This window comes from Agelaius tricolor, unplaced genomic scaffold (assembly GCF_023055355.1).
Source record: "Agelaius tricolor isolate 1412-34295 unplaced genomic scaffold, bAgeTri1.0.p SCAF_56, whole genome shotgun sequence".
In the NCBI taxonomy this organism is placed as follows: domain Eukaryota; kingdom Metazoa; phylum Chordata; class Aves; order Passeriformes; family Icteridae; genus Agelaius; species Agelaius tricolor.
The window spans coordinates 366,004-510,182 of NW_027269316.1; the positions used below are offsets into that span (position 1 = coordinate 366,004).

General features: G+C 42.7%; 1 protein-coding gene across 3 annotated transcripts; it reads left to right on the forward strand.

The window, feature by feature from the left end:
• Positions 1-34,201: 34,201 nt before the first annotated feature.
• Positions 34,202-105,690, forward strand: LOC139604871 (splicing regulatory glutamine/lysine-rich protein 1-like). Of its 3 annotated transcripts, none has more exons than XM_071456186.1 (13): positions 34,202-34,362; positions 44,112-44,245; positions 51,675-51,790; positions 60,948-61,112; positions 62,097-62,275; positions 62,912-63,042; positions 69,714-69,828; positions 80,292-80,411; positions 84,634-85,152; positions 99,841-99,873; positions 100,696-100,782; positions 101,426-101,555; positions 102,920-105,690. In XM_071456186.1, the coding sequence occupies exons 1-13, from the start codon at positions 34,202-34,204 to the stop codon at positions 103,070-103,072; spliced, it is 2,043 nt and encodes a 680-aa protein (XP_071312287.1). In that variant the 3' UTR covers positions 103,073-105,690. The 3 variants fall into 3 exon arrangements, with proteins under 3 accessions (XP_071312287.1, XP_071312288.1, XP_071312289.1); XM_071456188.1 differs by lacking the exons at positions 34,202-34,362; positions 44,112-44,245 and adding exons at positions 49,942-50,253; positions 51,260-51,383; XM_071456187.1 differs by lacking the exon at positions 99,841-99,873.
• The last annotated feature ends 38,489 nt before the right edge of the window (positions 105,691-144,179 follow it).

Here is a 144,179-nt window from a genome sequence, read left to right on the forward strand (position 1 = left end):
TTTAATGCAGGAAATTGCCATGGAATTGGGATTGTCAAACTGTTGGATTTGCGGGGGGCTGAAGTCGGCAGAGAAGTGGCCTTGGAAGGGTGAAGGTTTGGCTCTGGAACAGCTTTTGAAATGGGACAACCAAGGGTCTCAAAATTGGCACAGAGACCTGAGGGATGGGTGTTGGATCAACGAGTGATTGGGACGATCTGCATCAGTTGAGAAGGGAAAGAATATACTGAAATGGTGGGGTACACTCCGTGTATAACTACTCTGACAGTAAATTTTAACAGCAAGAGCAAAGTCTGGCAACCAGAACCTCCTACAGGGTACTGGAGTCAAAAAAACAAAACGAATTGCGATTGGAATGGTCAAATAGGACTTTGCTGGGTCAAGAGTACCGGAGCCAATCCTTACCAATCCTTGGCAGGCCTGAGAGAATATTGGGGAGACCCAGGGAAAACTAATATCAGGTGGAAAGCCCCAGATGGAATTTATTGGATTTGTGGAAAAAAGCATACAGTGAGTTACCTCCAAGGTGGAAAGGATCATGCACTTTGGGCATGATCCGTCCAGTTTTCTTCACTCTCCCCCTAAACAAAAAGTAACCTACTAGGGGCTCCTCTGTATGAGACCCTGAGGAGGGAGCGAAGAAGCTTGAAGAAAATGATACCTGTCATAAGTGGCAGGCAAACTTGGGGAGAGGAGGAGTGGCCAGCAGCAAGAATAATTGATTATTATGGGCCGGCCACATGGGCTCAGGACGGAAGCTATTGTGAAAAATGCATGTATTTTATGATTGGCTTTTCGCAAATATTAAAATGAATATTATATGTGTTGTGTTAGAAATAAATGCTGTATTAATTCTCTTAAGTACTGTGTTAAATATAGTTTTAGGTTATAAAAATTGTTAAAATAGAAATGATGCTATGTAGGATACTTTTTTAAAAAGAAAGGACTCGCAGTGAGATAGCAGCCACAGGACACCTAAATCTTTAAGAGAAAAAGAATTTATTGCCCTCTTGTCAGAAGAAACTAACTTCTTCACGCCTTGAAGGCGCTGTTAGGCTTCGGAGGAAGAAGGAGGAAGAAGTTGAGGATGACCAGACAGAATCCTGTATTTGAATGGAATTTATGCATCATGTATGAGGTGCATGAATATGCAACAGGCTATTGCTTTTAATGGTTAATCCTTTGTTAACGGGTGTCCTGGCTCGTGCTGCCCTGAAAAAGGTACCCGGACGTCCGTAACTCTTTGTATTTGTTGTCTCATATTGTCCTAATTCAAATTGTCCAAATTATTATTGCTCTAATTGTATTACTATTTTATAACCATTTTATTACTATTAAACTTTTAAAATTTTAAAAACTAGTGATTGGCATTTTTCACAATTATGGTAGCAGAGGATGGTTACTAACACCTCTCTGCCGGTGCTTTAGGAGAGTCAGAGTGGAGAAGGCACGCCCTGCCCTATTTGGCAGCCTTGCTCTGTTTCCCCTAGTGTGACCGACAGACGCAGGTTGTGATCGGTGGACAAGAGGAGACAATAAAACAAAGAAAAGGGAGAAAGGCTCCCTACAACCACGGTAATTGGCCCCCTAATACTAGTAGTGTGCACGAAGAACCCAGGAAGGAAAAGGGATTGGTAAGTATTTCTCGGGGGGGCAGGTACGGGGGGATGAATGTGTGTGAATGAGATGCGGGCTGGTTGTCCCTGACCTGCCAAGTGAGTGCTGGAGTCTCCCATGCTGCGTTTCTGGCTTTCTGCGAGGGAAGCGGCCAGTAAAGAGACGAAGCGAGTGATAAGAGTGAAAGAATCCCCCGGGGTAACTGAGACTGGGTCTCAGGGAGGGGTTAGACCCCTCGGAAGTAGGGAGCAATGTTTCCTAGCCCAATCCACTAGGAAACAGGACAGGAGGGGCCCCTAAAAACCTGCTGGGTTGAGGGATTTATATTCCAAGAGCATCCAAGACCAGGGTTGAGCAGAATTCTGTCGGAGTGAGGATATGCCCGAGAACACCCAGGGTGGGACAACGCAGCTAGACTGAGGGATAAAAATTTTGCCCAACAGGATCCGGGGTTGGACAACACAGCCAAGAAAAAAATTTAAATGCCCAAGAGCATCTGTAGTTGTACCACACCGCTGGGTTGAGGGACAGAAAAATTGCCAAAGAGCATCTGGGGTTGGACAACACATCTGGTTTGAGGGATATCCAATAGCACCGGGACTGGCCAGTAACACCTAAACTTGTAATAGGTGATGTGAAAGTAAAAGGTACCTTATTGTTGTCTTGTTATGTGTGTGAGAGTGAGTCACACACAAAAACAATCTCAACTTCCCGGGCAGGTGGGAAGGGGGGGGCAGTGGAAAGAGGACTGTGCGACCTGCACACCAGGTTATTGTTCCCCAGGCAGGGGGACTTTTGGCCAAAGGGCGTGAGTGACCTGCACACCAGGCTAGTGTTCCCCGAGCATGTGAGGGGGCCGTAGCTGAAGAGTGTGAGTGACACACAGACAGCCTCACAAGTGAACTCGCACCGGAGGCAACCAGAGTCAGGGCCCTTCCAGGAGGCCCGGCAACACTGAGACCCGGAGGCCAACCCCAAGGCGAGGGGGGTGCCACAAGGACCCGTGATATTCTGGTAACAGGGATCCACTTTGTGTCTTGAGAGTGTGAAGGAATGTGTGGAAGTGAATAAGAAATAAAAGTGAGTGAATGTAGACGAATGAAAGTATAGGTAATGTAGATTGTGCATTTTAAGCCTTACCATATCTCCTTGGAGGGAGGTGTATTGTATTGAAAAGCAGTGTGAGAAAAAGGGGGTTTTTTAGGTGTAGGTAGTTAAAAGAAAAGTGGTATTTAAGCTGTTAGTGAAAGTGAGAAACAGAGGCAGGAGATTAATAGATAAGATCTTGAAAATGGAACAGAAAACCAGTAAGTTGGATACAAGGAAAAAAGGGGAATAAAAGCATACTAGAAGAGATACCCCTAAGACTATGACTCTCTTAAGGCGACTTGAGAAAGTCTAGTTACAACTGGGCATAGCTGCAGAGATCGCACCTCCTTGTGGTCCCACTGGTAAGCCCTTAACAGGGTGACTAAGTCGATCTCTGCCCCAGTCCGGGAGCCGTTGGGACTCACCAGCCCAACGGTTCCTTCCAAATTTCGGTGAAACAAATTCCTCGGTGTAAGTCGCTAGTCTTACTACCTGAAACCTGGCCCCCCGGTCAGACAGGGGCGACGGGTTCGGAAGTGGGCTGACCACCCAGTCTGTTCCCGATGACGAATTCGGTCATGATTCGGCTATTCCAAATCCAGATCCATTCCTCGGAGGAGGGAACTGTGGGCGGCAGTTACACCTTACTAGGGTATCGGTGGGCACTCAGACCTCCCGAGATGATTTCTTAACATCTAAAACCACCAAATTGACAGAAGATGAATTGGGCTTGCTGGTGAGCCACAAGCCAGTTAGGTAGCTCATAGTGGGTAGGGACAGGAACTTTAATTCACAACGCGTCAAATACCACCTGATTCGGACCAATCTTACCGGACTTGTACCGATTTACTGGATTTGTCCAAGGTGGATGGGCCACCTTTACTTAACCCAGAAAAGGAACATATATTATTTATATGTGTTCAATATATAGCCCTTTGGGAGTTATGTTAGCAAACAGAAATACAACTGCTTGCAAAATACAGGGTATGCAGAAGTTAATGAGAAAAACATGCAAACTTGTGAATTACATACTTTAAAAAGAGCATTAGAATATTTAACACAAAAGAAAGGAGTTCTATATTGATTGAAGGTATGCCTTTAGAGTAGCACATACTTTAAGAAAAATTTAAAAAGGGAGATTACTTAATTCAAGAAGAAAAGGATTAGTACATGAGAAACTTATTTTAGAGGTTTTAGAGGCATTAAAATTTCCTAAGAGAGATAGCTATAGTACATATTAAGGGACACCAAAAGGTAAAGACCCAGAAATAAGAAGAAATAATTTGGGAGATCAGGAAGCTAAAGATGCAGCAGAAAATAGAGCTGAAAGAGTTAATATTAACTCCAAATGAAGAAAAATTAGAAATTCCAAAATTTAAGGAAGCAGAGAAAAAAAGAATTAAAACAAGATAGGTGGTGAACAAGATAAATCGGGGAAATAGAAACATCTTGATGGAAGACAATTAGATAATAAAATGCTTACTAGGGAATCGTAGAAGACATGTATCAAAAAGCCCAGTGGGATACTCAGGCTTTGTGTGATCATTTTTTTAGGAACTATGGGTGCATTGGGATTTTTGGAGTAGAAAAACAAGTAACTGAAAGATGTATAATTTGCCAAAGGATAAATAAAAGGGTGAGGAGATAAACAACATGAGAAGGTCGTGAGTTAGCTCGTCGACCATTTCAAGTATCCAAGCAGAAGTTTAGATTTGTTAAGCTCTAGATTTATTTGTACAAAACCGTTCATTCCAGAAGAAAGAGAATATACCACATGCTGGGGTGGGGGGGAGATTGTAAGAAAATAACATGTTTAAAAAGCAAAAAAAGAAAAACGGTGAAAGAAAAAGGCTGAGAACAAAATATTACCTCATCCATTCCCGTTTGTTCCCCCACTCGTTCGCGGCTGCACCACCCCCTCAGCCCCTGTGCCGGCTCCGGCACAGTCCGTCTGCCTCAGTCCCGACCGCCTGGCCCGCGGCCCCTCCGCTGGCCGTGCCGGCGGGGTGGGGGTCTGTCCTGCCGTGTGAACCGTGGTCACCGCGCCGACCGCACCGAGGGGGGGTCCCGTCTGCCCCGTCTGCCCCATCCCCGGCTGCCCTGACTCTGGTCGGCTACCGCCGCAGCAGTCGGGGTCAGTCGCCTGCTTTGTCTTTGCCAGATCAGTTGCCATTAGCCATGTGGGGGCTATCCACGCTCCAGCTCGGTCTGCACCGGATGATCCTCCTCGGGCGATTCCGCCTGCAGACCCCGCCTTTGGAGGACCGAGACTCGGCACTATGCCGAATCCCACCCGTCCTGCCCCGAGCTCCGTTCCCTTGGTAACCACAGCTCCGGCTGGTCAGGGGAACTCTCTAAAGGAATCACCTTATCGAAACACTAAAAGTTCAGTTAAAAGAAAGCCCTCTCCTGATTCTTCCTAAAAATGCGGGAGAAAGGGTATAGAAGATAAAAGTCCAAAAAGAATAAGATAAAAGGATTGGTCTATTTCCATTAAGAGAGGTTCCCATAGGAGAGGGTGGACGGGAGTTTGTAAATGCTCCTTTGACTTCGTCTGAGGTCTGAAATTTTAAGAAATAAATAAAAGAGATATCTGGAGGATCCCATAGGCATAGCTGAACAATTAGACCAATTTTTAGGTCCAAACATTTATACTTGAGAGGAGATGCGGTCTATAATGAAAATTATATTTTTCTCAGGAAGAAATGCAGTTAATCAGAGGAGCTGAAATAAAAGCTTGGGAAAAAAGATAATCCGCGGGGACCCCCAGAGAAGACAAAATGCCAACTGTACCTCCTGAGTGGGGTCAAAATAATGAGGAGGGGAGGAAACACATGAATAATTATCATAATTACATAATCAAGGGAATAAATGAGAAAGCATATCAAGTCGAAATGCAAAAATAAAAAAGGTTTTTAAGGACAGCTTTTTAGAGGGAAAAGAAGAAAGTCCAACTAAATAGATAAACAAACTTAAGAGAATTAGGGAAATGGTCATCAGCAAGCGGAAGATCTGAAAATCTTTGAAGAGATGGGCACAGAGGAGGAATAGGGAGGTCATAAGCTCTATTTTTTTTGGAGCGCAAATACCATCTGGATCCTGTGATAACTTTAAAAGTGGGTCCCCAAGAAGAAGAATTGGAATTTGTAATAGACACAGGGGCAGAGAGAAACTGCCTGTTAAATATTCCAAAAGGTTATAGTGTGAGCAAACATATAGTGAAAGTAACAGGGGCAAAAGGAGAAAGTTTTACAGTTCCGGTCATTAAAGATGTGGTAATTGAGGGGGAAAACTAAAATTTGGATGAGAGATGTCTTATTGGTCCCAGGGGCAGGTAGCAATTTATTGGAGAGAGTCTTACAAGTGCAATTAGGAATAAGCGTTATACCGGAAAATGACAGCTAGTTTTAAAATTAGGCCAAGAAGATAAAGAAAAAAAAATCAACAAAGTAGTTTGGGCTGGGAAGGAAATAGGGGAGGATTAGATATTGACCCCATAAGAGTTACAGTTGAGAGAGAAGATTGTCCCATACATGTACATTAGTATCCTGTATCTTTAGAAGGACGGGAAGGTTTGAAGCCAGTAATAGAAGGACTAATAAAGGATGGGACATTAGAACCTTGTATGTCTCCTCATAATACCCCTATTCTCCCAGTAAAGAAGTCCAGTGGGAGTTATAGACTAGTACAAGACTTAAGGGAGGTTAATAAAAGAACTCAGACTCGCTACCCAGTGGTACCAAATCCTTATACTCTTCCAAGTCCCACCCCAGCATCAGTAGTCTATTGCAGTAGATCTTAAAGAGGCTTTTTGGGCTTGCCCACTAGCCAAGGAGAGCCAAGATATTTTTGACTTCAAATGAGAGGATCCAAAAAAAAACCCAAAAAAACCCTGGGAGAAAGCAGCAATTAAGATGGACAAAATTACCACAGGGGTTTACAGAATCCCCAAACTTATTTGGGCAAGCTTTAGAAACAATACTACTAGATTTCCCTACTCCTCCTAGAATACAAATTATCCAATATGTAGATGATCTTCTACTATCTGAAGAAGCTGAAGTTGAAGTGAGAGAAGCTACTATATATCTTTTGAATTTTTTCAGGTAAAAGAGGACTAAGGGTATCAAAAAGGAAACTGTAATTTGTAGAACCAGAGGTAAAATATCTTAGACAATAAATAAAATTAGCGGGAAACCAAACCATGAGAAAATTGCAAGAGAAAATTGCAAGAATTTTATCCCTTCTCCCTCCCTCTTCAAAGAGGGAGATAAGAAAATTACCTAGATTATTGAAATTATATAGATTATAGATTGAGGGGTACACACAGGCAGTAAAATTTGTGTATGAAAAATTGACAGAAGGAGATGATATAAAACTGACCAAGGAAGATATTGTTAAATTAAAAGAGTTGAAGTTAAAACTAGCCTAAGTACCAGCTTTAAGCTTACCTTTGTCAGAAAAATCCTTTATCATTTATACATAAATACAGAAAATAGAGTAGCTCATAAAATTTTAATTGAGGAGTGAGGAAGAGCAAAAAATATCTACTAGCTTATATATCAGAGATGTTAGACCCAGGAAGCCACACCTAGCGAGTATGTATTTATGTTATAACAGCTCCTGCAATCCTAGTAAAAGAAAGTTGTAAGCTTACTTTTGGAAGTAAATTAGTTGAGCACACCTCGTACCATCTGAGGTGTGTTGAATCAAAAAAAAAAAAGAAAAAAAAAAAGGTAAGAAGAGAAGAAGGGTGGAGGGGGGCAAAAGGGAACCAAGGCATGCCCCCAGGGTCCCCATGCCCGTGGCTGTTCTCCCCTGCTCCGGCCCTGCAGCGAAGTGGCAGCAGCAGAGAGAAAGGTGAAGAACAGCATTGACAGCAAGGCTGTGAAAAGAGGGGGAGGGGGCTAGCACTAGAAGATAAAATCAAAGCAGAGATTGCTGAATCTACAAACCTCACAAAGTGGTTTGTTTTTCTTAAGTAAGTAGGTTTTTTTTCTTTTTTCTTTTGTGTGTTTTGTTTGCTGTTAAAAATAAGAATTTTTTTTCCTAAAGAATGGGTTTGTAAGGCTAAAACAATTAAATGCTGCCCAAAAAGTAAAAAGCACTAGATGTGATTGATCTCATGTTAAAATTGGTCTGGCCTTTCTTCTTTAACTAACTGTAACTCACAGAAAGAAGAATTTGCTTCGGCAACTATTAGCACAGCTGGATATAAGAAGAAGAGGCTGCTGTGGAGAAAGCTTTTAGCTAAACCCAGAAAGTTTGGAAGAAAAACGAATGGTAAAAGTTAATGCAGTATTGTCTTTCTTTTATTACTATGCTATTAAGAAGTCCTTTCCAGGTACTACTGAAGCAACAATAGGAATCACAGAAAGAGAGTGGATTCATGCCAGCAGAATCAAAGGACTTGTGAAGGAACCTGAGGAATGGACTATCACATTTAAACTGAGTGATACCAAACTGACTTTCCAATGGGGACTGAGTGGTAATAGTTTAGGAAAACCCAAATGATCCAAGAAATGTACAAAGAATAACGCCTAATTAAGAAATAAGACAATGCTTATATCACTGGTTTCAAGCACTGCCTGAATAAAACATCACCTTGGGGGAGGAATACTTCAGATAGAAGGATCAAGACTGTTTTTGTATTCTGACCTTAGCCTGTGAATTGTACAGGAAGAAGGGGAATTACTATGTCCATCAGTACCATACTGTAAACTTTATTTGATTCATCCAGATACTGGACATGCTAGCTGGGTTATGCGTAAATGCTTGAATTGTGGGAAAAATTAGTATTGTAGTTCACAAAATTTATGCTCTTATTGCAAAAAGTGTTAAAGTAATAACTTGGTTTTGTGGATGGGAATTATTAGTGCCTGTTGAATGAGAGATACCTGAGGAACGGTGGGAGACCACAGTTAAAGGGTGTAAAAAAGAATTTGCCTGGAAATTAGTTAAGAGAAAGTGACAAAGAAATAGAGGGCAAGACCAGATTGGCCTCTGTATTTTGCCACCAAGAAGATGAAATACACCTGCTGTGGGTTGCAACCTCACAGGCATGGGACGTGAGAGTATAAGCCATACTGGACCTCTGTTATTCCTGTTTCTGGCACTCATTTGTTGTCTTTTCCCTTTCGAGATACCAGCAAGATGGTGTCACAAATGCAACAGAAAGCATCACATAGAAAGAAACCAAAGTTCCTCTTTTATTACACACACCTATGACAACAGCCACTGTTATAACCCATCCAAATGAAGAATCTGTAGGCAATACGGAGAAAATTATTTGATTACAAGAAACTTCGGAAAAAGTGGTAATAGATTTGGAATTGAATGTCCAAAAGGAGAGAGATGGATTTGTTTTACAGTTAATCTTAAAGATACAGTTCAGGATTTGGTAAAAAAACAAATAGTAAACAAAAAGGTAAAACCAGCACAGCAATTTAACTGTGTATTGACCCGAAATTATCTGTTGAGTCGTATTACAAGAGTCCAAGCAGTTATAGAAATGATAGCAAATAAAGCCGCCCAGGCATTAGAGTTAATATCAAGTCAGCTAAGCCAAACAAAAACTGTAGTGTATCAGAATAGGTTGGCTTTAGACTATTTATTGGCAAAAGAAGGGGGTGTTTGTGGAAAGATTAATATATCAGATTGTTGAAAATTGATGACCACAGAAAAGTCATTCTAGAAAAAGCAAAAGAAATCAAAGAGGAAAAATATATAATAAGCCAGGTACCAGTCCAAAAATTAGAAAACAATGTTAAAACCTAGCTGGTGGAGTAATGTATTAAAAGAAATTAGGATTTTTCATTTTATGTGTTACAACTCTTTTGATATTTCTTCCTTGTGTAATCCCCTCTTTTATTTTGCCAGCATAGTCCAGAAGATGCAAGTAGATAAGAAATATTGCTCAAGCCAAATGATTTACAAAGAATAAGAGTGGGGATTGTGAAAAATGCATGTATTTTATGATTGGCTTTTTGCAAATATTAAAATGAATATTATATCTGTTGTGTTAGAAAATAATGCTGTATTAATTCTCTTAAGTACTGTGTTAAATATAGTTTTAGGTTATAAAAAATGTTAAAATAGAAACGATGCTATGAAGGATACTTTTTTAAAGAAAGGACTCGCAGCGAGATAGCAGCCACACGACACCTAAATCTTTCAGAGAAAAAGAATTTATTGCCCTCTTATCAGAAGAAACTAACTTCTTCCCACCTCGAATGCGCTGTTAGGATTCGGAGGAAGAAGTTGAGGATGACCAGACAGAATCCTGTATTTGAATGGAATTTATGCATCATGTATGAAGTGTATGAATATGCAACAGGCTATTGTTCTTAAGGGTTAATCCTTTGTTAATGGGTGTCCTTTTTCGGGCTCGTGCTGCCCAGAAAAAGGTACCCGGATATCCGTAACTCTTTGTATTTGTTGTCTCATATTGTCCTAATTCAAATTGTCCAAATTGTTAGTACTCTAATTGTATTACTATTTTATAACCATTTTATTACTATTAAACTTTTAAAATTTTAAAAACAAGTGATTGGTGTTTGTCACACTATGGATATAGGACTCCAATCTATCTACTGAACCGGCTGATCAGGTTGCAGGCAATGGTGGAAACTGTGTCGAATCACACCTCAGTAGCCCTGGATTTGTTGAGTCAGCAGCACACTCAGGTACGAGCATTTATGTACCAGAATCTAATAGCTTTAGACTATTTTCTGGCCGAAGAAGGGGGAGTGTGTGGAAAATTCAATGAATCAAAATGTTGTATCGAAATTGATGATTATGGAGAAACCATAAGAGGATTGGCAGCCGAAATTAAGAAAGTGGCCCATGTTCCAGTTCAGAAATGGAAATCGATCTTACCATCATACTGGTGGGACAGATTATTTGATGGGGCCTGGTGGAACAAAATAATGGTTTTTGTGCTGTGTTCAGTAGCAGGAATCTTATTCCTCCTATGTCTAATTCCTTGTTTTATTAGACTGATACACTCCATGGTACAGGGTATGCAGATAGCTGTAGTGCCCGTGGACCTGGAGTTGGCTTCCGGAAACAACATGTCCAAGATCATGAGCCTGGGAGAAGCGAAGTGTGCAAGCAATGCTGCCAAGGTCTTGGCAAAATTTGAGAAACAGGTCAAAACAAATGGGAACAATTATAATGGTTATCAAGGAATCCCGCAAGGAGAACATGGAATGAGAATTTGATAAAGCTCTCTCTTTGTAGGAGACCCTTAAAGGTGGAGGGTAGAAGTAGGAAATAAATAGATATTAGTAATTTCGGATATAGAGGGAGCATGAATTAATGTGTTTATATTGAAGGGGAGGGATTGTAATATATGTTAGAAATAATTCATGCTATAAAGGAATGTATTTTATAAAGATTGTGAAATCCCAACGAGTCTCTGACCACAAGAAGCCTGAGAGGCGGATGTCTATTCAAACTCCAAAATTCCTGGAGTCAGCTAGATAATGATCAGCCTTTAGCCCAAGAATAGACGCACCCAACGCAATGATCACGGTATCCCGAGTCATCGGAAACCACCTAAGAGCGATCATCGGCCTGCTGATAACATTGATCAAGATAGCCGAAGTCGCCAGAAAAATACATGTGAATATGTGACTTCCTGGGATTTGATCAATGCTGGCTATCAACTAGGAGACGGTCATTGTCCAGCTCTGCACAGTGAAAGAACCAACTATGAATGTGAAGAGTTACAAAAGAAACTGGGACTCCTTCGCCTCGGGCACAATAAACTGTATAAAACATCTCCGCTAGAAGTGACTCTCTTGAAGGGGGGGGGGGGGGATTTGATGCGATAGAGGTCAGATCCAGGTTCACCCAGCCCCGATCCCCGGCTCGACACTGTCTCTTTGGCTGTGGTGTTTTTGAGGACCATATTTTGGTTGTGGAAAAAGATAAATAAATCTTTTCGCATTTTTGATAATTTAGCTTTTGATTGATCATTTATAACACTGGTCTGGCAAAACCAGTGTGCCTCTTAGAAGAAACATTGGAAAGGAAGAGGAAGAAGCCACATTTCAGGCTCCCTTAAGACAGGCTATAAGCAGAGTCCTGTTTTAATGAACACCTTAGAAGGGAAACCAAGTCAGGATATTGTGAGTAGATAGTGCCACAGGGGTAAGTGAGATAAGATCTTTCTTCCAGCCTTTGAAATATGAATTGGGAAAACACTGTGGTTCATCAGTTTCTCTATTTGCCAAATTCTCCTTAGAAGAGTCAATTGCAATTTTGCAGAGTGGGGAGAATAGCAGATAACTTAAGAGGGTGTTCTATATTTAATTTTAAAAATACCTTCTCCTGCATCCCCATAAATAAGAAAGGCCAAGGACTCTGCTGTTTAGTGGAAGAATCCTGAAACAGGGAAAAGGAGCCAACTCACTGAGACAGTCCTACCTGAGGGTTTAAAGAACAGCCCAACTATGTTCAGCAATCAGCTGGCAAAGGAACTAGAGAAGGCAGCAGCTGACAATTGCTGCATTCAACCAGCAGCCAAGAATTGCTTCATCTAACAGTTGCATACAACTCACTGTAAGTTTGTCTTGTGAACATTGACGACAGGTATTTCATGCCATGTTACTGGAACAGGGGAATGTTATTTTGAAAACATTTGATGACAATCCTGGTATGTCTCTGTTCCTGACACTAACTGATAATGTATCTGAGTATGACTGTTTACAGACCATCAAAGAAGCCTATTCCAGAAGACCAGACCTGAAGGATGTGCCTCCAGAAGATCCAGATTGGGAGCTGTATGCAGACGACAGCAGCTTCGTGTGAGATGGCAAACAAATGACAGCTTATACAGTGACAACCACGGATAAGGTAATGGAAGGCAAAGGACTTGCCATCAGATATGTCATTGCAGAGAACTGAACAGATTGCATCAATGAAAAATCTAGAACTGAGTGAAGGAAAGAAGGTAAAAATATGGACTAATTCTGAATATGCATTTAATGTTGTGTATGTCCATGAAGTCATCTGGAGGGAAAGAGGACTGCCAACTGTTCAAGGTAATGGGATGAAACATACTGAACACATCCATGCACTGCTACAGAATATTTGGATGTCTAGAGAAGCAGCTTTTATGCATTGCAAAGTTCATCAAAATGGGGAAACAACTCCCAAACTAGAGAATAATTTTGCTGATGAAATAGTAGTGGGGAGGGTGGGAGGGAGGCAAAAAAGGGCATCTTAACAGTGGTGCCATTGAAGGAAATTGATCTTTCAAGGTTTGCCCCAAAGCACTGATGCCCGAAAGATAGGTTGGAAATAAATCCTCATAGACCGATGTCTATACAGCAGGTATTTGTTTATTTCAGCGCTGGAGGTGAGGGGGATATCTCCACTTGATTCACCCACCTTTGTCAAGTGCTGTGGTATATTTATACAGTAAGTATTGCTCAGTGTCACTATGTCACTACAACATCATCAAATACGTGCCGGAACTAATTTACATAGTATGATCTCATGGTTATTAGATAGTTCTTTTGCACTGCGCTTGCACCTCCCCAATTTGGGGGTCATCGGGGGTCTTTGATGAAGGCTTCCAAGGTCTTCTTTGCATCTGAGCTTTTCAACTTTGTCTTCAGAACATGTGCAGTTATGGTGTTCCTGGGTCTGTCTGGTCCTAACTGGTCTAAATTCTTTATTTTGTGGTTAATTGGCTTTACATTTTCCAATTTCTCAGTAGTACTATACTTATCTATCTCTAAAGCTATCCACCTGGTGAGTTTTTTCTTCTTTTTTGTCTATTCAGCATTAAGCAACTAGTTAACTATATACTAGCCATTACATTGTATTGAAAGTTATTTATATCAGGTTATATAGGTGTCAGGTTATATAGATATATAAAAAGTCATAATTTAGGTTATATTGATATCAGATTATATAGATATATCAGGTTATATTAATACCTTATAACTCAAGCTATATAAGCACCTTGTAACTTTGACCTAAGTTATATAGGCATCAGCATGAAAGTGAATGGACTATTACACCAGAGGGACAGATTGTAGTCCCACTGCAGCAACAACATAAAAGCACTCATAGGGGAACAAAGAACCTTTTGAAACATCTGTAGGCAGTAGTAATAGAAAGAGAAATGACAGATACTGTACAGTCTATTACAAGCAAATGTGAAATCTACTATAGAAACAACCCAAACATGAGCAAAAGAATTGTGTTAGCAATAACAGAGGCGGGGGATGTTCCTGGAGGTTATTAGCAAATAGATATGGGTATGTATTGGTGTTGGCTGACATCTTTTGTGGATGATCTGAGGCTTATCCTTGTTGCACTAACACAGCAAAAGAAGTGGTGAGTTTTGTTCAATCATATAATTCCAAGGTTTGGGGTTCCTTTGGGGTTGGTCCCCCGGTGATCGGGGATGCTAGTCAAATGTTGAGAATTGCTTGGGATCTGCAAATTCTCTACATACCCCAGACAAGTGGTAAGGCTGAACATGTGAATGGAACCCTCAAAAAAACCCAAAACTGTGTCCACCCCATGTAGGGGTGGGCATTTTGCATGCATTTTCTATATCTGCCCCTGGAGGCCTCCAATAAAACCAACCTTTACATTACCTCCTACAGGAATGTTATCTCAAAAGTGTGTTGTTTCATTTTTAGGTTCTTTAAGGCATCACCCCAACCTGCGACTGCCTGAGATTTAAGAGCATTCTTGGGTATGGCTGGATGATGCAGATTTTGGGTCTCGAATTATGGATTTTTGGTCAAACCATTCTATGAGCTTTTAAAGGAGGCCCCAGAAGGACCTTTGATTTGGACTCCTGAGAGTGAGCATGCATTCCATAACTTAAAGATAGCCCTGATGTCCCCACCTGCCTTAGGACTCCCAGACTTAACAAAGCCCTTTGAGCTTTTTATGCAAGAACAACAGCACCTAGCCCTCAGAGTTTTAGCTCAGAAGGTAGGAGACTTCAAGAGGCCTGTGGGGTACTTTTCAAAACAACTTGACAAGATCAGCCAAGGATGACTCAGATGGCTGCAAGCCATTGCAGCGACTGTTTTCCTCATACAAGAAGCCAGGAAATTGACTTTGGGACAAAAGATAGTAGTGTACAATTTGCACACCATAACTACTGTATTAGGCCAAAAAGGTGGGCATTGGCTTTCCCTGAGCTGCATGCTGAAATATCAGTCTGTTCTACTGGAGCAAGAAGATGTGGAGTTGAAAGTAACCATATTGGTAAATCCAGCCCAATTTCTGAATACACCAATGCAAGGAGAAGAGTATCTAACCCATGATTGCTTACAGACAATTGAGCAAGTTTATGCAAGCCAACCAGACCTACAAAATGCACCCACTGAAGATCCAGAGTTCTTTACAGACAGAAGTAGCTTTGTGAAAGATGGTGTCATGGTTTGACACTGGCACAATGCCAGTGCCCCCATGAGGATACCTTCTCCCTGGTTTCTGCTGTGAGATGTGACTAGGAATAAGCAAAGCAGGCTTCTACTTGGAAATAAAGAAAACAAAACTTTATTAACTATACTACAACTATAGATAAAAAAGAACACACACAGGGAAAATGAAAACTTTACAAATACATTTCCTCCTCCCCCCACTAAATTTCTAATACAATACATCTATTCTCCAAAATCACCAACTCTTGGTCTAGCACCACCCTTCAGACAATTAATTTTCAGTTCATCAAGAGGAGAGGAGTCTTTCTTGTACCATGGGCTTCCCCTGGAAACACAGTTGAAGCCTTGTGTGTTTTCGTGTCACTCATGGCACCGCCCGGAGTACATCTGCCGTCGTGACCTCTTCCTTTCATGTCCAGTGCTCTCACCACTGAACATGGACTAGAGCTGCTTCTAGGGTTGTCTTTTTAAGGATGCTTTGTCCCGTTCTAAAAAGAGCACAGTCTCTCCTTTGGGACACCTGTCCCCCCCATATTTTTTCACCCCCTGGGGCCGAGGAGTACCAACACTGAACCCTCTTGGTTCTGAGGCATTGCCTCCCCCTAGATGCAGTCTTTGTATCACAAGGAACATAGTTCTGTCCATAGCTGTACAAAAAGAGTCCAGCAAAAGCCACTCCATCATCTCTTCCCACTAAAATTCTTCTCTATTCTTCCACTATCTCTTGCTTGCCCAGACCTCTCTCACACTTGCACATTTTCTTCTTCCATTTCATCTCTATCTCTCTTCTAAGAAAAGGTTAATGTTCTGCAAAGTTTTCATTGTCCAAAAAGGAGTTAAAAGCTCCTACAAGCGGCCGGCTGCACCCCCCCTTCTTCTTCCCAGCCGTGCTGCCGGCACAGGCCCATGTTTATCAAGTTTCAAGGTTACAGTCTCAGGCACAGGCTGTACTCTCTCTCTCTCTCTTGAGAAGGCTGCCCGATGCCTCCTGGTGCTTCTCCCACCCTTCCATCCTCAGGGGCCTCTTCACCTCCCCTCTCGGTCCAAGCCTCAGCCTACCTCACCCAGACGCATGGCTCCCCTCCCCCGCCCAGCAGCAGCAGCTGGACGGGGGAGAGATCCAATCTCATCCCTCACCGGAACCCAAGAGAGCCTCCCAGGGGAGAGCTCTGCTTTTAACCCCGTGTTCTCAGAAGCAGATCCATGTCTTAATGGCCACAGTAAATGCCAATATTAAAATCTGAATATCCATTAGCCCAACTATAGCATCCTAAAAAACACATTTCCTGTCAAACCACCACAGATGGAAAACAAAAAGCTGACTATGCAGTAGTCAAGCCAATGAAGACAATAGAAGCTGCACTGCTGCCCATGTACACCTCAGTTACGAAGAGCCCTGGAATTGGCACCAGGAAAGGGAGTAAACATATTGTGTGGAAAATCACAATATGGAAAACCCCTGGAGGCCTCTAATAAAGACCAGTCTTTATGTTACCTCCTATACTAATATTATCTTGAAATTGTGTTGTTTTATTTCTAGGTTTGATAAGGCATCACTGGATGGGATTGCTCTTCAGATCTGGTCTGCCAGAAAACACTTGTTCAATGGTTACCAGGCAGTCACAGTACAAAGGTCTCTAAGCTTCTTCTGAAGCCTGGAGAAACATGTCGGAGTTTAAAGTAGTCATTACCTTAAGCCCAACATTGTCCTGCTCCAGTAGGATGACCTAGTATGTCAGCATTTTGCTGGTGATATCTAATGTCCTCCTTTTTGTTCCAAACCATTTATTACCACGTGGGGTACATTGTAGTAAACCCCATAAGTTTGGGAAAAGCACCATGGAGAATATGAACAATAGGAATTCTGAAACAGCAAAAGAAAATTCCTGTTTCCCTGTCCTCCACCCTTGACCTATCTCTGTAACCCTATAAGGCAATGTCATGTTAACCCCTTACCATTGGTCAAGCTTGGATCCTTTCCAACCCTATAAAAGAAGCATACTGTACCCCATTAGGGGAGAAAGAAGAAGAGCAGAGACCCTTCATGGACCTCCCCAAATAAAGCCATCTCCGTAGAACAGCCTGTGCCTTCTCCTTCTCCTCTCTCTCCATCTGCTGCAGCCTCAAGCCCGGGGCACCACTACCTAGCAAGCAAAGCTGAAATCCTGAGAGCTTGCTAATCACTATAGAGCTGAAAATCACCATGCTTGCTAGATGGTAGCCCCGCGGTGTTGGCATGAGTGAGCTAGCTTCGGGCACCCGGTCCCTACTCAGGGACTGAGCTCCTGAGCCCTATTGCTCTGCTTTATGATAAGGCCAAAACAGAGGCTTTATTAGTACATATCAGCTTTTGCGCTTCTCTGCAGCTACCACTGCTCTCAGGTATCCAGGTCATCCTTTACTTGCATTGTCCAATTGTTTAGACAGGCTGCTTCCATGACCCCAAATGCTGCACCAGTACCCTCAGTGCCAGGTGCATCCTTTCATGCACAAATAACTCAAATGGTTTGGTTTAAGTGTGGGAGTTCCAATGTAGGGGTTGGCATTAAGGTTCTTTCAGGGCTTTCCAGGCCCTCTGACTCTCAAGAGTCCATACCAAGTATTTTCAGTGGAGGACCATACAAGGGTTTTGCCAGTACCCCATAATTGGCAATCCATAACTGACATCATCTGGCCATACCTAAGAAAGGTTGTAGTTCTTGGCTCCAATGTCTGACAAACAGCTGCTTTTCAGCTGCTTCCCAAGCTTCTTTTTCCCTGCAAGATCTCAAAACTAAAATATATTACCGCTTCTTTGCATATTTGTGCCATTTTTTTTTGACACCCTGTATCCAGATTGTCCCAAGAAATTTAATAGACTTACAGTGGCACTGAGGCACTTAGCTTCAGTTATGATTGCTGGCAGAATACTTTCCAATTATTTTTTTTTAGCACAATTCATGTTAGTTGTGGCCTTCCACCCAGTGTTTGGATTCCCCCACTGAAAGGCAAACAATTTCTAACTACCTGAGTCAAGGTATTACGGAAAAAAGCATCCCTAAGACTGAGCACCATGAACCATTTGTATTCCCCTTTCAGTGTTGTCAAGAGTGTGTGCAGATTAGCTACTACTGAATGAATATCAGGTAGCATTTTATTAATGACCCTTACATCTTGTACTAATCTATAACTGGTAATATGGGTGTGTTATACTCTGATTTACACTCTTTAAATAACCCATATTCTAAAAATTTTTCTATAAGCTTCTCCAACTTTTTCTTTGCCTCCCAATTAATAGGATATTGTTTTTGCTTTACTCGTTTGCCTTCAGGTTTGAGAGTAATCTTCACTGGTTTGGCCACCTTTGATCATCCAGGCATCTCAGTTGCCCATACCAACAGGGTTACAGCATTCTCTGCCTCCTCTGGGATTTCTTCCAACTCGTCTGATTCCTGTAGCATTAAATCTTTGCCTTGACAGCTTTTGATTGTGGTGTTTGAATTTGGTTTTTCCCGTCCTGGAAAGTTATTTGCGCATCCAATTTTCCCAATAAATCTCTCCCCAACAAGGGTGTTGGGCATTCAGGCATATAGAGATTAGTGTTTCCCACACTGTTTTTTAAAATTTAAATAGTAATAGTTGTAAAAAAAGGCCTGTTCTCTTTCCTCCCTGTTGCACCCACAACACTTACAGGTTCTGAGCTAAGTTTTCCTCTGCATGTATTCAGTACTAAGTTGTTCTTGTATCAATTTAAAAAATTTACCTTTTAATTTCCCAGTGATAATGTAACCAGGGGCTCAGCTGAAGATTATTCCCCTGGTCCCCTTCAGGGGAATTCTTAACCTTCACTTAAGGTCTTAAGCTTGATGACTTGAAGATCCAGGTTTAGGTTTTCTGTCTGATTTCCCCCGGCTTGGAGACAGTCCCTTTTCCAATGTCCCCTTTCTTTACAAATTGCCAAATACACTTCAGTCACCAACTATCACAACACATACTGCCAAATATACTTTCATCCACTAATTAATACATATTACCAAAGTATACTTTAGCCACCAATTATTATAATATCCAATCAATTGTTTCCAAGTGAGGGGGGTCCTGAGTTTTAATTGTGGTTTCAAATTCTTTAGCAGCTCTATCCAGATCTTCCCTATAAACTCCTCCCACCTTTCTCCATGACATTGAATCCTCTATTAAAAATGGGGGTTTTACTCTTACTGGACCGTGATTCCTGACCGTGTGCTGGAGGGGAGCCATCACAACTTTCCCTCCCCCCCCATTCTTCGCTGCAGAGCAATCATCAGCTCTGAATCCTTCTCCTCTTGCCTGCACTTTAAACGCCTCTGTCCTATGATGCATGCAGAACAACATCTATTCAACCCTTTGCCTTTCTTTTCCTTTTCAAGTGATAAAACTAATGGATCTTGGTGGTCTTCCCACATTCCTTTTGCCCATATGGATGATTTCTTAGGGTGAAAACCAAGTCAACATAAGGAACTTCATCCCACTTATTTTCCCTTCTACAAAACAACATTAATAGCAATATGGTGTTATACTGTAAGATTCTATCCTTAGGCCACTTCTCTTGATCTTCCATTGCGTAAAGTGGCCACCACTGATTACAATATTTTATAGGTTTTTCTCATGTAAGGGGATAACCCCCAATTTCTTTCCAGTGTTTCAAGATACATTCCAGCAGTGACACCTGTGATACCTCTTTTGAGGTTTTGTTTCCCATTATAACCAATTACCATTTAGGAGCTCCTTAGAAGGGACTCTAACCCTTCCCTTTTCCTACTTTAGGTACCATTAAACCAATCCCTGCATAGCTTTTGCTGCACCTTACAGGGAGGTTAACAGTTAACACCTTTAAAGTAAAGTAAAGACTACCTTTATCTTACCAGGGGTCTTACTCTGATTTCCTTCAGACCAGTGATCAAAGGTTTTCCCTGAGAGTCCCTTGGTGCCAGCTGGAGGTCTTGTGATCCCTCAGATCTGTTGAAATTCAGGAGTATGTTCCACCTGGGTTGCCAAAACTGTTACCAAAAATTTGGTAAAATAAAAACAACTCCTTAGCACCAATGTATCATTAAGAAGCAGGCATTCTTTAATCGGCCAGACGCACAGAGAGATAGCTCCTCCTAAAGCTGTGCATGCTGAGTACAGGAAAGTTTCTGTTTATGTACTGTATTTTACATACATATTCATTGATTGTCCCAGAATAAACATACATGTGATAATAGTTTCCCTGAAATCATTAATATATTTTCCCTCCCCTTTATGCATGCGTTCTTCTGTCCTGGGGATCTCTCTGGTGGTTCCTAGTAATCATGGACCCCAATGTTACAGCTGACATAATTGACTTGGGAGGGCACTGGGGCTGGTGAACTTCCAGTTCTCCTTACACAATGGGCATTGTGCAGTTCCATAGGCCAGTGGTTTCAGAAGAACAAACATTGTATTAGCTCACCAGGTATAGACAATTTATCATCTGGTGTGGGAAATGGAAAGATAGAAACTTCCACAGAGCCAGGAGGGTTTGATCTGCAGCCTTGGAAGGAGCATGGATTGATGAAAAAATAAAGTACACAGACATTAGGTAGAAAAATCATAAACTTATGTTTCTATAGTTGTAAGTAAGAATATACCTTAAGTAAGAAACTGTATTGGGTAAGATGGTGAAGGGTCTATAGTATAGTAATTTATTGGTATAGAGTAAGTTAAGAGTTTAAGAGTTATAATAGAAGCATGTGTGTATAAGTGTGATAATAGCCCATTGAGTAAAAGTATCTGCAGTGCAGTAGAAGTGAGTAAAGGTGATAGGTTAGAAAAGCAAAATAAACCTTGTGGTGACTGTCTATTGAATTAGAAAGTTATATATTGTCCTATAATAAAGAACTTGTGACTACTTTGATCTATGGCTGACTGCTTGCTCCTTTAAAATCTCACGGTCTCTGAGACTGATGTTTATCTGAGCAATAAATCATTCTTAGCCCAACGATGGTCCCATTCCTTCATTACAAAGCAGCAATAAGGATAATCTGGTAGCATTTTCTTTGAATGTTCTAGTAATTCTATTTTTCCTGAAGACTGGGGTAGTGTCTTGGGTACAGAGGCAAGGGAGTGGAGTTTTCAGTGCTGTTTATTCAAATATCATTTATGTCTTAGTCATGGGCATGGTTTTGGCAGGCGAGATTCCATGGCTGGAACCAGAAGGGAGTTAATTTTGTCTGGCTCGCTCCAGTGAAGGTATCAGCAGACCTTGGCACTGCATGCCTGGCGGTTCTCCTCCCATTTCCCATGCCTCTAGGATGCTTCTGCAGGGCAAGGGGGTTGAGAAGAGGCAGCGGAGCTGCTCCTGAGCTATAGTATAACAAGGTGCCCCCAACCAGGGAATGATTTGCATCTGACTCCAAGGCTTTGGAATGCTGAACACTCGCTTTATTAAAACTATACTATATTACATTACAACTATATTAAAAAGAGATACTATACTATACTATACTATACTATACCATACTATACCATACTATACCATACTTACTACTAACTGAAAAAACTTGTGACTGTCTGCAGACCGGCAGTCCACACAGCTTGGACCTGATAGGCTAATTAACATAATCTCCACCAGAATCCAATTACCAAATTCCTTCAGGTAAACAATCTTCCCAACACATTCCACATATGCAAAACAACAGGAGCAGCAAGCAGAGATAAAAATTGTTTTCCCTCTGTGCTTCTCCAGGAAAAAACCTGAGAGAGAGAATCATGTCTCTCTCTGTTCAGAGAATGTGAATGCCACACCGAGCCACAGTGCTGAAGTGACAGCTCCAAACCACAATCTGGACCAATGGGGCCAGGGCACAGTTTTCTAAGATCATCAAGTCCAACTGTTAACCCACACTGCCATGTTCACCACTAAACCATGTCCAAGTGCCACATCTACATACCCCCTGAACACTTTCAGGGATGATGGCTCCACCACTTTCCTGGGCAGCTTGTTCCAATGCCTGACCACCCTTCCAAGTGAAGAAAAATTTCCTAATGTCTAATCTAAACCTCCTCTGGCGCAACTTGAGGTCATTTTGTCTTGTCACTTGTTACCTGGGAGAAAAGACCAACCCCCACCTTGCTACAACCTCCTTTCAGGTATGAGCTGCTTTATTGCAAACAATATTTATCAGTAAAGGACTACAGTTAGCCCAGAGATGGAAGGAGGAGAAAGATGGTTGTACAATAAAAGGCATTTTGCCTGGATTGTAGATGTCCTGGATTCAACTGCTACCTCTACAAGATTTTCAGCATAACATAGAGCATCTCTTTTATGCTGCTCCTATCTCTTTCCATCTACGTAATAAAATAATAATGCTTATTTTTAATTGCTTTTTATGGCATGACCTACAAAATACATTGTTCCTCAGGAAGGCAATAAAAATGTTCACAAATCAGCTTGAGATAGGAGTGTAAGTAAATTCAGTAATGAGAAATGCTCAGATCTTACAGAAATAAAAAATATCAAGAGACTGATGAGGATCTTAGAAGGTTTTTTCCATCTGTAATTGCCCAGATGCCACAGCTACTTTGCTCTTTCCATTACCTTTTTCCTGACACAGGAATTCCATTAATTCAGTCACTTTGAATTTCCTATTCAGCCCACCATTTTATTCTAAAATGTGTAAAATTGCATGACATAAGGGCTACCATCCAGTTTGAAAATAAAAAGAGAAACATCTGAGTCCAAATTTCCCGGAAAGTGAGATTTTAAATAATCTGGACAGCTCTCTAACACTTTCATTTTTTGTAAGGCATGTCCCACCTTTAGGGAGTGAACAGCAGAGGAAAAAGGTCAGCTGTGAAATTGGCCAACAACTCACCAATGTGCAGCTCCAGAAGCTCCGCATTGCCCAGATGTTTGCAGTGCTTGATAGAAAAATTATATTGGGGGTCCTAGAGGGATTCCCTTCCCTTTCCTGCAGCTGCCCACCACTTTGAGACATGAGAACAGCTCAGCTTTCCCTCCTGCACCTTCAGGACTGAGTGATGGCCCTTCTCTGTCCACCTGGCAGTTTTAAAGGGACTCAAAATCTTTGCTCTTCACCCTTTGTATAAGCATTTTATGGCTCACTTGATGATAAATAACTAAAAAGGAGAGGAAGGAAGGTGAGAGGTGACAGATGGACAGCCAGATGGAAGACTCACATAACCTTTATTTCTTTGGCAGCCTAAACCAACCTCCAAGCCAGCAGTGAAAAACAGTTTTGAGGTCCAGCCCAGCTGTGATGCAATGTGACAGCACAAAGAGACAGGTGGCAATTGTGGCATGACGGGGCATCAACAAGCCCATGGTGCCATCCCAAATCTCAGCTGGGATCTACATTGCTGCTCATCAATGCACTAAGAGCTCAAACAAGGTCTTTAAGGAGTGAGATGACAAAATCTGCTGTGGAAGAGCAGCAGCTTAAACAGGTAAGGATGCGTTTAACAGAAAGGCAAGGCCATGCCTACACAAGATAAGAGATTTATATGTGTTAGTTTCCGCTCCCTGTCTCATAGAGATAGCTGGTTTAATAAAGCCTGTGAATCTGCAGCACAGTAAGCAAAATCATCCTGGAGCTGAAAAACTTCAGGTGCCCTGTGTGCAATGCATGCTGCACATCAGGGTGTAATATATGTTATGAAATAATTCATGCTATAGAGAGAATGTATTTTATAAAATTGTGAAATCCAAACGAGTCTCTGACCACAAGCAGCCCAAAGACAGACACCTACTTGAATTCCGAGATTCCTGGAGTCGGCAGGAGAACAATCCGCAGTTAGCTTATGAATAGACGTGCCCAAGCGCGATGATCGCTGCTATCCCGAGTAATTGGAAGACACCTAAGAACGATCATCGCCCTGTTGATACCATCAATCAAGATAGCAAGAGTCGCCAGAAAGATACATGTGAATATGCGACTTCCCTGGACTTGATTAACACCGGCTATTGACCAGGAAACAGCGACTGTCCAGCTATGCACAGTGAAATAAACAGTCTTGAATATGCAGAGTTACAAAAGAAACTGGGACTCCTCTGCCTCAGGCATAATAAACTGTATAAAACAACCCCGCAAAAAGTGGCTCTTGTGAACGGGGAGGGATCTGATGCGATAGAGGTCGGATCTAGGTTCACCCAGCGCCAACCCCGGGCTCGACGCTGTCTCTTTGGCTGTGGTGGTTTTGAGGACCGTATTTTGGTCACGGAAAAAGATAAATAAAATATTTTCGCATTTTTGATAATTTGGCTTTCGATTGATCATTTATAACAAGGGTAACTCAAGGACAGCACTTTTAGGAGAAAGATTTGCAGCTGCTTTGACCTTGCATGCACTTAAAAATAAGCTGTTGCGTTGTGATTTCAGGGTTTACTTTAGAAACCCGGTTCCTCCCCTGAAGATTCCCTCACAGGTGTGTCAATCACCTCTCCTTTCCCCTCCCTGACCCCTGCCGAGCACTGTCTGTCAATCCTGGAATTCCAGAAGGGTGTCGAGTGATTGGCAGATTCAAAGGATGCCCTCTACCCCGGGGGGGGGGGGGGGGTGGCATTGGGCCATACAGGTGTCCTTTGTCCCTTAAGACCTCCTCCTATGTACCTGGTTGGTGGGCTTCCTACCCCTTCCCTCCCCCTCTCCGCGGGGTTAAAAGAGCCAGAAACCATGTGGTTCAGAGAGTTCTGTTGGAGCTGTTGCTGGATTCAGAGGCCTGTGGGCCAGAATAAAGCTCTGGATTGAAACCCTCCATCAGAACCGACTCCTTTCCTTCACCATTGCCTTAGAGCTTCTCTGCCAGAGGTAAACCTGAGGAGCGAACCCTCTTAAGGGAGGGGGCTCCATCCCACCACCACCAGAGCTCCTGCAAGCCTGGACTTGTCTCCAAGCGCCCAGCTGCAACATCCAGCTAGCCAAAAGTGTCTCTTGGGTAAAACACCGCAGTTGCCACTATTTGGTTCAGCAGCAAAGGCCAGACAAGCTCAGGCACATCCCGTCAGGCTATATTGGTAAATATTCCAATAATAAGCCATATGACTGTGCCCAACATATATAAATATTTTGTGGAGATGTAATTTTTTAACAGTAAATTTCTCACAATCAGCAGATGACCTAGCCATTACTTCCAACATAAGCAGGCAGGCTCAGCATCCCACCATGCATAAACCTTTGGTATTGATGCAGGGGTCCCCCCGACATGGGTGTAATTAGCACTGACTCCATGATGCAGAAGGCTGAACCATTGCTTTATTCTTCTATATTCATACTATTTTCTTAAGAAACCCGTAACCTCTTCCACCCTGTTCCATAAAGCTTTTACCTCATTGGTCAACCAACCAAAACACCACCACCCTTTGGTAAACAAATCTCCATAACACATTTCACATTTGCCTAGCAACAGGTGCAGCAAGTGGAGATAAGAACTGTTTTAATTCTTTCTCTGAGCTTTCTCACAGCTTCTCACAGCCTTCCCCAGGGAAAAATGCCTGGGAAGGCCTGTGTCTGCTCTCTGTGGCCAGAGAGCTGCTGCCACACTTTGGGAGCTCATGAAAGGCATATCTATTACTGCTGAGACAGATCTGGGGCTCTGTTCATATATAACTCAGTAAAAGTCCACATAAACTCACTAGACTTGTCCTGTGCACAAGCTAGTTTTAGGAAGACAGGTACACTAGACCTCTGCTGCCAATCTGGCACTCCTATTCCACATCAGGTTGAATGAGCTAAAACCCAAGGGATTGGGGCTACAAGGCACACAGACACACCCAGACACACACAGACACACAGACACACACAGACACACAGAATCACAGACACACACAGAGACAAACAGACACGCACACACACAGACCCACACACACACAGACACACACACACAGAGACCAACAGAAACACAGACACACACACAGACACATACACACACACAGACACACACACAGACAGACAGACAGACACACACACACACACACACACAGACAATCAGACACACACAGTGTGGTGGTTTGACAGGAAATATGTTTTCTGGGATGCTGTGGTCAGGCCAATGGGTGCTCAGATTTTAATATTGGCACCTAATGTGGCCATTGGGACATTGGGTCCGCCTCTGAGAACATGGGGTTAAAAGCAGGGCTCTCCCCCCTGGGAGGCTCTCTTGGGTTCTGGCAGGGAAACAGGTCAGACCTCTCCCCTGCCCAGCTGCTGCGTCTGGGCAGGGGAGGGGAAGCCATGAGGCCGGGTGAGGTAGGCCTGGGCCCTGAGGATGGAAGGGTGGAGGAGCACCAAGAGACATCGGGCAGCCATCCCCCCCCAGGAGAGAGAGAGAGAGCTGGTGCCTGTGCCACCTTGAAATTTGATAGCAGCCGGCTGAGAAGAAGAAGGGGGGGGGGGTGCGGCGAGAAGGTGCCCAGCAGGGCAGCCTGGGAGTTCTGGACAGGCAGGCAGAGACTGAGATTTTTAACCCTTTTCTTGGATGATGGAAACCTTACAAATGCTGATCCTCCTGGAGCTGAACGAGAAGAGAGATAGAGATAAGAGGAAATAGGCCACAAGAGAAGAATCTTAGGTGGGAGGAGGTGATGGAGTGGCCTTTGGCTGGACTTTTCTTGTATAGCCATGGACAGAACCATTTTTTTTTTCCTGTGACACAGAGACTGCATTTAGGGGGGAGGCAATGGCTAGGAGCAAAGGGAGTGCAGTGATGTTATGGGAGTGCATGAACAGAGACAACGGGTGAGGAGGGTGGTGGTGCCCTCGATCTTCAGTGGAGGAGAAGATCTCTGTTCGCGAGACCCCTTGGCCCCAGGGGGTGAATTTGGGGGGGACAAGTGTCCCGAAAGTGAGAGACTGCTGTTTTTTTTGGAACTGGACAAAGCACCCTTAAAAGGAAAACCCTAGAAGCAGCTCTGGTCCATGGGCAGTGGTGAGAGCATTGGGCATGGAAGGAAGATGTCACGATGGCAAATGATCTCCGGGCGGTGCCACATGTGACAGGAAACACAAGAGGTCTCAACTGTGTTTCCTGGGGAAGCCTATGGCACAAGAGGGACTCCTCACTCCTTGATTAACTGAGAATTGATTATCTAAAGGGTGGTGATAGACTGAGAGTTGGTGATCTGAGGGATGGATGTATTGGAAATTTGGTGGGGAGGAGGAGGAGATGTATTTGTGAAGTTTTCATTTTCCTTGTGTGTTTCTTTTTTTCCCTTTCCCTTGTAGTTTAGTTAATACATTTCTTTTTTTTTATTTCTAAGTGGGAGCCTGCTTTGCTTATTCCTGGTCACATCTCACAGCAGAAACCAGGGAGAGGGTATTCTCATGGGGGCACTGGCATTGTGCCAGTGTCAAACCATGAAATTTCCTACAACTTCCTAAGCTACAAGTGGGGCAGAGGTAAGATGGAAAGGATGTTTTTTCTGTGCTGAGGGGAAGAGAGTGTTTTGCCAGTGGGCAGGGTCAGCACAAAAGACACAGACACCAACTTAAGGAATAAGTGTAATTTACTCTCATGTAAAACTTCAAAGAATTACAAAAGGATAAGCTAAGCAATGCACGTAATTATTACTACAAAAGATTGCTTAAAGTGATTAAGAAAGATACATCACCAGTTACCCTAGTACTTAACTATCATCCAGGGCTGCACATCAACTGGGGGAAGCTGTCACAGCGAAAGACTGGAGAACCACTCCCAGTAACTGGGAAATCCAGCAGGTGCATCCACCTACAGGCAAAGAGGCTTCTCTGACTTTGCGGTGGGAGGGTACTGTTTTTATACTCTTGAATAAACAAGCTACTATAACTTCTAGTGCAGGAACATCTGTTTTCATTCTCCTATTGGGTTTCTCCCAAAGCCTGGCCAGGGCTCAAGGAGGAACCAAGGGAATTGTCTTTGATCCTATATCCCCAAACAAGGCAAGATGTGGCCTTGTCCATTTTCTAAACATGGAAAGGTAAATACATGTTTTGCCAATGAGAGGATACATATATCATATTGCTAATAGTACTTTGTTAATGAGTGGATACATATAAAATTTGGTTGGAAGGTTCATCTAGAGGTCAAATTTGGCTCAGGGCCTGTTGTTAAGGCCTTGGTACTTCAGAGTCATAGAAAATAGAAAACAATTCAATTTCCATAGACTATAATATGTAGCAAAACAATGGTCTCCCTAAAACAGTGGGGGAAAATGGTATTGCTCCCTGGTCCTGGCTAACACCTGCTCCCAAAGAATCCTACTTACTATGTCTATAGCACCAGATCCACAATATCCAGCATTTCTCTCCCCTAAGTTCACACCAAGCCTAGGGAGGGGACAGTACAGGACTGTAGAGGTCTCAGCTCTGTTATAAAAAATATAATACAACCACGGAAAGAGTCACTGTCCCAGTGAGGGAATGTGCTGCCCATCCAGCAGGTCCAGAACTCAAAAGACTGATGGACACCAGAGATGCAAAACACCAAAGGGTTTCTTTTGTAATCTGCTCTCCTGGGTCCATTGGTTCTTAGAAGTGAAATTACAGCTGCTTCTAAACTACAGGAGACTGAAGCACTGACCCTACTTGGTCCTTGTCCTAGCGTGACCAAGACAGTCCTACAGAGAAACTGATCACAGAATTAAAGATTTCATTGACTACTGGAATGGCCAGACACAAAAAATGGTAAAAGTCCTTAAACCAAATAATTTTAAGCCCTAAATCAAAATCCCAGTATGAGTTCATCTTTCATGGCAGTTTATGTCATTTTGTATTTTTAACTTTGATTGATCATCCTGTCTGACTGTCTTTTAAACCCTCTATGGCAGCTATTGCATTTTGGTGAATTCTAACCAAATTTGCCAAGAGATTAAGGATCTCAAATAAAGGAAGTCATCACAAGTTTAATGAAAATCAGCTCTTGGGTGCAGTGTCCTCACTGATCAAATGACTTCAACAGGAACTTAATGACTACTCAAAGGGTGGTAAAACACTGGCACAGGTTGCCCAGAGAAGCTGTGGCTGCCCCATCCCTGGAAGTGTTCAAGGCCAGGTTGAATGGAGCTCTGAGCAACCTGGTCTAATGGAAGGTTCCCTGGCCATGGCAAAGGGGTGGGAATGGAATAATCTTTAATGTTCCTCCCAACCCCAAACATTCTATGATTCTATGACTCTTGAGCCTGATGTACGGGCTTAGTACCAAAAACATGCTCCTTTCTCAGCTGCCTCTTGGTAAGTGGTACTCAGGGGCATCAAAAGTGGTGAGGCTGATGGCATTTATACTTGCTGGGGGCTCCTGGGGTGAGAAAAGGGATCAGAAAAGGACCCCAGTGAAGGTGACTGTGGTCTCAAGGCACAGGCTGGTAGGATGCAAGTCTATAAGAAAGCAGACTTCATCGGTTATGCTGCTCCCAGAACAATTGTTCCACGAGACAAGTAACAAAATTAGTAATTAAGAAGATTCACAACCTGAGAGAATTAGTGCCTCTGATCTATAATAAAGCTATTAGAAACCTCAATGGCAGATTGCGCTGCCACAAAAATAAAAGTCAGCAGAGATTTTAGTGCCCTGTCCTTACTAAATCCTCACCTAAGACAGGTTAAAAAATAGCAATCAGATGGGTTGAATACTGATTTCAAGACCATTATCATGGTACCAAGCACTGAAAAAAAATAGCAACATGTTGCATATTTCTTAAGGTAAGTTCTTTCCCAGGATACTGAATTTACAGATAAAAGCAACAAACCAGCAGAATTAATCTATACATTAATAAAACTCACTGTGTGTTATTAGAAAGCAGTTACTCTGAGACAACAAGAATTATATTTATAGTGGTGTGTGGTGATACTGTCCTGAATTGCAAGATAGATAAGTGTATATTCTATTTGCCATCTGTTAGAGGTGTGGCAGTTATCTTCTGTTAACTGGGCAGTTTTCTTTATCTCTTCCACAAACCAATCCTCCCTCTGGTAAATATCTTCTGTTAATGGGCCATTGAGTCTCACTGCATGACTGGTAAAAATTACATCATCCCATTGTGAGATGCTCCGCCATGGGGGTGAGCCAAACATTCATTCCTGCATATAATATGATATTTTGGGACACCAGGGCAGCCCTTTCCCACTGGATTCCCAGAGGAGCGGCCCTTTCCCACTGGATTTCCAGAGGAAGACCAAGCCCATCTACACCACCACTGGACCTTCAGAGGAAGACTACACCCTTCTACAGGATCACTGCTCCAACAGAACCACATCTGTCACTCCAGGAGGACTGCAGCCACCATTTCAATTGGACTGCTACCAACACCCTGACCAACAGGGTGTCAGGTAATATCCTGACTCTGTCAGTGTTGTTTTGTATTACTGCATTGTTTATTTTTTTTTAATTTTCTTCCCTAATAAAGAACTGTTATTCCTACTCCCATATCTTTGCCTGAGAGCCCCTTAATTTCAAAATTATAATAATTCGGAGGGAGGGGGTTTACATTTTCCATTTCAGGGGAAGCGCCTGCCTTCCTTAGCAGACACCTGTCTTTTCAAACCAAGACAGATTTTAATAGTTTTGTTAACATTATCTACTTTTCCAGAGACTTAAAAAGAATTATCCATAATAATGGTAGTTACGGCAGCATCTTAAAAATTTCTGTCTTTCTGCCATTTTAATTCTCTTTTCAATCATCTGCAATTTTCAACCTTTTTCTCACCTATTAGGTTGTGATTTTTCAGTGGAGAACCACAGTCCTAGGGTGATGTTATGATGCTTGTATCCCCATTCATGTGTTCTGTTTATGCTGGATATTATGTTCTGTGCCTTTGAGACTGGCTCTGAAGAGTCAAAGTTTTGTTTGGGTTTTCTTATCAGCCTGGTGAGACACAGAGATGGGGCAGTACATAGTGCTGCTTTTGCTTTTTTTTTGCTTTTGCTTTTCGCTTTGCTCTCTCGCTCTTGCTTCTGCTTTGCTTCTGCTTGCTTTTGCTTCTGCTCATAAGCTAGTTTAGCTAAACAGTCCAAATTTCTTCCTGGACTGTTTCTCCTTTCCTTTTTTTCGACTAACTTGAACCTGCTCCAGACTGGGACCTGGGAACACCGAGAGTTTGCACCTTGTGGCCTGCAGCAGCTGCCCCAGCGCCGGAGGGATTGAGAACAGAGTGACCACCCCCAAGAGAGAGACTTTCTGAATTTGTCATCTTTTTTCAGAGTGGTGTCATCCAGTATTGTAGTAAACCCCATAAGTTTGGGAAAAGCACCATGGAGAATATGAACAATAGGAATTCTGAAACAGCAAAAGAAAATTCCTGTTTCCCTGTCCTCCACCCTTGACCTATCTCTGTAACCCTATAAGGCAATGTCATGTTAACCCCTTACCATTGGTCAAGCTTGGATCCTTTCCAACCCTATAAAAGAAGCATACTGTACCCCATTAGGGGAGAAAGAAGAAGAGCAGAGACCCTTCATGGACCTCCCTGAATAAAGCCATCTCCGTAGAACAGCCTGCGCCTTCTCCTTCTCCTCTCTCTCCATCTGCTGCAGCCTCAAGCCCGGGGCACCACTACCTAGCAAGCAAAGCTGAAATCCTGAGAGCTTGCTAATCACTATAGAGCTGAAAATCACCATGCTTGCTAGATGGTAGCCCTGCGGCGTTGGCATGAGTGAGCTAGCTTCGGGCACCCGGTCCCTACTCAGGGACTGAGCTCCTGAGCCCTATTGCTCTGCTTTATGATAAGGCCAATCAGAGGCTTTATTACGGTATTGTTCATTTTGTGTGCTGGGGGGTGCTGTGCCTGTTAAATAAACAGGTTCTTTCCACTCCTCTCTGAGGAATTCTTCCCGAACTGGTTGGGGGGAGGGGCCGTGTGTGTTTGCTTACTAGGGGGGCCCTCCTTTGGAGATTCTCTACCAAATTTGCCCTAAACCAGGACAACCACACACCAGTATTTTGCAAGAAGGATACAGGGAATCTAATGGGGAAAATATTTTACTCAGTACAGGGAAAAATATTTTTTAAATTATTTTACTTTATATAAGAGCTACTGAGTCAAAATTTGATCTGGAAATAATTCTGCTCCCTCAGGGGACCAGACAGCATGGATGGGCTCTATCAAGGAGAAGAGCAATGGGTGATGCTTAATCATGACAATGTCTTCTGGGGAAGCCTGCCCTGATTTTACTTCTCTCCCCGATTCCTGTTATGGGCTGTTAGGACAGGCTTCACTCTGTTCTGGTGTACTGCAAGTTGTTTACACAATCCATGAAAGAACTTAAAAGGATCAGAGCAAAACAGAAAAACAGAGATGAAATTTGGGAGCACAGTCTCAGGGGATTTTGGAGGGATTTGGAGGTGAGGCTGAACACAAGCAACCTTCAAAATCCATTTTGTCAGTTCAAGTGTAGGGTATGGAAGGTTTTAAAAGCTAAAATATGAATGTCTGTAACCTTAAGTCTTTCAGTGCCAAGATACAAGTTCTTTAACACCTAAGCAAGACTGCAGTTAGATCCTTAATACTGATCACTCATATGCATAGTGCTCAGTCTCATTTTCTCCAGTCAATTTAACTTTTAAAGAGAACTTGCTGTTACTCCAGGTAAAATCAATTTAATTGTTATAAATTCCCAGTCAAGTTACAACAAAATTTGTCCCAAAATGGATCCTTTGATCTGGTGTGCAAGAGGCCAATCCACACACTGAGTCAAAGTATTTGATTTATTTACAGTCCTGTGCAGAAAGGGGAGCTGGGTGGCAAATGCACAAAGCCAGCACAATGACTATCAAAATTTTTAACTATTTATACATTTCAGCAAACAAAGGAATTAGTGTTAATTTGCTACAAGTTACATAGTTCTCTTATTAATTAGTATTCTATCTTATATTGGTTAATGAGTCTCTCCCTTCCCATGCTGATGCTCAGTCTCTCTTCTTTTGGGTCGGTGGTCCATGAGTTGGTGGTTGTGATCTCCCCCTGAAACAATTATCTTTTACCCAGTCTGTGCTGATTTCAGCACAGTTGCTGAGTTGGGTTTCTTAATTTCTTCTTTATCTTGGGAGTTCTGCCAAATGTCCTAACGGCCCATAAATGCTGCATTCTTTGTGTCCACTCTTGGTGGTACATCCTTTTTATCAAGCTTTGTTAACCTCCCCTTAGGTCTGAGATCACTGAAGCATGTCAAGCTCCAAACCTTAACAAGGCAATTCTACTGACAAGTAATTTATTTCTCTAACACCTGGACATCAAAACCATTAACAACTTATTCCATTACAACTCTTCTTGTCTAACACAGAGCAAGTTTTCAAGGGTTTACTCCCTAGGGTAATTAAACTGCTGCTTATTGAACTTGGCTTCCAAAAGGGCATTTAAATGGGGAATCTATTTCTCCTTCCATTTCCTGTGGGCATGTTTTAATTTGCTGGCAGAGCATTCAGTGAATTTCATGCCAAATCAATTAATAGAGCTAAACATGACCTATTAAAGGTGAGGTTTGGTACCTAGACTCTTTGGTATTCCAGTTTTAAAATAATAAGCCTTTTGCTTTGCTAAAGGACAAGGAAACCAATTAACAAGGTACTCAGGCCCTGTTCGTGCAAGAATTAGTCAGGCGCTCGCAGCTGCGCCTTCCCCACGTATGATGGAACTATTTAACCATTCTGCGTGCGGCGTCCGGGCCGTCGTGCTTGCTTCCTCCGCTATGCAACCTCCTCATCGCAAAATCTATGATCCAGTCCCCTGGCAGCCTAGGGCGGGTAGTGCGTGTGAAAGAAGGCCGGGGGAGGAGGGAGACGCGGTCACGTCCTGGTAGTGGCGGCCTGGGTAGCCCCTTGGGAAACCGGAGGGAAGCAAGGCTTTTTGGCTTTTTTCCCCCTCCCTTCTTGCAGGGGAACTCGGAGTCCCGTCGGCGCGGAGCGAGGGCGCCCGCTCCACCGTGAGCCCCAGCTAGCACGGGAAGAACGGCTGTCCGCCCAGAAGCACCTCCAGGGAGCAGTCGAGTCCGCCGCTAGAGCGCCCGCATGCTAGGACGCTCTGGCAGGCGCCACGCGCTTCTCTGTCGTCCGGCCCGCCTCTCCGACTGTGTGGCACTGTCGCGAGCGGAGCAGTCGTGCAGGCTCCGCCATGATGAGCAGTGGAGGGATCGGGGTGCCGCTAGGCTTCCCCTTGGCCCCCACGTCTGTCATCCAGATCACGAACCTCTCCTCGGCTGTGACCAGTGAGCAGATGAGGACTCTCTTCAGCTTCCTGGGAGATATCGAGGAGCTGCGCCTCTATCCCCCGGAGTAAGCAGGGTCTGCGTCGGCTCTCAGAGCAATAGAGATTTAGGATGAGGAAGAGGCTTAGAGGGGGTCTAGAGGATGGAGGGAAAGGAAGAGGCAGAAGGTCCTATGTGCCATCTTGAATGTGGGCATCAGTCTCCCGCACGTGGGTGTGTGTCTGTCATGTGGTCCCATCCCTTTGTATGGGGCAGGAACGTTAGGGGAAAGGGGCTATATGCCTGGACCTAAGATGGTTACCTCGGTCCGGAGGAGGGGAGCAGTCGCGGTATCTCTGGAGCGGCCTGTAGAAACACGGCGAGTTTTGTTTTCGTGGTGGCGCTCGGAGCCGCGGTCACCCGGTTGCAGCTGTCGGCACTGAGTCACAGTCTGACAAGACGCGTGCTTGCAGGCTGCCCCGAAGCGCTTCCTAGGTGCAGGTCTCGTTTCCCCCGTTTCCCTGAAAACCTGTTTTCTGTGCCCCACCTTTCTCTTCGCTCGGATTCATCCCAAGGGGGGGGGAGGAGGAGGAGAGGGGGAGGGCGGGCGGGAGCGCCCCAGGCCTGACCTCCGCCTGGCTACCTGGTCTCGCCGGCACGCATCGCCCGAGTGGCGCGGCCGGCGAGACCAAGCTCTTTTTGTTCGAACGGCTGTTTTCTTCCGCGAGAAAGGGTCACTCGAACAGAAGTCAGCATAGCTGTTAACAGAGGAACGGTACTTGGCCTGTGCTTAGAAATATCTCCGATAGGATGTTTGCAGTAAGTGAAAATTAATAACGGACCTTACACGTTTCTCTAAATTGTAGCTGTCCTCATATCAACTGCATGCAAGGGATCTGCTCAAATGAGAGATAATATTGTTATTTTGCAAACCTCAATGTTTCTTCAAAGCAGATGGAACAGAAGAGGAAAATAAATATTTTTTTTCTTAACACATCCAGACTGGCCCTTTCAAACAATATAATATATATATATATATATATATGAAAATTAAATAGGAATATCAGAAAGGGGCAGGGGGAGTCATTCACATCCAGACTTCAATTTTAATACAAAGAAGACAGGAATAAAATTTAATTATAAAAAAACTAGCAAAAGAAGATGGTATTTGTCCATTTTAATGTGTTACTAGATTATACATAGCTAGGTTTGGATGAAGAATGTTCAGAAAACCTAAATGTGATTTAACATATATAAAGTACGTATAGTAGGTATCCATTCATGTCAAGATAAAACAGCTTTACCTAAGTTTTAAACACTTTAATAGAGTTATAGTGATTTTTGCACAGTTTTCTAGGTTTTTATTTTGGACTTGTTCCACAATACACTTAATACACTTATCAGAGAATAGAATCATAGAATTGCTTGGGTTGGAAAGGACCTTAGAGATCATCTAGTTCCAACCCCCCTGCCACGGGCAGGGACACCTTCTGCTAGACCAGGTTGCTCAGGGTCACATCGAATTTGGCCTTGAACACTTCCAGGGATGGGTCATCCACAACTTCTCTGGGCAACCTGTTTCAGTGCCTCACCATCCTCACAGTAAAGAATGTTTTCCTAATATTTAATCTAAACCTACACTTTTTCAGTTTGAACCTATTCCCCCTTGTCCTCTCACTATATGCTCTTGTAAGACATCCAGCCTTCTTGTAGGCCCCCGTTAGGTACTGAAAGGTTGCTATAAGGTCTCCACAATGTCTTCTTTTCTCCAGGCTGAACAGCCCCAGCTCTCTCAGCCTGTCTTCATAGGAGAGGTGTTCCAGCCCTCTGATCACCTTCATGGTCCTCCTCTGGACTCTCCAACAGGCCTATGTCCTTCCTGTGCTGGGGACCCCAGAGCTGGATGCAGTGCTCCAGGTGGGATCTCAAAAGAGCAGAGTAGAGGGGGAGAATCACCTCCCTCGACCTGCTGGTCATGCTCCTTTTGATGCAGCCCAGGATACAGTTGGCTTTCTGGGCTGCAAGCACACATTGTCAGGTAAACAATATGGTGAAACAAAGTTGTATGTTGCATTGTCTACAATTGTAGCCTGTTTTCTCTCTTATTCTGTATTGCAAATATTTAGCATACACACAAAATATTTTTACTTAGTCAGGCATGAGTTTGCAGAATACAATGAAGTTGCGTTCTCTTCTATACGCATAATTTTGCTTATTAAAAAGAGGACATTCAAGTTTAAAGATTTACTGCAATATTTGTAATCCCATTCCCTTTTCTGGGCATGTTTCTTTCTAATAGATATGAACTTGTAGTTCTGTTGATGCTCAACATTAAACAGAATATGTAGACATTATATGTACATGTGTATATACACTTGATAAATCATATAAACTCTCCTTTTTCTAATTCAGCATTATGATCTTTCCAAATAAAAGTATAAATTTTTGTTCACCTCTTCAAAATCAGTCATGTTTGTCAGCCTTCTACTTTTTCCCTTAATCTGTTGAAGTCTAATACATAAAATCTTATATTAAATACTCAGTAGTGTTGTTATTAATTTTTTTTTGTTTGAAAGGAAATAGATCTCATTCTGGTTTTTGTGAATTAACTTGGTCAAGGACATGGACCATTTTGAAGTTTTGATCCTGGTAATTTAATTTATTTTTGAAATATTTTTCCCCATTCTTGAAAGATGCAGTATTACATGTTTAACTTTGGATTATCTTTTTCTTCCTAATTCTCTGATATTTTGCTCTGTCAGAGCAATCCAAGAGATTTATAGAAGTGGTGAATTTGATCAGGTGATCATCTCAACTTTATAGGAAACTCCTTTGATAACACTGTTCCACTATAGTTAGTTGTGCAGCACCCTACTGCTGACTTGAATGAAAAAAAAAGGATTTATGACTTACTAGGGAGTGAGGATGATGTATCATGTACCTATAGGCTCTTCAATGATTGTAGAACAAAGTATAGGGCTGTGCTATGAACTAGCATAATGAGAGAGAAGTTACTTTTCAGCAATTTTCTACATTTTTCCAGTCTCCTGTTATTTGTCTCTAAAAGTGGGATTCGTCACCTGGTGTGCAGTAAGACAATCTCACACACAGAGACAAGGTATGTGGTTAGTTCATATTTGCACAAAGGTTGGTGCTGAGTGGTAAATCCACAAAGATAGCACACAGAGCAGAGAACTTGATCATTATTTATACAATGTTAATCTAATCTATTCTACCTATCTACTACATATTCAATGTTTACTACTCTACTATTGGTTACTCATAAAAGGGCTGATCGCATAAGGTATTTTGTAATTCATTATTAGCTACTGTGCATTCTCAGGGCTCTTTCATTTGAATTGGGGGTTGTTTGGTGGTCATGATCTCCCCCTGATGGAATTATCTTTTACCCAGTTGGACCTGCTTTCAGCACAGTTGATTAGTTGGCTTTGTTAGTTTCTACTTATCTTGGGCAAATGTCCTTTTGGTCTGTAAATTCTGCATTCTTCTTGTCCATTATCAGTAACCTCCCCGTAGGTCTGTGGCCCCCAAACCATGTCAAGCCCCAAACCCCAACAAAGCGATTCTATTGACAAGCAACCCATCAAAGACATCACTGTCATTAACATATCCCTTGGTTTTATAGGGTGCAACAGAGAATTTCTTTAAAAAACTATCAGAAAGTCTCAACTGTTAAATATAATTACTTTAAAGAGAAAATATTAATGTTGGATTAGTTCACTTAAAGTTCTTGTAAGGATGCACAATGTGGAGAAGAAGAGAGAGAGAAACAACCTCAGTTTTTTAATGCATTAAATAAAAGGCAGGTTCTTTAAGATGACTCTTCAGTATTTTTAGTGAGCTTCCTGAACCCAGTGACTTTTCCTGGCAATTAATATCTTAAGACTGGGGTTTTAAAGTAACAGTTTCTGACAAGGTCCTATATTTTTTTATACTGAAATGATTGGGATGACTTTTATGAATGTTGAGCTAAATCACACTATGCTCTTTGGTAGTTTGTCACTTCATGTTTTATCTTCATTAATCAAAGCCCTTCAGTTTCTTCAGTCATTGTTAAGCAGACATCCCATTAAGAAGGATGGATTTAATATCTGTCATTTTCCTGAAAGCCTAGTTCTCTGTGAGGAAGTGTCTCTCTTGTGTATGAGAGGTTTTTGCACTTTAGGCAGTTGCCAGTAAATGCTATTTTATTATTATTGTTATTTTCTGAAGAGGTCTGTGTGAACTGTGAACGAGCTGCTTTCAGATTCAGCATAGGAAACCCTTGGTACTGAAGAAGTTTCCATATGGTCATCATTATGATTTTAGCTACTTGTCAGTGAGACTTCATTGACACTGAAAACAATATTTCTTTTTATTGAAAAGCTATGAACGTGTATTATATTTCAATAGGTCATAATGCTTGTTACTGGTGGCTGTTTGTATTTACCTGTTTTCTTACAAGAAAATTTAAATTTGACTTGACTTTACAACTATATACTGTTCTGCTCTCTGGAAGGCTTTCCATTGAAATTTTAATCTAAAAATTGAAAGCACCTATTTGATGAATAACATCAGTAAACAAGTTATGTGGAAGTGGGAAGAGGTTCTTTTTTTTTAAATCCACTCATTTTACTCTTAAGTAATTTGTATTTGATTATCAAATCTCAAAGAGACTGATTTTATCTTTTATCTTGTTGCAATTGTCTGCTGTATTGCTTTAAAATTGGTGTCATAAACTTGCCCAAGAAACTTTGACTTCATGAGATTTTTAACCATTTCCTCATAAGACCTCTCTTATAGACTGCTGTAAGTATCTTTCAGTGCTCAAAGACCTCTTTTATTCCATTTCATTACTATTGCCAATCATTTTGGTCACCTCTTCTTCCCTGTCCCATAAACAGAGCTTTAGCCTTGAGAAGAAGTATGTTCAGAGAATTTGAGGGTTTTTTTTTTCTTTTTCTAACTGCTCAGAAATGAAAGTAAGGGATGCTTGTAAAATCCTTTCAGAAAATAGGATTTTTATGTTGTTGGCTTTTTTTATTTACTTGTACATATAATATTTTTCCCTTTTGCTTACATCTTGAGGAAAATAGGAGGACTGAATTGCAGGTTTCTAATTTTACCAAATGAGATCTGTTTTTTTTTGAAGATAAAGACTTAAATATCATAAAGAAAAGTTAAAGATGTATATGAAAATTACTTGGAAAATTGTTGTTAGATAGGGTGAAGCAGTTAACAAGAAGATAAGCAGTTAACAAGAACATAAGATAATATTACAGTCACAGCCTTGGTAAGAATTTAGGTCCTACAAGTTGTTACTACATCAGGGCCTTGGTGTGGATTTGCCACTTGTGTGTAGAAGAGGGTGGCTTTAGTGGGGCTTCTGTCATCTTCAGTGATATTTTGTCATCAAAGTCTGAGGAAAAACTCCTGACATTTTGAATATCTGTGTATGGTCCTGATTTGGGTAGAGATCTAAATTCTCATGCTGAGAATGGAGAATTGCTGTCATTGTTTAACAGGTGCTCCTCAGTTTGCCATTTGCAAAACCATGCTTTTGCGTTAGATTTGTCACCCGGTGGAAATCTGTGTTTCAGAGAAGCCTTTAAAATTACATTTGTAGTGATACACCTTCAAATGTGGCTGTAAGAGGATTTTTGATTAGTTAAGTATTGAAAAGCTTTATGGAAATTGAACTTTAGCAGAATAAATTGTTCAAAAGCAGGGAGGCACAAAATGTCTGCATCAGGTATTGAAAGCCTTGCTATAATACTGTTTGCTTATGGGTGTTCTGGAGTTGTCTTGGAAGCTAATACACACAAGTGTTTCTTAGTTATTGTTATATCCAGCAGTGGCTGCAGTATAGATAAGGCCTTTGAGATAAAATACACAGAGCTTTATTTAAATGTGATCTGCACCATTATTCCAGAACATCTTATTTTGACGGGTTATTAGTTTCTGTTGTCTTCTCCACCATCAGCACCCTGAGAAAATTTGGACTCTTAGAGAGATATTTTATAACATTTTATTTGATTTTTCACTGTAGATTTCTGAATAGGTAATTCTTAAGTTTTTAGTTGGTTTTTGTTCTGTTGGGGGATGGATGCTGCTGTCTCCCTACAAAGGAAAAGAAAAATGGTAGAAACATCTGAATACTATTTATATCTTTATTTCCTTTTTGAGTTTTCTTGCATTTTTAAAGAAACTGGATTATAGTAACCTTAAATCAGAAATGTAGGACTTGCTTTTTTGCAACGATGCTTTGTAACTGTAGGAAGAAGGCTATGAGACTACCTCAATTCAGCCTTGAAAAGGATTGGCAAAAAAAAAAAAAGGGATTAAAACAGAATAGGACTTTTCTGCTTTAAGAAAGACTTCTTACGAAGCCTGCTGGGGAAGTTTAGGAGGCCCCCTTTGCAAAAAAAGAGGACTCAGTGTCCTGGTTTAAGGCAAATTTGGGAGAAAACCTCCAAAAGGGGGCCCCTCCAGAAAGCAAAACCACACAGCCCCTCGCCCCAACCGGTTCAGGAAGGATTCCTTGGAGAGAAGTGGAAAGAACCTGTTTATTTAACAGGCACAGCACCCCCCAGCACACAAAATGAACAATACCAGATGATACCACTCTTCCACCGCTCTGAAAAAAGATGACAAATTCAGAAAGTCTCTCTTGGGGGTGGTTGCTCTGTTATCAGTCCCTCCGGCGCTGGGGCAGCTGCTGCAGCCACAAGGTGCAAACTCTCAGTGTTTCCCAGGTCCCAGTCTGGAGCAGGTTCGAGTAGGTCCAAAGAAAGGGAAAGGAGAATCAGTCCAGGAAAAATTTGGACTGCCTAACTAAACTAACTAATGAGCAGAAGCAAAAAGCAAGAGCAAAGCAAAAGCAAGAGCAAAGTGAAAAGCCAAGCAAAAAGCAAAAGCAGCACTATGTACTGCCCCGTCTGTGTGTCCCACCAGCCGTGGGGGAGCAGGCTGATAACAAAACCAAAACAAAACTTTCACTCTTCAGAGTCAGTCTTGAAGGCATAGAACATAATATCCAGCATAAAGAGAACACACGAATGGGGATACAAGCATCATAACATCACCCTAGGACACTCAGTCACTGTGAAACTTTTTAGAATTTCAAAACTTTTGGATCTTAATCATATCCTGTGATGTAGATGCAGCATTGATGTGTTTTCAGCAGAAGTGGTCTCCTTATCAGAGAATTTTTCCTTTTCATCACTTCTCCAGTGAATCTCATGATTAGCTTAACTTTCAGAAAACACTTTGTAGCAAGGCTTTTTTTTAGAGCCTTTTTGCAGTAGTATTCTTATGTTAATATTTTTAACCTACTTCTCAGCTTTTGTGATTGAAATCCAGGAAATACAGAGAGGGAAATATAGAAATGACACTTGTCATAACTGGCTCTGTAGTTTTTGGGATTTATAAGGTTTATTTATGTAGGCTGTAACTGCCTGGAATAGAATTATGTTTTTGAGTTACCAATGAAATCAATAAAGAAAAAAAGCTAAGTGATGTTAGAAGTTTGAACCAGAGAATCTTCAATGGAGGCTTCAGTCATTTGGGTTGTAACACTGGCATATGAATTAATTAACAAACAAACCCCAAACAACAAGAAAAAACCCAAAAGACCCTCCTCCTCAAACTTACCCACACAGGCCTCTGTCCCCCCCAACCCAAAACAAACAAAGAATCCTGTGGCCATTAAAAAACAAAAAATCTTTGCTATGAGTGAAGTCTGGCTCTTCAGAATATGTAATATTACAAGTTGCATGCAAACATTTCTGCTGAGTACTGAGGTAGTCATAGCTCTTTGTCAGCTCTGATGGAAAGTGTCCTGAATTGAGACTTTATAGATGGCTCAGAAGCCATTTTTATACATTTATTTCCTTCCTGAATATGAAAGCTTGAAACTGGGAAAACATTGTCCACTACAGACAAATGGATAGAAGAAATGTAGTAATCTTGCAATGTTTTTATAAATTGCATAAGGTTGACTTTCATATTTATGTTTCTCCCCCTCTCTGCTTATTTTTCTCCCTCAATGTTTCTGTTTTCACAGAATTTTCCATCATAAATGTTTCTGACTGCCATTCTGAAGTTGACCAGCTCTCTAGATATTTTATCTAGATGTTACCTTTCTGGTAACCAGAAACATACCAATCTGCCTGCCTCAGATTAAGTTCTGGGTTCATTTATGCAATTAATATGATGAAATAATGTGCCTAAAACTTGTGAGCTTTTATTTAAATACTAAAGCTTAATTAATTCCATCCAAAAACTTTGGGAGTACCTGCTTGGAATTTGAGGGACTACAAGATGGATTGGACTAAACTTGAACTCCTTGTACTTCTGAAAGCTGACAAGTGTTATAGTTGAGAGGGTCAAGATTAAACAGTTCAGGTAGTGTATTTTCCATGATTTACTACTTTTGTAGAAGATAGATGCTTTTTTAAAAATGGAATTTGCTGATGTTTCAGCAATATCCTTTTGTGTTCTATCTTTGAAGGTTTTACCTGAACTTACTTCATATGAAGAAATAAACTAATTGTGTAGAGTGTAAATCTTGACCAGGGAATACATCTTTTAAAGCAAACTTTGTTTTTGATCAAGATTACAAAATTTGCATATTGTGCTTTCTGATCAATCTGTTGGTGTACTTTCTAATGGAAAAGCAAGTTACCCAACATACGTATTTTTCATTTCCTTCTTTATTCTAGTCTGAGTGAATTCTTCCTACTTCCTCCAGTGTTATCCTGTACCACACCAGATCAAACTAAGATAAGATGATAAAAAGGATATTTGTTACATTAGTGAACTAAGATGTAACAATTGTAAGAATTCTCAAGAATGTGTTTTTATCTTAATATGATTTAACAAAATTTGTTTTGTGAAGGCCTAAGAAAGAATATCAGTTAATATGGGATAATATCCCAACGATACACTAAAAATGACTGGGCTTATTGTCTTAGAATTATGGAATACCCTGAGTTGAAAGGGACCCACAAAGTTCATCAAAGTCCAACCCCCAGCTCTGCACAGCACCATCCCAAGAATCACACCATGTACCTGGGAGTATTGTTCAAATGCTTCTTGAACTCAGTCAGGCTTGGGGCTGTGACCAATTCCCTGGGGACCCTGTTCCAGTGCTCAACCACCCTCTGGGTGAAGAACCTTTTCTTAATATCTAACCTAAACCTCCCCTGACACAGCTTCATGATGTTCCCTTGGGTCCTGTCACCGGTCACACAGAGGAGAGAGCAATGTATGCTCCTCCTCCTCACAAGGAAGTTGTAGACTGTGATGAGATCCCTCTCAGTCTTCTTCAGGCTGAACAGACCAAGTGATTTCAGCTGCTCCTTATATGGCTTCCCCTCAAGGCCCTTCACCATCCTCTTGGCCCTCTGTTGGACACTGATGTTTTTAAACAAGTTTTATCTGGAGGATAAAAGATAAACTATACATTATTTACTCGACAAAAGTGTCCTGTAAATATGCTATTTACAATAACAGTGTAATTTTGTTTAGCAAGATTTGTAAAGAAAATCAGCCTTGTTAATTTGGGCTTTTGGCTTCTGTAAGTTTCCATTAAAAAGAAGGAGGGGCTATATTATGAGTTTTTAAGTGACAAGGCAAATTAGTAAATTTGTAAATGTTGTAAAAATTAGTCAATTTTAAAGTAGGCAAATTAGTAAATTTCTATACTTGTCTTTTGGGTAACTTTTCCAGGAAATCTAACTTTTTTTTTTTTAATTAAGAAATAATAGCTGAAAATATATGCATACATTTATTTAATATGGCTAATTGTTGTTTTTTTTTCCTTTTATCTTGCAGCAACACACCTCTTACTTTTTCCTCCAAAGTATGTTATATTAAGTTTCGTGAAGCATCAAGTGTTGGTGTGGCCCAGCATCTAACTAACACGGTTTTTATTGACAGAGCTTTGATAGTTGTGCCCTGTGCAGAAGGTTGGTATTTTAGACATTCTTCTGTAATGTTGGTCTTTGTCCTGTCTGCTAATTATTTTAAGCTTTCTATCTAAAGAGGCAGTGCTGTTATTTGATTTTATTTCTGTAAAAAGAAAGCCTTGAAACAAAATTGAAAATCAAATGAAGAAACCAAATTATCTAGATTAAACTGAAATCCAGCATTAGAAAAAATAGTTGATTTAAATTAGGATAGTTCAATTTTCCATAGTTATTAAATATTTTGTGGGAAAATAAGGTAAACTAATACTCTTCATTATAGTTTGTATTGGCAAGCTTATTCCCACACAAAGTTCTCTCTGAAGTCAATGGAGCACTGCAAAGATAAAGCAGTTTCCTGGCACTGTGATAACACTGCAGTTTGGATCTTAATGTGTTGCCCTTGGTGTAGTGTTTTGGTTTTGGGGTTTTTTTTAATAGTAATTATTTTTCAATTTTTTAGGCCAAATTCCAATTTTGTCTTGTAGACATTATATATGCATTTGACTATTTTAGATTAATCTAATCTTATGTATTTTACATTTGTGATGGTAATTGCTGTTTGAATATAAATATTTACTTTCTAATTTAATAAAAAAAAGTTTCAATTTTTCTTTCTTGTTCCTGTGGAAAAATATTACTTTGTGTGCAATAAAAAGGCTTTCTTATGCATACTGGTGCTCTTCTTTTAGATATCTTTAAAAATGCAATCAACTGTACAGAATGCTTCTAGTGTAAAATATTTTTCTATTTCAGTAAAATAAAGTGAATGCTAAATTTACAAGTGTTTCTTTAACTAGCTTTGAGGTCCTGCTTTTACATGTGTTGAATACAAGGTAGTTCTTATTGTTAGTATACTATCCCAGATTTAAATGCAGTTCTATGAAGCATGGCTCTACTTACTGTAGGCAGATCACCAGAGTTAGGCAGAGCCCCATTGACTTCATTGTGATAATTGTGGGAATTGAGCATTTGCCCATTTGGATCTGGATTGCCTCTTTGGAGTGGAGTATTCCAGTTGATGGAGTAAAGATAACTTCACATGATAGCTGTTTTGCCATGAACAAAAATATTTAGAAAGACTGATCCATAAACTGCAGCAAGTTCAGAAATATCTGCTATTAACAGGACTTTTATAACTTCAATAGTCAGGTTTTGGTTCAAAAAATACTGTTGACTTTTTGGAGTTTAACAGTGGTCCCAGAGTGCCATATTTTGGCATGTTTGCCACATCATGATCTAGATAGTATGAGATTAGTGCTGCTGCAGTGGTGGTCTGGGGTTTTCCTAGCAAACTCTGACAAGTCTTAAAAATTTCATAGACTCTTAGATGACCTACAGTACACTGTCTATTCTTGTAGCCTTGTTAACATGGACATATTGACAAGTCTTTGTGAAGCCTAGATTTTTAGTTGCTTTTATGGTTTTTTTGGGGGACTTTTGGGTTTTATTTTTGGAACTTGTTCTTAAACCACAAAGAGGATATTGCTGTATCCACTTGAAGCTTTGTAAAGGCTTTGGGTAGGCAAAATGTATCAGAACAGCATCCTTATTGAAAAATTGCCCTTAAGTAATTGACTGCAAATTCTTCAGAATCTTAACACTGGTTCAGTACTGCCAGAGAGGAAAGATTGCTACCTAATGAATGAACAACACTTCCTGGTATTTTTCTTGAGATCACTGCATGATGTGATATGACAACAGGCAGGTAGAGCTACATTTTCCTGTGTCTCTTTATGGCAGACAATGAGGGGAAGGAGAATAAAATCAAAGTTCTGAGAAATCTTGTTCCAACCCTGTTTGTAGCTGACTTATAAGGTATTTCTCAGAAAATGTGTTACAGAAAAACTGTCACTGTTCCAGACCATTCTGGACCCCACAGAGATTTATATATAATTAGGTGAACATGTGATTGGGTTGTGAGGTCAATTTCTATTTTCAAGTCAGAATGCTGTTTTTATGTAACTTTCTAACAGAATAACTAATTTTAATTTGCAAAGATGTGAATTCATATAGGTTTAACTTTCTGAGACCATAGTGCAACATTTTTTATTCACTATGTATAATTGTTAACGGGATCAGTGGAGTGTACAATGGGCTTTAAAAATAACAATGGCTATATTCTACTAAAAGGTTAAATTATATCAGTAGCCAACAGTGCCAGCAATAAAATGTTTCATGTGCTGAATTAAACATATAGAAGGGGTAATATGAAACTCTGAAAACTTGGTTTTAGAAAACAGAATAAAATCTGAAATTTGTAGTGTATTTAGACAGTGGTAAATTAAGAGTATGAGGAAGGAACCACTACACAATGAAAACAGTGTTCATTTTGTGACATTTAATAAGCAATTTAACAAAAATATAATTGTAAATTAATTAACATTATCAAGTTGTCAAAATATAACTTTCTTTTGTGTGTATCATTAGGTTTTTCTTTAAACATTACAGTTTGAGAACACAAAAGTTGAAAGATAAACAAAGATACCACCCTAATAATTCTAAATTTTATGTCCACATTGTCTAGTAGATGGATTTTGACTATTAATTTGGTTTTGTATGTTTTCTCTGTGTGATATTTGTGCATTATTAGATGACTAGACTGGCCAAGGCAGACCTGTTACACTTGCCTGAGTTAGGCATTGTTTGCCATGCCACTAAACCTGCCGCCAAGTGAAATCTTCATGGGGGAAATGAGATTGAAGTCTGGCCTGCTGAAGATGGACGCCCTGTCTCTGTTTTCATTTTATTTTGCTTTCCTTCCTTTGTTTCTTTTATTTTCACTTTTTAATTTTTTTCCTTTTTGTTTTGTTCTGTTAAATCCTTTACCCTTGTACTTGTGAACTGGTAATTCAGCTCTGAAAAAAATTATGCTTTGTAAAGGGTTCATAGTGTTTCATTTTGAAGTTGACCTGAAGCTACTTGTGGATGGTATACAGAGAATTTAGGATATGTTTAAGTTTTATGCTGTGAGCTATGGATAAGTTTTGTTTGGAATACATTTAAGCATCTAAATTCAACAGATGAACACATTGTGTCAGACTGGAATAGTGAAAACTATATCAGTTTTAAGATGCATTCTTTCATATGTTATGCTTTGTGAGCTTATCTTGAAAGAAAAGTTAAAACTTTCTGGAGAAATTAACTATACAAAGTAAAATCATTCTTTTTCTCTGCTATTTTTCCTTTTCTCAGCAGAGTACTTTTAGGCTGCATGATCTGTTTAAAAGAAGGGTTTCTATTTATATCTAATAAGAAGAGTTAAAAATAATTATTTCTGATATTGAGCTTTCATGAGTATTGAATGTCATGAAATATTTGCTTCTGATGAAACCTTGCTCCAGTGAGGTCAGTGGCAGTAAGATTTCATTTTGTTTTTGTAATTTTTAGAAAAAACTGTTTACCCCTCATAAGTACAAATGCAGCCTGAGATTTTTTTTTTTTTTGAATGTGTTGTGAGGCACGTTGTCTTTCAACACTCTTATTCATGGGAAGATTGAAAAGTTTTGTGTGCGTGTATGTGTGTATTGCACTTTTACATGCTCCAGTGGTCATTATTTCAAGAAGAGGTTAAAACCAAATTATCATCTCACAATCTCAGAAGCCCTGGCAGTTCATGCTGGAGTGATTGAGCAAGTTCTTATCCCTAAATGATGTTTGTTGTTGTGAAACAGAAGCCCTAAAACAGAAGTGCTGGACCAGGTAATGTGTCTAGTCCTCAAGCATTACTCTTCCCAGCCAGCTGCATTGGGACCAATTGGCTTGATTCTCATAATGCACCAAGCTGAGAACTGTAGCTGGGAAGAGCTTAGTGATCTCTGTTGGATTTAGCTGTGCCAGTTGAGGTAATTACAAGTAGTTGTAATCTCTTTAATCTCTGCTGCTAAATCCAATGAGAATAATGAACTGAATCACACAGAAATTATTTTATTTGTAAGTGTGCATTTTCCATTGATTTAAAATAGTAAAAAAAAAAACAATTCCTTTAAAATTCTTTCAAGTAAATGTAAAAAAGAAGTATTTAAAAAAGAAATGTACTTTAGTTATTTTTAAAGCTGTTTTGGGGTGATGGGAGGATTAACCATGTAGTTTCAGTATAAAGAGTAAGAAATTAATTTCTGAGCACATGGACAGTGATAAAAATACTGTGATTAGTACCTGCTTAACACAGGTAATTCTGTTTAGCATTTAACAAAATGGATTTTGGTACAGACTAGATTGACTAGGGCTTTTAAGCACTTAGGAAAACTACATTTCTGAAGAAGCATAAGGTATCTCTAGGTAATACAGAGCTAATTCTACATTTGCTTTCAGATTCCTTTGCAAAGTGATAAATAAATAATCATAGAATCTAATTTACTAAACACTCATGCATTCAAATAAATATTTCTAAGGATGCGGTATAGATGTGGCAAATTTATTTTGCTTGTTTCCCTTATTAGAAAATAAAGATATTTGCCTCATTTCCATTCAGCTTTTAAATACCATGAGTTTAAAAACCAAAACAGTTATTCTTAAATGAAAGTGTCCTAATTTGTTATGTCATTACTGACATATTTTGTTGTAGTTTTGTGGGCTTGTATCCCTTTTTAAAATAAATTAATGGAGGCTGTAACTTCTGAGGTTATTTGGCCTTACATATTAATTTGTTTTTCAAAACTGTCTAAAAACCAGGGAAATAAATTTCCAAGATATTTCAGGGTTTTGGGGTTTTTTTTTGCCCTCAACAGTTTATTTTCTATAGAATTGTTTAAAAGTTTAACCTGATCTTAAAAACTTAAAACCTAGAAAGGGGTATCTTTTCAAAAAGACAGTATCTGAAAATACAAACAAATTTTCAGGGTTCTGTCTGTAGAGGTAGACCTTTCTTCATTCTTGGATAAAATAAATAAACATATCTTTGTGGCATGGACCTCATCAACTAGATTTTGTATTTAACATTAAACATTATGTTGTTGAGGGACCAAAGTATTCTGGAAAAAATGCTGCTAACTTTACAGTTTATATAATGTATGTAATTCATTTTTTAAAACTATAATAGTTTATTTAACTGAAATTGTTAAATTGATTCCTTAAGCAATGTTTGAGCAAATTAATAATGAATAATTGCAATTATTTCAATAAAGTGAACCATATGCTTAAAGTTTAGAATTGTATTTAAGTACATTTCTGAACTTGACTTCCTGTCAGTTTAGTTATATGCATATGCATAACTCATTTCCTATCTAAAAGGGCTAAATGTCTTAAGCATCTCTTAAGTTTATCTGGTTAAGTGTGTATTGAATTGGCTGTATGTAAGTGCATACTTAAATTAGGCATATGCTTATGTATATTATTGACCAAGGATCTAAATTACAATGCAGATGTACCACTTTAGGAGCCATTAAATTTACTTGAGCCATGTCTGTTGATCCTGTAGAAACCTCTATGAGTATCCAGTTAATTGCACGATGCTGGCTCAGCAATCATTTGAAAATGCTTAAGTATTTTGTTTTTCAGAAGAACTGGTATATAATTGTATGCCTAATTTGCACACACAGTTGTTGGAACTGTATATTTGGAAGCCTGTGTAGTTAGCTACATAGTAGGCAGGATGTGAGGCAAGGTACCTGATTCTCATGAGCAGTCTGGCAAATCAAGTACACCTCTCATTGCATGCCTGAGTTCAAAATGAGACCTGTTAAGAGTGCTCAGCATTGTGATGATGACTCAGATTTATGCATGTTTTTATAAAAGCCCTGAAGACATAATAGCACAGTTAATTATTTGTTAATAATTTTCCTATTTTTCTCCTTTAGATAGCAAAATAAAGTGGTTTGTTACATGTTAAGGAGCAAGATGCCTCAAAATTTAAATAGCTCTAAATAGAAGGTGTGAGAAAAAAGAAGAGGACTGTTATTTTATCTTTTCTAATCCACTCATGCTATATATAAATTAATTTTCATTTATATTTGTTTTGTCCTTTGTATCTCCAACTCTAACCAAGTCCTTGCTGCAGATCTGTAGAACAGGTTTGCAACTTTTGTCTTTTTATTTTTTTTAAGTAGTATGATTCCTGTGGGGTTTATTTTCACAAATATAGCTAAAATTGCACAGTGTTTTGAAAATAATATAATAATTTGGGTTTTGAGAACAATATTTATAATAATTTTAAGATTATTAAGTTAAGGGTTTTATAGTTAAAACACATAAAGTGTGAACCAAAGCAGTAAAAGTCACTGGCACAGTATTTGTATATACCTTGACTTTTAAAACAATTTTTAAATAAAAGCATTTACATTATTAAAGTGCATGGGGTAATATCAAAGGGCCCAGATGGGTAGCATATATACAGTTACTCCAGTAATTTTGAATAAATCATAGATAACTAATGTAATTAGCACTTCTTTATTTTTTCAGTTAAGTGTTTAATATTTGTACCAGTTTAAATGCCTTTGCATTTCAAATTTAAAACATACGTTTAATTGCATTTGTAATTAACTATTGCATCTTTTGATTTTTGAAGATTTTTATTATTTATTTAGCAGTCTAATTGTAACTAACTTTCAATGAAACCTGTGTTTAGTTCAGATTAGATATTGCTTAAACTTTTTGCGTGACAGGGAAAATATAATATGGTTGAAATAGTAGGAAATATAGGGAAATATAGCTTGCTTAGCTGATAAGTTATGATTCTCTTTAATTTCAGTAAATTTATAGCTAATTTATCAAAAATTTAGATAAACTGAGGTGACCTAGAATGTAAGACAGTGCAAATATGAATTTTTCAGCCCTCCCTCCACTTCCAACTTCATTTGTAGTATGTCTTGTGTGGAGTCACAGTAGGGCTTTTTTTATTTTTATTTATTTTTACATCAAAAGTAGGTAACTCCAGAGGGTGAAAAAGCTCATGAATTTCAGTTAACACATACTTTGTTTCTTTCTTTTTTTAACTGATTTGGTTATTTGCCATTTCTGGGGATTAAACTTAAAAAAAATGTTCTTCTTTTCTGTATCTGATGTTCTGTGTGCTATTAGTGATGCAGCCAACACGAACGGTTGTCATGTGTAAAACAGCTTTCGATCACCGTGAAAACACCGCCCCGGGAAAGCGTCCATGCTTGATATCGTTTGGTTCATGAACATTAAGTTTCCAGTACAGGTGACCCATAGCTCCAAGTGTTAAATAATTGTGTACATTATTCAGTTTTTAAAATAATAATCCATTAATGACATTGCTAGTCTTTGAAGTTCTGCTCACTTTTGTTTTTCCTAGTAGACGCAGGGTAAAAGGAAATACTTAAGTCCATATCTCTTTCTTTGTAAGGATCTGGTAAATAGATTCATTCTTATTTATTACTTTTTTAAATACAAGGGTAATTGTAAAATCATAGAAAGAGTAACATCTGTGTAGTGTTCCAACTCTGTGTAACGCCTTTCTTTGCTTCTTCAGGTAAAATCCCAGATGAAGCCAAAGCCCTTTCTCTATTGGCACCTGCTCCTACTATGACAAGTCTGATGCCCGGTGCAGGGTTGCTTCCTATACCTACACCAACCCCTTTAACTACAGTAAGTAAAATTCAGTCTCTGATTTCTGGTTTTCCTTTATACTCAGTAGCCTCTCTGTGTTCAGAGAACAAGAACTATCTGATCTGTGGATGTTGTCTTCTCATATGCTAAATCGGTGAGGATTTAGCTGTGGTGCCGAGAGGGTAGATCACAAGATGTCCATGCACTACCTTTCCTGGGTGTTTCTTTCAGGTTCTCGGATTACAAAATAGTGGCTAAATACTGGATTTGGTTGTGTTCATTTTAGTTGTTGTTCCTTCACTATACCCATTAATTTGATGCAGTAGCAATGCTATCTACCTCCTAATAAATTACTAAAAGATCATAGTTTAATTGAAAGAGTTCTTCATAATATTAAAATGCTGCAATAGGATGTTTTTGCAATAGGATACTTTGACCCTGGTGGAAGCTGAGGTGAGCCTGACTGAAAATGAGTGGAAGAAACATTCCATTGTGACTGGCCCAGAGGCCCCGTGCATTTTGGGCATAGACTTCCTCCAAAGTGGGTATTTCAAAGACCCAGAGGGACTCAGGTGGGCATTTGGGATAGCTGCTGTGGAGACAGAGGGCGTTAAGCCATTGAACACCTTGCCTGGACTATCAGAGAACCCATCTGCAGTAGGTCTTCTGAAGGGGGAAGAGCGACGAGTACCAATTGCCACCTCGACAGTGCACCGCCAGCAGTACCGGACAACTCAAGATGCTGTGATTCCCATCCACAAGATGATCTGTGAGCTGGAGAGCCAAGGGGTAGTCAGCAAGGCCTACTCACCCTTCAACAGTCCCATTTGTCCTGTACACAAATTTGGAGAATGGAGATTTACTGTGGACTATCGTGCCTTGAATGAAGTGACTCCACCATTGAGCGCTGCTGTGCCGGACATGTTGGAGCTCCAGTACAAGCTGGAGTCCAAGGCAGTGAAGTGGTATGCCACTATTGACATTGCCAGTGTGTTTTTCTCCATTCCTCTGGCAGCAGAGTGCAGGCCTCAGTTTGCTTTCACCTGGAGGGGCATGCAGTACACCTGGAACCGACTGCCCCCAGGGTGGAAGCACAGCCCCACCATCTGCCATGGACTGATCCCAGACTGCACTAGAAAAGGGTGAGGCTCCAGAACATCTGCAGTACATTGATGACATCATTGTGTGGGGGAACATGGCAGCAGAGGTGTTTGAGAAAGGAGAGAAGATCATCCGGATTCTCCTGAAAGCCAGTTTCGCCATCAAGAAGAGCAAAGTCAAGGGACCTGCCCGAGAGATCCAGTTCCTGGGAGTAAAGTGGCAAGATGGATGGTATCAGATTCCCACCAATGTCATCAATTAGATCACAGCAATGTCTCCACTGCCCAACATGAAGGAAATACAAGCTTTTTAGGTGCCATAGGCTTTTGGAAAATGTATATTCCTGAGTACAGCCAGACTGTGAGCCCTCTCTACCTGCAAAAAGAACAATATCCACTGGGGCCCTGAATGGCAACAAGCCTTCGCCCAGATCAAGTAAGAAATTGCTTGTGCGGTAGCCCTTGGCCCGGTCAGAGCAGGACCAGAAGTGAAGAACGTGCTCTACTCCACAGCCAGGAGCTATGGTTTGTCCTGGAGCCTTTGGCAGAAGGTGCCTAGTGAGACTTGGAGTTGACCACTGGGATTCTGGAGCCGAAGTTACAGAGGGGCCAAAGCCAACTACGTTCCAAAAGAGAAGGAAATTTTGGCCACCTATGAAAGAGTCCAAGCTGCCTCAGAGGTGATTGGCACAGAAACACAACTCCTCCTGGCACCCCGACTACTGGTGCTGGGGTGGATGTTCAAAGCAAAGGTTCCCTCTACCCACCACTCCACCAATGCCACATGGAGCAAGTGGATTGCTCTCATCACACAGTGCACCCATATTGGAAAACTGAAGCGCCCTGGAATCTTGAAAATAATTACAAATTGGCCGGAAGGTGAAAACTTTGGTCTCTCTGACAAAGAGGAGAAAAAACAAGTGACACATGTTGAGGAAGCTCCGCCATACAACCAACTGCCAGCAGAAGAAACATGCTGTGCTCTTTTCACTGACAGTTCCTGTCATGTTGTAGGGATGAAACAAAGGTGGAAAGCAGCCGTATGGAGCCCCACACGACAGGTTGCAGAAGTTACTGAAGGAGAAGGTGGATTAAGCCAACTTGCTGGACTCAAAGCCGTTCAGCTGTCCTTCAGGTGAGCTTTTGGGATTGCTGTAGAGACAGAAGACATTAGACAATTGAACACCTTGTCTGGTCTCTCAGAGGACCCTTCTGTGGTAAGACCCCTGAGCATTGGGGCAATGTAGCAGAGGAATTTTTTGAGAAAGGGGAGAAAATAATTCAAATCTTCCTGAAGTCCAGTTTTGCCATAAAGCACAGTAAGGTCAAGGGACCTGCCCAGGAAATTAGGTTCCTGGGGGTAAAATGGGAAGACAGGCGCAGACAGATTCCAACAGAGGTGATCAATAAGATAGCTGTGATGTCTCCACTGACCAGCAAGAAGCAAACACAGGCTTTCCCTAGGCATCATGGGTTTTTGGAGGATGCATGTCCCAGAGTTCAACAAGATTTTAAGCTCTCTCTACCTTGTGACATGAAAGAAAAATTATTTCAAGTGGGACCCTGAACAACAGTAAATCTTTGAACAAATTGAATAGGAGATTCCTCATGCAGTGGTCTTTGGGCCAATCAGGACAGGACAGGATGTGAAAAATGAGCTCTACACCGCAGTCAGGGAGAATGGTCCTTCCTGAAGACTCTGGCAGAATGTACCTGGAGAGACTTGAGGATGATCTGTCAGGTTCTGGAGTCGGGGATTCAAAGGATCTGAGCCCAGCTACACCCCAATTGAAAAAGAGCTTCTTGTAGCCTATGAAGGAGTTCAAGCTGCCTCAGAAGTGACTGGCACCAAAGCACAGCTTCTTCTGACACCCCAGCTACCAGTGCTAGGATGTTTAAAGGGAAAATCCCTGCAAAACATCATGCCACTTATATGACGTGGAGTAAGTGGATTGCTCTCATCCCACAGCAAGCTCGTATAGGAAATCTGAATCGCTTTGGGATCTTGGAAGTCATCATGAACTGTCCTACATGTGAGAATTTTGGATTATCATCTGAAGAGGAAGAAAAGCAGGTGACATGTGCAGAGGAGGCTCCACCATATAACCAGCTACTGGAGAGTGAGAGGTGATACTCTCTTTTCACTGATGGATCTTGCCATATCTTGCCATAGGGACCAGTAGGAAATGGAAAGCAGCTGTATGGAGCCCTACACGGTGAGTTGCGGAAGCTACCGAGGTGGATGGAGTCATATTGCAGAGCTGAAAGCTGTCCAGTTGGCTTTGGACATTGCTGAATGAGAGAAGCGTCCAACACTCTACCTCTGCATTGATTCGTGGATGGTAGCAAATACTTTATGGGGGTGGCTGGAAAGATGGAAAAAGGCCAACTGACAGCACAGAGGGAAACCCCTTTGTCTGCCAAAGTGTGGCAAGACGTTGCTACCCAGGTGACCATGAAAGTCTGTCATGTGGATGCACATGTACCTAAGAGTCAGGCTCATGAGGAGCACTGCAACAATGAACAGGTGGATCAGGCTGCCAAAATCAAGGTGTCACGGGTAGATCTGGACCGGCAACATAAGGGTGAGTTATTTCTAGCTCAGTGGATCCATGATGCCTAATGTCATCAGAGAAGAGATGCAACGTACAGGTGGGCTTGTGACTGAGGGGTAGACTTAAACACAGATACTATATCCCAGGTTATCCATGACTGTGAAACATGTGCTGTGATCAAGCAGGCCAAGCTGGTAAAGCTCCTGTGGTATTTGGGGCGGTGGTCTAAATATAAGTATGGGTAGGCCTGGCAGATCAATTACATCACACTGCTGCAAACCCGCCAATGTCAGAACCCAAGAAATTCCTCTGGCTGCCCTGGAGGGCTTGAGCCCCTGCCCAGCGGGCTCAGAGACCTTGGCACAGAGCCCAAGACCCCCGTGCCTTTGATTTAGCCCTTGGAAAAAACAATTACCAACCTTTATATGAAGAATTACAGGTCAAGAGAGTTTAAGTCGAATAATAGTTGGTCACAGGGTGAAAAATAGATTTTTGGGTTTTTTAGAATGGAGGTTCAGGAGGCAAGATGGAGGAATCTGGGTGTGTCCAGTCTTTCTCCTTCTTCTTCTTCTTGTCCTCCATGTTCTGGGTGATGCTGGCACTTTTAGATTGGCTTAGAGTAGAAGCTCACTGTCTAACATAGATGATAGGTATTGGGAAGTTATTGTAAATAATGTACACGTTGTTTTTAGTATAAAAAGACAATACCGCCTCTGAGGCGGACAGTGTGCTTCAACCCGACCTGCCAGACAGACCTGAGGCGGGTCGGAGAAAGAATGTTATAGATAAGAAATAATAAACAACCTTGAGAATGAGAACAGAAAAATCCTGACTCCTTCTTCGACGGCCAGGCTGAGAAAAAGAAGCTTGTACATATCTCAGAGTCACTCTGACCAGCAGAGATTCTGAGACGCCAAGGCAAGAGTTACATGCTTACAGTGGTAGAAGCAACCACTGGATGGCTGGAGACAACCCCATGTCTCATGCCACTGCCCAGAACATTTTTTTGGGCTTTGAAAAGCAAGTCCTGTGGTGACATGGCACCCCTGAAAGAATTGAGGAAGACAATGTGACTCATTTCACAAATAGCCTTATAAACATTTGGGCTAGACAACACAATATTGAGTGGGTGTATTATATACCCTGTCATGCACCAGCCACTGGGAATGTCAACTGGTATAATGGACTGATAAAAACAACATTGAAGGCACTGTGTTGTTGGACCCTCAAGCAGTGGGATCTGCACTTAGCAAAGGCTACATGGCTAGTCAACACCAGATGTTCCACTTACTGAGACGGCTCTGCACAATCAGGATCCCTGCATACAGCAGATGGAGATAAAGTCCTTGTGGTGCATATGAGAGGTATGCAAGGAAAGACAGTTTGGATTAATCCTGCCTTGAGGAAAAGCAAACCCATCCATGGGATTATTTTTGCTCAATGACCTGGTTACACTTGGTGGGCAATGCAGAGGGATGGGGAAACACATTGTATACTTCAGGGGGTTTTGACTTTGGGTGAGAACAGCCTGTAATGTTGAATTGCATATGTAACACTGGTTGCTGAATGTCACTGTCACTGCATGTTGTAACTACCATGGACAATGAGAATGGACTGCTCCGGTTATATCAGTCATGGACCAAATGAATTCAATCCATATCCTGGAGGATAGTCAGTGGCTACTGAAATAATAATTGTATTTGTAAATATTTATATGTATATATATGTACAGGTGAAAGGTATTCTTTTGGGCAGGAGTAGATGATATGGAATAAGGGTTGGATAATGTCCTGGGTAACCCAAAATGTTATTGTATTACACAGCTATCTGTGTCCAAAATTGTTACTGTCTCTTTAAGACCTGGCAGCTGAAAAATTGATTGGTAGGGCAGGAGCTAGGGGGTGCCCCAGGATTTTTAGAAGTCAGAGCACTCAGGCAGAGCTCTCACTTGTCTCTTGCCTCTCTTGCCTCTTGGCTTTTGCCATAGAGCTGAGGCAGCATGGGTGGAGGCTCCCCTTTGGGTTTCTTTTGGTCTTTTTCCTTTGAAGGGGGTGCTTCGGGTGGTTTTTTTTGAAAGGCTGTGTTTTGCAGTCTTGGACTGCCTCAAGGTAAATTCTGCGAGTGCCTGACTACAGCTGCAGCATCACACTGAAAAGAACATAATAGTCCTGCTCCATATGGTCACCCCAGCCCACCAGCAGCGCCCAGTCAAAATGGGAAGGCACGGAGTCTGAGTTACCCCAGTCGACTGCTTACCATCTTCTGCCAAGAAGGCAGCAAAGTCCCTCCACAAGTTCTAGACATTGACCGAACTCCAGCCACTGGAGTGTGCCATCTGCTTTTTGCCAATGGAGCTGCCACTACTGGTGGAGACATAGAGGGGATGAGCTACTGCCATCTTTGTCTCTCCACATGCGGTCATTTGCAGAGGGCATCATCTTGGGAGGGGGGTGGGGGTGGTGTTATTCCTCCATTTTGAGTTTCTCTTTGTTCTTTTGGCAGTCTGTGAGATTTCAGTAAGTTTGTAACTAGTGACTATTACTGTTATTTTCTGCCTGTTGCTATTTTGGGTTTTTTTAGTAAATGTTATTTTTTCACTTGTATCTACACATATTCTTTTCTTATTGGTGGAAAGGGATTGGCTAAAATACTTAAGAGGAGGTAACTCATTTTGAAGTGTCCACCTTTTGGATTGTCCTAAATCAAGACATTGTACTTAAATGATTCCTCATCTATCTCCATGACCAGAAACATTATTCCCACTCTCATATTCTTAGCTGATACTGATCAGCATCCTAAAAGAAATTCCTTCCTTCCTTCCCTCCCTCCCTCCCTCCAACAGAGGTCACTATCCATTTTAAAGGTTGTGGTCCAAGAGCTGTTTTCAAGCGTGCAACTTACATAATGAAACAGTGTATCCAATGTCACCAGTTAGAGGTTTAGGCTACTTCTGTTTATGGTTCATAACTGTCATTGTATGAGAGACATTGAAAAGAATTTTTAGTTCACAGGAATGCTGGTGCTTTTTTGTCTTAAAATATGTGAAGTAATAGTTTAGGTATTTCATTAAAAACTGTGCTTACTCAAGTTTCCACTGCATAATTGTTGGCAATGATCCCTAAATAATCATGGAATAATTTAGGTTAGAAAAGACCTCTAAGATCATCAAGTTCAACTATAATCTTAACACTGCCAAGTCCACCACTAAACCATCTTCCCAAGTGCCATGTTTACACATCTTTTAAATAGCTCCACAGATGGTGGCTCAACTGCTTCCCTGGGCAGCCTGTTCCATTGCTTGACAAGCATTTGGTGAAGAAATGTTTTGTAATATCCAATCTAAACATCCCCTGGTAGAACTTGAGGCTATTTCCTCTCATCCTATCACTTGTTACTTGAGAGAAGTGACTGACACCCACTTCACTACAACCTCCCTTCAAGTAGTTGTAGAGAGTGATAAGGGCTCCCCTGAGTCTCCTTTCTCCAGGCTAAATAAACCCAGTTCCCTCAGCGGCTCCTCATAAAGACTTGTGCTCCAGCCCCTTCACCAGGTCTGTTGCTCTTCTTTGGATGTACTCCAGCATCTTGTCATGAGGGTCCCGAACCTGAACGTAGTATTAGAGGTGTGGCCTCACCAGTGCCGAGTACAGGGGAAGAATCACTTCCTAGTCCTGCTGGTCACACTATTGCTGATACAAGCCAGGATGCCAGTGGCTTTCTTGGCCACCTGGGCATGGGCTGGCTCATGTTCAGCCAGCTGCTGACCAACATCCCCAGATCCTTTTTTGCCAGGCAGCTTTCCAGCCACCCTTCCTCAAGGTAGTAGTGTTTCATGGGGTTGTTGTGACCCAAGTGCAGTACTCAGCACTTCGCCTTGATGAATCTCATACAGTTGGCCTTGGGCCATCAATCCGGCCTATCCATATCCCTCTGTAGTACATTCCTACCCTCCAGCAGATCAACACTCCCACCCAGCTTGGTGTCGTCAAATTTGCTAAGGATGCACTTGATCCCCTCATCCAGAGCATTGATGAAGATTGATATGTTAAACAGGACTGGTGTAATAATGGTGTTTAGAGACATTTGTTTCTAAACTAACCATCTGTAGTGGTTTTGCAAAACCATGACACCATCTAAGGTAAATTCACTTTGTTTTTAATATACATATTTAAAAATTATCTGTGAATTTTAGAATATCAAAGAGGAAGTCAAGCTGTATAACTTTAATGGGTTGACCTTGGCCGGGCACCAGGTGCCCACTGATTTGCTCTACCACTCCCCTTCCCACCTGGACAGGGGAGAAAAAATAAGAACTCGTAGGTTGAGCTAAGGCAGTTTACTAAAGCAGAAGTGAAAGTTTGCATGTGCATAAACAAAGAGAAAAAAAAAAGTTTATTCTGTGTCGCAGACATCTTTCATGAAAAATCCTTTCTTAGGATTTTTCCTTGTGAGAAGCTGCAGTTTCAGCAACCAAAGTAAACAATGGTTATCTGCTGCTGTGGAATGCAACAGGTAGACCCATGATTGGTCTCCTGTGGGTGTTTGGATTTCTTGACCACTCATGGCAGAGCTGGCTCTTGCTCTGTCTGAGACACAGATCTTTGTTATTTTTTCTTTTCTATTCTTAGCTTAGCTAGCTTCTGAAGAAACCTTTTCCTTTCTATTGCTTTTTAGTATAGTCTTAATGTAACATATATCATAAAATAATAAATCAAGCCTTCTGATCATGGACTCAACATTCTCATCTCTTCTTCATCCTGAAAACCCTTGTGACCGCAGTCACAATTCTGTACTTCCCATCAGTGAGCGATGTTCAGCTGCTTCCCAGAAAGCAGGGCTCCAGCATGTGTAGTGGTTGCTCTGGAAGGCAAACACTGTAAATAATGAATGCATCCCCTTCCTCCTCCTTTTCTTAGCTTTATATCTGACCTGACATCATATGGTATGGAATATCCCTTTGGTTAATTTGGGTCAGCTAGCCTGGTTGTGTCCTCTCACAAGATCTTGCCCACTCCCAGCCCCTTAATGGGGGGAATGTTGAGAGACAGTTTTGATGCTGTGCCAGTGCTGCTCAGCAGTAGCCAAAACACTGGTATGTTATCAACACCTTTCTAGCTACCAATGCAAAGCACAACACTCTGAGGACTGCTATAGGAACATGAACTCCAGCTCAGCCACACCCAGTACAATAACCCTCTTTTTAATAATAATAGGATTATTTCAAATAAAGAGAGTCGTTTTGTTACATAAAAAACTACTGGTGGTTAGAAACTTTGCTGGAAAGGAAGTTGATTTTTGGATGGAGAAAAAAATTCAAACCAGGAACTCAGCAGACCAATTTAGTAATCATTTTAAAGTGACTTTTTTTATAACATTCCCCAAGAGAAATTTCAATTCTCAATTCTGGCACCTTACAGTTTAAAGTCTTACCTATATTAGGTTTATTTTTACAGAAATGCACAAGGAAGGCAAGTAATAAAAGGTGAAGTGTCTCCTTCCTGTGCTTGGTTGCAAAGCATATCCTATTTTTATATTTTCCAGCTTGGTGTTTCACTTGGCACTTTGGGGGCTATACCAGCAGCAGCATTGGACCCTAACATTACAACACTGGGAGAAATACCACAGCCACCAATTATAGGGAATGTGGACCCATCAAAGATTGATGAAATTAGAAGAACAGTCTATGTTGGAAACTTGAATTCACAGGTAGCTTTTTTTGGTTTTGTTGGTAATAATAATGGAAGATACAGAATTGTTAATTTGTGAATTACAATCTTACATTTTAAGAGTTTTCATTAGTTGATGCCAATAGAAGTTTACTAGAGATATTTCAAATTCTTGAATGCTCTTTTGCCAATCAGATTAGACCAGACTGTTGGAATTCATTCTAGCAGGAAAACAAAGAAATCACACTCTAACTGAATTCAAGAAACATTTATGATTGTGGGTGTTGATCAAATGTCCAGCTTGATTATATTAGCGGAACAATGCCTCAGAATAAGTGAGAGAATGGTAGCTGTCCCCCACAACACTCTGCAGTTGCTTAAGTACAGTAAGAAGAAATTATTTGTCCCAGTAGAAGTTGAAAAATTAGCATAAATATATTTGAGTTACTCTGAAAGGAAAGTTGGGTCTGTCAGAAATTTGTTTTTCAGCAACTGATTGAAAAACAATTTGATTTTGACTGATGGAAATATAAGTATTTGATTTTTTGTTTTTTGACTGCCAAAGTAGCTACTAAAGTATGAAACTACTATTGATCGCAATAAAATAAAACAAGCTTGGAACTAGTAGAAAAACAGATAAAAGTGAAGTCTTGTAATACTGCTTGGATTTTTTTTTTTAGTTGATCAAAATTCACCATCAGTATCTTGGACATAGGTGTATCATCAGTTATTTCAAATAAGTTGTCTGAAAACTACAAAATCCTGTACAAGTGCTTTTTTTAACCTAGATGTAGGACTTCAGGGCTCATGGTTGCACTATTTTAAATTGTAATATATTTTTTAGATTAATGGAAGAAAAAAAATACCTTTCTCTCTTAAAGTGTATCATGACCAAATTCATGTCACCTGTGTAATGATGATGAGATGTCTTTCCAAAATCTGTAGCTGTTAGATTATCTGATATGTTGAATAAGTGGTTTTCATTATATATTTTACTTCAGCTGAGCTCTTTGACTCTTTCTAGACTACAACAGCAGATCAGTTGCTTGAATTTTTTAAGCAAGTTGGAGAAGTCAAATTTGTGCGAATGGCAGGTGATGAGACACAACCAACACGATTTGCTTTTGTGGAATTTGCAGACCAAAATTCTGTACCTCGAGCTCTTGCCTTTAATGGAGTTATGTTTGGAGACAGGCCACTGAAGTAAGAAACTAATTATCTATATGAATATTGAATGAGAGATGTCTTAGTATCCTTATACATTTATGACTCATGTGCAGGAAACTGCTGTGATTAATATTTGATATTATTATTATATTGTTTATAATATTAATATATTATCAATGTAAAGACCTATTGTTAGTAAACTGGAATTCTTTATGAACTCAAATTTCAAGGTTGGACATAACTTTTTTTCCAAGAAGAATATGGTTGGCATTGAATAAGATATTTCTACATCCAATCTTGAATTGGTGAAAGCCATATCAGTGAGAGAATCTGCAAAGTCCTTTCTACTAATTAAGCTTTATATATGATGTGTATGTAATTAGTAGGTATTAATGTAGAAATTTGATCTGAAATAGATTTATAGACTTGTACTAGAAAAAAATTTAACACAGAAATATTGTGCCAAAATTATTTAAAAGTAATAAGTTTTGAAAGCAATAAAAACCAGGCATTTCATATACTTAGAAAAGATGAGTGTTAGAGGAAAACATTGTAGTTTTGCTGAACTTTGTGGTTTTTAGTCATACATGGAAGTTGAGGTGCTTTCATTTTTTTTCGTTTTTCCTTTTCAAAAGTTTGGAAGTTAAAGGTTTTATTTTTGTCTTAATTTAGAATAAATCACTCTAATAATGCAATAGTGAAGCCTCCTGAAATGACACCTCAAGCTGCTGCCAAGGAACTGGAAGAAGTGATGAAGAGAGTAAGGGAAGCCCAATCGTTCATATCTGCTGCTATTGAGCCAGGTAGGTATATTATGTTCATTACCTAACAGACGTGTTCTGTGTGTACCTTGACACATGTTTTTAAGAGCACTTTCAAACACAGGAAAAGGGTACTTAAAGGTGAGCAAGATGTATGTGGGAAAACAAAAGAAAACTATCAAAATTGTTTTCATGCAACAAAGCAGTGGAATGAAGATGACTTTATTTCATCATGTCTTATTTTCAGATACATGCTCACTGAATGTTTTCAAAAATGCAAAGTCAATACTAAATTAATATTTAATGTTGCTAAATTATTATTTAATGTTGATGCTTTTAAAGTTCAAAGTACTTACAAACTTTAAAAATGCTTTATATTTTGTTTTCTCTTTTAGCACCCATTAATACCATAGTTTCATGATCAGAGCGAGCTAGTGTGCTGCTGAAAGCAGTAATATTATGCTTTTCTTTGGTGGGTTAATTTTATCACTGTGCTATGCTCTTTTTCATACTGTCTCAAGACTATATGGACCCTCAAAGCAAATGGGATCAGAGAATGAATCTGGGATAAAACTTAACATATTGTAACAGACTTTTTTTTCATTCAGATTGGTTTTCTGATCCCTGTTAACAGTGAAATGCCAAGTCAAGGAGGAAGGTGTCAGAGGCTCAAGTGGTTAAGCAGACACTTGAGTGCTGATTTATGCTGACTTAAAGCGATTACAACACCTCAATGTAAAAAATTCTCAACTTGTTAAACTTGCAGTTGAAATCCTCTTTTTTTTTTGTCCTAGACTGCCAAGCGATGTGTATTCTATTTGCCATCTTTTAGAGGTGTGGCAGTTATCTTATGTTAATTAGGCAGTTTTCCTTATCTCTTCCACAACCCATTCTCCCTCCAAGGGAGATATCATCTGTTAATGGACCATTGACTGTCACTGCATGACTGATAGAATTACAGCATCCCATTGTGAGATGCTCTGCCCAGAGGGAGGAGCCAAGCATTCCTAACTGGCTATAATGTGAGATACTGGGACAGCAGAACAGCCTTTCCACTGGATTCCCAGAGGAAGACTACACTCCTCTACAGGATCACTGCTCTAACAGAACCCCACCTGCTACTCCAGGAGGACTGCGGCCACAATTCCAATTGGACTGCTACCAACACCCTGACCCAGAGGGTGTCAGGTTATATTCTGACTCTGTCAGTGTTGTTTTGATTTACTGCACTGTTTATCTTATTTTTATATTATTCCCTAATAAAGAACTGTTATTCCTGCTCCCATATCTTTGCCTGGGAGTCCCCCTTAATTTCAAATTTATAGCAATTTGGAGGGAGGAGGTTTACATTTTCCATTTCAGGGGAGGTTCTTGCCTTCCTTAGCAGACACCTGTCTTTCCAAACCGAGACAGATTTTGGTGCACAATGTGGGGCTCGAGGGCATAGAAACAAAAAGGGAATAACAGTTCTTGAGTAATCTAATTCTTTTTCTGCTGCTATAGAAGCCTTGTTAAGCAACACCATGTGGTCCAGCTTACCCAGGTTTGGGTGACACATGATCGTGGCTGTATTTCTCCCATTTGCCGGCCCTTATCTAAACATGGGTCCTATATCCAAAGCTACTGTAGCTGTTATGTGGTTTGCTTTACGGGTGAATAAAGTGAGGAATTCATGGATCTTTAATTTCCTCTGGAAAGCAGGCACATGTATTCAGAGCTATCACACACTAACTGTATGTTTTTGAGGTTACTTTAATAATGGCACCTACTGTAAGGAAATTACACTGGGGGAAATTTTCTCCCAACCCTTTAACCATCTCTTTGGGTCTGTCCCACCAGTTTTTGAAGGGATCAGATCCACTCTAAATGCTAATGATATCATACAGTGGCTGGTGTTGCTGATAGGCCTGTTCTTTTTAGCACTTAGAGATAAGGGAAGATTAACCTGGATAACCACCCTGACACCTACCCTAGAGACTAGGGATGCTGCTGCCCAAGAGCCTGACTCTGCCCCATAGCCCACCTCAGATATAAACTACCCAGATTGGATGGGGGTTCTGGTGAAGAAGATACACGAGATGGGCCAGATGCTGAAGGAGTATATTTCCCCCGCTGGTGAGAAGCCGTCCCCCTGCCTCAAAGAGGGAGAGTCTAATAGTGCAGCAGTGGAACCCACAGATGTTACAACTGTCCCAGTTCCAGCTGAACTGCAAAGGCAGTCACAGCCAGCAGCAGTTGCCCCTGTAGAAACAAGGAGATTTAGAATTAAATCAGAGCACCCAGATAAGGGAGGGTCCTCACAACCCACAGGGGAGCCAGAGGTTGCAATCATCACCGAGTCCCTGACATACAAAAGTCTCTGTAATCTGCACAAAGACATTGTACGACAGGGACATGAGGCTTATACAACCTGGCTACTTCAGGTCTGGGACCTTATGGGTATAGGTGTCCAGCTGGATGGTGGTGAGGCAAGGAATTTGGGACCCTTGACCCAGGACTCAGGTATGAATCAGATTTTTGTAAGGGAGCCAGGGTCCCTTTCCCTCTGGGAGCGGCTTTTAATGAGTATCAGAGAGAGGTTTGTCCACAGGGAAAGTATGCAGGAGGAGCACCATAGAATGCGCAGAAAGACCTTTGAGGAAGGGATCCAACAGCTGAGAGAAGTGGCAGTATTGGAGGTACAGTTTGGGAGAAATGGACAGCATAATGACCCCGACAAGGTCAGGTGCACAGGGCAAATGTTGTGGAGTCTGGCAAATCTAGAGCCATCTCAATACACCACCTTCATTGCAATGATCAATGACGATACCAACCGAGAGACAGTGGGTTCTGTTGCCAACAAACTTAGAAATTATGAAAGTATGATCAATGGTCCAATGAAGGCCTCAGTTTGCTTTCACCTGGAGGGGCATGCAGTGCACCTGGAACCGACTGCCCCCGGGGTGGAAGCACAGCCCCACCATCTGCCATGGACTGATCCCAGACTGCACTAGAAAAGGGTGAGGCTCCAGAACATCTGCAGTACATTGATGACATCATTGTGTGGGGGAACATGGCAGCAGAGGTGTTTGAGAAAGGAGAGAAGATTATCCAGATTCTCCTGAAAGCCAGTTTCGCCATCAAGAAGAGCAAAGTCAAGGGACCTGCCCGAGAGATCCAGTTCCTGGGAGTAAAGTGGCAAGATGGACAGTGTCAGATTCCCACCAATGTCATCAACAAGATCACTGTGATGTCTCCACCAACCAGCAAGAAGGAAACACAAGCTTTCCTAGGTGCCATAGGTTTTTGGAGAATGTACATTCCCGAGTACAGCCAGATTGTGAGCCCTCTCTACCTGGTCACCCACAAAAAGAACGATTTCCACTGGAGCCATGAACAGCAGCAAGCTTTTGCCCAGATTAAGCAGGAGATCACTCATGCGGTTGCCCTTGGCCCAGTCAGGACAGGACCAGAGGTGAAGAATGTGCTCTGCTCTGCAGCTGGGAACAATTGCTTGTCCTGGAGCCTTTTGCAGAAGGTGCCTGCGGAGACTAGAGGCCAACCACTAGGATTTTGGAGTCGAAGCTACAGAGGGTCTGAAGCCAACTACACTCCCACAGAGAAGGAAATTTTGGCCGCCTATGAAGGAGTTCAAGCTGCCTCGGAGGTGATTGGCACAGAAGTGCAACTCCTCCTGGCACCCTGACTACCAGTGCTGGGGTGGATGTTTAAAGAAAAGGTTCCCACTACCCACCATGCCACTGACGCCACCTGGAGCAAATGGATTGCTCTCATCATGCAGCGCGCCCATATTGGAAACCTGAAATATGCTGGGATTTTGGAGGTAATTACAAATTGGCCGGAAGGTGAAAACTTTGGTCTCATAGATGAAGAGGAACAAGAGCAAGTGACACGTGCTGAAGAAGCTCCACTATATAACCAACTACCAGCAGAGGAAACATGCTACACTCTCTTAACTGATGGTTCCTGTCGCATCATAGGGATGAACTGGAAGTGGAAAGCAGCCGTATGGAGCCCCACAGGACAGGTTGCACAAGCTACCGAAAGAGAAGGTGGATCAAGTCAACTTGCTGGACTCAAAGCTGTTCAGCTGGCCCTGGACATTGCTGAGAGAGAGAAGTGGCCAAAGCTCTACCTTTGTACTGATTCATGGATGGTAGCCAATGCTCTGTGGGGCTGGCTGGAAAGGTGGAAAAAGGCCAACTGGCAGTGTAGAGGAAAGCTGTTCATGAATGGAAACACATTGTCTCTCAGGTAGAAAATCTATCTGTCAAAGTCTGTCATGTAGATGCCCATGTCCCCAAGAGTATAGCCAGTGAGGAACACCGAAACAATGAACAGGTAGATCAGGCAGCAAAGATAGAGGTCTCAAAGATAGACTTGGATTGGCAACATAAGGGGGAGTTGTTCCTAGTTCGATGGGCCCATGGTGCCTAAGGCTATCAGGGCAGAGATGCCACCTATAAGTGGGCAAGAGACCAAGGGGTGGATTTAACCATGGGCAGTATTTCGCAGGTTCTCCATGACTGTGAGACATGTGCTGCCATCAAACAGGCCAAGCGAGTAAAGCCCCTATGATATGGTGGGCGGTGGTCCAAGTACAAGTTTGGGGAGACCTGGCAGATTGACTACATCACACTGCCCCAGACACGGCAAGGTAAGCGCTATGTGCTGACCATGGTGGCAGCCACCACTGGATGGTTGGAGACCTACCCTGTGCCTCACGTTACTGCCCGTAACACCATCCTGGGCCTTGAAAAGCAAGTCCTGTGGAGACATGGAACCCTTGAGAGAATTGAATCGGACAACGGGACCCATTTCAAGAATGGCCTTATCAACACCTGGGCTAGGGAACATGGCATTGAATGGATCTATCATATTCCCTATCATGCACCAGCTGCCAGGAAAGTTGAACGGTGCAACGGACTACTTAAGACTACCCTGAAGGTACTTGGCAGGGGAACTCTTAGAAATTGGAAAATGAACTTAGCAAAAGCCACCTGGATGGTCAAGACCAGAGGGTCCATCAATCGAGCTGGTCCTTCCCAGTCTGAACCCTTGCACACAGTGGATGGAGATGAAGTCCCTGTGGTACATATGAAAGATATTTTAGGAAAGACTGGATTAATCCCACCACAGGCAAAGACAAACCCATGCATGGGATTGTTCTTGCTCAAGGACCTGGTTACACTTGGTGGGTAATGCAGAAAGATGGAGAAAGCCTTTTTGTACCACAGGGAAACCTAGTCTTAAGTGAGAACTGTATGTAAGGTTTCATTGTGAAGCAGATGGAAATAGAAAAAGGGGTGCATAATGTCCTAGATTGCCAAGCAATGTATATTCTATTTGCCATCTGTTAGAGGTGTGGCAATTATCTTCTGTTAATTAGGCAGTTTCCCTGGAGATATCATCTGTTAATGGACCATTGACTGTCACTGCATGACTGATAGAATTACAGCATCCCATTGTGAGATGCTCTGCCCAGAGGGAGGAGCCAAGCATTCCTAACTGGCTATAATGTGAGATACTGGGACAGCAGAACAGCCTTTCCACTGGATTCCCAGAGGAACAGCTGCCTCTTCCACTGGATCTTCTACAGGAAGACTACACCCTTCTACAGGATCACTGCTCTAACAGAACCCCACCTGCTACTCCAGGAGGACTGCGGCCACAATTCCAATTGGACTGCTACCAACACCCTGACCCAGAGGGTGTCAGGTTATATTCTGACTCTGTCAGTGTTGTTTTGATTTACTGCACTGTTTATTTTATTTTTATATTCTTCCCTAATAAAGAACTGTTATTCCTGCTCCCATATCTTTGCCTGGGAGTCCCCCTTAATTTCAAATTTATAGCAATTTGGAGGGAGGAGGTTTACATTTTCCATTTCAGGGGAGGTTCTTGCCTTCCTTAGCAGACACCTGTCTTTCCAAACTGAGACATTTTTTCATCAGCAAGATTTTGTCTTTGTTCTTACAAAAAGATACAGACATTCAGACATTAGCTTATGTAGGTTAGATGGTGGAGTGTCTTGAGGGGTTTTTTTTGGGGGGGGGGAGGGATGGAGTACTTTCTGTCTTTTTGAGAGTTGTGAGAAAAATAGTTCTAACATTTTCTCAGTGTTAAGCAGCAGAATGATAATCTTTTAGAGTCTGAACCAAAGTCTGCAGAGGTCACTGGTAATTTTTCTGTTGACTTCCTGGCCTTTGGATCAAACTTTTTACTCCCTTCTCTCCATCCCTTCCTCCCCCAAAACAGCATTTGAGGAATAGAACTTCAGTATTTTTACAGTGGTTGGAATATTTAAAGGTATAAAAAGCACTAATTATTATTTGCATTTTATGCTTGCTTTCGAAACTCTGCCCTCTAAATTTATTCTTCTGAGGTTATTTTAAAAATTAATATAATTAAATAATATACCAGAGGAGAACCTGTTGTAATCTTGTGCATTGTGGCAGCAACATAAATCTCATTTCTAACAGAGCTAGGTTTTTATAATTACCTGGTTTATGTGTACCGTTGCAGGGTGGCTGCACTCAACGAGTATATGCAATGACTTTATTGGATTTTTCTCAAGGATATTAACAAAGAAGGAAGATGTGCAAAGCATGGGCCCCTTGCACTATATGTGTGATACATTAAACTTGTGCCAGATTGTTAACTGGGTTCTTTCAATATTCTGAGCTTACATTGCAGTGTTTTCTTCCTCTCAGAGTCTGGAAAGAGCAGTGAAAGAAAAGGTGGTCGATCTCGTTCCCATTCTCGTTCAGAATCCAGGTCTAGCTCAAAATCCCAATCTAGAAGGAAAAGATCTCACTCAAAACACAGGTAAGTATATTTATTATTTTGGACTAAGAATTCATACTGGGGTTTTTTTGAGTGCTGATGGTTACTGAAATTTCTTACTGAGTTGTGAGACAAGTTTCCCTGTAGAGAAAATTAGTAACTTTAACTGACCTAGATAGAGTAACTAGGAAATTTGTCTCTGACCAAATACTCTTTCCCTCTAAATGCTGCCTGTTTTCTGTATTACTTTCAGGTAAAACACACTAGAAGGTATTTTTCGTGCCATGTAGCATAACTATTTTTATGGTTTCATGGTACATTTTGTGCCATGTAGCATAATTTCATTTTGTAACCTTTGTCTTTTAAAAAGAAATAGTTATCTCTGTTTTGGGGATGGAACATTTAGTTTACTGTTAATGCCTTAAACTTACAGGCTGGCTGGTTTTGCTAGTAGAAAGTTGCTGCTGTCCTGAACTTCTAAACATCTAGTTAACAAATGCTGTATTTTTATTAATTGTACTGTAAATGTAAAGCTGTATTTTTTAAAAGTCAGAAGAAAAAAGGCTTTAAGGGTAGTTTTTAATTCTTCAGATTTTTTTTGCTTTGCTAATTTCTTAAGTTGTAAAACTGGCTTTGAAATATAGGACAAATAAAATTACTAGATCATCCATAAAGTTTACCCATTATTTTTTTTCCAATAATGAGACAGTCTTTCTATGTAAGACTTATAAACACTTCCTGAAATGGTACAATGTCAGAAATGTCTTTTGATCATTTACATAATCAATCTAAAGATATTTGACTCCATTAAGTATAAAAAAAACCCAACAAAACCTCAGTGTATTTGATAGCTTGCACTTTAAAATGGTGAATGTTTTCAGTGTTGCAGCAACAGCACTATCCCATTCTTTCATCCATTGTTTTTTCAACAGGGCAGCTAGAGTTCTTTCATATACAGAAAAGATGGCCAGAGGGAATATATCACATCAGTTATACTACCAAACAAGATTTTAGTGTGAAGGCTTCAGATTTCATAAAATCATAGAATAGTTTGGGTTGGAAGAGACCTTAGAGATCATCTAGTTCCAACCCTCCTGCCATGGGCAGACACCTTACATTAGATCAGGTTCCTCAAAGCCCCATCCAACCTGGCCTTGAACACTTCCAAGGATGGGGCATCCACAACTTCTCTGGGCAGCCTGTTTCAGTGCCTCACCACCCACACAGTAAAGAATTTCTTCCTAATATCTAATCTAAACCTACCTTCTTTCATTTTAAAGCCATTCCCCCTTGTTCTATCACCACATGTACTTGTAAAAAATTCCTCCCCAACTTTCTTGTAGGCCCCCTTTAGGTACCAGAAGGCTGCCATAAGGTCACCCTGGAGACTTCTCTTTTCCAGGCTGAACATCCCAGCCTCAACTCTCTCAGCCTGTCTTCATAGGGTAGGTGTTCCAGCTCTCTGATCACCTTCATGGTCCTCCTCTGGACTCTCTCCAACAGGCCTATGTCCTTCCTGTGCTGGGGACCCCAGAGCTGGATGCAGTGCTGCAGGTGAGGTCTCACAAGAGCAGAGTAGAGGGGAAGAATTACCTCCCTCGACCTGCTGGCCATGCTCCTTTTGATGCAACCTTTGAAGCAGATTATTTTTATATGGTTGGCTGTCTGTGCTGCAAGCACGCATTGCTGAGACATTGTCGTGGTTTGATACTGGCCCAATGCCAGGCATCCATGAGAGTCGCTCTATCACCCTCCCCTGCCACAGCTGGGTAGAGGGGAAAAAAATTATCTAACACTTCATGAAGGAAATAGGGACCGGGAGAAATATTTCAAGGGCAAAACAGGCTCAACTTAAGGTTGCAAAGTGAATTTTATTACTAACAGAATCAGAGGAGGATAATGAGAAGTAAAATAAGCCCTTAAAACACCTTTTTGCTCCCCAGCTCCTCCCTCCTTCCCACTGACAGAGCAGGGAGACGGGGCATGGGGGTTTTGGTTAGTTCATCACTGAGATTTTCTTCTGCTGCTCTAGGAGAGGAGTCCTTCCCCTGTGAGACTATGGGGTCCCTCCCACAGGAGACAGCTCTCTGTGAACTTCTCTCCGGCATGGGTCCACTCTCACGAGCAGCAGCCATACCCCACCTGCTGCAACATTAACTCCCCCCACGGGAACACAGTCCTCCCAAAACTGCTGTGACGTGGCTCTCTTTCCAAGGGGTGCAGTCCTCCAAGGACAGGCTGCTCCAGCCTGAAAGCAGGGGCCCCCTCTCTCCACCGGGTCTCCCACTGGATCACAGCCTCCTCCAGGCATCCACCCACTCTGGCATGGGCACCTCCCCCACGGGCTGCAGGTGGATCTCTGCATCCCCTGCGGACCCCTGGGCTGCAGGGGGACAGCCTGCTTCACCATGGTCTTCACCACAGCCTGCAGAGGAATCTTGGCTCCAGCGCCTGGAGCACCTCCACCCCTTCCTTCTCTGCTGACCTTGGTGTCACCATGTTATTTTCCCTCACATATTCTCACCTCCTCCTCTAACTACAAGCAAAAACTTGTGACTTTTGATTTTCTTCCTAAATATGTAATCACAGAGGCGTTACCAACTTCTCTCGTTGGCTGAGTTTTGGCCAGCAGCATGTCCATCTTCAGAGCCATCAGCCGTTGGCTCTGTTGGACATGGTGGGAAGCTTCCAGCAGCTTCTCACAGGAGCCATCTTTGTGGCCCCCCTGCTGCCAAAAACCAGGCCGTGCAAAACCAATACATACATATCAAGCTTCTTGTCCACCAACACCCCCAAGTCCTTCTTCCCAGAGCTGCTCTCAATCCATTCTTCACTCAGCCTTTACTTGTGCTTGGAATTGCCCCAACCCAGGTGCAGGACCTTGCACTTGGCCTTGTTGAACTTCATGAGGTTTTTACAGGCCCACCTCTCAAGCCTGTCAGGGCCCCTCTGGTTGGCATCCCTTCCATCCAATGTGTTGACTGCACCACACAGTTTGCTGTCATCAGCAAACTTGCTAAGGGTGCACTCGATCTCACTGTCCATGTCACCAACAAAGATGTTAAACAGTGCCAGTCCCAATACTGACTCCTGAGGATCACCACCGGTCACTGCTCTCCACTTGGACATTGAGCTGTTGACTGCAACTCTTTGAGTGTGATCATCCAGCCAATTCCTTATCCATCGAGTGGTCCATTGTCACATCACAGAATCAGAGAATCAAAGAATCACAGAATATGCTGAGTTGGAAATGACCCACAAAGATCACTGAGTCCAACTCCAGGCCCTGCACAGCACCATCCCCAAGAACCACACCATGTGCCTGAGAGTATTGTCCAAACTCTGTCAGGCTTGGGGCTGTGAGCACAGGCTGTGAGGAGCCTGTTCCAGTGTCCAACCACCCTTTGGGTGAAGAACCTTTTCTCTAATATCCAACCTAAACCTCCCCTGACAAAACTTCAGGCTATTTCCTAGGGTCTTGTCACTGGTCACCACAGAGAAGAGATCAGTGTCTGCCCCTCCTCTTCCCCTCACAAGGAAGTTGTAGACTGTGATGAGATCTCCCCTCAGTTTCCTCCAGGCTGAACAGACCAAGTGATCTCAGCCACTCCTCACAGAGCTTCCCCTCAAGGCCCTTCACCATTTTTTTTGCCCTCCTTTGGATGCTCTCTAATAGCTTAATATCTTTTTTGTATTGTGGTGCCCAAAGCTGCATACAATATTCAAGATGAGGTCACACCAGTACTAAGCAGAGCGGGACAATCACCTCCTTTGACTGGCTGGTGATGCTTTGCCTGATGCACCCCAGGACATGGTTGGCCCTCCTGGCTGCCAGGGCACACTGCTGACTCGTATTCAACTTTCTGTTGACCAGGACCCCCAGGTCCCTATCCTTTGCACTGCTTTCCAGCATCTCATTCTCCAGTCTGTACATAAATCCAGGCTTGCCCCATCCCAGGTGCAGAATCTGTCACTTTCCCTTGTTAAACTTCATGCATTTGATGATTGCCCAGTCCTCTAATTTGTCAAGGTCTCTCTGCAAACCCTCCCCACCTTTGAGGGAGTCAACGGCTCCTCCCAGTTTTGTATTATCTGCAAACTTGCTTAGTATCCCTTTGAGTCCTGCTTTCAAGTAATTTATGGAGGTGTTGAAGAGCACAGGGAGGGCTAAGATGGAGCCCTGAGGAATCCCACTAGTGACAGGTTGCCAGTCTGATGTCACTCTATTCATTATAACTCTCTGTGCCTGACCTGTGAGCCAGTTGCTCACCCATCACATGACATGTTTATCCAGATGTGTGCTTGACATTTTGTCCAGAAGGATTCTGTGAGAGACAGTATCAAAAGCTCTACTGAAATCAAAAAACAAATGACATCAACTGACTTCCCTTGATCAATGAGGTGTGTTACTTTGTCAAAAAAGGAAATCAAGTTTGATAAGCAAGACTTTCCTGTCATGAAGCCATGCTGGCTGTGACCGATGACTGCATTGTCTTTTGGATGTTTTTCAATACCTCCCAGAATAATCTTAATCACTTTACCAGGCACTGAAGTGAGACTAACAGGCCTGTAGTTTCTGTGGTCCTTCTTCCTGCCCTTGATAATTGGGCCAATGTTCGGCAGCTTTCAGTCAGCTGGGACCTCTCCAGATTCCCAAGACCACTCAAAAATCATCGAGAGAGGTTTTGTGATGACATCAGCCAGTTCCTTGAGGATTCTTGGATGAATCCCATCGGGCCCCATAGATTTGTAGGGATCCAGCTGGAGCAGCAGATCCCACACAATTTCAGGGCTGACTAGAAGTAGATCATTCTCACTGTCATGGTCCTCCAGCTCAGGACACGGAGACCCCCTTGATCCATCATCCGTGTTGATGACATAGGCAGAGAATGCGTTAAACACCTCTGCCTTGTCCATGTCCCTGTTTGTGAGGTAACCATCCTCATCCTGTAATAGGCCGATGTTCTTTTTACACTGCCTATTGCTATTATTATATTTGAAAAAACTCCTTTTATCATCCCCCACAGTTCTGGCAGCTTCAACTCCAGTTGAGCTTTACCATACAGATTTTCTCCCTACAGTGCCAAGCAACATCTCTGTATTCTTCCCATGTCACCTGACCTTGCTTCCACCTGGCATGCACCTTCCAGTTTTGCCTTATTTTCAAGAGAAGATTCCTGTTCAGCCAAGTCGGCCTTCTGCCTGGCCTGCTTGACTTCTTACATTTAGGAATTGCCTGCTCCTGGTGACCTTAGGAGGTGATGTTTAAAAAGTGACCAGCACTGATGGACCCCAACACCTACAAAAACATTTTCCCAAGGGACCTTTGTACAAGTCCAGGTAGATGACATCAGTCACTCTTCCTTCATTCACCACTGCTGTATCCCCATTGTAGAAGGCCACTAAATTTGTCAAGCACAATGTGCTCTGGCTGTCAGCAATCATCTCCTTATTTTCCAGTGTCTGTGTTTTGTAATAATGTTACACAGTAAGTGTTATATAATGACATCAAAACATTGGGTACCTTTTTAATGCAAGAACAATAATTTGTTCAGTTTTTTATTGCTTATCTTCTCTAACTCAGGAGATAACTGAAAAACAGTCTTTGTTTTGTGCAACTGCAGTAATCAGTGCTATTTTGTACTGATGCAAATCTAACTGATTTTTAGGAGATAAATTTGGATTTATTTTTCTTGCAGAAAATCTGTGCTTTAAACAATTGCTGATATATATTTATATATATATATTTTTTTTTTTTTTTTTTTAAGTGATTTTACCACTGCTATTGTCAGTTTTGAGAACATGCTGTGTTGTGGTTTAACCCCAGGCAGGAATGAAGTACCATGCAACCACTTGTTCACTTCCACCCCTCCTTCCCTGGTGGGATGGGGAGGAGAATCGGTAAAAGGTAAAACCCATGGCTGAGATAAAAACAGTTGATTAAGAGAAAAAAAAGTAAAACGTAAAAATAATACTAACAAAACCAACAATAATTTTAAAATGTAATTATAATAAGAGGGAGACAGAGGAATAAAACCCAAGTGAAACAAGTGATGCACAATACAATTGTTCACCATCTGCTGACCTATGCCCAACCTGTCCCCAAGCACTGATTGGTGGCTAATGGCCAACTCCCCCCAGTTTGTATACTGAACATGATGTTCCATGGTATGGAAAATCCCTTTGGCCAGTTCAGGTCAGCTGTCCTGGCTATGCTCCCTCATGGTTTATTGTGCACCTCCTCACTGGCAGAGCATGAGACACTGAAGAAGCCCTTGTCTTAGGGTAAGCACTACTTAGCAACAACCAAAACATCAGTGTGTTATCAACATTATTCTCATACTGAATCCAAACCACAGCACTGTACCAGCTACTGAGAAGAAAATGAAATCTGTCTCACCTGAAACCAGAACTGTATCCACCCCTTATTCCACACTATTTGTGTCATGCCAGGTCTCTGTTACAAATGGAGATGAGAGTTTGGACAAGTCCTGCCTTTGACTCAGATTTCTGGTAGTAGCTCTTTTTGAGGTGGCCTGCACCCCAAATGGTTCTCACTCCCAAGTTCTTAAGAATGGCCAATTAAGTATATTTTAAAATGAATTATTTATTGAATAGACACAATATTAACAGACATAAGACTTTAAACAGACTACTTACTACACAGGATAAAACAAAAAGAACTACTAGTAGATAAAATACAGTGCATGATAAAAGGTATCTATATTACAGCTAGTGAAGAAATAGTACAGGTTAGGAGTCAATGTAGCTTACCACCAAATTGATGATGGAGTACACATAGAATCCTTTCACTCAGTTCCTGGGAAAGTAACCACAAAGTTTGCATCCAAACTTCGGAGAGAAGTCCTACATGTTTCCAGGGTGTGTGTAGGAGACTTCTGACTTTGTGAAAGTTTGTGTAGCTTTTATAGTTTGTAAAGTGAAATGTCTGTCAGTCAGAAATTCCAGCTTAACTCCCTACATCCTGCTCTCAAGGCAAGATGTTTATTGTATCCCATCTGGTGTCAGAGGTAACTCCTTACTGGACAAGCCTGCGTTATCTCCCCAATTCATATGAGGGGGAGAACGCCTGGAGCTATTGCACCAGCTGATGGATAGAACAGATTAGCTCTTCTGTGGTAGGGAGGAAGACTTATGTACATTCAGGTTCCTCAGGTGGTCATGAACCTGATCTTCTCTTACAGTGGGAAGGACTTTGCTCCCCCAGTCCCCATTCTGCTGTCCATCCACTCAAGAGGTGTGGGAAGAGAGGTTGCCATTGAAGACTGAGGCAAAGAAGTTGTCAAGTACCTCAGCCTTTTCATCCATTGTTACCAGTTTACCAGTGTTGTTTATTGGGGAGTTACACATTCTTTGACCTTCCCTTTCTGGTTGACATAACTGTAGAAGCCCTTTCTGTTGTTCTTTGTGTCCTTTGCCAGGTTCAGTTCCAGCTTCACCTTGGTCTTTCTCACCCTATCCCTACACAACTGTACTTTGTCCCAGGTCACCTGTCCTAGCTTCAACTGTCTATGCATTTGCTTCTTTCCCTTTAGTTTGACCAGCAGTTCCCCACTCAGCCATGCTGGTCTCTTGCCTTCCTTGCCTGATTTCTTTTTCCTGGGGATCACTAGCTCTTGCACTCTATGGATGGCTTCTTTAAATGTCTGCCAGGTCTGTTCTACTCCCTTGTGCCTGAGGACAGTCTCCCAGGAGATCCCACTGACTCTCTCCCTGAAGAGCTGTAAGTTTGCCTTCCTAAAGTTCAGGGGCTTAACTGCTCCTTACCTGACCCATATCCCTCAGGACTATGAACTTCACCAGTGCATGATCACTGCAGCCCTGGCTACCTCTAATGTTGATGTCCCCAATAAGCTCAGTTAGACTGATGACCAACGGATCCAGTATTGCATCCCCTCTGGTAGGGCTATTACCTGGCTCAAGAAGTTATACTCCATGCATTACAGGAGTCTCTTGGATTACCTACAGCTTGCTGTGCTACTTTCCCAGCAGATGTTAGTGTCACAGGTAGAGTGGGAGCTTCAGACAAAGTTTATTAGAGAAGCCTTTCCATTGAGTCACAAGGTGCAGAAAGGACCACCTTGCTTTCTAAACTCCTTCTCAGAGAGGAGCCTGAGTGTGGCTGGATCCAATCTTAGCCCCAGACTTTGTCAACGGTTTAAGTCTAAAGAATTATAAAGGTGTAATTGAACCTATGTACAACTTTGTCCTGTGGGATTAAGGATGGCAAACCAGATATATAGATATAGATATATATAAATTAATTATTTATTATGATAAATTATTAGACAAAAAGATCTTAATCAGAATTATTTACTACAGAGTATAGAAGCTAAAACTACTAGTATAGTATAGTGTACTATATTGAAGCAATTATATTAAAACTACCAAACCCACACAATTTTTAAGTAGAGATTGATGTTACTCACCCATACTAACAGCCCTCACCCAAGGGAGGAATCTTCATACACACTCCAAGAAAAGGTGTGTTAGAAGAACCTGCCATTTGAAAGTGGGACTGAACTTTTATAGTATAAAGTGATTGACTGTCAGTTAAATGTCTCCAGGTCAACTGTGCCAGCTTAGTATTTTTAGCTAAGGATACTTTACCATATCTGCTACATCTTCACCTCCATATTAGGATGCTTAACTTTGGGATTGATGAGTCAAACTGACTGTAGCATAATTCAACACCAAAAGCATCATGATATTCCCCCTCTTAGTTCACCACTGATAGCTTTGAAAAATAGGGCATTGTTCAAGATGTTTTACCTGCTCATGGCTGTTCTTCAGAGACAACTCTTCACACTCAATCTGCTTCTTGATGTAGAAGGCAACTCATCTGCCTCTCCTTCTTCCCCCATCTCTTCTGAACAGCCTTTAGCCATAGATAGCCACACTCCAGTCATGGGATTCATCCTACCAAGTTTCAGTAATGGCAACAAGGTCATAACTTTGTAGCAGCACGGTGGCTTCTAATGCCTCCTGTTTGTTGCCCATGCTGTGTACATTGCTGTAGAGGCACCTCAGCTGGGCTTTTAGGTGTGTTGCCTTCGTAGAAGAAGGCCTCTTAATTCGAGATAATTTTCTGGTATTTCCCTGTTGGCTTTTATTAGCTTAGGAGTCCATGGCTCATCCCTGTGAGACTGCAAGTGTGTTCCAGTGTGGCCAGCATACTTCAGAGCCAGCGAGGTCTAGATGCACTACAGCTGGGCTATTGATTTCACCCCCAATACTGTCATGCTGCCCCTTAATTCATCTCTGCTGAGCCCGCTCTTTTCCCCTCTCTCCTGCAAACCTAGTTTAAAGCCCTCTCAATCAGCCCTGCCAACTCACAGACTAGAATCCTTTTGCCTTTGCTAGACAGGTGAACTCCATCTGTTTCCAGCAGGCCTGGTGTTGTATAAACCACCTCTTGATCGAAAAAGACGAAATTCCACCAATGGCACTGATCTTTGAGACACATGTTGACCAGGTGGGTTCTCCTGTTCTTTTTGGCATTCTTCCCTGCTACTGAAGGAATTGAGGAAAACACCACCTGTGCTCCTGTCCCTTCAAGCAGTTGCCCCAATGCTTTGAAGTCCTTTTTGATTGCCCTGGGACTTTTCTCAGCAACCTCATCGCTGCCAACCTGGGCAGCCAGCAGTGGGGAATAATCAGAGGGCTGAATCAGTCCAAGGAGTCTTCTGGTAATATCCTTTATCCAGGCCCCAGGGAGGCAGCAGACTTCCCTGTGGGATGGGTCCAGTTGGCATACCAGGTCCTCGGTTCCCTTCAGAAGGGAGTCACCTACTACAATTACCCTTCTTTCTTTCTTAACAGCCATAGTTGGGATCCGTCTGGTTGACTGGCTTGTTCTGGTCAGCCCCTTAGATAGATCTTCACTATCATCTGCCTGATCCTCGAGTTCAAGAGCTTCATACCTATTCTGTAAGGGCACCTGGGAATGCGAGGGAGGCTGGAAGGGGATTCTTCCACCTCCTGAGCAGAGACCTGTTTCCATTCCCCTCCATTTTTTAGGTCTCCTTCTGCCTGATGGTGAGACGGTCAGGGCTTCTCCAACTCTTGCTGAGCTTCCATCCACTGCATTTTTTTCAGGGATGGAAGGGTGTGACTCCACCAATCTATTTCTCTCTCACACTCCCTGATACTCTTCAGCCCCTCCACTTCCTCTTTAAGCTCTGCCACCAGGCAGAGCAGATCATCCACCTGGTCACACAGCACGTAGGTGTTGTCTCTGCTGTCATCCAATGTTACCAGGAGTACATGAGTATTACTTAAATGGTGCATTGTTTCAAAGGAGAGCATATGCACCTGGTGAAGCTTGAAGTAAAAAACAAAAATGTTGATTGGCAGTACATTACTGAGGTGTAACTATAATTTTATGTAGTGAGGCAAGATTTATGTGGGGTTTTTTCCCTTCTTGGTTGACCTAATTTTTATGAAGTTTCAATATTATTTTTCTTCTGGCATTATTCATATAGAAGTAGATCTGGCAACAGATCACTCTCAAGACAAAAGGACAGACGAAGATCCAGAAGTCCCCTGAAAAAACGGTCTAGATCTAGGGAAAGGTGGGGATCAAGAAGTCGCTCTCATTCTCGGTGAGTTCCATTCCTCAGAAATTATACTGTTCATCTTAGCACATAGTACAAAGTTTTTGAAAAAAATCTAACAAACCTTTTAGGTGATGGCAAAGGGAGGAATCTAAATGCTTTAGCCTGTCCCAAGGCTTTGTTTGTGGAACAAAAGAATAGAAAGTAAGGTTTTTTTGTGCTCAGTGTACAGGTTTTGTCTGTGATATAGTTAATTTTTTTCATAGTAGTTCATATGGTGCCTTCAGGGGTTAAACCACAACCCTGAGGTATCTAAACTTTGATACCAGTCTAGTCTGCATTTATACCAACATCAAGCTGATTGAAAGTAGGTAACTTAATTGTCAGACTTTAACCAATGAATTAGGTATGTTCTGTGTAGCCTGTGCTACAAAAATGGGGATGATGCTTCTTCAACCTTGTCAGCAGTTATACTTTGGATTCAAGCTGAACTTGATCCTGCATTCTGAGAACATGTATAAAGCTTTTGTGCACAAGATTGTCATGCCGGCACGTGTGACCCCGGGACCAGGTCAGCCGGGAGTGTGGTAATAAATAAAAGGATGAGTGCAATGGATTTGCCTGGAAAATAAGAACCTTTAATAATGCACGTAAATAACAAATGTGGAGAAGCCGTGCACAGTACAAGGGGCAAGATCCAAAGACCTAACAATGGGGCAAACAGAACTTTAACTGAGGGGCAGGGCTGAGGGGACAGGATCTAACCAGGGTAGAGAACAAAACTTGACTAAATAAGGAAACTGTAGCAAACCAATCAGAGGGTAGGGTTCAGGACATGGCCTTATATGGAATGGCTTACTTTGCATAAGTATTCCCATCATTCCATGCTCAGTCCATGCTGCTCGCCCTAACTTAACAAGATGTTTCCCCATGGCCTAAGGTTAATGCTTTCTGAGTAAGCCGGTGGGGCCATTCTGCTGTCCATCCCAACCAGACCCACTCCAACGTGAGATTATTTTTTTTGCCTTTGGCTATTTCATATTGGCCATACACTACTGTAAGCATAAATGTATATGTCTATTATGTAACATATTTACATTTCAGCATCCAATACACCTGTATTTTGCCTAGCCCATTAATTTTTAAGTCTGATTATCTAATTATTGAACTGTGAAAATCCAACAAAATAATTCCTTTATCTCCTTGGATGATAATGTAACGTTCTGAAGGGTAAAATAGTGAATATTCACAAAACAAAAGTGACTGTAAAAGTAGCTTAATGAATAGAAGCCTTGGTACTTTTCTTTCTGTTTCATCTCTTTAATTCCTCTGACTCATTTAAAGGGAGCTTCATACTTAAATTGTCCAATTGTTTTCTGAGGAGAAAAGTTTTGTGGGAAATAAAACTGCAGACCTGTGGACCTCAGTGGGAACAGTTAGGAGGTAGGCTACATAGCTGGGCTTCATTGATGGATCCTTTTGACTCTGTTGCGGTTTGGAGCTTCTTGAGATATCTGCTCACTGAAAGGGCCTAATCCAATGAAATCTCTGTGATAAATTACTAGAAGGTGCTTCTTGGGTCATTGTGAAACCCTTTGCTATTGCTGGGACTGTGTGCTGTTTCATCTTAATGATCTTACATTTCGTATGTGAGACATCCAAAGAGGTATTTGCCAAAACCTAATGGGAACCAAAGTCTTCAGGTCACAGACCATGAAACAAACCTACTATTTCTTAGTAGGCAAACACTTGTTCCAATGAAAAAAGGTGGGGGCTGTGCGTATAAATATCCTAGAGGCAGGTCTAGGAGTCATGTGTCTCCTTTGATAGAAAGATGGTTTGGGGTCTCGTGCTTCCAAATAATCCTTTACCAAAATGTAGTCTTTCAGTGTCTTGGTTTGAAAGACAGGTGTCTGCCAAGGAAGGTGGGAACCTTCCATGAAATGGAAAAGTTGACCCCCTTCCCTCCAAATTATTGTAACTTTGAAATTAAGGGGCTTTCAGGCAAAGATATGGGAAAAGGAATAACAGCTCTTTACTAGTATTAATATGTATAACAAGGCAAACGAACAACAATAACTATGGCAGCAACAACAAACAAAACCAGAAACCCAGTAACAGCCTTCTCTCAGCTGTCAAGCACTTTCCCCTTTAGTGTAGTTATGGTCACAGCCAGCAGGGATGCTGCTGGCTCCCAGATGGGCAGGGCAGGTGTGAGGATTCCCTCGCAGCTGCAGGGGGCGCTGTGGCACAAGTTCAGACGCATCTCTCATGTGGTGATGGCAGGCATGCAGATGGTGAAATGGACTGTAGCAGGAACCTTGGAGCAGTGGCTGGGATGGCAGGGCCTGCCTCACTTGGGGGTAGCAAGCAAAATGTAGCAGAGACTCCAGGGCTGTGCCCAAAACTGTGGGGTGTTCAGGTGTCAGGTTACAGTGTAGCAAGAAGTCCTGAAGCAGTGGCAGAGAGCAGCAGTGCTGGGCAGGGGATCACTCCCCATCATAGCTCACTGGCCATGGCTGGTCCCTGGGTCCCCTGGTTCAGGCTGTGCAGGGGGGGGGGGGGGGGGGGCAGCCCCCGGAGGGGAACAGGGTGGTCCTGGGTCCCAGTGTGGCACACACTGGCTCTGGGGTCCCAAACAGCAAAGAAGCAGAGAAGCAAGCCAGTAAGCTCAAGTCACAGTGCCAAAGGGGAAAAAAAAAAAAACGGGCAAAAGCCAAACAGCAACTGTATCTCTCAGAGAGATCCCACCACGTGGCAGTGGAGACCAAATCGCCCCACCAGAAGAGGAAGCAACCACCCCTCACCCCCCAACTTTCACAGGAAATCCTGGGCTGGCTCTCACCCATCTCGATACTCCCAGAGCTGGGGGGGGGGGGGGGGGGGGGCAGCAGTGACCACCCCGGCATGCAAAACAAAAAACAAAACCAAAAGAACCATCCCCGAGACATCCAGCCAAAGCTGTGATCTAACTGTGTGCACTTTTGGGCTCCATAATGTAAAAAAGATATAAACCTATTGGAGAACATCCAAAGGAGGGCTATGAAGATGATGAAGGGTCTAGAGGGGAAGCCATACAAGGAGCAGCTGAGGTCACTTGGCTTGTTTAGCCGAGAGAAGAGGAGACTGAGGGAAGACTTCATCATGATCTACAGTTTGATCACAAAGCGGAGGGGCAGGCACTGATCTTTTTTCTCTGGTGGCCAGTGACAGGACCCAAGGGAACATCATGAAGCTGTCAGGGGAGGTTTAGGTTAGATATTAGGAAAAGGTTCTTCACCCAGAGGGTGGTTGGGCACTGGAACAGTCCCCAGGGAAGTGGTCACAGCACTAAGCCTGTCAGAGTTAGAGAAGCATTTGGACAATGCTCTCAAGCACATGGTTTGGTTCTTGGGGATGGTTCTGTGCAGGGCCAGGAGCTGGATTTTGATAATCCTTGAGGATCTCTTCCAACTCAGCATAATCTATAATTTTATGATTAATTAATTTTTATTTGGCTTGTGTACTAGAACATCCAGTGGATTTTTTTCTCACTGTTTTTATGAACATGTGTCATTCTCCTTATCACAAAGAAGCTGACTTGTTCTGTTACCTTGCTTCTGTTTTTATGGTCTTACTGATTTTTCAATAATTTTCTAATTCATAATGGCATTACAGATAGTTGAATCGTCTTGGTTGAGTTTTTACCTTACATTTACCTTTTGAGGGAATGTGGTGAAATTTTATCACAGTTTTTTGTTTCTGTGTATTGACTGATGTTGGATTTCCAAGCAGTTAAAAGATATTTATGTGAGAGAACACCGTAGAATAAAGACTTCAGTCCAGTCAGTTGTCATTATTCACATGGGTGTGGTTAATCTGCAGTCCATTTTACATGTACACCTATTTAGTAAAGAATGGGTTTACAATTTGTAGACTTTGTCTCACTCCTGATAAAATGTAGAAAATTTATGTATGTATGGTAACATAGCTGTGAGGTGAGAAGACATTCTTTCAAAGTGTGATAATGTTGTGATAATGTCACTTTGACGATCACAGTTTGATTTGATTTTTGCCCCCTCTTCCCCAATTTGGTTTCCAAATTTTTCCTATCTATATAGCCTCTCCCACATGGTGAACAGGGATGACAAATGAAAATTTTGAATAGTTACTATTTTTTAACAGAAACATATATTTTGTCTTGAACAATTAAGGTATGCTAAAGAGTTAGTTGTAATTTTATTGGAAAGTTCAAATATTAATTAATGGATTTGTGTTTGGCTTTTCACAGGGACAAAAAAAGAGACAAAGAAAAGGTCAAGGAAAAAGAAAAGGCCAAAGAAAAGGAGAGAGACCAAGACAAAGAGAAGGAGAGAAACTGGGACAAAGAAAAGGAAAGAGAGCGAGATAAAGAGAGACACAGGGATAAGGACAAGGAGAAGGACCAGGAGAAAGAACGGCATAAAGATCGAGAGAGAGTTAGAGACAAGGATAGGGATAGAGACAGGGACAAGGACAGGGAAAAGAACAAGGAGAAGGAGAAGGAAAAAGACAGAGAAGAGGTAGACCAGAACAAGGAAAAATATGCTGTTATGAAAGAGGGGGAAAAGGATAGAGAGAAGATTAAGGACAAGGAGGGCGAGAAGGACAGAAGGGAAAAAGGGGACAAAGAAAAGGAGAAAGATGAGAAGAAAGAGAAGAAGGAGCAAGAAAGAGAAAAAGAGAGAGATGATAAACAAAAGAAAGAGAAGAGATCCAGAACACCCCTAAGAAGCTATAGCTCTTCAAGAAGATCTCGTAGCTCCAGCAGGTTTGTTTAGAATTTTTTAATGCTTTTTTGGACTTGTCAGTATAGTGATGCACGATGTAAAATGCACATCCTAATTTTTATTTATCAGTATCACCATGCCACTTACCAATTCAATTTGTATTCTTTCTGTTTCTTAGATTTCCCTATAAAATAAAATCCATTCCAAAGAGCTCTATATGATGCTTGTTGGAAAATAGTTTATTTTTGGGCAACTGATACTTGCCTTTCACATTACTGTATAGTATAGTCCTTGAGGACAGTAAGTAGATGGTTCTTATGCCATTTCACTGTGCTGGAGCCATCCAAAACTTATGATAGAGGGACATGAAACACCATCTTTGTCCTAATGAAAGTTTTAGTCACTGGTACATAGTTTCTTAATTACTTACATACTGTACAGTGTTGGTCTGTAACGGAATTTGTTGGGCTTATGAACAGTTGGATGGTAGTATTTGCCACTTGGCCACCTAAAGGATGGCATGCAATGAATTCTCTTGGCTGGATGGCTGAAGAGCAGGAAGCAAGCATGTTATTTGGCTGACTAACCATTCAGAAAGTGAATGTATGTATCTCAGTTGAAAAATAAGGAAACCTTGTTTAGTTGATTAAATGTCCAGATACAAGTACAAATTAACACTTCTTAACCATGCTGATAGTAAACAGGAAAGCAGTCAAGGTTAATCTACCTGTTGTTTTTGCCTGTGAGGGAGGGTAAACTGGGTGGAAGTCTGGGTAAATTCAATCTAGCAAAAGGAGACTGTGAGATTGATTTTAAGCTCTGTAACTGGACTAACTCAAGCATATTCAAAAGCATAGCAGCTAGCTTAAGTTCAGAAGCTTTCCAAATACTTCAGCAATTATGGAGTTCAATAACATCATGTGACAAACTTAGAAAATTTTATGTTACCTTGAGAGAATGAAATGCTGGATGAATTGGGAAAAGTTCTACATATAATAATCACTTCCCTGGACAAAAGCAAAATTTTCATAGCCCTCAAAATTCAGGAGTTTATGGTTCATATAATGCAGAAAAAGCTGTAATGGTTTCTGAACATTCTGTTTGGGTTATATGAAATGTCCATGCTGTTCTGGAGGTTTATGGGCAAAATATTGTGGCTTCTTTAAACATATACAGCTTCCTATTTTAATGCATTAACATTATTTCATGGGTTGACTACTTGCACAGAGTAGAGGTAGTGCTGTTAGTTTTGAAAACGATTTCTGCATGTATGTATCAGGAGTCTTGAATTAGATAATTAATTGTGCTGGACTGACCTAGGTTGAATGCCAGGTGCTCACTAAGCAACTCTATTGCTCCTTCTCCTCAACTGGATGGGGGAGAAAAATACCATGAGTTGATATAAGAAAGGGGAGAGATCACTCACCGATTACCATTATGGGTGTGGTAGGTTGACCTTGGCTGGATGCCATGTGCCCACCAAGGTGCTGTCACTCCTCTTTCTCAGCTGGACAGGGAGAGAGAATAAGATGGAGAACAACTGATAGGTTGAGACAAGGCAGTTTACTAAAGCAAAAGTGAAAGTTGGTGTGTGCACAAGCAAAGAGAAAAAAAAAATTAATTCTCTACTTCCCATTCAGCCACTTCCTGGGAAGCAAGGCATGTGCAGCAGTTGCTCTGGAAGGCTGTCACGGTAAAAAGGGAGATTTCCTCAACCCTTGGTGTGGGGATGCTTAGTATTTAATTTGTCTGTAAGCGCCCCAGGAAAGCTGAGACCCCAGTGCCCAACCAGTCTGTCAGCATCCTGTTAGTTGGACCCTTCACTGAACAGTCCAACTGGATTGAAGGGTGACTCAACTGACTTAGGAAAATACACCAACAGCATAAGGGAGACCCCTCAGCAAGTCTTCCCCTTTATTTATGTTACCCACTGTCAGTGCCTGTGAAGGACTAACACTAACAGTTTATGGAATAACACTATTAATATAAAATTGTGACAGGTTAAGGTTCAAGGATTGTCAGTGATGGTATCTGACTGCAAAAATGTATTCAAAGCAATACACAGACAAGCTCTCATCCCCATTAAAAGTATTCAGCATGCAGAGTATGGTTCTTACCCAATAGGCATCCCTATCTGGAAAAAGACAGGTTCAACCTGTTGACTGATCCCAACAGTTACAATGGAGTCTTCCCTAACTTTTCTCCCATTCTCCACTTACTTTTATATTATTTCTTTATGTTTAGGTGGAGCTTGAGTGACTCTAGTCATACATACATTGTTACTGCTTGGTATAAAATTCTGTTGGTTTGCTTTTAAAGATACAGTAAAAAAAATATAGAGCACATGCCCAGTGAGGTGTGGTGGCACCTTGGAGGTGGGTAACTGTGGGATGGTGGTATGCATTAATATTACAATTAGGCTATAATGAAGCAAGTTCATCTGAGGAGAGCAATTTCAACACAGTTGATGGCTCAGCAGCAGGACATCTTTTCCTATCTCCCCTGGTTGACAGGTGCTACTTGGTTTATCAGCTGCAAAGTACCATTGAGTTCCCCTCCCTTTAAGGATTTCAACAGAGCCTGGCTGCAGTGTGTCCACTCGGTTCCACGTTCCATTCCATCCCCTTTAGCAGGTGCTATGGTTGCGGATTGTGGGTGTGGGGAATTATCATAGAATAGGTCTTGAGCATGCCAACCGCATTCCATCCAGGGAGTGGCAACTGTATTTTAGCCTATAATTTCCATACTGTTTATAACTTCTTTCAGGATGTGAATATAACTTCTCAGTTTCCTCTAATTTTATCCCCAGCCATCTTTCCACAAAGGCAAACATTGTAAATAAGGAATGTTCCCCCTTCTTCCCCATTTTCTTAGCTTTTATATCTGAGCTGATATCATATGATATGGAATATCCCTTTGGTCAATTCAGGTCAGCTGTCCTAGTTGTGTCCCCTCTGTCATGGTTTAGGAATGGTATTTCCCAATTTAGTGTTTCCACTGAAACACTCCAAACCACATGCCACTTCCTCACTCCCCCCTCCCTCCTGCAGCAAGCTGAGAGAAGAACTGAAGGCACAAAAGGCAAAGATCATGTGTCGCAGACATCTTTCATGAAAAATCCTTTCTTAGGATTTTTCCTTGTGAGAAGCTGCGGTTTCAGTAACCAAAGTAAACACTGGTTATCTGCTGCTGTGGAATGCAACAGGTAGACCCATGATTGGTCTCCTGTGGGTGTTTGGATTTCTTGACCACTCATGGCAGAGCTGGCTCTTGCTCTGTCTGAGACACAGATCTTTGTTATTCATTCTTTTCTATTCTTAGCTTAGCTAGCTTCTGAAGAAACCTTTTCCTTTCTATTGCTTTTTAGTATAGTCTAATGTAACATATATCATAAAATAATAAATCAAGCCTTCTGATCATGGAGTCAACATTCTCATCTCTTCTTCATCCTGAAAACCCTTGTGACCACAGTCACAATCATGCATCAAGATAAGAGCAGTTTACTGTAAAGATCAGTGAGATAAGAAAACTAACAGTAGCAGCAACATTAGTAATAGCAATGTACAAGGAGAACACGATTCACTGAATCACTCCCATTACTCACCATGGAACCCAGTAATAGGGGAACCTCCACCCCCAAAAGAGACCTCCTTCCCCCACCCCTGGCAATAAGGTGGTATAAACTAACCGGCCCTCCTGACTACTGCAGAATTTAACCCTATCCTGGCTGGAATCAGGATATTATCCACCCCTTAATCTATACCATATACTCATGCCCAAATCCTACACCTTCTAACTATATACATACATATATATAAAATATATATTATATATATATATATATAATATACACAAGCACAAATATAATTTCCATAGTCAATGGCCGTCCCTCCAAGATGTCTGTTAAGTTAATTTAGTCCATGACTGTGGGTTCTGTCCATCCTAGATGTCTTCTAGGGCAGGAGGGCTGGTGTGCTGTTGGCTGATTGCAGGTTGTATCAGGAACTCACGACTGGTGTATCTGGAGCAGTCCATCCTCATTGTCCATGGTAGTTATAGCATACAGTAGAAGTGTCATTCAGCAACCAGTATTATACAATTCAATATTACCGACTGTTCTCATCCAAAAATCGAATCCCCTTGAGGTACACATCGTGTTTCTCCATCCATCTGCATTACCCACAAGGTACACCCAGATCCTTGAGCAAAAACAATCCCATGGATAGGTTTGTCTTTGCTTGAGGCAAGACTAATCCAAACTGTCTTCTCTAACACATTCCTCATATGCACCACAGGAACTTTAACCCCTTCTACAGTATGTGGAGGTTTTGATTGGGCAGGGCCAGCTTGATTGGTAGAGCCTTGGGTGTTAACTAACCCGGTGGCCTTCACTAGATGTAGATCCCAATGTTTGAAGGTCCCACCACCCATTGCTTTCAATGTGGTTTTTAACAGTCCATTGTACCATTCAATTTTCCCAGGAGTTGGTGCACCATAGGGAATATGATACACCCACTCAATACCATACTCTCTGGCCAAGGTGTCTATGAGGCTATTTTTCAAATGAGTCCCATCATCTGAGTCAATTCTATCTGAGGTGCTATGTCACCACAGGACTTGCTTGTCAAGGTCCAAGATAGTGTTCCGGGCAGTGGCATAAGGCACAGAGTACATCTCCAGCCATCCAATGGCTGTTTCCACCATAGTAAGCACGTAGTGCTTGCCATGATGGGTCTGTGGGAGTGTGATGTAATCAATCTGCCAGGCCTCCCCATATTTATATTTTGACCATTGTCCACCAGGGGCTTTACCTGCTTGGCCTGCTTGATCATAGCTCATGTTTCACAGTTATGGATAACCTGGGAGATAGTGTCCATGGTTAAGTCCACCCCTCGGTCACAAGCTCATCTGTATGTTGCATCTCTTCCCTGATGACCTGAGGTGTCATGGACCCATCAAGCCAGAAATAATTCACCCTTATGCTGCCAGTCCAGATTCACCTGAGATGCTTTAATCTTGGCAGCCTGATCCACCTGTCCATTGTTGCAATGTTCTTCTGTAGCCTTACTCTTGGGTACGTGTGCATCTATATGATGTACATTTACTGCTCTATCCAGGCAGCAGCGTCTTACCACAATTCTGCAGCCCAGATGGGTTTACCTCTCTGCTGACAATTGGTCTTTTTCCATTGATCCAGCCACCCCCACAGAACATTTCCTACCATCCACAAGTCAGTGCAGAGGTAGAATGCTGGCCATTTCTCTTATTCAGTGATATCTAAAGCCAGCTGGACATCTTTCACATCTGCAACCTGACTTGATCCACCTTGTCCCTTAATAGCTTCCACGACTCGATGCATAGGACTCCATATGGCAGCTTTCCATTTTCAATGTATCCCTGCAATATGGCAGGAACCATCATTAAAGAGAGTGTATTGTTTTTCATTTTCTGGCAGCTGATTATATGGTGGTGCCACCTCTGCACATTTTACCTTCTCCTCCTTTTCTGATGATAGTCTGAAATTTTCACTTTTGGGCCAGTTCATGATGACTTCCAAGGTCCCTGGGTGATTGGGGTTTCCTATTTGAGCTCACTGTGTGATCAAAGCAATCCACTTACTCCAGGTAGTATCAGTGGCATGATATGTTGCAGGGACTTTCCCTTTGAGCATCCAGCCTAGCACTGGCAGTCAGGGTGCCAGGAGGAGCTGTGCTTCAGTGTCAATAACTTCTGAAGCAGCTCCAATCCCTTTATAAGCTGCCAGTATCACTTTTTCAGTTGAGGTGTAACAGGCCCTGGATCCTTTGTGTCCTTGATTCCAGAACCCTAGGAGTCATCCTTAAATCTTCTTGGGTACTTTTTGCTAGAGGCTCCAGGAAAGACCAATCTCCACAGATGCAGTGTAGAGCACATTTTTCACATCTTGTCCTGTCCTGACTGGCCCAAGGGCTACTGCATGAAGAATCTTCTGTTTAATTTGTTCAAAAGCTTCTTGTTGTTCAGCACCCAACTTATCAGAAGGTAGAGAGGACTTACAGTCTGACCGTATTCTGAAATATGCATCCTCCAAAAACCCACAGTGACTAGGAAAGCTTGTGTTTCCTTCTTGCTAGTTGGTGGGAACATAGCTGCTATTTTGTTGACCACATCCATTGTAGTCTGATTATGTCCATCTTACCAATTTATTCCTTAAAACTGAATTTCCTGAGCAGGTCCCTTGGCCTTACTCTGCTTTATGGCAAAACTGGACTTCAGCAGAATCTGGAATATCTTCTCCCCTTTCTCAAAAACTTCTTCTGTTGTGTTGCCCCACATGATGATATCATCAATGTGTTACAAGTGTTCTGGAGCCTCACCCTTTTCCAGTGCAGTCTGGATCAGTCCATGGCAAATGGAAGGGCTGTGTTTCCACCCCTGGGGCAATTGATTTCAGGTGTACTGGACACCCTTCCAGGTAAATGCAAACTGTGGCCTGCACTCTGCTGCCAGAATAATGGAGAGAAGCACATTAGTAATGTTGATGGTGGCACCACTTTGCTGCCTTGGACTCCAGTTTAGATTGAAGTTCCAGTATGCCCGGCACAGCATCACTCAGCGGTGGTGTGACTTCGTTCAGGCCACAATAGTGTGTCAGTCTTCACTCTCCACTGGACTTATGCACTGGCCGTAGAGGACTATTAAAGGGTGAGTGAGTCTTGCTGACAACTCCCTGGGTCTCCAGTTCACAAATCATCTCACAGACAGGGGCCATGGAGTCCCAGTTAGTGCGGTATTGCTGACAGTGCACTGTTGTGGTAGGGATCAGTACCTGTTGTTCTTCAACCCTAATCAGTTCCACAGCAGAAGAGTTCTATGAGAGACTAGGCAAGGTATTCAGCTGTTTAATTTCCACTGTCTCCACAGCATCTATCCCAAAATTAAAGTGATGCCCTTTTGGGTCCTTGAAATACTCTCTCCTCAGGTAATCTGTGTGAGGGATGCATGGGGCCTCTGGACCAGTCACAATGGGGTATTTTTGCCATTTGCTCTGTGTCAAGCTCACTTCAGCTTCCAGTACAGTCAGCTGTTGGAATCCCCCTGTCACCCTAGAAATAGAGATAGATTCTGCCCCTAAATATTTTGATGGCATCAGGGTACACTGTGCACCAATGTCAACTGATGCCTTATACTCCTGTGGGTCTGATGTGCCAGGCCATCGGATGCTCACAGTCTAATAGATCCGATTGTCCCTTTCCTCCACCTGGCTGGAGGCAAGGCCCCTCTAGTTCTGGTCATAGTACTCATTGCTCACTTATGGTAAAGATGACTTGGAGGTCCCTTCAAGAGTATCAGAAGTAACATCATCCCTTCTATTCTGTCTGAGGACTTGCTCACTGGAAACTAGAGCGACATTTATCCTTAAAGAATTTCCTGCAGTGGTTGTCCTTTCTCTCAACTCACGTGCATGTGTTGCTAGGACAGAGGTGGGTTTTCCATCCCATTTCCTCATGTCCTCTCCATGGGCACACAGATAAAACCACAGGTTACCTTGTGGTGTGTACCCTCTCTCTCAAGCAGGGGGGTGCTTGCTCCCAATAGCAGACTCTGGTCCATACTGGTGGGGCATGGGACATTTCCTCTCTAACTCTCTCGAGTCTTTCAAATCTGTCTGCTGTCTTGGACAGTCTTTCCACAGCTGAGGTACCACAACCACATGAACAGACCAAGCAACATAGTGACCAGTGGCTCCATATCTAATATAACAAATGCTTGTGGATGCCCCGCTGGACTCCCTACACAAAATCACAGACTTGTTAGGGTTAGAAGGGATCTCTGGAGATTATCTAGTCCAACCCTTCTGCCAAAGCAGGTTGTATTGGATCTGACTGAGATAGAGTTAATTTTTCCTTAGCAGCCTTCACAGTGATGTGCTTAGCATTGGTAGCTGGAAGTGTATTGATAACACACCAGTGTTTTGGCTACTGCTGAGAAGCACTGTCCCTCTAACATTCCTTCTCCCCATCAAGGGGCTGGGAGCGGGCAAGATCCTGGGAGGGGACACAACCAGGCCAGCTGACCCAAATTAACCAAAAGGATATTACATACCATATGATATCAGCTCAGATATAAAAGCTAAGGAAGAGAGGAGGAACAGGGGGGATTCGTTATTCTACATTTGCCTTCCAGAGCAACCACTACACATGCTGAAGCCCTGCTTCCCGGGAAGTGTCTGAACATCACTCGCTGATGAGAAGTAGAGATTAACTTTCCCCTTTGCCTATGCATGCACAAACTTTTGCTTGTTTTTTTCCTTTGCTTTAGTAAACTGCCTTATCTTAACTTACTAGTTGTTTTCCATCTTATTCTCTCCCCTGTTCCACTGGGGAGTGATAGAGCAGCTTACTGGACACCTGACACCCGGCTAAGGTCAAACCACTACAGTCCTTTCAGCGCCCAAATGTGGGATAAGATAAAGGCAGTTATACATATATATATTGCATGCTATAGTAAATGGTAAATAGTAGTTTTCAAGTAGTAAGCTCCTATGAGGGACACGGTGTTTGTCAGCTGCGCTACTTATCACTCTGTTTTGCTGAGTTTGGGAACATGTTAAGACAAACAATGATGAGTGAATACAGCTCCTTCTCCCTGCCCAGGGTGGATGTGAATGATTTTGTACTTCAGACTTTCATGGTCTTTGCTCATCCTAATGTAAGCTGTTTAATGCTATTAATAATATTAGCTAATACTGTTGGTTCACTATGGAATTCATACAATCTGTTATCATCCTGGTATAAGAGAAAACAACCTTTATGTGAAGAGCTATTGAAAATCTGCCCTGTGGAAAAATTTGGTCAGGTTCCTAGGGTAGTTATCACCTCCCATTGCCTGAGACTTTACACCCAAACAGGTAAACAACCGTAATAAACTAACCTGTCAACTGATAGAAGGGTGCCTTGTTTACCCCCATGAAAACCAGCAGCTTCTTGCCCTGTACTAGAGCCTGGCCTGTGCCTACTCAGCCACTGTTCAATACTCTCATAGGACTATAGTTGACACAGGAATCCAAACTGCATTTGAGGACACTAGGGCTGAGACAGGGACTCAAACTACAGCAACTACAGTAATTACCCCTGTAGTGAAAACAAAAAAATGGACAAGGCAAGTTGCAGGCCCATATTACCAATTAGTAAGGGAGGAAGAAGAAGAGGAAGTAACAGTAGGAAAGGAGGGATTAGATCAAGAGGCAGGCCCTTCAACAAATAAATTGAAAGGAGTGAGGCAAATCAAACGGGAAACTGAAGTTACTTGGTGTTGCAGCCTGAATTGCTGCTAGTTAAGTCCAGGGTAAAGAAGTAAAAAGGCCTTTGCATAATATTCACAGATGTTTAATTCAGCCGCCCAGTGAGATGTTCAGAGTTCCCAAAGCCCACACATATATATGGTCTAGGTTACTCAATCCCCAGGGGGTAGGGGGTGAACCTGGTCTCGGGGCAGTACAAAGATGAGGGCCAATCAGGAAATAGGGAGGGAGTGGCTCAGGGACATAGGAACAGGGAAAGGAGCCAGTGGGGCTGAACAGCTTTGAGGGAAGCTTCTTGTGTCCCTCCAACCCAGGGGATGCCCCCCAGGGTCTCCACAACTTGGTTCCTGGCCTCATCAGAACTTTGAGACTTGCAAAACGATTACAGTCGCCAGCAAGGTGAGCGGATTTCTGCCTGGCTGCTTTTGTGCTGAGATAATGGGGCCAACAGTCAGTAGTTAGAAGGTCATGAAGCCCAACAGCTGAGATGCCTTCCTAAGGATCAGAAAACTGAAAGAGGAACTGGAAAGGAAGGAGCAATTTGCAGACTCGGGAAATGGCTTGTCTCAAGCATGAGGGCAAGATATCCATTTAAGGAAGATCTTGTGAGCTCCCCAGCCAAGTGGACCACTACAGACAAAGGTATCCAGTACTTAAGAGAAGTAGCAGTGCTGGAAATCATCTATAGTGATCTAAAAAGTGACAGAGTCCCTAAAGATCCAGAGGATGTCCCTTGCACAATGTCCATGTGGAGGAAGGTGGTTCAAAGCATCCCTGCATCATATTCCAGCAGCTTGGTATCATTGTATTATCCACAAATGGATACACCAGCTGTAGAGATGGCATCTTCCTGGCTCTGAAATGTAGAAGAAACACTGGATACTTCCTCATCCCTACAAGCCAGCACCCCAGCTTTTAGGGGCAGCCCAAGAGATTGGTCCTCTCCTGCTCTGGTCAGAGGGAAGTCCCAAGCTCAGGCAATGAGGCCAACTCTGGTTCTTTCTGTGTGACCAGAGAGAGGGCGTGAGGAAGTGGGATGGTGAACCCACCTTTAAGCTGGAAGGCCATGTCTGTGAACTGAGAGGGAAGAGAGCTGTTAAGAAAGGGTCATCCAAATTGACTCTGTGTCATTACTGCAGAGACACAAGAAAGCAATCAGCGATCTCCCAGACATAAAAGAACTGAAATCACTTCCATTAACCCTGGTGAGGACACTTCTGATCTGGCATCCCAAAGGTCAGACAGTGAATACTCTGACCAGGAACAGAGGGTCCTTGCCTTCAGCCAGGAGGAGGAAAGGGATGACTGGGTATACTGGACTGTGTGTATTTAATGGCCTGGCACATCAGATCCCCAGAAGTATAAAGCTTTAGTAGATACCGGTGCACAGTGCACACTGACGCCATCAAGGCAGAACAGTGTGGAATCCATCTGCATCTCTGGAGTGACAGGGGGAGGCCAGGAGTTGTCTGTATTAGAGGCTGAGGTGAGTTTAACAGGACAAATGGGAAAAGCATACCATTGTGACTGGCCCAGAGGCACCTTGTATCTTTGGCATTGACTACCTCAGGAGAAGGTACTTCAAGGATCCAAAAGGGTATCAATGGGCTTTTGGTATAGCTGTGAATACAGAAAAATCAAACAGTTATCCACCCTGCCTGACCTCTCCGAAGATCCCTTCATCATGGGATTGCTGCAGGTTGAAGATGAGCAAATACCAATTGCTACCAGGACAGTGCATCGGCGGCAATATTGCACCAACTGAGACTCTTAAACTCCCACCCAGAGCCAAGGAGTGATCAGCAGGACCCACTCACCCATTAACAGCCCCATATGGCCAGTGTGAAAGTTTAATGTGGAATGGAGGCTGATAGTGGAGTATTGTGGCCTCAATGAAGTCACACCACCTCTGAGTGCTGTCGTTCCAGACATGTTTGAACTTCAGTATGAGCTGGAATCAAAAGCAGCCAAATGGTGCCACAACTGATATCGCTAATGCATTTTTCCCAATCCCTTTGGCGGAAGAGTGCAGGCCACAGTTTGCTTTCACTTGGAGGGGAATCCAATACACCTGGAACCAACTGCCCCAGGGGTGGAAACACAGCCCCACAATCTGCTGTGAATTGATATAGACTGCACTGGAAGAGTGTCACCTAGAGCAGGTTACACAGAAATGTGTCCAGGTGAGTTTTGAATGTCTCCTGAGAGGGAGAATCCACAACCTCCCTGGGCAACCTGTTCCAGTGCTCTGCCACCCACAACATAAAGAAGTTCTTCCTCATGTTGAGATGGAACTATTTGTGTTTTAGTTTATGGCCATTGCTCCTGGTTCTGTCACTGGGCACCACTGAAAAGACTCTGGCACCATTCTCTTGGCACCCACCTTTGAGATATTTATATGTAGTGATCATATCCTCTCTGAGCCTTCTCTAGACTAAAGAGGCCCATCTCCCACAGTGTTTCCACATAAGAGAGATGCTCCAGACCCCCCCATCATCTTAGTGTCCCTCCACTGAACCCTTTCCAGTAACTCCTTGTCTTTCTTGTACTGAGGAGCCCAGAACTGGACACACAACTCCAGATGTGGCCTCAGTAGGGCCAAATAGAGGGGGAGGATCACCTCCCTCAACCTGCTGACCACACTCTTCCCAATGCACCCCAGCATATCATTGGCCCTCCTGGCCACAAGGGCACACTGCTGGCTCATGGTCAACTTGTCATGCACCAAGACTTCCAGGTCCTTCTCCACAGAGCTGCTCTCTAGTAGGTCAGCCCCAGCCTATACTGGTCCTTGGGGTTATTCCTCCCCAGGTGCAGGACCCTACACTTAGTCTTGTTGAACCTCATTAGGTTTCTGTCTGCCCAACTCTCCAGCCTATCAAGGTCCTGATGAATGGCAACACAGCCTTAAGGTGTATCAGCCACTCCCCCCAGTTTAGTATTATCAGCAAACTTACTGAGGGTACATTCTATCCCTTTGTCCAGGTTGTTGATAAGCAAGTTTTTTGTGTTTTTTACACACCCCACTCTCATATGATTTTGTTCCTGGCTCAACCCCAGTTTTCCCATAGCAGTCTCAGACATCTGATTCCTTAATTTATTCATGGTGCAGTAACACAGAAACAGCTCAAGCTGGTGCCTTCTAGGAGGGACCCTGAATAACTGAATCCCTGGGCTTTTATATCCTTCCAGTCTATCTGTACAATAGTCTGGGGTCTTCCTCCTGAGTCCTCAGTTCCTGCTGTGTCTCTGAGTGTCCGATCACCTGGCTGGTGCTACAGGTCCCTGTGCCCTTTGTTGTGCAAAAGGTCAGTGCCAGTTCACACCCTCTTCCTGGGGCTCACACTATTTCCCACCACCCAGAGTTTAATCTGCAGCTCGCACTGCATCTTCACACTGAGCTACCTGCACAGAATGTATTACTCAACACTCACGAGAGTGGAGTAGAGGGGGTCTTATTCCACACTACCATCATTCTTCCAAGTACTACTAGTTGGAGACAGGTGTTGTGAAATGTCTTGGTGTCAGAGCTTCTGTCTCAGAATTCAAAAAATTCTAAAACCGCTAGACCTAATGTTGGTCTAAGGCAAATCTTGGAGTGATTTCTAGTGAACTTTATTTAAATCAACAGGAAGTTGGTTCCTGTCATTACCCTGAGGAATTTTTCCTTTGAGACAAGAATGTTAGTTCTGTGTATGATTTAGAGTCACAAAATCAGTATCAAATTTTTCAAACTATTTTTCCTTAAATTTTGCTGTATTAGTGTTCCTTAAGAGTGTGAATAAAAACAGGCACACAAAAATCTTTTTATAGACAAATGTAGCATAGAGGTAGGAATGGTGTCAGACACAGCTGTAGTTCTTCAACTTGAAATATGAAAAACAGAAACTGAAAATTAGATTCAATGAATAAACAGTTTCTAGTTGAAACATAATTACTAGGGTGCTTACTTGGTTGCTCACAGATATGTATGCAGGAAAACAAAATAAAGGGTATGTACTCAATGTAGACCAAGTGGGAACACTGTCAGAACAATATATTAATTTCCAATGTCCCCATTTGAAAAAAGGTGGTGATAAATGTAAGGCTGTTCAAAATGAGGTGCATGTTAACCAGTGAACAGCTGATCAATGATTGTGGACGTTCTTTCCATGATTTTGAGGCCACTTTATATCTTTGTTTACCAAAAATTTAATCAAACTTAAGAACTTGCTGAAAAAAATAGTTATGAACTTTTGTCCTGTGCAACATCAGGTAGATCAAGCTAGATGATACTGTCAGAGTATGAATCCAAATAGTGATACTAAGTATATCTTAATTTATGCTTTTGTAATTTATCTAATAACTGTTGTTTTCTTGGCCTTCCTAAATATTAAAGAAAATCAGTGGTGTCACGATCCGTCTGTACAAATGGGGTTCGTGATGGTTCGTGGATTGATCTCAGGGTGCAAAAAGAACCGACACGGAACAAGGGGGTTTGCAGTGATAATCAAAAGAAATCCACCTTTATTGAATGACCACAGCAAAATGCGATAGAGAGATTAAGGGAGAGAAAAAGATAGAGAAAGAGAGAGAAAAGAGAGAGAGAAAGAGGGGGATAGAGCTACCAAACGTAGAGACGAAGTCCTTTGGTCCAGTCCAGTCGAGGATCCGCCTGTTACGTCAGGGAGATCTCAAAATCTCTAGCTAATTCAGAGGTTTTTAATATGATAATTCTATTGAAAATTGTGAGGGGTGGGGAAACAGATACAATAAGGAATAGATGTAACAGGTAGTCTATGTTCTCAGCAGTAAACAAGAGCCATTGTTTTCATGGTCCAGTGGTCACAACCTGCAGGCAAACATCTCACTTTGGTCAGCTTGCCTCCCCCCACACACCTCCCCCGGGTTAGGGGTTTCAGTTCCAGTCCTTGGAAGGAGGAGAGGGGCCTTTTCACATAGGGGTTTCATGTCTCAGTCCTTGATGGAGAAGCTTCTTATATCTCAGTTTGTCTGTCACGGTGGTTGCAAACAAGTGAGAGGGGTCTTCTGCAGGGGACCACCCAGAACTCAAGAGAAGTCCAGCCAGGCTGAGAGGTGGGACAGCTTCCAAGGCTATTGTTGCAAAAAGGGCACGGTGCCCCCTTCTTTGGGCTCAGTGTAGCATACAGCAAACAACACCTGTGAACAATAGCTTAGCACTGTGCTCTCAGGTCTCGAGCCTGTGGCGTGTGTAACTTTCTCCTACAGAGAAGACGGGGGGGGTCTTCTCTTCAGTGGTCCCCAAATGATGATCGTGAGGCAGATGAGGGAAAATTTGGACAGACTCTCACAAGTGGGAATTGCAAAAGCTGGTATGCATAAGTGTAACTTTTGTCTTGTGTCTTAAAATGCCCTGACAATTAGTTTTTAACTTCCCTGTTGTCTTTGTTGGTTCTTCCTGTTCTGCTTTTCCTGCCCTATGAAGAGGTGATAGGAAAGAGTCATCTTTGACAGATAGGTAGTATGTTTATGTTAAATGAAGCTTTTACTTGATCAATTTTTACTTTATTTTAACATGTGCCTCAGTATGTTTGCAACCAGTTATTTAATGTTCTGCTCTATTTGAGATCAGACTCCATAACAGCAACTTCATCAAATTTCATACATCTGTATAAAACAGCTGTTTTGTAAAATACTAAGAGCTCTTCAGTGTGTTATAGAATAATGCATAGGTTTGCTGAGCATGGACTGCTAGGAAAACAATTGATATTAACATTTTCATTTTGATTTTGACAACAGCTTGAGATTCATTTTGCACTGCTTGCTACTAAAACAATATGAATGCTAGCTTATGTATTCAAGAATTAAATGTCAGTCATACTGAACTGGAATTCTAGTGATCTTAATCCTGCAATGTTAATTTTTGAAGTCTGTATTGCTCAAGTTTATGCCTTTTGTCTTCATTTGTCTTTTCATTCAATTGTATTATTTTCCTGACTGAAGAAACTTAGTACAGGATTAGTGAATACCGTGTGTTTCCATTGTTATCACATATAAGTACAAGCATGTAAGGATAAGCATAAAACTAAAATCTAAAAGGAAGGACACAACTTTTTTTCCTACTTCTCACTTCCTTTCTCTCCTTTCCCATCAAACTGAAACATATGATTTTTTTTTCTGTTGTTGTTTATATGTTTCATATACTATGGTCATAGATAATGTTATATTCAGGAATATTTATTTCGTTCTGTCAGATCATTTTAAGAGCTTTCTGGTTTTATTCAGTTGCTGAGTTTATTATTTTTCTTCTTTGGTGATCTTGAATTTCTTGGTCCTCCAGAGAAAGACGTAAAAGGAAGAGTAGAAGTCTCTCCAAGTCTCCTAAAACGACCAAAAAGAAGTCTTCACAAACTCCTTCTCCGAGAAGGTCAGTTTGCTATAAACATAAAAGTTAATGAGCAGTAAAGGAGGAAAAAGTTGTAGTATTTTTTTAAAACTGAAATGTGATATAGAGATCACTGTTATGAAATAAGCTAACTCAATTTGTGTTTCTTCTGGCTTTTGGTTTTTTAGTTTGGAAAAAGCTCTTTAGTAATTTTCATTTCTAAGGAAAAGGTCTATTTTTCAATAAGCAGAACACTCAAAAGTTGATGCAGATAAATATATTGAAAACAATTTGGGAAGTATTTTGATTGATTTACTGCCTTTTCATTAGTTATCTCAGATAATTTCAATTGGTCAGTATGATTCAGTTCTAAGTTAAAACAGACCAAAAAGCCCTTTATGGATTTGATCTTTGGTATGCTTTCAACTGGAGAATTTTTAATCTGTTAGCTCTTTGCAAATACCATGTATACTGAACACGTGCATTCTCTAGCTCTCTTCCCTTGTCTTTGTGAAGGGATTTTTGTTATGTTTGAAAGTGACTGAACCTTTCTGAAAGAAAGCAAACCAGGATACCAACATTCATAGTTATTGTACAATTTACTGTACAGTACAGAGTATGCATTGGTAGTACATTTGTTGCTGTGGGATCAAATTCTGATTTGAGTAAAAATTTTCTTAAACAGAAACAAGAAAGAGAAAAAAAGAGAAAGAGATACAAATAATGAAAGAAAAGAAAGGGAACATTTCAAGAAAAAAATTAGTAAAGTAAAAGAGGGAAAGGAGAAATCTGACAAAAGCACCACTACTTTGAAGGTAAGCTGCTACAAGTGGAACAATTATTGGAATTTCCTCCGTTCTTCATCTTTCTTTCTCTCACCCTTCTTTTCCCCACCCTTCTTTTACCCCATTTTCTTTATCAAAGTATTGCCACTTGATGGAGCTTGTGTGAATAGGTTACTGAAACACTTTGTTTTGGTTTCTTTCTCTTTTCTGTGCTGTGCCGTATGTTAGGAGTTGACTGGCTGCCTATCTGTATGGGCAGGCATAAAGGAGATTGTATAACTAAGCAGCAGGGTTCAGGGTTAGTTTGCCTGTTGTGGTTTAACCCTGACCAACAACTAAGCACCACACAGTTGCTATCATCCACTCCTCCTTGATGGGATGAGGGAGAAAATCAGAAGACTAAAAGGGAGACAACTTGTGGGTTGAGAATAAGGCAGTTTAATAGGGAAAGCAAATGCTGCACACACAAGCAAAGCAAAACTAGGAATTCATTCACTCCTTCCCATGGGCAGGCAGGTATTCAGCCATCTCCAGGAGAGCAGGGCCCCATCACGTGTAGCAGTTACTTGGGGAGACAAACACCATTGCTCAGAATGCCCCTCCCCTCCTCCTTCCCCCATCTTTTAATTCCTATGGAGAAAATTAGCTCTATCCCAGCCAAAACCAGCACAGGCTTTTGATCTGAAAAGATTTTTAATAAACTTGCATTCTGCAGTTCAGCCTCTCCCTGGTTGCTTTGGTCCTGGACTGCATATTTGACTCTGCAGGAATAAAACTGAAGATTTAAGGAAAGAGTAGTATGGGATTTTTCCCTTGCAAAATTGAAGGTGATGTGATTAAGAAAAGAAATATCTTCAAATGTTTAATTTATAATTTAAAACCCAGCATGCTTCTAAAGAGTAATTTGTGGTACTCAGAATTATTCAACTGTTATAAAACAGCTGATTTAGGTGACTCTGTCCACATGCTTAAGTAATTGTCTTACCCAAGAATTCTCTTAAAATTAACCTGACAAAAAATAGAAAAAATGCAATTCTGTTTTACTTTTAACATATGTTAAAGTCTTGATTTCTGGAGCTTTTTCTCATAGGTGCCATGATATTGCTTGTTCTGTATTACCTGAATATTGATCATAATGGCAGATCACTTTATGGCAAAGATTTATTGGGTGACAGGTTATTATGAATGCCTAACTTCATCCAATTACAAAAAAAAAAGACTTTAGAAGAATGTTTTAATTTAAAAAATTTTAAAACCCCTGATACCTCTATTCTGAAAATTGCTGAAACAAGGCGTGTAAAAATTGAGGCATTCAAAATATCAGTAATTGGTTGGAAGTCATATCTTGTAATGCTAGGACAATTTGGTTTTTTTAATAATTTTATCTTTGGTAGGACAAAGATCACACTGAAGAGGATCAGAATTCAGAAACTGACAAGGAAGTAGGCAATAGAGATACAGAAAGGATTGGTGAAGTCCAACTACAACAGAATGGGAACTATCAACCAAATGACGAAAACCATTCAATTAAAATGGAAGAGGTTTAAAGCAAAAAATAGACCACTGACTCAACTAAGGGATGAAATCTGAAACTTTTTATTTCCCAGAACAAGGAAGAAAATATCAACATAATCAACCTGAACATGGTGATAGTACTAGTAGCTCTTCCAATTCTAGTGACAGTTTTGTCTATTTCTTGCTGTAAAGCAAGAGAGCTCAGATCAGTAGTTATACCCTGAAAAGGCAGATGATATCAGAACTATTCATGTCTGAAAATCCATGGGTCTCCATGATGGCTGTACTTACTTGTAAAATGATGTATGTTAAGTTTTGCCATTTTCTGTTACAAATAAGCAGAAACTAAAAGATGTAAACCTGTACTATCAAAAAAAAGCTGAATATATGCATCGAAGATTGTTTAAAGTTCTGATTGTTCATGAATTTTGTATTGACTTGCTTTTCAGGTTAAAAATCTACAAAACCTTCAATGTGTACTGTTTGATGTGCTTCAAAATGGTGCATAAATGTACACATTTTCTTCTGTTAAAAATGAAAATTATTTTTAAACATAAACACAGTTTTATGGTTCTTATGTTAAATGCCCACTGACTAGTTTGTTTTTCATTTGCTTACTTCTTGAGATTCTTGGATTTTATTTAAAACAATTTCTTACTGTTATGCTTAAAATAATTATTTCTTTTAAAGTACTTGAACAATGCATGATACTTTTCTGTTCCAAAAAGGAACATGGCTATGTTATAGATAATAAGTTAGCTTACTGGGTTATTTTGGGGTTGTTTTGGTTTTTTGTTTATTTTTGTCCTTCCAGATGTAAGCACATTTATATGATATTATGATAACTTACAGCTTTGTTTTGAGTTGTACGGCAGTGTGTTCAGCTGCAAATAGTACTGGTGCCATTATGAAATATTTTTTTTCTTACTTGTTTAAAAAACTATGGGACCACAAGCAGAAGCTTTAGTGCCTTCTTAAAATAATGTGGTATTTTCAAGAAATGTTTGTGCTATTACTTATTTTCATCTAAATCTTACATTATTTCTATTGTTATTTGCCACCACAATACTGTAGACAAGAAAGCAAGTAATTTCTCAGAAGGATTTTTTGATTCACTTGTTAAAATACTAAAACTCCATCTTAATTTTTTTTTTAATTACTAGAAGAGATTTATAGGTGAAAGCAAAGATGCATTTTGGGTACCACCACTGTACAAAAGCAGTAGCTGAATACAAAGCCTTTTCTGATCACCTGCATCAAAGACAGTCCTTTAGACATTTAATCTACATTTGGATGGCCTTAATTGTTACCTCTCCATCATCATCTCTGATACCTGTTGGGTGATCAACAAGGAATCATATGCAAAGCTGAGGGGATAAATAATTTTGGAAAATGTTCTAATTTACAAAGGAGTTATACAGTAGAGATTCTTTTTTTAATTCTTAAAAGAAAAAGCATGTAAGAAGAGAATGACAAACCAAATATTTTTGTCAAGCTAAAACACTGAATACTTGAGTACTTTGAGTATTGTGCCCAGTTCTGGGCCCCTCAGTTTAGGAAGGATGCTGAGACTCTTAAACACGTCCAGAGGAGGGCAATGAGGCTGGTGAAGGGCTTGGAACACGAGCCCTATGAAGAACGGCTAAGGGAGCTGGGGTTGTTTAGCCTGTCAAAAAAGGAGGCTCAGGACAGACCTTATCACACTCTACAACTACCTGAAAGGTGGCTGTAGTCAGGTGGAGGTCAGTCTCTTCTCCCAGGCAACCACTGACAGAACAAGAGGACACAGTCTTAAGCTGTGCCAAGGGAAGTTTAAGTTAGACATTAGAAAAAAAATTCTTCACTGAAAGAGTGATTGCACACTGGAGTCATCTGCCCAGGGAGGTGATGGAGTCACTATCCCTGGACATGTTTAAAAAAAGACAGGACATGGCACTCACTGCCATGGTTTTGTTGATTAGGAGCTGTTGGGTTAGGTCATAGGTTGGACTTGATGATCTCAAAGGTCTTTTCCAACCTAGTGCATTCTATGATTCTGTAACATGGCTTGTACCCTCTGAATTAATTTAATCAGTTTCATCATTGTGAGATTTCTTAAGAGTCATACCTTTAAAATTTATACCTAAAATCAAGTAGATTATTTTTACAACAACTTGATACAATCAAATTACTTGCCTTACTTCATGGGAAGTTATTTCCTTCAATTAAAACAAAATAATACCATATTGACTATTTGCTTTCAATTTGTTTTCATTTTCCTTTGCATAAGTAATTCTTATCACAAAAATGAAAAAGAAAAGCATATTACAGGGAATGTAAAATAATCCAGTTTGATTGTAAGATGCTAATCACTTTTTAAATAGGACTTTATGTTCTTGAGACTGTGTACATTTAAGACTATAGAAAATGCTTTACCATGTAAAGTATAGATACTCATTTTTGTGTTGTTTAAGCCACATGCTGTTGATTGGTAAGCAGCTTATTTTGATCAAAGAATGACAAATTTGTATGCTTATAGAAAGACTGTGAAGGACTGTGTCTTACAACAACTGTCTTATTTATGATGTGTAAGTAGCATAGAGCAAAGAAATTCTTTGCATACTTGTCCTTGCTACCATTTCACTAATAAAATTAAATATTTTAGAGGGAAGTTTGCTTTTACATGCTTTCAGTTGATCTGATGCTGGCTGGATGCTTCCCCTCCACAGCTGGACAGGGGAGAGAAAATATAATGAAGGGTTCATGGGTTGACATAAGGACTAGGAGAGATCATTCATCAAATACCACCATGGGCAAAACAGGCTCAAATTAGAGATATTGAATTTATTGCTTACAAAATCAGAGAAGGATAATGAGAAGTAAAAGAAAACCTTAAAAACACCTTCCCCCCACCTCTCTCTCCTTCCAGCTCTACCTCCTACCATAGTTGGTGCAGAGAGATAGGGAATGGGGTTTATGGTCAGTCCATCACACATTGTTTCTCCCACTGCTCAGGGAGAAGAGTCCTTCCCCTGCTCCAGTGTGGGGTCCTTCCAATGGGAGACAGTTCATTAATTTCTCCAATGTTAGTCCATCTCACAAGCAACAGATCTCTGTGAACCGCTGCAATGTGAGTCCATTCCATGGGCAGCGGTCCTCCCCATACTGCTGCAATGTCGGTCACTTTTCCACGAGGTGCAGTCCTTCAAGAACAGGCTGGTCAGGCATGGGGTCCTCTCTCCACAGGCCTCCCGCAAGGTCACAGCCTCTTCCCAGGCATCCACCTGCTCCAGTGTGGGTGTCCTCCACAGGCTGCAGGTAGATCTAGGCATCCCCATGGATGTCCATGGGCTGCAGGGGAACAGCCTGCTTCACCATGGTCTTCACCACAGGCTGCAGAGTCTCAGCTCTGGTGCCTGGAGCACCTCCTCCCTGTCCTTGTTCACTGACCTTGGTGTCTGCAGAGTTGTTCCTTTCACATATTCTCACCCTACTCTTCTCTAGCCACAATTACAACTGCACCACAATGTTTTGGGTTTTTTTCTTCTTTTTAAATATGTTATCATGGAAGCGTTACCGCCATTTCTAATTGGCCCAGCCTCAGCCAGCGTCACATCTGTCTTCGGAGCTACCAAGGATTGCCTCTGTTGGACATGGAGGAAGCTTCTGGCAGCCTCTCACAGAAACCACCCATCGTCCTCACACTTGGCCACTACATTCAGGCAGCTTCTTTGATTTGAAATGGGGATACAAATGAAAATAATACCTTTGAAAAGCTAAGTTTCTCCTTTGGGAGAAATTAAAATTCTTGCAGTGTATCACATTTCAGCTGAGATTAGTTGGATTTCCTGAGTTTTGTTATCCTGAAATGGCATAGCTCTATTATATAGCAGTTACAGAATATGCAAAGGATTATGTACAGTTAGCAAAGAAACATGCCTTTGAAAATTATTAGTTAAGGATGGAAGCCTTACTAGCTAATGCATCACATGTGTAAGTCAATATGTAGCACATTGTTATATCATATGTGAATTAATGGTTCACTTACAAAAAGTTTTGGGGTTTTTTTATAAAACAGGCAAACTAACAAAAACAAATCCATCAAGCATATAAATTCCCACCCCACCCCAGGTCATATTTTCTTACAAATTCTATATTTTTTGATTTTGTTTTGTAAATACTATGCACGTCTGTGATGTAGTTAAGTTATATCTATTCCTATTAGGTGATTTTTGGTTCCCCTCTTCCTAAAAAGCCACCACTAGAGGGCTATTCTGTAAAATGCCTGCCTCTGCAGAAGGTAGCTAATTTTTAAACCAGTAGCATAGCACAGTAATGAAGTTCCTGCTTGCTCCACCAGGATTGTGTGCTGTCACAGTGCAGCTAGTCTGAAGCTGCCCCCCTAAACTCGACCAAACTACAAACAAAACCAGGTCCCCAGATAAGGTGGAGATAGGCTGGATTCAAACAGAGACCTCAGCCAACCCTGTTCAAGCCTAGATGCAGATACACCACTGGCCAGAGATCTGGGCGGTGAGAAATCTCAACCAATCGGCTATCTGAACCCAGGAAATTCAAACATCCTATAAGAAAGGCATCCATAATAAACTCTGGGCTGTTTGTTGAGGACCCTCAGTGAGTCCGTCTCGTCTCTGTCTCCGACCAACAACCCCCAGTGTAATATCTGGTGATTCCTGACATGAAGACAGCAGCCATCCTGTGAGTAGAACGGGGGGAGAAAGACAAACTGTTCATAAAGAGCGGCAAACCAGCAAAACGCTGAAAAAAATCAAAGCAAGTGTGGAGAGCTGCCAAACCAGCAGCAAAAAGCTGCAACAGTGCAGCATGGAGAGCTGTTTGCAGTGGAAAGCCGCCCAAATCTGGGTTCCTTTGTAAATACCCCTTGTAAATAGGAGAAAAACCCCACTGGAAACATGGCATGGATTTCAGCCAAGAAAAACCCAGTAGTTCAGGTATGAACCTTTTTACTTCAGCGGGAGATAAAGTATAAGCAACAGACTCTAGAAGCCGCTATGGACATTATAAAACCCCAGAGGCTTGTAAAATAGGCTTTAGATGCCGCCATGGATGTTATGAACATTATAGAGCCCTGGAATCTAGTCTCAAACTGGCGTGGTTGAAAGCCGAGCAGGATGCAGGGACGACAGCAAAGATGCCATGAGCACCCAGCAAGCACAGAAAGTGGGGAAGAGCCACCGGGGGAGCAGATGCCATTTCAGGTGCGCAGGCAAAGAAGACAGGTGAGAAACCAAGGGGGAGGGCAGCCATTATGTGAAAAATGACAATATAATATTGGCTTTTGCATTCATGTACTAGCTTTTACATGTTTATTAATCACAAGTATTTTTGATATAGTTCAATTTATACTTACATTTTAACTGCTTTTGTGTATAGTATAATCTGTTAGTTTATGTATGCACCATATAGTTTATATAAATAGTAGTGTGATAATACTATATTCTAGACTTTAGCAAAATGTTAAAATAGAGACTATGTAATGTTAAAAATGGTTTTATATAACAAACTCAAAGAATGGTGTAAAACAATTATGTTGTTTCTCACATCTGCAGACCGGCCTCTGCAAGAGATAAGATAATGGTGAGCGAAACCAGAGACCTAGAGAGGATTTATTATCTACTTGTTATCAGGGAGTGTTAAACAACAGGGTGGAACTTCAGGAAGAAATAGAATATATGGACCTAATTTACAAAATGTTATGCAGGCAAATCAGAGGTTGAAAACAAGCAAAAGAGTTCCTAGAACATCAAAAACTCAAAGGAATGTTTGAATAGTGTATAAGCTAATGAATATGCATGTAACCCCAGCAATGGAACTGTATATAGAGAATATGATTTTAAGCTACCAGTGTGCTCTTTGGCCATTTGCCAAAAGCACCCCAGCGCTGGATTAATTATTTGCCCTTTTATCCTTTATTAAACTTTTAAAAATCCTAAAGAGTTAACTCTCTTTTTCACAAATTTGGATGTCCCACCGAGATCAGGACCTCTAGTCTCAGTGGCTAGGGGGGTACCAGGCGGGAGGCGCCCTGCCTAATGACAGTGGTTCTCCTGGGCTTTCCCTGCTGCTATGAGAGACCGCAGGTTTAACCCTGGGTCGGTAGGATAAAAAGGGGAAAAAAGAGAAAGGGAAGGAAAACTCCCTTATAAACAGCGGCAACTCATAAATCTGTGCACGAAAAACTTAGACAAGTGAGTATATCGCGAAAAATGCGGAAGTGTGTGTGTGAGACGCGGATGGGAAAGTCCCTGATCTGCGAGGTGATTGTGGGGTCCTGATAAGCCGAGTTTTCATCTCCCCGCAAGGGGAACGGCCAGTGAAGGGACGAAGTGAATGCTGGAAACTGAGTAAGAGCCCAGAATGGGGGAGGATTAGTTATTTTAAGGTTAAAACACGGAATTAAGTAAACAAAGAGGAGAGGAATTGCCTGTAATTTCGACTACAGAAATCCAGATTCCGCGGTAATACTGCTTTTGACCCATGTCTGACTGCCTGTAGGAATCTTGACTAAATTGAGGGTTGGGACAGTTAAAAGTTGGTGCAGAGTCTGCAAAAGGTAAGATGAGGAGAATCTGAAACCCCAATATACCCTTGAGGCATGAATGGAGAGGCTGATAGGAGTGTTAAGCTGCTGAGCTGAAAACACTGCCTGAGAGATCTGAGGAAACTGATTAGGTCTGCTTGATAACAGGGCAAAAAGTAAAAACCTTGTAGTAGGGCCTTTGAAGTTTGTTTACGTGTTGTTATATGGCTGGGGTTTTAGAAGTATTTGAGTGATGAGAGAAAGATTTTAAGTTTGGGAAATCTTAGAGGGGTTTAGTGTCATAGTTTAGACAGAGACAATAAAAGCAACACACTCTATTTTCAGAAGGCTTTAAACCCTGTTTTTTATTATAGCATGCATGCTTTTTAAACATTCTTACAAAACTCATAAGTTTGCACTTATTGGTCACGAGAGACAAGCTTATTGGAATAGGCAGTTGCAGGTTTCTCTTATTTATCCTTCTTTCTTTCTTGGTTTCTATGTCAATGACCTTGGTAGAAAATTCTTTCAGAGGTAAACATGGATCATCTTATCAAACTTCTCTCTGGCTCACAGAAATTGCTGCAAAACCTCTTCCACAGTTTAGGACTATTTTGGGGAGGTAGGTTAATAAAGCCTCTGATTTGGCCTTATCATAAAGCAGAGCAATAGGGCTCAGGAGCTCAGTCCCTGAGTAGGGACCGGGTGCCTGAAGCTAGCTCATTCATGCCAACGCTGCGGGGCTACCATCTAGCAAGCATGGTGATTATCAGCTCTATAGTGATTAGCAAGCTCTCAGGATTTCAGCTCTGCTTGCTAGGTAGTGGTGCCCTGGGCTTGAGGCTGCAGCAGACGGAGAGAGAGGAGAAGGAGAAGGCGCAGGCTGTTCCACGGAGACGGCTTTATTTGGGGAGGTCCGTGAAGGGTCTCTGCTCTTCTTCTTTCTCCCCTAATGGGGTACAGTATGCTTCTTTTATAGGGTTGGAAAGGATCCAAGCTTGACCAGTGGTAAGGGGTTAACATGACATTGCCTTATAGGGTTACAGAGATAGGTTAGGGGTGGAGGACAGGAAAACAGGAATTTTCTTTTGCTGTTTCAGCATTCCTATTGTTCATATTCTCCATGGTGCTTCTCCTGAATCTATGGGGTTTACTACAACTCCACTTTCTGTTTTTAGAAAAAAGGCGTTCCCTATAGTTCTTTTGAAACAGTGAACAAGGCACGAGAACATAGCTAACACAATAACAACTACAAGGAGAATCAACAACATTCCCTTAACCAAGGATGCAGCCCATCCTGTTAGTCCCCATTGCCCGAAAAGTTCATTAACCCAGTCTGGGATTCTTTCTACTTTCAAGTCCTTCATGAGATCTTTCAGTTTCTGGATGTTCGCATGGATGGATTCCGAGCGTGAAGACAGGTTGAAGCAGCACAACCCTTAGAAGTCTTCACAGCCGTGTCCATGGGCAAGCAGCAAGAAGTCAATTGCTGCTCGATTTTGGAGCGAAGCCTGTCTTGTGGTTTCTTCTTCCTTTAAGAGATCACCCAAGGCTGCAGATGTAGCATTAGCTTGTTTACTGAGCCAGCACCCAAGGTGATTTATTTCACCGAGGGCTTTAGCTGCAGCTACCCAGGGTAAGAACAGGGAGACAGCAATCTTTTTTGGTTTGTTCCAATCGTATAATTTAGGATCACAATTTTCATCAAATTCAGTGTAGGACCTTTTTTGTTGTTTTGATTCGCTTTCTTTTTTCCAATTATGTAACAGGGTGATGTTTGGAGTAAGGGTAGAAAGTTTTCCAAAGGTACAGGGACCTCCCTGGAGTTGGGAAGGGATCCCAGACCATACTCTGTCACCACAGATGAGAAACATTCCCTTGAGTAATACTTTGGGATGGAGAGAGGACACAGAAATCACGCGAGTCATGTAATTGCACCAATTGTGAGAGTTATAGGCTTTGTTAATTGGTGATATCTCTTTTCGATATGTGTTTTTGTTCTGGTCAATTTCTGGCCAATTGTTTTTTGGACGTCTAAAGTAAAATTTGACACAGTATGTGGCCTTGGAGGACCCCAACAGATCTAATTCTTGGGGTTCCTCCTGAGCATCTGGCAGAATTTTTGTCCACTCATCCCAAGTATCAGCCACATTGGGTCTCTTACCTGTGGTGCGGAGGATCTCTGATTATAGACAGGCCAGTCATCTGCTACAAAGGGAATTCCTACTAGACATGTAGAAAGTGGATTATCAATGCTTCCCATGGACAAGCACATGTTGTCCTGTTTTAATGTTTTTGCTAAGGTTACCCAAACATTATGGCTAGGCTGTGGGCTAATCCAGCCGAAGGCACGCGGTACGGTGAAGAACATCCAGGCAGCAGTGAGGACAGCAGCAATGGAGATATTTTTCATCTTTGGGCAGGAATAGGGCTTCTGATAGGGAATATAAGCAGAATTAGTTATCTTTATGATGAGAGGGTTTTCTGCCTTGTTCTTTTCTGTGTTCTCCTCCTCCCCCCCTTTTTCTTTGAATTTCTAAGCTAGACTAAGGGAGGAGGAGTGGGTAGAAGGTTAAGAGGTTTTAAAAGGTTAGGGAGAGGGAATAACAGGGTTGGTTTTTTTTGTTTTGTTTTGTTTTTTCTTTCTTTAAATACAAAAAAAAACCACTGTAACAACATATAGTTCAGAGAACACTTTTGTGTTAAGGCTATCTATGGCCTGATGCAGCAGACTGTTGTTTAGCTTTCAGTTTTGTCTGCTGTCTTGTAATGGGGTGGTCTGTTCTTGGGTTTGTGGGTATTCGGCGACGTCTTCGTCTCCAGGCAGAGCTGGTTTGGTTTTGAGGTGGTCTTGTGTTTGCCTCAGGAGAGTTCTTGTCCCTGTTTGCAGGAGTAGTGTTCTCAGTGCCTAAGTATGGCTTTATGTTTTTTCCTGGGTACCACCTCGGACCAGATGGTAGTAGCACGCACACATATCCTCTACCCCAGTAATCAACTGGTGAGGCCCAGAAATTTGGTGTGTTTCAGGGTCCTTCACGAGCACAGGTGGTTTCTCAGTGAGCTTTGCTTGGGTGGTATTTGCAAAGTGGCGAAGTATTGGGGGGTCAGGCTCTGATGCTGTACAGTTCAGGAAGTTGATGACGTAGAGAGCCTTGCAAAGTCTTTCCACTGGAGATGTGATTCTCATTTCTCTGTTCTGTTGATCGAGGACTCTTTTGAGGGTTTGATGTGTCCTTTCCATGATGGATTGTCCTGTGGGGTTTACAGGTATGCCGGTCTTGTGTGCTATTTCCCATTCATTGAAGAACTGCTTTAACTTGCAGGAAGTGTAGGCTGGTCCATTATCTGTTTTAATCTCTTTTGGTACACCCAGGGCGGCAAAAGCGAGGAGAAAGTGTTTTATTGTGTGCATGGTATTTTCTCCTGCATGTGATGATGCAAATACTGCTCCTGAAAACGTGTCGACCGATACATGCACATATTTTGACCTTCCAAAAAGTGCGAAGTGAGTTACATCTGTCTGCCACAGCTGGCAGCTATTCAGACCTCGGGGATTGACTCCTGTCCCCATAGATGGTATCTGATAATTCTGACAGTTCGGACACGTAGCTACGATAGCCTTTGCCTGATCCTTTGAGAGCTTAAACATTCTCATAAGGGCAGGTGTATTTTGATGAAAAAACGCGTGTGACAACTTTGCCTGGCAAAGATGTTAGGAACATTAGCAGTTTCTGCTGCCATTCCTAATGCATCCACTTTTCTGTTGCCTTCTGCAACAAAACCTGGGAGGTCTGTGTGTGACCTCACATGCATTATATGGTAAGGTTGCTTTCTGTGGGGGATTAGGTATATTAATTTAGAGAGCAGTTGGTACAACTTTGGATTGGAAACCTCTTTGAGAAGAGCATGTTCTGCTCTCATCGCTATCCCAGCAACATAAGCTGAATCTGTAACCAGATTGAAAGACTCGTTTTTAAACTTTTCAAAGGCTCTGACAACAGCTGCTAATTCTGCGATCTGTGGAGATCCCTCCACTATTTGCATGTCAGAGTGCCAATCTTGTGTTTGGGGGTCTCTCCATGTAATCACCGACTTGTGGGAAGACCCTGAGCCATCTGTAAAGAGGGTTAGAGCCTTGAGAGGTTTTCTACTTTGGATTCGTTTTGGAATCAAATGGAAGGTTACATCAGGGTTAAAAAGTTTATGTTTTGGGATCTTAACTGAAGTTTGGCCCATGTAGCTATCCAGGGCAAACTGGAGGCTTTCATTGGTCTGGATCAAATCCTCAAAGTCTGTAAGAGTTATTGGTAAGTATATGCATTCGAACTCACAACCTGAAAGAGATCAAAGGCGAGTCCTAGCCTTTTTTATTAAATGTGCTATGACCTCCTGGTAGGTGGTAAGTGTCTTTGTGGGCTGGCTACTTGTAAAGACCCATTCCAGTATCAACAAAGGGTCTTGAAGCTGGGACTCCCATTGGAAAATCAGTCCATGGAATCGAGGTGCTTTTCCCAGGATGATGAACTGGAAAGGCAGGCTGGGCTCAAAGCGATGGGCTTTGCGTGAAGACAGGGCTTCCTGGACTTTGGTGATGGCACCTCTGGCTTCTTCTGTGAGAGTGCAGGGAGAGTCCAGGTCCTTAGGTCCACGAAGAAGGTTGAACAGGGGAGCAAGGTCCTCTGTTGTAATTCCTAGCAGTGGACGTACCCAGTTGATGGATCCGCACAGGCTGTGTAAGTCCCTGAGGGTTTTTGGGTCGTCATTTATGGTGATCTGCTGAGGTACGATGGTCCTTTCCCGGATCTGGACTCCAAGGAAAGTCCATGGCTTAGTGTACTGGATTTTGTCCTCACAAATCTCCATTCCTGCCTTTTCTATGGTTTCAATAGTCTTTTTAACTGTATTGTCCAAGTAAGCTTTATCTGAAGCACACACCAGGATGTCATCCATATAATGGTGATAATAGCATTGGGGAAAGATTTCCGAACGGGAGACAGGGTGTGAGCCACGTACCACTGGCAAATAGTGGGCGAGTTTTTCAGGCCTTGAGGAAGATAACGCCAATGATATCTTCTGAGCCGGGCCTCCTTGTTAAGAGAGGGAACGGAAAAAGCAAACCGTGGAGCATCCTCAGGGTGTAGAGGAATGCTGAAGAAACAGTCCTTAATGTCTATGATAGCAAGTGTCCAGTCTCTAGGCAGCATCGATGGGGAGGGCAGGCCAGGTTGGAGGGCCCCATGTCCTCGATGACCTCGTTGATTCTGCGAAGGTCGTGGAGGAGCCTCCACCTGTTTGTCCCAGGCTTTGGTAGAACAAAGACTGGAGAGTTCCAAGGGCTGTTGGACTCCACTATGTGGCCTTTTGCGAGCTGTTCTTCCACGAGGGTGCTTAGGGCGCGCAGTTTCGCTTTATTGAGGGGCCACTGTTCAATCCAGAGTGGCTTGTGACTTTTCCAGGTGAGACGAGGTGTTTCTGGCAGCGCGCTTAGCTCAGTGGCCCCGATTAGAAATCCTGAGTGGGAATACGTAGGGAAGCTCCCCACTGGGATAGAACGTCTCTGCCCCAAAGGGTGATGGGGGCCCTTACCACGAATGGACGAATGGTTGCCAGCTTGCCTTCAGGCCCTTCCACGAGGATGTTGTTCTTGCTTCTCATGGACACTGTAGCTCCGCCAATCCCTGAAATCATGCCTGCAACAGGTTGTAGATCCCAGTGTGCTGGCCATTCTGAGCGGGCGATGATGGTCACATCAGCACCGGTGTCCAGCATCCCTGGTAGGTGGGTCTTCTCGCCTTTGCAGGTGAGGCCACACTCGATGGTAGGCTTGGATGGTCCCATGACTTGTGCCCACATAGCTGTAGGTTTGAGAGGAATCTGTTCCCTGTGATCCTTTGGGAGTAAAAAGGCTTGTGCTATTGGAGTTCCCTTTGAAAGAAAAATTGGTGAGTCCATGCAGTATACCTGGACGAGAATCTCTTTTCCTGGCTGCACTGTCAGCACTTCTGGAACAACGAAGATCTCCTTTGGGCTATTAAGAGAGTCACCTATAATTAAAATGTACGAAGGACCACCTTTTGGCCCATATTTGCCTGTGGGAACACGGTGAACATTCTCATTATTAAAGTCAATGGATAAAGCAGTTACCAATTGCCGGCGGGTTCCCATCTGGGTTGCCCTGTGGGTTGGATCCTCTTCTTGTGGTCTGGAACGTCCTGGGTTGGTGCGGGGTTGGGTCTGGGTGGCCTTTGATTTGTTGTCAGCACCCGGGGCTCAACCGGGCGGCACAAGGAGTTTAATGGACGCTGCTGGTAGCGCTGCTGATTCTGGGGTCTTTGGTAATTGTTACGGTGGTATCGGGGGGGTGATCTCTCTGGGCAATCCTTTATGTAATGTCCAAGATCCCCACAGTGATAGCATTTAGCTCGGTCTTTAGAAGCTATTACTGCATGTGCCCCAGAAACTCCTTCAGCAATACCTTTAGCAACTACTTGGGCCACTGTATTTTCAGTGGACATGTGACGTGTACAGCATTCTAGCATTTGCTCTGTGGTGGGGTCTGTATCCATGGGTAGAGACCTAAGAATGGCTTTGCATATTTCATTTGAGTTACTCAAGGCAAGTTTACGTAAGAGTTCCTTCCTTGCCTCTGTGCTATCTGTTTCTCCAGAGCATCTCTAAGTCTGTCCACAAATTTGATAAAACTTTCATCTGTCCCTTGTTTAATAGTAGAAAAATGCATTGTTGGCATTGACTCATCATGCACGAGAAGTAAAGAGGTTTTTGCTGCGAGAGCGACGTCCTGCAGTGCCTCTTTATTCAAGGTTTCCAATTGGTCTGCTGGTTTCTGTAAGTCACCTTCACCAGCTAGTTGGACTACCGTAAAATTCCTCTTATTAGCATCTGCAGAATATGAATCTGATAATGTTTGTAAATGTCTTTTCCAATGCCTGTCCCATAACATATATTCTGCTGGGGACAGGAGGCAGTGTGAAATATTTTTTATATCATGGGGAAGTAAGACGTGCTGAGAACATGGCTTCTAAGAAATTTCTAAAAATATGTGAGCTTCGCCCATGTTCTTTGGCTATATTTCTTAATTGCACTAGTTCCTTATTCGAGTTAGCCTTCCATGTCTTTATAGTGGACTCGCCACCATTCCGTCCTTGCTTATATTCTACCGGGAAAGCATTAATTTTCTGTGCCAGCTCCCAATCTCCAGTCTTGGTCGCTTCTATCTTAATAAGAGCCCATGGATCTGTGTGGATCGTATCAGAATCAGATTCACTGCAAGAGCTCTGGTCCTCTGAGGACGACTGAGGGGGGGTTGCTATCCGTGACTTACACTTTTTTCATTTAGAAGTGTTTTTCAAAGGTTTCAATGGCTGAGGGGGGAGACATGGCATGACCTGGCTAGGGGGAGGTGCCACTGGAGCTGGGATGGCAGCACAGCATGCACAGGACTGGGTGGGGGGGGGTAGCACCTTGGGGGGTGTCTGGGATTCTGTTCGGGTGGCACTGAGGGTGGGCAGGGGGTTGAGGGGACACGTGGTGGGGGCAGGGGGGCTGGGTAGGGTGGGGGTGCGGGCATGGGGAGAGTGGGGGTGAGCAGGCAGTGGTACCGGTCCGGGGTGCCGCGGTTATGGGGTGGTGTGGTGGGACTACGCTTGAGTGAGGTCCCCCTGCTGTGGCAGGCAGGGAGCAGGGGGAGGGGGTGGGAATGGACACAGGCGTGGGAGCGGCAGGGGTGTGGCTCGGGGAGCCATCGGGAGGGGACGGGCCGGTCGGAGCCGCGGCAAGGGGAGCGGGGGCGGCGGGCGCGGCGACGGGAGGGATGGTGGGGGACACCAGCGCGGGGGTGGGGGGGTACGCAGAGGAGGGGGGCAGAGCTGACGCAGGGGTGGAGGGGGCGGCAGAGGCAGGAAAAGGGACCCCCGGGACCGGAAGCAAGGAGGAAGCCGAGCCGGGGGTAGGGGGGATGTGTGGAGTTACAGATAAGACAGGATCCACGGAGTTAGGCAGCACAGGTCCCGCAGGGGTGGAGGATGTGGGAGGGGGAACCGTGGTGGGCAGGGTAACCTCTGCTTTAGGAGTAATGGAGGCGAGAGGGACTTTAGGACCTAAGGGATGATGTGAGGTATGCAAGTGACTTTCCTCTGAGTCCTTATTAATCTCGTTAGTATTTGAAGAGGAAGTGTCTGTTACCTGCAAGATTTTTTCTCTGTTAAATCTTTCAACGGTTTTAGTTATTAAATGGAATAAAGGCAAATAATTAGTTACAGAGAAATCCTGGTTTGTTTGGGAGACATATATTGTGTTCCCGATCATATCCCAAAACGAATTTTCAATGACTGCTTTCTTATCAGTATCAGGGTATTGCGAAATAATCCAAGTTACAAATTTTTTAAGGTTAGTTTTTGAGAGCTTGCCTTTAGAAAAGGAGAAGTTGTTAGCAGATAAGATTTCTAAAATAGTTAAATATATCTCTCTCTCGGTTTTACTTAGTTTTAATGTACTAAAAATTGTACCCATGTTAATGGTTAGCCCTTCCAGCAGAAAAAACGCGAAAAAAAAGGAAAAAAAACGAAAAAAAAGTTTTAGAGCCCCAAAGTTATGCGCGCAATATTAGCTAATACTTATAGTTCCTGGGGTCCAAGATCTGTGGAAGGGGTCTGCTGACGTCAGTTCTTCTCGGAACTTTCTCTCGTTCAGATGTAAGTTTTGAGTGTCCAACTGACCCTCCTGGGAATAGGATTTTCTAAAATGAAAAGTCCCTTCACAGAAGGAGCGGCTTCCCGAACAGGAAATCACAGAAAACCCCAGGGGGGCTTCGTTGCTCAACCGACGGATATCGCCTCTGGGGGGGGTCCGTAGTTGTTGGGCGCCACTTTAATAACCTCTCTGATTTGGCCTTATCATAAAGCAGAGCAATAGGGCTCAGGAGCTCAGTCCCTGAGTAGGGACCGGGTACCCGAAGCTAGCTCGCTCATGCCAAGGCCGCAGGGCTGCCATCTAGCAAGCATGGTGATTATCAGCTCTATAGTGATTGCAAGCTCTCAGGATTTCAGCTCTGCTTGCTAGGTAGTGGTGCCCCGGGCTTGAGGCTGCAGCAGACGGAGAGAGAGGAGAAGGAGAAGGCACAGGCTGTTCCACGGAGATGGCTTTATTTGGGGAGGTCTGTGAAGGGTCTCTGCTCTTCTTCTTTCTCCCCTAATGGGGTACAGTATGCTTCTTTTATAGGGTTGGAAAGGATCCAAGCTTGACCAATGGGTAAGGGGTTAACATGACATTGCCTTATAGGGTTACAGAGATAGGTCAAGGGTGGAGGACAGGAAAACAGGAATTTTCTTTTGCTGTTTCAGCATTCCTATTGTTCATATTCTCCATGGTGCTTTTCCTAAATCTATGGGGTTTACTACAGTAGGTCACTGTGTAACTAATAAGCACCTGTAAAGGAATATTAATACCTAACTCAACAAAAAGGGTACCTCATTATTGTGTAAATGTGTGTGCGATGTATGTGTGCGTCTCTCCTCTCTCGTGTGACTGACAAGCGTAACTGCTGAGTGAATGAGATGTACTATTAGTAAGAGGTGAGTGGGGGGTTTGGATCTGCAGCTCCATGTTCTGGTGACTGGAACGGCCAGAGAAAGGCAACGCGCTTGTCATTTTACAATAAAGATTTTATGTTGTTTGTATCAATGTAATTTTCTGTTTGAGTTGTGGACCCAGGTGTGAGCCTTGGGTCTTGTGTGAGTGCAAAAACTGTCATAAGAGGTGGTATTGCACTACTACTCACAGGAGTGCCTAATGCTGGGAGTGTTGATGAGCAGAAGTAAGAACCAGATATTGGGCACTGAATTTCTTAATTTCTGTAGGACATGAGGCAGTAGACAGCCCAAGGATAGGAAAAGCCTGGAGGCAAGCAGAAGCTGAGTCACAACAGGCAGAAATAATTTGTGCGTGGAAGATGGTATATGGTTTCCAGAATTTGGACTGTATCTGAGGAGAATTGGGAAAATACCTGTGAAGAGTGCAGAGTTAGATTCAAATGGAAGCTAAGAAAAAGAGACAAAAGGGGTTGTGTGGGAGGTGTTGGGATAAACTGGTAAAAGTGGGACACAAAGTAAGCAAGGAGAAAGGGGAAAGGGAAGCAAGAAAGCATCAATGACTATACCTCCCAACAGCCCCCTGGGAATAAAATTGGCACAGTAGGAACATAACCCTGGCATGGAGAATAAAAATAAGATCAAAATGATACATTATTGTATGATAGAATGGACCAAAGAGGAGATTAGATCAGGTCATTTATTCTGGCCTATACATGGTTCCTTTGAGAAGGGGATGTGCCAAGCTTTGAATATTTATGTGAGTGCCAAGGAAGCAGCCAGCAAAGAAGAGAAAGATTATGCTGCTTGCTGGGGCAGGGGAGTGTCTCTGGGGGAAGTGAATGTGTTTAAATTAGAAGAAAAAAACTGGGACCCCTTAGATTATCTGCCCCCTCCATATCTGCCAGCACCTCCACACCCTGATGGACCTAGCCAGAACACCAGGGGAAGAACGGTCCAACTAGAGGAATTGAAAAATGAGGACCAAGCAGTATCATTATATCCCCTCCAGGAAGTGCCATTGGGAGGGGCAAACGGGGGAATCGGGTTTGTGAGTGCTCCACTTCATTCCTCCAAAGTAAGAGCATTTAAAAAGGACTTAAAAGGTCTCCTAGAAGATCCAATTGGACTAAGTGAACAAGTGAATCAATTTTTGGGACCTAATGTTTACACTTGGACGAAATGCAGTCCATACTAAACCTTTTGTTTACACTTGAAGAAAGACAGATGATCCGAGCAGCAGGGATACAAATACAGGAAAAGGAACATGCAAACGTGTGGTGTTACATTTTAGTTAAATGGTACGCTCTGTCTCACCCCTCGAAAATGCACGGTTTATTCCAAGCCGGTGATCCTCCCCTGAAGTATCATGTATCTGTAACCCCATTGGCCCAAGTCTTATTCCACGCCCACCTTGAATCTCCCTGCTAAGCAGTGCGAAGGAGACCAGGCTTGCTCATGGAATACCGCTTCAGCACCGCCTTCGGCACCGCAGGGTGGCCCCGCCGAGCCGCAGATGCGGCCCTGCCACCACCGCGCAGAGGCCCCTCCAGACAGCGCGCCGCCATCCCACCACCACCAGCCCACGCACCTCGGCCCCGGCCTGCCACGCACACACACCCCAGCACCCAGAGAAGCTGCGCGGAGTGCACCCGGCCCGCCACTCACAGCGCCGTCCCCGTGGCAGCGGGGCCGAGCCCACCGCCCCCTGCCAGGCAGCAGTGAGGGGGCCCCCCGCAGAGCAGGCGGGCCGTGCGGATCGCCGAGCCTGAGTAGCCGATGCCCTGGACCACAGCAGTGGCGAAAGAAGGAACCAAAGCCCACCAGTTTCCGCGGGAGAGCCACCAGACGAGCAAGAAGCAATTTTCAGCTTTGCCCAAGCCCCGCACCCCCCAAAACTGCTTTCGTCAGTTCTGTGACCTCCTTCTTCAGTCTTACTCTCTCCCCCCCTCTCTGCTCCTTCTCCCTAACTCCATCCCTAACCCGCCTTCCCCTAAACAAACCCCCGAGAGTCCACTCCGTCCTGCTAAGCCCGGCACAGCAGCCACACGGTTAAGGCTCAACATGGCTACCGCCATGTGTGCTGTGCCCGCATGGCCTAGAGATCCAACATAGCCGCGACCACATGTCAGCCAAGATTGCTCCAGCCACATGGCACAGCACCATCTTCTACTTCTCCTCCCCAAAATATTTTTCTTCCCGGCTTTTTCTCCCCCGTGCTCCACCCCTTCTCTGTCTCTCATAAACCAGCCCCCCCTCCAACGCCTAGTTCCCACCTTCCGCCTTCCAAATCCCACAAGGTGGGAGCTGGAATTGGAGAAGAAGCTAAGAAACTAAAACCCAAAGCTAAAGTAATTTTGTAATACCAGTTTTAACAGCCGTGTATATTTAGTTGAATTGAAAATTCTACTTTATGATCTCCTTCCCCTGTTATTCCAAGAGCAGGATAATATCCTTCTCTGCAATCCATACCCCTTTTTTCCTTATTTTGGGTAGTTCACTGTAATATATGTTAAGAAATAATTCATGCTTAAAGAGTGAATGTATTTTATAAGATTGTAAAATCCAAACGAGTCTCTGACCACAAGCAGCCCAGAGGCAGATGTCTACTTCAGAATGTCGAAATTCCTGAAGGCAGCAGGAGAACAATACCCCCGTTTACCCATGAATAGATGTGGCCAGCGAGATGATGTCATCCTCTGGAGTAATCAGGAGACATCCAAGAGTGATCATACTATTGATCAAGATAACAGAAATTGAAATTGCCAGAAAGATACATCTGAATACGTGCAGCGATTGTCCAGCCCTGCACAGTGAAAGAAACTTTTTTGCATATGCAGGGTTACAAAAGAAATCGGGGCACCTCTGCCTCAGGCATAAAAAACTGTATAAAATAGCATCGCTGGAAATGGCATTTGTGAACAGAGGGGGATCAGATGTGTTAGAGGTCAGATCTAGGTTCACCCAGCGTTGATCCCGGGCTCGATGCTGTCTCTTTGGCTGTGGGTTTTTGAGGATCGTATTTTGGTCGCAAAAAATAAAATCTTTCGCATTTTGATAATTTGGCTTTTCAATTGATCATTTATAACATTCACCGAGAGCAAACATCTCGAAGGGGCAGAGTACCCTGAAAAGGTTTTTCTTTTGCAGAGTCCCTGGCTCCCCGTAACCTCCCCAATTCCCAATCCCTATCCACTTGTTCTAGCTGAAAAGAGCTCGTCAGCTAGAACTTTTATCCTAAAACCCTCTAACCTTTTTATCATTCTTATCCAATACCTGTCTTCTCTCCATTTCCCACCCGTCCCCATGAAGTAGTTTTTACAATTATGCTTTTCTAGTTTAAATGTGTGTTCATACCACAGCTTGTCCTGTTTTCAGTTTTAGAAAGCAGGGGCCTGTCAGGTCACAAGGGTAGATCCAACAAGAAGCAGTTTCCGATTGTTTCTTTCATAGTGAGTGTTCAGATAGTATTAGACTGCTGAATCAAAATCGCTGTTGGGTTTATGCTGTCCTCAGTAGGTTCTGAGGGTGACTGATAACCTAAAATGGTGTCTGGGAAAGTATTTTGATGGGTTTTGTGGTGAATGCTCCCTGAGTATAGGTAGTAGCTGAAACCAAATTTCTTTTATTTTCTTTTTGTTTTTCTTTTAACAACCTAAAACCAGGGTTCTTCTGGGTTAAACTGGTTGGAAGGTGAAAGCAGAGGTAAAGCTCAGATCATAGAGTGAGAATCTGAGGCTGCAAACCTGCCTGGAGTCCGGAGGACTCCAGGTTATTCCCTGTCCCTGAGAGGGGGAGCAGGAGTCGGTGCCATAGCCTAAAACTGGGGACTGTGGTGGTCCAAAAAGCCAGTTGGAAAAAGATAGACACCATTGGGCCAGTCACGCTGAAAAGGCCAATCCCAAAACTCTCATATGAGCTTAGTGCCAAAGGCTGAAGCCCTTTAAGCACACACACATGCTTTAAATTAGTTTAAAATCTGCAATATGGACCCACATATATTCATATATCTCATACATGATGCAAATATTCTTTTCAAACAAAGGGTGTTTTCTGGTTGTTGTCAACTTCCCCCCCTCATCTTGTAAATCAATGGTTTGGCTCCTCAAAATCTGGTTCTTCCCAATAAGGAGGCAATAATTCTCTTGGGATTTTGGTGTCTTGTCGATGTTATCTCTGTGCAAAGAATTTCTTGATTATCTTCCTTGAGCTAGTTACAAAAAGTATCTTACACTGCATGGTTTCTATTTTAATCTTGTTATAGCCTAAAACTATATTTACCACAACTACATTAAAAGGATCAATACAGTACTACAAATTAATACAACATAACTTTCCAACATAACACATATAGTATTCCTTATAATATTTGCGAAGAGCCAATCATATAATATGCATTTTTCACAGAGAGGATAAGAGAAAATATGAGAAAATACTCTGGTATTGATCCTGAAACAGTACCAGGACAAGTTTTATTAAAAACAACCTTCGTCACTCATGCTTGGCCAGATATAAGAAAAAAGCTAGAAAGACTGGAAGATTGGCAAGACAGAGGGTTGAATGACCTGTTAAAAGAAGACCAAAAAGTATATGTATTTAGAGATGAGAAGAAAGCAAAGGCAGAAGCTAAAGTTCTGGCAGCTGCTATTGCCAAAGGAAACCACCGTGCAAAGACCCACTCCTACAAGGAGGTGAGGCCCCAGTCAGGCCAAAACAAGGGGTCAGCAGGAGGGGGTTAAGGGGAATAGAACTCCCTGGGAAAGAGGCTCTAAAGAAGAAAAAGGGGAATTTAACAACTGGGGCCCAATCTGTCACTATTGCAAGGAAATTGGACACTTAAGGCAAAGCTGCCCACAGAGACCAAAAGATCTGAACGTTTTTAGGGAGGTTTGAGAAACAGACAAATAGTGGTGTCAGGGGCTCTATCTCCTTGGGGGCAAAATATCAGCAGGAGCCCTTGATAACTTTAAAAGTAGATCCCCAGGAGGAGGAATCTGAAATTTTAGTAGATACAGGGGCGGAGAAGACGTGTTTGTAAAATTCCAACAGGATGTGAGAAAAGCCAGAATACAATTCAAGTAGTAGGGGCAAAAGGGGAAGGATCTAGAGCACCACTCATAAAACATGTAGTATTTGAAAGAACAAACAAAATAGGAATGGAGGATGTTTTATTTGTACCAGGAGCAGGATGTCATTTTCTGGGGAGTGATTTACAAGTACAGTTAGGCATCAGGGTGCTTCCAGAAGGGGATAAAATGGTAGTCAAACTCCTCCAGTTAAAAGAGGAAGATGAAAAGCAAATTGAAGAAGTAGTCTGGGCCAAGCCTGGAAATAGGGGTAAATTAAACATAATAATCAATAATAATCAAGTAATCAAAATAACTAATGCAGATTGCCTGATTTGAGTATGGCAATACCCACTCTCATTAGAAGGGAGAAGAGGGTTACAAACAGTAATTCAAGAACTTATTAAAGATGGAACTTTAGAACCGAGCATGTCTCCCCACAATATCCTCATATTACCAGTGGGGAAATCAAATGGGACATACAGGTTTGCCCAAGATCTGAGAAAAGTAAATAAACAAACTATAGATCGATATCCAGTGGTACCTGATCCCTACACACTATTAAGTAAAATCCCCCATCGCATCGGTGGTTTAGTGTGATAGACCTCAAAGATGCCTTTTGGGCCTGTCCCCTAACAGAAGAAAACAGATATATTTACTTTTGAATGAGAAGATCCTGATACAGGGAGAAAGCAACAATTGAGATGGACCAAATTATCAGCGATGGAGAGATGGGGATGACTGAGCTGGATCAGAAGCCAATTTTTATTGAGAATACAAAGGGTTTATATAGGGTATACTTGTATGACACTTCAATATAGGATTCTCTTTTTGATAACAATTTCCCATTGGTTATACATTCTTCATGACATCAGTTACTTGGTAATCATTGCAAAGTTTCACAACATGTTTCTTGGTCACTTCTACACCAGGGAGCTGTTATCTGTGTGTCTCTCCCATGATTTCTGCTTGATCAGGCCTAAGATATCAGGCTGCTTTATCAGTTACATTGTCCTCTCTGTCTTATCTCCCATACTAAATTACCCCAAGGATTTACCGAATCCCCTAACTTATTTGGACAAGCCTTAGAAGAGATACTGCAACATTTTCCCATAGTACTGTTGCATTTTATCTTTTTCTTCCTGGGTCAGGGTCGGGATTGAAAGCGCTTGAGATGGTATTTCATGTTTGGACTCAGATGTTTATTAATTTTTATCTATATTACAGTCTTACAAGTCGTGAGTCCTACAACATTTCACTAACAATCTACAAAAGTGGCCCTGTATCTATCTCTAAAAGGTCTTTTAGGGAAAGACTATCCAGTTAAGAAATGGCACCAGAATTATTTTTACTTTTAACCCAATAACTAATCACCCGTGTTCCGTAATGCGGACTTTTCTGTCCAATTACAAAATGCCACCCAAACCCATGAAGAAGAAGATGAAGAAGAAGGACTAGCCACCGCCCTAAAACCTCCATCTTAGCTTTATATATATTACCACATTCCAAAACCTTTAACTCCAAGCTCTCCACCATGTGAAATCACACACTTCTATTCAAACTGCATATCCACAATCCCAGTGCTACCATTCAACCTTGGAAACCCTCTCCACGGCCCCAGGTCAAATGCAGTGTTCTCCTGAGGGTCCATGCCCCTCCACACAGAAAGTCCAAAATTCTCAGCATCCAGGGCTCCAACATAGTACCAGAGGTAAAGCTTATTCAATATGTTGATGACTTACTTCCCTCAGGGGAGGATGAGGAAAAAGTCTGAGAATCCACCAAATCATTACTAAAGGTTTTGGGAAACCAGAGTCTTTGGGTATCGAAAGAAAAGCTTCAATTTGTAGAGAATGAAATAAAATACTCAGAGCATCTAATAAGCCAAGGGAGCCAGCAATTAAATCCTGTAAAGATTGCAGGAACAACCTCCCTGTCCCAGCCAAAATCTAAAAAGGAAATCAGACAACTTTTGGGTTTGTTGGAATATTGTAGAATATGGATAGAAGGGTACACCCAATCTGTTTAATTCCTGTGTGAAAAATTAGTAAAAGAAGAGATTACATGGGAAAAAGAATGAGCAGAGATTTGAAAGTTTAAAACAAAAATTTAGTGCCCCTGCTCTAAGTCTTCCTGCTTTAGATAAACCTTTTTACCTATTTGTAATTGTGGAAAATGGGGTAGCCCATAGAATCCTAGCCCAAGAATGGGAAGGATCCAAGAAACCAGTGACTTATCTGTCAAAATTGCTAAACTGTGTTAGTAGGGGGTGGCCAATCTGTATCCAGGCGGTAGCCTCCACTGCCTTATTAGTAGAAGAAAGCAGAAAACTAACTTTTGGGGGGAAATTTAAAGTGCACACCCCACATGCGGTTAAAAGTATTTTGAACGAGAAAGCTGAGAAGGGGCTCCTGTACAGGAGAAAATCAGGATTTACCAGTATTCAGTAAAACAGAGGAAAAGAACCTCCTTCAAATAGGAGCAAAAAAAGACAATGAAGGGAAGTGGGTGATGTGAGACAGTTACTAAATAAACCACTGGCCAGGAAAATATTAAAAAGCATGCATGGTAAACCTCACTGGGGTACCCAAGCACTGAGTGATCAGTTTCTGAGAAATTAGGGTTGTATAGGAATTTCTGAAAGAGCTAAGCAAATAATTGAAAAGTGTGCAATATGCCAAAAAGTAAACAAAAATGTCATGAGGGGAGCCCACTGAGGAGGGCAAGAATTAGCCTTATGACCCTTTCAGAGTATCCAAGTAGATTTCACTGGTGGACACCATGCATTTTGGACACAGGTCACCCAAGATGGCGGTCGCCACATGGTGCAGGAGCTACCCGCTCAAGATGGCGGAGTGCAGATGGCAGTCAGTGGGGGAAGAGATGCTGCACCAAATACATGTAGGCAGGGGCCAAAATTGCCCTAGCATTGGCACCTGATACTTCCTTTAGTGAGCCCACCAGATCCAGGAAGCTCCAGTGCAGAACTGTGCACGCCAAAACCCAGAAGTGCGGAATGCCGTATCATAACAAAGCCAGGGCTCAAGAAGCCTAAAAGACTATAATATAATATAATATAATATAATATAATATAATATAATATAATATAATCTCAAGGCTGTTTGTCACAAGGACCATTGAGTGTGTTGTTGTCTCTGTCTCAGACCCAACCCCCTCCACATTACATGTGGTGATCCCGATGTGATTCAACACAGCCATTTTCTGCGCACAAAGCAGGGAAGACTGAATGACATGATAGCCAGAAAAAGCCAGTAAAGGCTAGAAACCCAGACAGTGTGATAGCTGGTGGGACGGCAGAACAGCGGCAGAATACAGCTGTGAGCAGTGGAATATTTGCTGTGGACAGCCCATGTGACTACAGAGGGCGGTGGAATTTTGCTGCGAGCAGTGAAAAATTTGCTGCGGGCCTCCATTTAAGCTGTGGAGGACAGCAGATATTGCCGCGGGCAGCAGAATTGCCGCAGGATCCCCGCGGAGCAATGGAGAGTGCTGCGGAAGACAGCAGAGTATGCCAGGTAGTTTCAAACCCTCCTTTTGTGGATTGGAAACGCCGCTGGGAACATGGGAGTGTGGGCTTCCCTCCAAGTATGGACTTTTTTATGTTATAAAACTGCGGAAGCTTATAGATCAAGCTTTAAAAGCCTCTATGAACATTAAAAAATCAGGGATACTCCCTTCGGACTGGCTGGAGTAGTTAGAAGCCAAGAAAAATGCAAAAGCAGCTACTAAAACGCCAGTGCCAGTCGCTCAAAATGGCGATGAGCACATGGCGCAGAAAACATTCACCCAAGATTGCGGACAAGTTGGCAGGTCCAGCACCTGAGACTGTGGACTGCTGCATGTCACTGCATCTGCAGTCAGGACTCAAGAAACCTGGGAGGCACCGAGGCAGCCATCGCGGCGATCCATGCCTGAGAAACTGAGAAATCCAGCTGGCACAGGCAGTGCACAGAACTGTGGGACATCACATCATGGCAGCTGCCATCAGCCTCAGACTCCAGCGGGGTAAGGCAGGACCACCTGTGGCCACCAACAGCTGCACTTCCTAGTGGCAGCAGCAAGCACCAAATACCTCCGCACGGTGGCTGCCGAGCTGACGCCCTCAATGTCAGCTTCCCCTGCATCGCGCGCGGCCCATGCCATAAGCCCCTGAGCCACCACCAGAGCCTGCAGCTGTGGAACACCGTGACTCATTGCATTTGCAGTTGAATCAGAGCTGCCACGCGGCACCCTCAGACCAGACAAAGAAAGATGTTTGTGGCACCACAACAGCCCCTCCAAGCCTTTCTTCGCCTCTAGCCAACAAGTGTAAGTCAGCTGGGAGTGAGGGAGAAAAACCAAAAAATAACCCCTGGTGCCCCAATCCGTTTGGCCCTAGAGGGGACTCAGTATCACAAAATAATTTGTGCCACCCTGCACTATGCAGCCTAAGCTGGAGCCAAGCCACGGCAAGTGGCTGGGGCCGGTGGAGCCCTTCCTGGTGGTGTGCCCCCTCTTGGTCTGTCCTCTAATAAAGTGGGGCAGCAGTGACAGAAATAGCTGGGGGGAAGGGGGGGCAGGATCTGCGGATCAGCGGAGACACAGTGCTGCAGTGGCAAAACCCTTGTATTGAGGAGAGACACCTGCAATCACTTGGGGCATTGAGCCAGCCCCAGCCGTCCAAAAAGCCACCACCCTGGGGGGGGGGGGGGGGGGGGGGGGGGGGGCATGGGGGGGCGCCGGGCTCCCACTCCTATGCCAAGACGAAAAATCAAAACATGGGAAAAACCCTACATGGAAATGGCAGAGAGAGGCAGGTGGGGGCATGGTACTGTGGGGGCAGTAACAATCAAGCTGTCCCAAAAAGATGGCACCGGCCGCATAGCACAGCTGTCTCACAGCAGCAAAGGGCAGGCCACCCTCTCAGTGAGTCCAGTGGGATGCCAGCAGCCCCGGTGCTGGCACCCCCAACAGTGACCCAAAAGCTCCAGATCCCGATACAGTCTTCTGAACAAACCCCAACTGTGCTGAAAATCGCCACCATGAGGGGGGCGGGGGGGGGGGGGGGGGGGGCTCCTGGGCACCCTTCCTCTATGCCAAAACCAAAGATCAGAGCATGGGAAAAGCCCCTGCGAGGGGCCTACCAAGCAAGAAGCACTGGGAACAGGCATGCAGCATGCCGGAGCAGCCCACACCTCTCATCACTATGGAAATGCCAGGAATGCCCCCTCCTGAGACTGAGTGGGCCAGCTCCGAAGCTATGCCTCCATGGAGCATGGCCGCACCTCCAGAGGGCATGGTTCTGCTCTGGATCCAGCCTCTGATGGCCACGCCTGCTTGCTGTTGCCGCATGGGGGCAGGCCCCAATGAGACGTCACTACAGGTGCCCAGATGCCAAGCCTACATCACACCTGGAAATAGACCACAATCAGGAAATCCTAGCACAACAGTGCCGAGCCCCGGTCTCAGTCCTGGACCCTGTCACAGCTTCTCCAAGCCTTTCTACATCTCTGACCATAAAAATGTGTACAAAAATGTGTAGTTTTAATTGAAATGGGTTTGAGTTGAATTGTTTATTGTTTGTAATGTTAAGTTGTAATTTTATAACTTCTAAACATTAAGCCTGTGACATGCTAACCTAAAAAGATTGTAATGTTGGTGGTTATGACTGACACTTTCTGGATGTGAGCGTCATGGCTCCAATGATACAGGAAGAGCTGGAAGCCATGGTGCAACAGCAGAGCTATGATGTAGTCGCCATCACAGAAACATGGTGGGACAACTCACATAGCTGGAGCACTGCATTAGATGGCTACAAGCTCTTCAGAAGAGATAGGAAAGGGAGAAGAGGTGGTGGTGTGGCCCTTTATATTAGGGAGGGTTTTGATGCTATGGGTGTTGAAACTAATGATGATGAAATTGAATGTCTATGGGTAAGACTTAAGGGGAAGGCCAACAAGGCTGATATCCTCCTGGGAGTCTGTTATTGTCTACCCAACCAGGAAGAAGAGGTGGTCAACTTATTATATAAGCTGTTAGAGAATGTTTCAAGATCATCAGCTCGTGTTCTTGTAGGTGACTTCAACCTGATGGACATCTGCTGGGAACTTAATACAGCAGAAAAAAGGCAGTCCAGGAAATTTTTAGAGTGTGTGGAGGACAATTTTTTGTCGCAGCTGTTGAGTAAGCCCACCAGGGGAGGGACTATGTTAGATCTGTTGTTTGTAAATAGAGATGGACTGGTGGGAGATGTGGTGGTTGGAGGTCGCTTGAGGCAGAGTATTCATGAGATTATAGAATTCTCGATATTTGGTGAAGTCAGGAGGAACATTAATAAGACTTTTACACTGGACTTTTGGAGGGCAGACTTTGGCCTATTTAGGAGGCTTATTCAAAGTTTTTTGGGAAGCAGTCCTTAAAAGCAAAGGAGTTCAGGAAAAGTGGATGTGATTCAAAACAGAGATCTTGAGGGTACAGGAACAGACTGTCCCTTCATGCTGAAAGACGAGGCAATGAGGCAAACGCCCAGCCTGGATGGGCAAGGAGGTTTTGGAGAAACTTAAGAATAAAAAGAGGATGTACCATCTTTGGAAGGAGGGTCAGGTCTCTCGAGAAATATTTAAGGGGACTACTAGACCATGTAGAAGGAAAATTAGGGAAGCCAAAGCTCAGTTTGAACTTAGAATGGCAACTTCAGTAAAGGATAATAAAAAATGTTTTTACAAATATATGAACAATAAAAGGAAGGGTAAGATCAGTCTTTGCTCTTTATTAGATACAGGAGGGAACTTGGTACCTGCAGATGAGGAGAAGGTAGAGGTGCTTAATGCCTACTTTGCCTCAGTTTTTAGTGGGAAGATGACTTGCCTTCAGGTAAACTGCCCTCTTGGGTTGGTCGATGGTATCAGGGAGCAGAATGGTCCCCCTGTTATTCAGGAGAAGGCAGTCAGAGAACTGCTGAGCCACTTGAATGTTCATAAATCTATGGGACCAGATGGGATCCATCCCAGGGTGATGAGGGAGCTGGCAGATGAGCTTGTGAAACTGGTCTCCATCATTTACCAACAGTCCTGGCTCATTGGTGAGGTTCCAGATGACTGGAAGCTGGCCAGTGTGACACCCATTCACAAAAAGGGTAGAAAGGAGGATCCTTGTAATTATAGACCAGTCAGCCTGACTTCAGTACCAGGTAAGATAATGGAGCAATTTCTATTAAGTGCCATCATGCAGCACTTACAGGATGGCCAGGGTATCAGACACAGCCAGCATGGATTTAGGAGGGGTAGGTCATGTTTGACCAACCTGGTCTCCTTTTATGACCAAGTGACCTGCCTGGTGGATGCAGGAAAGGCTGTTGATGTTGTCTATTTGGACTTCAGCAAGGCCTTTGACACTGTCTCCCACAGCATGCTCCTGGAAAAACTGTCAGCCCATGGCTTGGACAGGAGCACTCTTTGCTGGGTTAAGAACTGTGACTGCGGTCACAAGGGTTTTCAGGGTGAAGAAGAGACGAGAATGTTGACTCCATGATCAGAAGGCTTGATTTATTATTTTATGATATATGTTACATTAGACTATACTAAAAAGCAATAGAAAGGAAAGGTTTCTTCAGCAGCTAGCTAAGCTAAGAATAGAAAAGAATGAATAACAAAGATCTGTGTCCCAGACAGAGCAAGAGCCAGCTCTGCCATGAGTGGTCAAGAAATCCAAACACCCACAGGAGACCAATCACCTGTTGCATTCCACAGCAGCAGACAACCATTGTTTACTTTGGTTGCTGAAAACTGCAGCTTCTCACAAGGAAAAATCCTAAGAAAGGATTTTTCATGAAAGATGTCTGCGACAAAGAACTGCCTGGATGGCAGGGCGCAGAGAGTGGTGGTGAACGGTGCTGCATCCAGCTGGCAACCAGTCACCAGTGGTGTCCCTCAGGGGTCTGTGCTGGAGCCAGTTTTATTTAATATTTTTACTGACAACGTGGATGAGAGTATTGAGTCCTTCATTAGTAAGTTTGCAGATGACACCAAGTTGGGGGCATGTGTTGATCTGTTGGAAGGGAGAAGGGCTCTGCAGAGAGACCTAGAACAGTTGGATGGATGGGCAGAGCCCAATGGGATGGAGTTTAATAAGTCCAAGTGCCAAGTCCTGCACTTTGGCCACAATAACCTCCTGCAACGTTGTAGGCTGGGGATGGTGTGGCTGGACAGTGCCCAAGCGGAAAAGGACCTGAGGGTACTGGTTGACAGTCGGCTGAACATGAGCCAGCAGTGTGCCCTGGTGGCCAAGGAGGCCAATGGCATCCTGGCTAGTATCAGGAATAGTGTGGCCAGCAGGAGCAGGGAGGTCATTCTTCCCCTGTACTCGGCACTGGTGAGGCCACACCTTGAGTATTGCGTCCAGTTCTGGGCCCCTCAGTTTAGGAGGGACGTTGAGATGCTTGAGCGCATCCAGAGAGGAGCGAGCGACAAGGCTGGTGAGGGGCTTGGAACACAAGTCCCATGAAGAACGACTGAGGGAGCTGGGGTTGTTTAGCCTGGAGAAAAGGAGACTCAGAGGTGACCTTATCACTCTCTACAACTTCCTGAAAAGTGGTCGTAGTCAGGTGGGGGTCGGTCTCTTTCTCCAGGCAACAACTGTCAGAATGAGAGGACGCAGTCTCCAGCTGTGTCAGAGGAAATATGGATTGGATATTAGGAAGAAGTTTTTCACAGAAAGAGTAATAAAATATTGGAATGGCCTGCCTGAGGAGGTGGTGGAGTCAACTATCCCTGGATGTATTCAAAAAAAGACTGGATATGTCACTTGGTGCCAAGGTTCAGTTAAGGTGTTTAGGGCATGGGTTGGACTTGATGATCTTGAAGGTCTCTTCCAACCTAGTCATTCTGTGATTCTGTGATTCTGTGAAGTACATCACTAGCTGTGAGAGACTAGACATGTTGAGTTGGGTGAAAAAGCCTTATTCAACTCATCTCATCAATTGTGTCATCATGCTGCCTTTGTTGTCTTATCTGCAAGGTGCCTGCAGAAGATAACAAAGAACACTTTTGCATTTTTTAATATAACCAAAAGGGTGAATTGTCACATTGCAGCTGATCTGAAGCTGGCCCCTAAATTCAACCAACCTAGAAGAAAACAAGTCCCCAGATAAGGTGAGTATAGGTTGGATTCAAACCCAAGCAAAGACCTCAGCCAACCCTGTTCAAGATTAGATGCAGGTACACCACTGTGCAGAGATCTGGGCAGAGAGAGAACCCATCCAATCAGCTGTCTGGGCAATGGAAATACAAACCCCCTATAAAAAAAAGGGTCTGAACAATAAAATAGGCTGTTTGTCTCATGATCAAGAGGACTCGAGTTGTGATTTCTGTTTCCCTCCTACGACCGCATATAACACTCTTCTACGTGATATAAAAAATTTAATTGGGCAGGGCCAGCCTGATTAACAGATTCCCTGGTGTTAACTAACCAAGTGGGTTTTGCTAAATGTGTATCCCAATGTTTTAAGGTCCTACCACCCATTGCTCTCAGTGTAGACCTTAACAAGCCATTGAATCATTCAATTTTTCTGGAGGCTGGTACATGATAAGGAATGTGATATACCTACTCAATGCCATACTCTTTTGCCTAAGAGTCTATGAGGTTGTTTCAGAAATGAGTCCTATTGTCTGATTCAATTATTTCTGTGGGGCAAGGCTCCATAAGACTTTCTTTTCAAGGTCCAGGATAGTATTCTGAGCAGTGGCTTGGAGCATGGAATATGTTTCTAGCATTAAGTGGTTGCTTCAACCAATGTTGACGCTTGCCTTGGCAGATTTGTGGGAGTGATATAGTCAATCTTCCAAGCCTCCTGATGCCTTGTGAAGGCTGACCTAGAACAGAGACTAGATGGAGCTAAAGAGTACAGTAGGTATTTATTAAGAGGTCTCAAATAGATCCACCTTGGGCAGCACAACCCAAAATGGCCAAAAAAATGGACAACAGGTCATGAGGTCTCACATTTTTATAAGTTTTGGTTCATTAGCATATTGGAGCTAATTGTCCAATTACAGCTTTAGCCCATGAAGTCCCATCCTTCTTGTTTTCTCTCTTTGGTCCACCATTGTTTATGCTCTTAGGCCTGTGATCTGGATCGGCTGTCCTTGGGTCCCCAGCTAGAGAAGGAATTGCTTGGTCTAACTATTCTGTGGAGAGAGCTTACTATCCCCTAATACAAAGCCTAGACTCACACACTAAAGCAGAATAGAATCTGAAAAATATAAAAGCTAAAACCTGAGACATCACTCCCCATATTTATATTTCAGCCATCATCATCCATACCACAGAGGCTTTAACCCCTTGGCTTGCTTAATTGCAGCACATGTTTCACATCCATGGATAATCTGGGTTTTAGTGTGTATGGTTAAGCCCACCCCTCTACCACAAGCCTACCTATATGTTGCATCTCTTCCTTGATGGCCTGAGGTGGCATGGGCCCAACAAACTAGAAATAATTCACCCTTATGTTGCCAGTCTAAATCCTCCTGAGCTACTTCAGTTCTAGCATCCTGATTCACCTGTTCTGATGTTCTTCAGTGGCCCAATTATTGGGTACATGAACATCTGTGTGACTGTGTTGGTTTTCCATGGCCTGGTTTTTGGTAGTGGGGGGGAGGGGGGGGGCACAAAGGTGGCTTCTATGACAAGCTGCTAGAATCTTCCACCATATCCAGCAGAGCCAATCCCTGCTGGCTCTGAAGATGGACATACCACTGGCCAAGTCTGGGCCAATTAGAGAGGTTGGTAATGCCTCTGTGATAACATATTTAGGAAGAAAATAAAAACAAAGTGGACACAGTTTTTTCTACCCAGAGAAGAGGATGAGGTGAGAACATGTGAGGGAAAACAACATGGAGACACCAAGGTCAGTGGAGAAGGAGGGGGAGGTGATCCAGGCGTCAGAGCCAAGATTCCTCTGCAGGCCATGGTGAGGACCATGGTGAAGCAGGCTGTCCTTCTGCAGCCCATGGGGATCCACAGGGAATGCAGAGATCCACACACAGCCAGTGGGGGAGGAGCTCATGCCAGAGTGGGTGGATGCCTGGAGGAGGCTGTGATCCAGTGGGAGACCTGGTGGAAAGAGGGATCCCCTGCTTCCAGGCTGGACCAGCCTGTCCTTGGAGGACTGCACCCCATGGAAGAGTGACCCATGCCACAGCAGTTTTAGGAGGACTGTGTGCCTGTGAGAGGGACTCAGCAGCAGTTTTGGGAAGACTCTGCTTATGAGATTTGGAGCCATGCATAAAGAAACAACATGAAAACACTGAAGTCAGTGAAGAAGTCAAGTCCCAGATGGGAGGGATGAGAAGATGCCTTTAGTTTTAGGCTGAAACCTTGTAAAACTATGGAGAAGGATGTAATTGATACATCAGACTCTTTTTTTTTTTTTTTTGTTCCTATAATGCATGAAGGTATGGGGAGATGAAAATGTTCAAATTGTAGATATCGAGCAAAGGTCTCTATGCCAAAGTAAGCAGATGTTGAATTAGCTGATCCTATGAGAAGTTTGAACAGACAAAGAGAAGAGTGATGAAGACACTGTGCCCTCAGGGAGAGAAGATGACCTCTGTTCCCAGAGATGAAGATGATTTTAGAGATAGATAAAGAGAACCTTTGCTTTTGAACAGCTCATCTTTAAAACAGTACCCCATAAGTTGACATGGCCCATGAACACAGTTGTGGGAAAAGTTGTGGAAATAGGAGGGATTTCACGATTGCAGATTTCCCCGGTGGCTGCTATTCATGAAAATTTAAAGCCACAAGAGAACTGTTTTCTTGTGGAGAAGTCTCCATAACATTAACAAGAGGGACTTCTCTCCCTAAGTGAACTGAAGAAAGACTATTTTAGAGGTGGCAAATTGAAAATTTTAGGTTTTGCTTCTTTACATTGTCAGTGGGAAAGAAAAGGTTGTAGGGGGAGAAGTGTCCTGAAGGTTGTGTTCTGATTTTTATTATTTTTTCTTTTAGTTACTGTTAATAAACTTTTGTTAATACCCTTTTAAAGTTTTGAGCCTGCTTTGCCTTCCTCCTAATCCTATCTCACAGCAGGAAATTAGTAAGTACATTCTAGGGAGTGCACTGGTGTTTGGCCAGCACTGAACCCACCACAGAGTGTTTTCTCCTGGTCCTTATCTCACCTCATGAACCTTTAGTTAAATTTTTTCTCTCCTCTACCCATCTATGGCAGGGGAGGATGAATGAGCAGCTTTCGTGGGTGCCTGGCATTTGGCCAGTGTCAAACCATGACAGTGAAGTACCTTCACAACCAGGTTCTCCACCTGGGAAGTAATATCTTGCCACAATTCAACATCCCAGATGGGTTTACTCCTGTGAGAAACGATTGTTTACTTTTTAAAATTTTAAAGGCTTATTAAACCTTAACAAAAAATACAACAAAAGGACTAAATAAGGAAAAATTACAGCGCTGGGAGCCCCCACGACTATTAGCCACGTGCTGGTCTTTAAAGTGGATGCTCTGCCTTTTATACCTCTGGCCTCTCCTAAAGTCTTGTCAGTTGACTCCTTCCTTGCCGTCTAGTGGTGGAGATCACTTTTTTACATCTTGATTGGAGGTCAGGTATTGCTACAGTAACAAGCCAACCCTCCCCAAATGCCCCGACTACCAAGGCCATCCCGTGATAACAATGCAAGGGGGGGATGACACATTACAGTAACATAACTATACATCTACAAAACTTCTTTTAACATACATATAATGTTCACCCCTTAACTGTGAGAGCAAACCACCTCATTACTCATCTATAACATCCCTATACTGCCAGTTATTCTGCTTCCATTGCTGCAACCACCCTCACAGGGCATTTGCCACCATCCATGAATCAGTACAAAGTATTGCCCATTTCTGTCGTTCAGCAAGGTCTAAAGACAGCTGGATGGCTTTCACTTCTGCAAACTGATTTGCGTTCTCCTTCAGCAGTTTCTGCAACTTGTTGTAGAGGTGAAACAAAGGGCTGAAACAAGGGGTTTAAGACTCCACAGCTATAGTCTGTGGGATGAACATTTCTAATAACAGCTCTGGCCAGCAGTTGGGGACATATGGGTATTTATTCGCCAAGAATGTCCAAAGAAACAAAGACTCACAGTGTTGGAGGTTAGGATTTTTCCTTTTTTTTTCTTTCTCTCAGGGATATTTGTCCCATTTGTTGCCTAAGAGATGATTATGACCAGTACTTAGTGTTATAAATAAAAAATCTGCCAAATTTTTTGGGAAGAAAAAGAGTTGCAAAACCAGTTGGACTAGTTGTTGCCAAGGTGGAGTTCTACCTGTTTGTTATTGTAATCACTGGTCATTGTTGCTAATTGTTCCTTTTGTATCAGTAAGGCCCTGCCTGGGGCTAAGTTAATGGCTCTTCTCCCCAGACAGTGGGTGGAGGGGACATGGGGGGGCATCAGAGAAGATGCAAAACAGCTTCGAGACCAGCATGCCATGGGAAGGAACATCATCAAACTTACCAAAAAGACCCCAAAAACAATGAGCCAATACAGAATTAAGAGATTAGAGTGATGTCTGGACGTGAGGAACAGAGTACTGAGCCTGCAGAGATGCTGAGAACCTTTGTTGCCCCTCACCCTGAGCACAGACCTCATCTGGAACCAAGACGTCGAGCCAGAAGCCACTCGAAAGTTGCGAAAGATGGGGTTACGCCCACTGCTCTTGTGAGGATGGGTCCCCCAGCTCTGCCCCTAGTGGACAAAGCTGCACATTCCTCCTCCTCTGAGTCTCCCTGGGAGAGACGATGGACACTGCAGATCCGTCCAGCTTCCCAACCTTGAGCTGATCCCTTTTAATAAAGGCATTAAAAGGAGAAAAAGTCTCCTGCCCTGTTTATTTCACTTAGGAGGCAAAAGAAGTGGCTAAGGAGGAGGAGAAGGGTACAGCTGGCTGCTCTCTTCGTTGGGGGGGTTTTTCTCTTGGGAAGTGCAGAGATACTTCGAGATATTTGGCTGGGGGTGAGGAGCTGGGCTCTGCTCCTCACTCACTCTCTTGCTCTTGGATTGGAGGGGAACAGTCAAGTTCCTGCTTCCGTGGGGAGAATTCGTTGCCACCGTGGAGTCCAGCCCTTCACTGTTTCTTCCTTACTGTGGGTGACCCTTTGCTTGTAAGAGTGGCTGTTGAACTGGGACCTTAAAACCCAATCACACTGGAAAGGACCCTCACCATCTACTTGGGTGCCTCAGGGGAAAACCTGGAACCCCAAACCCCTCCCTCTTCCTGGAAGGTGTGTCTCCCAGAAGGTGTGTCTCCCAGCTGCGTATGGCAGCTGCTTGCAGAAGCCCAGCTGCTGCTGCCGAGCCCCACTGTCTTCTGCTGCTGTTTCAGAGCTTCTTGCTACATTTTAACCCGACTCCCAGGCACCCTGCGGCTTCTGGCACAGCCGCAGAGTTTCTGCTAAATTTTGTTTGCCACCCCCATGAAATGAAAGTTTTGGGGATTCACTTAAGTCAGCAATATGAATTAAGCATTTAAATTTTAGCTTGTAGAATTGTGTGTTGAATTTTAACCTTTTACTTAAGAAACTTCTGCCATGGTACAAAGGGCATAGGAAAATGCAAATTTCTGAAGCTTCTTGTGATAAAGAACAATACCGGGCAAAGACCAAGGAATGCAAGAAACCTAGATAAAGGGGCTTCTCTGTCTCCAAGCTGATCAAAATCGACAGACGTACTCAGATAAGCACCAAGGGACCAAAGCGCACGCGCAAAGAAGAAAAGTTCAAAAGTTCAAATATGAGGAAGACCACGGCCTTCAGCCTCAGAGACCACCCAAAGACTCCTGTGAGACCACCACTGTAAACAACCTATGCTCAGAAGGGTGTGGATCTAATTACCATGCGAGGCGAGGACGGGGGGCCAGGGGTTGAATATGCATGGAAAGGTTGTGCAATGTAATGTATATGGAACACCTTCATGAATAAAGATGTGGGTCAGACCAGGGCTTGGGGCACAAGTTTTCACAAGAGCTATCTCGCTTGTGCCTAGCGCTGACAATACATACCCACTTCATAACTACATCAGGTTGGGGAGTCTATTTATTCTGCGTATCGCTTCACCCAGGTGTGTCCACCTCTGCTATTCCAGCTGGCTGCTGCCAAGGTTCCTGCTACAGCCCATTTCACCATCTGGAGGAGCACCAGGACCAGATGCCCCTGTGGGTTTGTAAAGGAAGCCCCTTTTCTATCTCTTCCACTGGCTGCCATGCCATTACTGGTGTGCAAAGAGGCGGTGTCAGCCTCTGGTTCATCATGTGCCAGTACTATTGTCTTGTTACTTCTTACTGTCACCCACCAAACTCCACTGGTGTCACTGCTACTGTTTCTGAGCCATTGGTGTGTTGGGGGGGAGAAAAAGTCTCCCCAAACACCAAAAATGGCACCCCTTTGCCCACTGTCTCTGGCCCCCGTGCTGCCAAATGGTGTTGCAAAATGCACGCTGAAACAGTTTCTCTAGTTGCTACTGTTGAGAGCCCAGAAATCAACCTGAAACAAGCCCCTCTGGAGGCCAGAGAGAAAGAAAAAATGAAAACAAAACCATGAAGGGGAGCCTGTACTGCCTCAGCTCTACTGGAGAGAGACAGGGAAAGGCAAAAGTCAAGAGAGAAACAACAAAAGAAACCCCCTGAAGCAGAGTGTCTGTCTTGAGCAAATGCCACAAGGCAAGAGTGGGTCTGCCTAAGAGACTGTTATAAATACATATTATATTGTTGGCTTTTTGCAATTATTAAGATGAATGCTACATGTAAAATGTTAAAATAACTTTGCTTTTATTTCTGCTTGTCCTGGTTTAGGGCAAATTTGGGAGAGAATCTCCAAAGGGGGCCCCTCCAGAAAGCAAACCCACACGGCCCCTCCCCCCAACTGGTTCGGAAAAATTCCTCGGAGAGAAGTGCAAAGAACCTGCTTATTTAACAGGCACAGCACCCCCCAGCACACAAAATGAACAATACCGGATGACACCACTCTTTCACTGCTCTGAAAAAGATGACAAATTCAGAAAGTCTCTCTTGGGAGTGGTCGCTCTGTTATCAGTCCCTCTGGCACTGGGGCAGCTGCTGCAGGCCACAAGGTGCAAACCCTCGGTGTTCCCAGGTCCCAGTCTAGAGCAGGTTCGAGTTGGTTGAAAAAAAGGAAAGGAGAAACAGTCCAGGAAGAAATTTGGACTGCTTAGCTAAACTAGCTAATGAGCAGAAGCAAGAGCAATCAGAAGCAAAGCAGAAGCAAGAGCAAGAGCAAAGCGAAAAGCAAAAGCAAAAAAGCAAAAGCAGCACTATGTACTGCCCCATCTCTGTGTCCCGCCAGCCATGGGAGAGCAGGCTGATAAGAAACCAAAACAAAACTTTCACTCTTCAGAGCCAGTCTTGAAGGCACAGAACATAATATCCAGCATAAACAGAACACACGAATGGGGATACAAGCATCATAACGTCACCCTAGGACATTTACAAAAACTTAGCCATAGTAGTAGTGGTAGCTGATATAGTTATGAGTGAACTGTCTGTTTGGCCAGGATAACATCCAGTGAACATGTAATGAGGACCCTGCTATTGATATGCCAACTCTCAGCATCTGCCATCTGAAGAAAGTATGGACCAAGGCCCAAACTGGAAGCAATTAAGAGAATGGACCAAAACCACAGCCAAGAAACATGCATGCTCTAAAAAGGTGGACCCAAAGAGGGGCCATGCAAAATAGTTCATAGAATATGTAAACTAGTTTATAGGAAAATATGAATATGCATAAGGGTCTATAAATATGCAATGGGCTGTTGTAATGGAAAAGGCATTTAAGGGGTATCTCTGAAGATAACAGTGTGCTCTTAGCTGAATGCCAAGCACCCGGCCGTTTTTAACCCTTTGCTTTATTTCTGTCTTCTACTGTCTTTTTTTAAAACATTTTAAATTTTACCAGGAAAGTGAACCTCATTTTTAACAATTGGGGATTTGTCCGGGATCAACACCTCACGTCTGAAATCCCAGGGGACACAGAGTGGGGGGCACATCCTGCCCGAATTCTGCGGCCTTGCTCCAGTTCTTCTGGCATGGATTGGAGGTTGCAGGTAAAACACTCCATGGACAAGAAGGAGACTAATAAAGCAAAGGTAGAGGGAAAAGGCTCCCTAAGAAACCACAGTGGTTAGCCCCCCAATTCTTGTGCACGAAGACCCAAAAAAGAAAAAAATGGTTACAAGTATTTTTCAGGGGGGCGGGTATGGGGGGTTGCAAGATGTGTGTTTGAGACGTGGGCTGGCTACCCCCAGACCTGTGAAGTGAGAGTGGTGTCTCCCAAGCTTTGTTTCCGTTCTTTCATGAGAAAAACAGCCAGTAATGAGATGATGCGAAAGATAAAAGGAGTGAGAGAGACCCCCCACAGGGTAACTTGGATGGGGTCCTGTGACGGTGTTCACAGGGGTTTTCGGATTGGGGAAGAGACGAGGGTCTGACTCCATGTTTCAGAAGGCTTGATTTAGTATATTATGATATATATTACATGAAAACTATACTAAAAGAATAGAAGAAAAGGTTTCATCAGAAGGCTAGCTAAGAATAGAATAGGAAAGAATGATAACAAAAGCTTCTGTCTCGGAGAGTCCAAGCCAGCTGACTGTGATTGGCCATTAATTAGAAACAACTCTATGAGACCAATCCCAGATGCACCTGTTGCATTCCACAGCAGCAGATAACCATTGTTTACATTTTGTTCCTGAGGCCTCTCAGCTTCTCAGGAGGAAAAATCCTAAGGAAAGGATTTTTCATAAAACTTGTCTGCGACAGGGTCCCAGGGAGGGGTTTGGACCCCTTGGAGGAAGGGAGCCAAGGGATTTCCTGGCACAATCCACTAAGAAGAGCAGGATAAAAGGGGGGGGGGGGGGGGGGGGGGGCGGGCACAAGATGGGAAGTGTAGAACTCGATAGCACATGGGCTTAAAAGCTGCCAGGTTGAGAGCAGAAAACACTAGAGGCTCGGAAGTGTAGGATCCAAGAGCACCTGGAAGTGGCCAACAACATTTGAGATTCTACAATAGCCATGGGTGGATATTAACAAGTGACTTGAGAGTAAAGGTACCTTATTTTGTGTTGTCCTGTTGTGAATGGGGGTGAGTGAGACACATAATAAAAAAATAAAAGTGAATGAGTGTAAATGGATGAAAGTATATGTAATGCAGATTGTTGATTTTAAGTTCATTTTCTGGAGGGAGGTGTATTGTATTGTATAGTTGAGAGAAAGGGGTTTCTGTGTTGTGGGGAGTAGGTGGTATTCAAGTGGCTGGGGAAGTGGGAAACACAGGCCAGGGATGAAGAGATAAAATCCTGAGAAATGGGACAAAAACCAGTAAGTCGGGCTCAGGGAAAGAAGGGAGTAAAAGGGTGCCAGTAGATATACCCCAAGATAGTCCCCTGGCTATGATGTTAGCTAACTGCGATATTGATCCTTGTACAAGAGAAAAGGATGAAGTAAAAATGATTCAGTATTGTATGACAGAATGGACAAAAAAGGAAATAAGACCCAACCATGTCTATTAGCCTAGATCTAGCTCTTTTGAAGTTTGGATTTGTCAGGCCTTAAACATATTTGTAAATTCCAAAGAACTGTTTAATCCGGAAGAAGAATATGCTGTGTGCTGGACAGGAGACATGGAACTGCTGGGGATAAAAGTTTTTAAAAGATCAGAAACCCTAGAGACAGAGCAAGAATAGAAAAAGAAAGAAAAGGGCTGGGACCCCCTGGAAATGTTGCCTCCCCCGCTCCTGCTTGTTCCCCTGCCAGCTCTGGCTTTTCCTCCCCCCCCAGCCCCGTCCACACCAGGGTTCCCGCCTGCACCAGCCCCTGGCTCTGCTTGCTGCGGCTTTGCCCACCCCAGCCCCCACTGTCCTAGCCACTCAGGCTGCTCAGGTTCCTCCAGCCCCCCAGCCGCTCCGCCTGCAGCAGCTCTGGCCATGCTGCTTCTTCCAGAAGCCCAGGCCACCCCAGTTTTTCCAGCCTCCCTGGCCACGCTAGCATTCCCACCTGCACCGGCCCCAGCTGCTTCGGCCATCCCACACCAGGCCTCTTCTCTTGCAGACCCTCTGATCGTCCCAACCCCGGCCGCTCTGTCCACGCCGACACCAGCCACGCTGGGTGCTGGACATCATGCAAACTGTCCGTGCCCTGGTTTGGTTTCTGCCGGAAGGCTCCACCCCTTTGGCGATTCCGGCAATGGTCTCTACCAACTCCTGCCCCCACCCCCCTTTCTCTGGCAGCCCCATCAACCCCTTCCCTGGTTGCCGTTCCCTTGGTAACGATGGCTCCTCCTGTTCAAGGGTACTTTCTCCTTAAAAGAACACCATACCAAAATACAAGAAGCTCAGTTAAAAAGCAGATTAATAATCCCTCCCCTGACACTTCCCCAAAACAAGGGGAAAAGGTTATAAAGAATGAAGAACAAAAATGTTGAGATCAAGAAGTTAGTTTATTCCCATTACGAGAAGTATCAATGGGCAGAGTCCAAAGGGGGACAGGGTTTTTAAATACCCCCCCTGACTACTTCAGAAGTCAGAAATTTTAAAAGAGAGATTAAAAGATTATTGGAAGATCCCATAGGTACAGCTGAACAATTAGATCAATTCTTAGGTCCCAATATTTTTACTTGGGAGGAAATGCAGTCAATAATGAAAGTAATATTTTCCCAAGAGGAGAAGCAGATGATGATTAGAGCTGCTGGAAGGATAATTTGGGAAAAGGAGAATCAACAAAGTCCACCAAGGGACCAGAAAATGCCAATAGCACCTCCTAACTGGAACCAGAATGAAGAGGTGAGGCGAGGACATATGAATGATTATCATAATCTGATAATCAAAGGAATAAAAGATGCAGCACCCCGAGGGCAAAATGTTAGAA

Coding starts and splice junctions, on each gene's coding strand:
- LOC139604871 (XM_071456186.1), top strand. CDS start 34,202: ATGATGAGCAGTGGAGGGATCGGGGTGCCGCTAGGCTTCCCCTTGGCC. Junction 61,113..62,096: donor TTGGAAACTTGAATTCACAG/GTAGCTTTTTTT, acceptor GACTCTTTCTAG/ACTACAACAGCAGATCAGTT. Junction 100,783..101,425: donor CAAACTCCTTCTCCGAGAAG/GTCAGTTTGCTA, acceptor TTTCTTAAACAG/AAACAAGAAAGAGAAAAAAA.